The 121,896-nt window shown below is 49.7% G+C and overlaps 4 protein-coding genes across 11 annotated transcripts; all 4 read left to right on the top strand.

The window, feature by feature from the left end:
- Positions 1-319: 319 nt before the first annotated feature.
- Sez6 (seizure related 6 homolog) lies at positions 320-44,074 on the top strand. Of its 2 annotated transcripts, none has more exons than XM_060387223.1 (17): positions 320-598; positions 20,660-21,322; positions 21,781-21,914; positions 30,198-30,393; positions 35,820-36,005; positions 37,763-37,931; positions 38,029-38,195; positions 38,745-38,939; positions 39,172-39,310; positions 39,398-39,594; positions 40,115-40,309; positions 41,502-41,693; positions 41,771-41,968; positions 42,250-42,288; positions 42,536-42,653; positions 42,739-42,841; positions 43,009-44,074. In XM_060387223.1, the coding sequence occupies exons 1-17, from the start codon at positions 544-546 to the stop codon at positions 43,039-43,041; spliced, it is 2,979 nt and encodes a 992-aa protein (XP_060243206.1). In that variant the 5' UTR covers positions 320-543; the 3' UTR covers positions 43,042-44,074. The 2 variants fall into 2 exon arrangements, with proteins under 2 accessions (XP_060243206.1, XP_021486141.1); XM_021630466.2 differs by having other exon boundaries at positions 386-598; positions 43,025-44,074.
- A 3,579-nt stretch (positions 44,075-47,653) lies between these two features.
- Phf12 (PHD finger protein 12) lies at positions 47,654-91,022 on the top strand. 3 transcript variants are annotated; one of them, XM_021630479.2, is made up of 15 exons: positions 47,654-48,149; positions 48,789-48,970; positions 68,067-68,139; positions 70,863-71,256; positions 74,227-74,347; positions 76,865-76,997; positions 79,511-79,675; positions 83,087-83,245; positions 83,797-84,592; positions 85,730-85,855; positions 86,429-86,572; positions 87,824-87,922; positions 88,674-88,756; positions 89,309-89,447; positions 89,786-91,022. In XM_021630479.2, the coding sequence occupies exons 1-15, from the start codon at positions 48,084-48,086 to the stop codon at positions 90,118-90,120; spliced, it is 3,015 nt and encodes a 1,004-aa protein (XP_021486154.1). In that variant the 5' UTR covers positions 47,654-48,083; the 3' UTR covers positions 90,121-91,022. The 3 variants fall into 3 exon arrangements, with proteins under 3 accessions (XP_021486154.1, XP_021486147.1, XP_021486158.1); XM_021630483.2 differs by lacking the exon at positions 47,654-48,149 and adding an exon at positions 59,115-59,255 and having other exon boundaries at positions 48,214-48,970; XM_021630472.2 differs by lacking the exon at positions 47,654-48,149 and having other exon boundaries at positions 48,212-48,970.
- Positions 91,023-92,499: 1,477 nt separating this feature from the next.
- Dhrs13 (dehydrogenase/reductase 13) lies at positions 92,500-98,081 on the top strand. The gene is made up of 5 exons (XM_021630393.2): positions 92,500-92,699; positions 92,785-92,903; positions 94,198-94,321; positions 94,480-94,791; positions 97,089-98,081. Exons 1-5 carry the CDS (start codon positions 92,573-92,575, stop codon positions 97,541-97,543), a joined length of 1,137 nt encoding a protein of 378 aa, XP_021486068.2. The 5' UTR covers positions 92,500-92,572; the 3' UTR covers positions 97,544-98,081.
- A 62-nt stretch (positions 98,082-98,143) lies between these two features.
- Positions 98,144-118,818, top strand: Flot2 (flotillin 2). 5 transcript variants are annotated; one of them, XM_021630499.2, is made up of 12 exons: positions 98,309-98,326; positions 107,281-107,362; positions 111,586-111,663; positions 113,201-113,291; positions 114,204-114,327; positions 115,577-115,695; positions 115,816-115,929; positions 116,030-116,149; positions 116,229-116,443; positions 116,823-117,006; positions 117,292-117,441; positions 117,545-118,818. In XM_021630499.2, exons 3-12 carry the CDS (start codon positions 111,638-111,640, stop codon positions 117,581-117,583), a joined length of 1,182 nt encoding a protein of 393 aa, XP_021486174.1. In that variant the 5' UTR covers positions 98,309-98,326; positions 107,281-107,362; positions 111,586-111,637; the 3' UTR covers positions 117,584-118,818. The 5 variants fall into 5 exon arrangements, with proteins under 5 accessions (XP_021486166.1, XP_021486168.1, XP_021486174.1 ...); XM_021630491.2 differs by lacking the exon at positions 111,586-111,663 and having other exon boundaries at positions 98,144-98,326; XM_021630493.2 differs by lacking the exons at positions 111,586-111,663; positions 113,201-113,291 and adding an exon at positions 111,743-111,833 and having other exon boundaries at positions 98,144-98,326.
- The last annotated feature ends 3,078 nt before the right edge of the window (positions 118,819-121,896 follow it).

Below are 121,896 nucleotides of genomic sequence, written 5' to 3'. Positions count from 1 at the left end.
GGCTCACCAGCTGCCTCGCTGGTGTGCCTCTTCCCAGGTCGCCCTCGGAGCTCTCAGGTACCAGGATGGGGCGGAGAGAGGTGAGAAGAGGGGTTGTTCTCTCTAACGAAGAAGAATCCGATTAGAGCATCACACCTTTGTAGGCTGCTAACCCGGGAGAGGGTGACAAGCTTGGCTGGGTGTGGGCAGCTCCGGAGGGCGGGGGGTGGAGAGGTTGTGTGCCACGTTGGCAGGGCAGTCCTTTCTCCAGGGCTGGCGGTGGCTTTGAAAGCCTGTGCTCTTGCCTCTGGGTCCTCTGCGCCTTTGCTTGAGACTTTACGGTAAGCCGCTCCTCCCGCGCCCCCGCCCCCAGCCCCGCGCGGCGATCCCCGGCGCCGACGCCAGGCGCTGGCCGTGGTGCTGATTCTGTCAGGCGCTGGCGGCGGCGGCGGCGGCCCCGCGGCTCTCTCCGGGACCGGCTCTGCCCCCCCTGCGCCCACGTCTCTCCGAGTCCCCGGCCCCCCAGCCGCGGCCCCGATCCGGGGCGCGGCCGCCAGCGGCACCATGCGCCTAGCAGCCCTGCTGCTCCTGCCCTCGCTGCTGGCGCTCCCGGCTCACGGTAAGGGACCCGAGCGTCCGGCCACCGGACGGGGGCGGGCGCCCACCCCCAGGGGCGGGAGAGCGGGACCCTCCCGGCGCCTCGCTCTGCGCGTCCCGCCGTCTTCCCCGAGCACCGCGTCCCGCCGGCTGCGCTGTCCCCGGCGCCGACCCCGCCGGGCGGGGCGCGGGCTCCCCGGGCGGGAAGCGGCCGCGGCTCCCGCCGTCCGCGCCCGGCCGAGACCTCGCCTTTAATCATCTCCCCGGATCTAATGGGATTTCTCTGCTGCAATTCATCACGCCACCCCCTCCCCGCACACACGCGCTCGCCCGCGCGCTGCCTCGCTCCTCTCCGGGCGTCGAGGGGCGCCCGGGCGCCTCGCGGGGGGGCGGGGGGAGGGCGCGGGCGCAGAGTCCGGACAGTCCAACCCGCAGCTCGCCGCTTCGCCTTCCCCGCCGCTCTCCAAACTTCGCTCGACTTTGCCGCGTATTCTGGGGCCCCTCGCAACCTCACTGCAGACGAATCGGGTCGGGAGGTGGCGGGACCCTGGACCGGGACATCTCTCACCTCTCTCTGTCTTGTCAGAATCCGAACCTAGAGCACAATTCTTGGGGAGACATTCGGGGACCCCGGGAGCCCTCTGGGCTCGCCCTTCTCTGGGCTGCAGCAACTGAAGTCCTGGGACTGGCTGCCCTCCCCGGAATTCTTTTCTTGCACACACACACACACACACACACACACACACAGACACACACACACACACACACACGCACGCACACACACGCCCACACGCCCGGAGCGCTGCCTTCCTCCGGGTCTACCTTCCTGCCCGGTCCTATCGACCCCGGAGCTGCAGGCTGACTGGCGGAGCTCAGCTCTTGCCCCAGCTCCAGAACGCCAGGTCCCAACTTCATTGGTCTCGGTCAGGAAAAGCTTGGCCTTGGAGAAGGCGGCAGGGGGGTTTGGGGGAAAGATGAGTGGGGAAGCAGGAAGGACGCAAGCCCAACCTGAAGCAGGCGGTCTCGGAGTCTACAAACGCTCAGGTCGTTCTCTGACTTTTACTGGCCGCCTGGTGGGGTCCGCGAAATCGCACTTGGACTTGACACTCGAAGTCCCTCGCCATATGGTTATAGTTCCTAGCGTCTGCTGTGGACGAGGGAGGAAGGCGAGTTTGTAACCTTCGGGCTCCATCTTCCTAGGACTAGAGTTTGGAGGTCAGATCAGCCAGGCTAGGGCTGTCTGGGGCCGGGCTGGCACCAAGCAGCTGTTCTCCTGCCCAGATGGCAGGAGAGCACATCTTTGAACCTCTAGCTCTACCCACGAGTAGACCATGTCTTTGCCCAGCCCACCTGGCTGCCCACACTGGCTCCTCCTAAGGCTAGGAAAAACTTGGAATTGTATGTTCACCTTGCTGGAAGGAGGAAGGAATTTCACATGCCCCACTCCAGCGAAGGGAAGGGATGAGAGAAATCCATCTCCGGGGCCAGGAATCTAAAGACATCTCTCTGCATTTCAGGGCTTTGTATGGGGTCTGGCTACTGTTCTGGCTCCTTCCCTGGAGCAGAGTTTGTGTCTCTTCCCTGGTGATGGGAGTCCTTGTCTGAGGGTGTGATCTGGGCTCTGCAGGTCCCAGGATGTCTGCACTCAGGAGCCCTGAGTGTTGGGGTGACAATTCCTCAGTGCGGGTGTAGCCTCCGCCAGCCAGGGTGTAGTCTCCTGCATGTTGGAGAAAGACCACAGGTCTCCAGGAAGAAAGCTGCTATGGCTGCCAGTCCAGCCCAGGCTGGAGGTGTGGAGGCTCGTGCTGGGAGGAATTTACCCCCTCTGGCTAGAAATCTGTGTCCCCAGCCAGTGTCCCTCCGTGATTCATTAGATTCTCCGGTGCTGTGGGATTGTCTTTGTATGGGTGTTATAGGTAGAAGGAGAGCATTTGGAAGCAGGGGCAGGCCTGGCGTGTGGGAAAGCCTGGACCTAGAGCTGGGTGGTCAGGAGGCTCCTACCTCTTCACTGTAAACGGAAAGTTAGTCATTAGGGCTCTGAGGCCTCTCGTTTGGGAGGGAGCTCACCTGGCTATCTGGGGGTTCCTGGACTGTAGTAAGCAAGTGATTTGAGAAGTAAAGGCCTTTAGGCTGTATGTCTTTCAGCCAGAGGACTCACCCCTGCAGCCTGGCAGCCCAGGAGACCTCAGAGCTCTGCTCACAAAAGGGACTGGGATGCAGTCAGCCGCAGTCTAAACCTTCAACCTTCAGTAGTGGCCCTGAACCCCAAGGAGACAGATGGATGGTGCCCCGCCCCGTGGGCTCAATTCCCTCTTTCTTTTGCAGCCTCTTAGATGTAATTGGTTCCAGGTATGACAGGCATCACAGACTATGGGGCATTCTCCAACCCACGGGAAGTGCCAGGGAAGTCCTGCCACAGTGGGGGAGAAGACAGTCCGCGGGAGCTGTGCCTGCCTAGGCCTGCTGTGTCAGTTTAATGATTTTTAATGAGCAATTACCTTTAGTCATTCTCTTAATTTCTGAATATCAATAAAGTTAATTAAACTCTGCGTGTGCGAGTGTGGCCTGGGGAGATTGTGAAGGTAAAAGCAGCCAGGCCTGGGGTGGGATTAGGTCTCCAAGTTTAGAAGCTACCTTGGTAGTTATGTGACCTTGGACCCAGGGCTCCATCTCATTTCTCTAAGCTCTCTTGAGAGCGTGGTAAATAAAAAAAGGGGGAAGGCCAGAAACAGCAAGCCTCAGTTGCTTATTATGCCAGAAACTGGGGTGTAGTGGGGAGGAGGAGGACTTGGCTATCAGGATCCTCACTGCTGCAAGGGTTAACTGAGGGACTGACTTAACCTAAAATGCTAATCGGTGCTTGGAGGTGGAGCTCCGGTTGTGCTGGCCTCTGAGGGTGTGCCGCTGAGTCCAGGGGTGGAACCAGGAGCTTTCTCACTCCCGGCTCTGTAGCCTGGCTCTTCAGGATCAGGACTCTCGCTGGGGATAAGAGTCTGTGGAAGATAGCATGGATTCTGCTCAGAGCCCCAGAGGAGGACGTGGCAAGCGGGGAACCTCTGCTGGGTTTCTGAGGAGACCATCCAGAGCTGAAGAGAAGTCGGAGTTGGCTTTTTGCCCCTCACGGGCCTGAGTGAATCAAGCTTGGCAGGCCCTGGCGGCCATCCCAGTCTCCTCAGCAGGGTGGCTGCTTAAAATGCCTTGGGGGTGCAGTGGGGCACTAATGGGGAGCAAAAAGACAATGGGACTGGGCTTAATTAGAAACTGAGCTTCCGTGCCCCTCCATGGTGCCTGACAAAGGCGCCTGTCCGAAAGGCTACCTCCTCACCCTGTCTCTCACGCAGTCCCAGGCACTCCCGCTCCCTCCAGTCCTTCTCTCCACCTCTCCTAGACCCAGCCAAGCCCTTCTTCCAGATAGGTCTCAGCTCAGGGATCCTGTACCCACACACACATTGGGCAGAGCTCTCAGCGTTCATTATTCTACCCTCCAACCTCCATGGTCAGAAATGAGAACAATAGGTGTAACTTCAGTAAAGGAAGCTATCAGCCCAGATGGTGAAGAGCTCAGCCCACCATGTCTTTGGCTTCACTAGACCTCCACTCTCTGGAGGTCTTCGTTATAAGGGTGCGTGAAACTCACCACCGGCTGCCAAGCTTGGATTTTCACCTGTGAGAGGCTGAGCTCTATAAACAAGAGTCACCTAGAAGAGGAAAAGTTGCCAGCCCTAGTCCACAGCCGGGAGGTAGAAAGCAGGTGCTATGAAGTCTCCAAAGCCAGTTCCAACAGGGAGCAACATCATTCCGGAAAGATGACTAATCCAGGCAGGTCAAAGGAATCTCAGCATCAATTTTTCAGCTGATGTTCTCAATAGCTTTTGGGCTCTTGATGTTCCTTCCACCTGTTTTTGTTTGGTTGGTTTTTTTCCCTCCTCCTCAGCTCCCCCTGGTTATTCTACTTTAGGCTTCAAGTATGGCTTGACTGGCACTTGAGCAACTGGCAAGAGGCATCTGCTCTATGGCCTGTCTTCCAGCCTGGTCAGAGGACTCATGCACGCCCCGCTGTCTGTTTGGTCCCCCATCTGGTCCCCAGACTGTGGGATCAGGAGCTTTTTCCTGGTTGCTTGAAAACAACCCAGAAAAGAGGACAGTACGTCTGTCTTACTTACCCCCGTATCTTTGGCAACTCCAGAATGCCTATTTAGGAGAAACTGAGGGGTCAGCTGCCTGGTTAGAATGGAATGATGGGGCCCGGGCAGCTGGGACTGAATCTCAAAGCTGAGTTTGCGTAGCAAGCACACTATTTTTACATAGATTGTATGTTGAGATTTTTCCCCCTTTCCTAACAGTTGGCCAATTATTCTGCCTGTAAATTACAGCCTTTACTTAGGTTTTTTTTTTCCTTCTACAAATTAAGCTGTCATGCCATCAGCCTTAGGTGCTTTGGGGGTGGGGGGTGCTGGTGGCCATTCTTAATACGATAAAGCTTTTTCTCAGTCATCCCTTAGTGCCACCACAGCTTGTGTCCCCAGTGGCCCAGGGCCTAGCATGTGGCACACATTAAATGCATGTTAAGAAATTTGTAAGAATTGCACGGGTAGAAATCAGCACAGGAGAGCGCAGGGCCCAGCCTTCCAGATCCCCTCCTACAGCTCATGTCTGGCTGAGGCGGAAGCCTTATAGGAAATTAACGACTGAAGCTCTGGAGTGCGCTCATCCGTTCAAGCTTCAGAAACCATCATCACACAGTCTGGAGAGACCAATAGGGAGCTCTGAGATCAGATGTGCCCTTGAATGGGGCAGTGAATGCCTAAGAAGAATCTAGAGAGCAACGCAGGTCCACAAACCTTTCTTGCTCCTACAGAAAGCAAGTGTTGGGGTACAGCCATCCAACAATTCAGTGCATAATTCATTTGCTCATTGAACAAACATGGTTTGAAATGGGAGGGCAGGCCCAGAGAACACCCTTAGCCACAGAGGCCAAGGCTTCACTTACCAAGCGTTTTCTACTCCTTTTCTATTTAATGTTCACCTTAGGAGGATGCTACCCCCACTTTACAGAAGGGAAAACTGAGTTTGGAAAAGACCAAGTCGCTTACCCTGGGCTGTCTCTCTAGTGCCTGCCTATTTTGCAAAGTCTTGCATCAGCCAGCACTCTGTCTCCTTCAGCCTAGGAAGAGTGGTAATATAGGCAGATAGGAACCCAGAACACACTGCTCAAATAATATAAGCAGCAATAATAACAGCAAATGCTTATGAGGACCAAATATACGGCAAGTTCTCTAAGTGCTTTGTATACATTTCCCATTGCCCCTCATATCATTTCCATGAAATGGAAGCTATTACCTGCCTTTCATAGGCCAAATTCCAGCTCATATTATCTGACAGGCTCAAGACATAAACACTCTGTAACTTTCTTCTATCACATTTCTGGCCTTGGCAGTTGCTTGCCTGGTGATGTCTACTCTCAGTCTTTACTGTGGCAAGTTACAGACATTTTATCATACTCTATTCTTAACAGCAAAGGACTAAAACATCTCGGTCCAAAGATCAATGGTCTTTGGTGACTTCTGCCCTTTGGAGGCCTTGGTAAATGAGAGAACCGGTCCCACCTGTGTTGGCCTCTTGGATTATCTCACCCCCTCAGCCTCTATCAAGGCCCAGGCTCAAGATGGAAGGCCTAAGCTTCCTCCCAAGTACCTACCTGCTGTCCAGCCGCCAGCCCTTCGAAGAGAAGATCGATGCTGCAGCTGCAGGCAGAGTGTTGTTGGCCATTGATTGTTGAGATTTCTCGGAGGGCTTGGGAGCAAACAAACCTGCCACGTCTCCAACAACAATCCCCGGCTCTGGCTGCAGAGCCCGCAGCCTTGCTGGCAGGGTGTCTGGCAGGAAGAGAAGGGGTGAGGTGGGAGGTCCTGGCTGAGCCCAGCAAGAACAAGGGGCTCTGCCAGGAGATGAGCAGAGACTGAGTAAGCGTGGGAAGGAGGGGAGGAGATTTGGTGAGGATGCTAGCTAAAGCCTAGACCACATATGAACCTTAACTGGTCCTGCCTTTATAGAATGCCATTCTCTCCTGTCGGTTTCCGTTCTCCCGCCTCCCCCTTCCTGATCACCCAGCAAATCCTACCCGTCAAGAACTCAGCTGTTCACACACACTCAACCGTCCCACTATGCAGCACCTATCAAAAGCAAGACCATAACACAAGCCCTGAGTAAAGGAATTTAGTTTAGAGATAAGCTATGTCATTAATAAGATCAGCAGCCACGTGGTGGTGGCCCACGCCGTTAATCCCAGTACTCAGGCGGCAGAAGCAGGTGGATCTCTGTGAGTTCAAGGCCAGCTCGTTCTACAGAGTGAGTTCCAGGACAGCCTCGGCTACACAGAGAAACCCTGTCTTGAAAACCCAAAAGAAAGGGGCTGGAGAGATGGTTCAGAGATGGCTCAGAGGTTGCTTTTCCAAAGATCCTGAGTTCAATTTCCCCCGCAACCACATGGTGGCTCACAACCATCTAAATGAGATCTGGTGCCCTCTTCTGGTGCGCAGGTGTACATGCAGGCAGAACACTATATATAATAAATAAATAAAATCTTAAAAAATAATTAAAAAAGAAAATCGAAAATAATAATAATAATAATCCGCTCCTGATATCTCTCTATCTCTCCGGAGACTTCTGATTTTTTTCTTCTCCTCTGATAATAATTGAATGAACTAGGTATGACACATGCCACCTACAGGATCCAAATACCCTGGACTTCAGGACGTATGATTCCCGACCAGGAATTCTTCTGTACCTCAGTTTCTCACATGGAGCAGGAACTCACCATATTCTGTAAGAATATCTCAGAATGTCTCTGAGGTCCCTAGGCCAAACCATAATGGAAACGGCCCATCTCTGCTGGGTCTGGGTAAAAATCCCTATAACAGGCTTGTCACTAAAACAAATAACATAATCCAAATTGTGGGTAACCACCCCCAAAGTGCATCCCCAAGGGCTAAACCAGAATGGCCATCCCCTGGTTATAACCTCATTACGTCCCCTTCAACCCTTTTGTCCCCTCCCTAAAGGCTGTCCTCTTTACAATCAAGCCCCTCCCTCCCATCAGGCAGGAAGGACAGAATTTAGGGAAGCTCAGCAGAAAGCCCCCAAACCACTGAGCTGTTTTCCTCCTGCTCTCCCCATTCTCAGGCCAGATTCATCTACACTGCTCCCCCCTCAGCTTCTTCCTGCTCCTTCCTCCCTCCCAGCTCTGCAGCCGATCACCAGCTTCTTTGTCCCCCAAGCAGCCACCTGCTGAGTGTCTGGCCAGGGTCCCACAAGCCAGCAGGTGCCTAGGGAGTCCTTGGAGCCTGGAGAATCAGGCAGTGTGGGGAGCCACACTGCATATCAGGAAAAATTCCAACAGCAAAGAAGAAGCTAATCAGGGAGTCAGGACCTCCTCCCACCCCCAGTTTAAACCTTGTGCTGGCTCCGGGTGCCTAGGTGACCTTGGGTAAATCATGTCACCTCCCTGTGCCAGTGGGAATTCGTGGTTCCAGATTCTATCTCACCTCTTTTGTAGACGGCACAGGCACAGAATCACAGAACCAAAGGAAATCAGAGAGGGTAAGGGCTCAGAAGAAACTAGAAGCTCTATTTGAAGAGAGCTTCTCCAATAGCCAGGGAGATACAAGGCTCCAAGAGGGGGTCAGGCAGTCACTTGGAGGGCCTGGACCTGATGACCCAGGAATTTAGGCCAGGGCTGAGCTATTAGGTCAGAAGTGATCATCAGCTCAAGGTCTGCAAGATGAGAGTCAGTCTCAGAGAGACAGCCTGGGTTTGTGGACCTTTTAAGGGTCTTCACCTGGCACACTGCTCTGCCGACATTGTCGCAGACATTATTTATATTCAGACAGGAGACGTGCTGGTGATTTGAAACAGCTGGTCCAACAGCTGGCAGTCTCCCTCCTTTCAAGACACCCTACTTTGTGGCTGGCTAAAGAAACTGGAAGAGAGTCACATTTTGAGGATCAAAGTACCGACATCCAGGCAAAAGTGTGAAGGAGGTATCCAGAGGGGCACGCAGAAGGAGCTCCCTGGAACATTTATTCACCTAGATCTCTTTCTCCTTCCTCCTGCTCTGCCTGTCCTGTACCTGTCCTGTAGCAGAGCCCTATTCTACCCTACTTTTTCTGGTTCCTTATCTCCCGTCCCTCTGTGCCTACAGCCCAGGCTAAGAAAAAGCCCTGACTACTGGCTGCTTCCTAAATATAAGCCTTGCTGTGCCTGTAATCCCATGCTGACTCTGGCACTCCCTTGGCCTTCCCTGCTCTGGGCTTGAAGCAACAGACACTTGAAGAGATAGGGGCATCTTGAAGCGATAGAGGTGTCCATCCATCCAGCTCAACAGAGTATTTGGAGGTCAAAGCAAGGTTGGGATAGGAGGGATGGGGGATGGGGTTGTAACAACCCCAGTATGCAAAGCAACCTTAAGATTCTGGGGGAGAAACAGCCTAGACACGCAGGTAGCCCTGGCTGTGCATGCCTGCCTAGCTTGTCCACCTTTCCCTGTCTGTGCATTCTGGGGCAGTGGCCTATGGAATGAGTACATCACACCTCAGCTCTGGCCCCCTTCCCATCAGCCCACTCCACTCTCCTCCTCCCCGATCCTGGGCTCCACTGACCCCTCAAGGAAGCTCATAGATGCTGCTATTTTTAGAGACTCTTCACCTCTCCTTTCCCCAGCTGAAGATTTCTGTGGAAGTGGAGGAACAGGGTGAGCCTGGAGAACCTCACAGACTGGCATTTGCATAGACCCATGGGCTCAGAAGTTGAGGTCCCTTCCCTCAGTCCCACAAAAACACAGTGGCAAAAAAATAGCCTGGGCTAGTCCACAGGTGGCATGTGGCCACGAGTCAAGTAAAGTTCCCTCGCGGCTACCCCCCTTCTGCTCCCGCACCCCCTACCAAGTCCGCAAAGATAAAGCTTCACTCTCCAGTGACTTTTCCCGGGGTCATCTGGAAGTAAGGTGGAGCTGCTGGCAGCCCCCTCAGGAGCTGGGAAAGGTGGAGAGGGGTGCTGAAATGTTAAGAAGCAGATAGAGGGGAGGCATGCCCACTGAAGCTACCCATCTAGGGGCCTCTGATATCTTGCACTTCGTGGAGGGGTTTCAGGCCCAAGCTAAGGCTCACAGGCCACTATCAAATCATTATCTCCAAACCCAAAAGGAAGAAGCATTCACCCCCATCGCTATTTCCATTGGCCCTGGAAGCTAGTCTCAGCTGGGAGCACACAGAACAAAACGGTTTCAGGAGCTGAACCGATGAACCAGAAAAGGGAGGCAGCCCCAGCTCCCTCAGAGAGGCCTACTTCTGGGCACAGCCTGTCTTCGCTCTCAGAAGCCTTTTGTTTCTGTATCTATCCTTCCCTCTTGATCTCAGGGTCCTAGGCCCACCTCCCAGGTACAGCACCTCCCACAGGTCAGCTCTGAGGGGCTTCCGCACCTGTAGGATGGGAGTCACCACATAGTTTGAGTGAACAGTGAGTGACCCAGAGCCTGAGCACAGCAGATACCCAGAAACTGTAGGGTCCTCCAACCCCACCTGAGCCCTCCACATGTATGCACACATGTGCCCAAACATGCCACAGGTCCACACATATAATTCATGTGTGCCACTCACATGTATACATGCTTTGGCATTTGCATAGACCCATGCACGCATGTTCATAACAGGAGTACACACAAAACAAGCATATGCACATGTATAGCATACACTCTCACTGATGTGCACACATATCCTAACTCCTGATGCTCAGCTAATACTGACCAAGAGTTAGATACAAGGAGATGGGCTCCGGACCACTGTGCCTACCAGGAGGCTCTATCAACTCCTAGAGTTGGGCACCAACAACAGACAAGTTGTAACTGTCCCTTCCACCTAAAGACTTCTGAAGAAATCAGGAACCAAGTGCTGAGAAAAATCAGGCTGGCCCAGAGAAGGCAGGGCAAGCTCAAAGCCTCACAGCCCATCAGTGGTCAAGGTACAGCGACACTAGAGCCAGGGCTCCGACAAGGCCTTCACAGCTAAGAGCAGACACTGTCTTTCAACCAGAGAAGGGAGGTGTCTGAGCCCAACTCAGCATTTCGAACCAGGGAATCCTGGGGATCGTCCTCATCTGCAGTTTCTGAATCCCTGTTCGGCCAGATGCAGCAAAGGTGACTGGGTTAGGGGCGTGACTTCGGCCCTCATGCACAAAGTAAGTTCCTTCATTGGCGCCATGGACACTAGAGATCCTTCCCAGAGGTGGACAAATGTGGGGGGAATGGCCTCAGAGGAGTTGGCTATTGAACAATGGGATAGGAGCTAGGAAGGGCAGCAGCTCAGAGACCCTGCTCTAGGGCCTAGGAAGGTTGCTGCTCTCCAGCCCTGTCACCCTGTGACTCTGCTTTGCTGGCCTTGTGGCTGGAATGGACCATCCGTGGTTGGTGTCTGGAGTTGGGGAGGAGGCAGAACCTGGGGGAGGGGGGAAATGGCTGTTCCTTTCTTGATCAATCACTGTCCCCTAGCTTTACCTCTGGGCTGGCTGAGATGGTCCAGCCGCTGGTTCCAGGGAGAACACGGTTCCTGCCTCTGCAGACTTCCTGCCCCGGCTGACATTTCCAAGGTTTGCCACTCAGAGAAATACGGTCTTTGCTGCTGCCAATGGTTTGGTAATGACTGGGCCGGCTCTAGAGGAGGGAACACCCAGCTCAGAGCCATGCCCTTCTGCCCCTCTGCTCTATCTCTGCCTTGGGACCTGCAGACAGCTCCTTTGTCTCCTGCCTAACACCCCAGGCAGAAGGGGGTTGGGGTAGCAGGTAGATGGAGGGGGTGAAACCCCACCACGAGGCGAGGACACCCAGCCTCCATGTCTACCTAGACCCTGCTTTGTTTGCTGCAATTCAGTCAAGGTGAGAAACAGTAGATTAGACTGGTAAGGGCAAAGAAAGAGGCTCCTCCACTGCTTGCATTCTGCCCCAGGGGCAGGGACCAATTCAACAGCCCCTACTTCTCAGTGCAGTGCTCTAAGGCCTCAGCCCCAGGAAGCGCTAGTGAGCAGGCAGGGCTCTGGCCTCCAGGTCCCCCGGGCCCGGCAGGCAGACGGGAGGGGGGACACCAGGCCGCAGGGGAAGGTGTAGAACGCAGCAGGTGACGCTGTAGCACAGGCCTCATTAATCACCTCTCCAGCCCCCAGCTCTGCAGTGGCGAGACCATATTAGATTTTAAATTGGAAAGCACAGAACGTGGCAGTTAGCAGGGAGCTCCTTCCACCCTGGGCACCTGATCACAGCCTCACAGGAGGGAAGGGAGAGAAAAGGGCTGGCCTGACCACAGCCCAGAGCTGCCTCGTCCCCTCCCTCTCCCTATCTCATCGCCAGGATAGGTCAGGTTAGGGTTCCAGGAAGGGACAGTTAAAATAAGGGGCCACAGCAGCCTTTGTGGGAACAATATCCCCTTTTGCTGTGTCCTAGCATCTTTCTGAGCTTAAGGTTTTAGGGTGTGATATTCATAAGCAAGGACAAATGGTAATGACTAGTGGCCTGTGCATGTATTTAGACTTACACACACACACAGAGAGATGCACACACCACACACACACGTACACACAGACACACACACACAAGCACCCGTGCTACCAGATGAACACATGTCTATTCCTCATGCACATGTACTAGCAACAAAGCGACCACCAATGCAGGAGCAGCTGTGAGACAGGCAGATCCTTCCTGGCCATTTTACCCTCCTAAGAAGTAGGGTGGTCCATCCACATTGCCTCTCAGCCTCCAGTTCTTCATCCGGAAAACGTGAAATAAAGATTCCAAGCATGAAGAGCAGCCAGCAGTTCTGAAGGGAAGATGGCTCTGGTGGAGGTCTGTGACTCACATATATGCCTGGGCCCGCCTCGGTTGGATCACAGGAGGCCAAATGTCCCTGCCATAAAGTCAAAATCCCCTTAAATCCAGCCCTGAGAATTTCCCATCAAGCTGCCAGCAACCTGGGGCTGGAGAGATGGCTCAGCAGTCTCTGCCCTCACAGAGGGACCCACACGGCAGCTAACGATCGCCTATTATTCCAGTTCTAGGAGGATCTGGCACCCTCTTCTGGCCTCTGCGAGCCTCAAATTCAATGTGGTGTATATACGTACACGCAGACAAACATATACACCAAATAATAAATAAATAAATCTTTTAAAAAAATCTTTAAAACATCTCTATTATAGAAAAAAAAAATCAATCGCAAAAAGTACTGCTTGAGGGCTAGGCACCCTATGTCCAAACGGATAATCTTGGGGACTGTGCGTCCCTGGTTCTGTTCCATCAACTGTACAGTGGGGTGATTACATCCCTAACTGACAGAACCATGTGATGTTCAGCGAGCTAACTCTGGCAAAGTACTCAGCATGTCACTGGGCACGTGGCAAATGCTAGATAAACAGTAGTTTGTGATACTTCCAGACACTAAGCCCTTCATGGTTCACAGTGTTCTAGAAAGAATAGTCAGCACCCCTAAACCCTTCTCTGCTTTACTGACAGGATGTGGAGGTTTGGTTTGGCAAAGTGGTTTGGACATCAGCACCGGGCCTCACCTATTAAGGGGCAAGATCATGGTGAGGTTGGCCTGACTCCTGGTTTGTGCCACTACCTCTCCTCTCCCCCAACCCCATGTTGTCCCTTCGTCGGCAGTAAGACAACCTGAAGATATTGAAAGATGTCAGTAGCTGCTCCTGGTCACTTAGGAGGCACTGGGTGCTCCAACATCTGTGGGCAGAGTTACCTAGGGAGAGAGATGATGCTGTCTGTATCCATGCTAGAGTACATACTAATCATTTACTCAAGGCCCATCAAAAAGTATCCTGGGAGGTCAGAGGACAGCCAGGCAGAGATGGCCATCCAAAGAGGAGACAGGAATTGGACCTGGAAGGATGGGAAGAGACAGGATAGAGAAAGCACAGCAGGAGGATGGACCAACGGGAGCAAGTGGGGTATTAGAGAAGGTACCTGCTCTGATGTAAAAATCTCTTTTTCCGTGCCTACCTCAAAATACTACCCCTCCAGGACACCACCAAGCCTCCCCTGTCACGACAAGCTGCAGGATTCCCCACACAGATGCCCTACTATAACAGCACCCAGACTGCTGGGGAGATAGGAGGCTCAGTGAGAGCAGCCAACAGCGCTACCCTGCGGGTTCTAATCCCAGGTCTCTGTGTGATCATGAGTGGCTTACTTAACCCCTCTGGGCTCCCCGAGTGCCCATTTCTTGGGATAATGACACAAATGTCGCTGGACAGAGGAGGAGCAGACAGTATAGTCACAGTATAGGTAAGCGGCGAGGAAAGCAGTGAATGGCACCTGTTATCAGTCCCAGCTGTTGGCCCTAGACCACAACAGGAAGTGTGTATCTGGCTCTTGTAACCTTAGAAAAACCACATCCCAGCTAGGTGGTGGTGGCACACGCCTCTAATCCCAGCACTTGGAAGGCAGAGGCAGGCAGAGCTCTGTGAACTCAAGGCCAGCCTGGTTTACAAAATGAGTCCAGGATAGCCAGGGCTACACAGAGAAACCCTGTCTTGCAAAACTAAAATAAACAAGCAAATAAATAAACAGAAAACCCTATCCCGTCTCAGTTCCCGAATGTGTAGTATGGGGGTTTTATTGCCTTTCCTGCCAGCACACGCAGATACACAGCATTGAACCTATTCGGAGGCTGGGTACTGTGGGGGTGAGGGGTAAGGGGTAAGCGTGGAATCAGCTTTTAGAGCCAGACTTCAGGGCCCTGTGGGCCTGCCAACTTCTACCTGCTACCTGGTACAGAGGCAGAGCTGAGCCACCACTCTGTCAGGACTAGGGGTATCCATGCTCTCTGAAGCACAGGGCCCCTTCCCTCCCTCAGACTCTGGGATAATAGGGGTCTGCAGAGCCAGGCCCTCACTAATCCCTTATTAAAACTTGAAAGGGGCCAGGAAACCTCCAGAATAAACTCATTAATTTTTATGGGATAATAAATGGATCCCATTAAATTCTCATTCTTCCAATGCTGGGCCAGCTCAACCTTTAGAACTTAGAGCAGTGGACTCCCTGTCCACGGCATCCCCCAAGCTCTCCTGGACCCCATGTTGCCATACTCCCTCCTCCAAACTGAGAATTGGTTCTACCCTATGATGGGAGAATTCATTTGAACACATCCCAGAACCAGAGGGCCCCTCCCCATGTCTCTGAGACAGGAGTCGGGTTCAAGGCTGGGGCCTGCCCACACTTTGGCTTTGAAAAGACTAACAACCGCACCTTGTAGAAGATGGGGCTGGGGCTGGTAGGTGGAAGCCGTGTCTGTCAGGAGGGTCCTCTCAGAACTCAATGTCCTCCCTTCCGCGACAGGGAGACAGTTGGCGATAGTGAAGCACGGTTTTGGAATTAGAACCCAAGGCTTCTGGCTGTGCGGTTCAGAAAGCTCTCCAGACGCAGTATTGCTGAGGGGAAGTCCCGAGGCTGCGTTGTTGTCTGGGACAGCAAATCCTCCAGCAAGAGACACAGCAGGACGCTCCCAGCTACGCTGCTCACCAGCCTTGTGGGTCTAAGCCTAAGTTTACCTATCTGCAAGACAGAGACCGTTGAGACTTCGCTAGCAGGAGTTGAAAAGGGCTCCAGCCCCCAATCCTGAACCGGACCTGCCAGGTGTGGGACACACGGGCCTAAGGTGCACCCCACCCACTTTGGGCTCTACGGGGCGAAAACAGGGCGGGGAATTACCAGACTGGGGCCGAGAGGTGGGACTTCTATTCCTAGGAGGGGCGGGAGAGGGGGTCACGGGGGCCGGGAGGCGGAGCGGGAGAGAATCCACTGGGGAGGCATCCTGAATGGCTCATTAGTGCCGATGAAAGCCTTTTTTCATTTCGTCTAAATACTTTAAACAGGGCTCCCTCCGATGTCTATTTGCATAGCTTAAGAGCTAATACGGGGGGAGGGCCCATGCCGCAACGCCCAGGGCTGGGGGTTGCTGGGAAGCTCTGCGCTGGAGGGGACTGCAGCCGGAGGAGCGCGTTTCCCTGACCCCGACCCAGCCCCTTGGAGCTCCACAGGGAGCGGCGGGAATTCTTCCCTGTGGCCAGGCACCGATAGCTGGTGTGGATAATGGAGGCTTATCTGGTTGTATTCCCAGCTTTGTCCCCAGGGACGAGCAAGGCCTAGAGGTGACTGCCCTCTTTGTGAATGAGGCCGGACAATGCTTGTTTTGTGGCATGCCCCGCGGTCACACACATCGCCACCCAATAGGAACTGTTGTTCCCCGGAGAGAAGAGACCTCGCTTTTAGCTAAATCCTTCCTATCCTCCTGGGCTGCTTCGCGCTACATATACCTCTGCCAGGACATTGCTAGCTAGAGCATTCAGGGGAGACAAGCTTTTCCGTTTTCCTCTCTCTCCTCCTCCTTCTTTTGTTTTTCGAGACAGGGCTTCTGTCATGGAACTAGTTCTGTAGATCAGGCTGGCCCAAACTCACAGAAATCCTCCTGCCTCTGCCTCCCAGGTGCTGGGATTAAAGGTGTGTGGGATTAAAACATGCCCAAAGGCAGAGGTGACCTTAAAGCGGCTGAGCTGACGCCAAGCAAGGTCTTTGTGCCTGTACTCTAGTACTACAAGTAAGGTTGGGTTCTAGACTCAGATGTGCTTTGGGAATGGGGTGGGGCTCTTCTGGTTCCAACCAAGACACCTTCCCTAGGGCCGGGATGGATCCGTTCCTCTCTGCTCACTTGTGTTTCCTTCAAATGGCTAGAGTGTTCACTGGTGGGAGCCTCATTGCTCTCTGCTGCAGATCAGCATGGTCTGGGATGACTGGGCGCCATCCCTATTCTCTTTGTTTCCAAGCCTCACACAGCCATTTTGAAAGCTGTAAAGACCAGGACTATTCTCAGAGCTGACAAAATTCTGTATGAACTGAGTGGAACCAGCATCCACTGACCTTTTCTTGGCAGTTAAGGATCTAGGGAGCCTGGTGGGCGACGAGCAGAGTGTGCGTCATCTCTTCAGTGATGGGGTTAAATGAGTCAACATAACCCAGAGTGACCTAGAGAGTCGCCTGTCGGCTCTCAGGTCCAGCACTGGTTGAGTCTCTGCCTTGCCCAGCTGCAGGCTTTAACACACGAGGAAGATTCCTCTATCACCGCGTGGCCATTAAGTAGAGCACGCTTGCTGGGGATGTCTGTCGTCATTTGCCTGAAACCCTGGCACTTGGGTGGTAGAGGCAAGAGGATCCAGGCATGAGCTGAAGGCCACTCTTGACTGTAGCAAATACAAGTCCAGTCTGAGCTATATGAGACCCTGTCTTTAAAAAAAAATAAAAATAAAAAATAAAAGCAATGCAAAACAAAACTTTAGGCCATCTTGGAACATATAGCAAGATTTACTAATAACAATAGTAATGATAACAATACAAGGTCTTGAAGGAGACTGGCTAGGCAGTTTGGACCCTCAGCACCTCCTTCCGCTGGCCCCTGCATTCATTCTGCCCTAGAGTCAGCCCCTGAACGTTAAAGTCACCCTAAACTCTTCACCACAACCCTTGGGACCTCCGGGACCTGCTACAGACCCTGGGGCCTCCAGCCGTCGACTCGGGTGTCAGAGATACCTCCTGCAGACACGGCATATCTCCCGGAGATTATCTTACCCTCGCTGACAATGGGTGGCTCCCGCAGGGAACAAGTGGCAGCCCATTTGGGAATCAATTTGCTCGTTTGATATGCTATCTCGATCTCATTTAACCAAGTGCTAGGTCCCCCTAGATAACACAATCAGCTCAATCGACAGTGACGGGAGGTGCCCATTAGCTCCACTCCATTGCCCGGCACCCACCTGACTGCTGGCAGGAGAGCTGTGCCAGCTGTGGTCACTTCCTGAGGCAGAGGCTCTCTGTGTGCTTTCTCTCTCTTCCAAGGAAGAGTCCCTCCGGCACCCACCCCGAGAGCCACGGGGTACGCCTCTTCATAGGCGCCCTGGAAGACAGGGAGTTCCAGGGGCTGCCGCCTGTGTGTCGTCCTAAGAACGGTCACTACTTACCTGGCAAAGACAGAGCGACATCTGGGGCTGGGGTGGGAAATGGAAGTAGCCTTGTCCTGGCACAGGTACTACCACAACAGTCCCCTCCCCCACGTCACTGATTTAGATGAAAGACACCCGGCACTGTCGGACCATCTGCTCTGGGGGATATGAGTCTGGCCGGGTATCTAGTTTGGACACTGTGATATCAGCGCTTGGCACAAATGCCAGGGCACAGATGGGCTACTTTCCTGGGCATCTCAGGGTGTAGCAGTTGGCCCAGGTTTTTCAAGGCTTTGGATTGCCCAGGCCCTGTGACCCAGAAGAATGGAGAGCCCTCCAACCTAACCCTGCCTGTCCCACCCCAGTTTTCTCCCTCCTCCCATTTGTCTGACACATCCGAGCTGCAATGGTCTCCTGAACAGAATGTAGCCCATCTGCCACTTCTTCATGCCTGCCAATCCATGAGGTGGGCGTGAGCCTGTGGAATGAATGACAGCCCACCAGCAGACCTCCTCTGCCACCTCACCCTAGCTGTACTTCCTTTCCAGAGCCTTGAAGCAGCCATTTTGAGAGCTGTAGAGATTGGGCTGAATATCCCCTCAGCCCTCTCAGAGCTGACAAAATTTTGTAGGAGCTGAACGTGGAACCAGCCTCCACTGACCTTTTCTTGGCAGTTAAGGATCTAGGGAGCCTAGTGGACCACGAGCAGAGTGTGCGTCATCTCTTCAGTGATGTGGCCAAATGACTCAACATAATCAATAGCAGAGCAGTCTACACTGCTGACCAGAGATAGGAAATCAGTCTCATTTTTTTGTAGCCTGATTGGTTGGTAATAGCTGCCTAAGATAAATGCTGAGAGGGATTCTGAAGTCTCATGTGACTTTAGCAAGACATTACCAAAATTGATCAGGGACATATGCCACGAATGGATGGAGGGCTGGCACCCCACTCTATTTGTGTTTAAGACCCTGCCTAGCATCTTAAGAAAGATTCAAAACAAAACAAAACAAAAACTAGAGGGCGTGATAATGTGTGGGTGTATGCCTACTCTTCCAGCTCAGGAGGCAGGGGATTGTGAGACTCAGGCCAGTCTGGGGTCCATGGAGTGAGACTTTGTCTCAAGATAAAATAAAGGGGGGAATCAGTGAGACATGTCACATGAGAAAAAGGAAACAGCATTTTCACAACCAATAAAAAATATGACGCTTCACTGTACAGATAAGAAAACTAAGGTTTCGAGGATGTAGGCTTTTTGCCCAGAGCACACAGCCCCAGAGAAATGGAGTTAAAAGGATCTGAAGCCATATCTACTTCAGAACTTGAACCTCCCCACTCTACCAACATTACTGCTCTAGAAGGACTATAAAAATCAGGAAAGAGGAGGTCCTCCCCAATCAGTGGACTTGGAAAGGGACAGCAGGAAAGAGGAGGTCCTCCCCAATCAGTGGACTTGGAAAGGGACAGGGAAGAGATGAGGGAGGGAGGGGGGTTTGTGAGAGAATGAAGGGAGCAGGATACAGCTGGGATACAGAATTAATAAAATGTAACTAATAATAAAAAAATTAAATAAAATAATCAGGAAAGGCTTGACGACACACACCTTTAATCCCAGCCATCACTCTGGAGGCAGAGGCAGGCAGATCTTATTCTTGGAGTAAGAGGCTAGCCTGGTCTACATAGTGAGTTCCAGGACAGCAAGAGCTACATAGAGAAGTCCCAGTTTTTGTTGTTGTTATCATTTGTTTATTTTTTTAAGATTTATTTATTTATTACTTATACAACATCCTGTCTGCATGTGTGTCTGTGCACCAGATCTTACTATAGATGGTTATGAACCACCACGTGGTTGCTGGGAATTGAACTCGGGACCTTTGGATGAACAGCCAGTGTTCTTAAACTGTGAGCCATCTCTCCAGCCAAGAAACCCTGTTTTTTGTTTTGTTTTGTTTTTTGTTTGTTTGTTTGTTTTTGTTTTTTAAGAAACCCTGTTTTTAAAGAAAACATAATAATCAGAAAAAGGGAGGAGAGAAATCATTTTATGAGAAGCTAGAGAAGTGGGATTTCTTGGGGACCGAGCAAAGAAGCCAAGCATGAGAAAATCTAAGATAAAATTCCAAATATGTGATACGTTTCCTGAAGCTAATGACCACCAGTTTCTCTGGGAACAGGACGTGAATTTGAATGTCTGGTAATTTCAGCTAGAAAAGTCACTGTTGTGAGGATATCACTCTTGTTAAAATCCTTGTCTGCTCATTTATACAAGTCATGTGACTCTGAACAGGGCACGTCCTTCTTATTTTCTTTCTTTTCTCTTGAGCAAGCGTCTGCCATGTAGCCCTAGTTATCCTACTCATTATGTAGACCAGGCTTGCCCCAAACCCTTTGCCTCTTGTATCCTGGAACCAAACAGGGCACTGAACCTGCTTTTCTGTTGTTTGTTTTTGTTTTTCTTTAAAGACAGAATCCCATGTATCACTGGCCTCAAACTCGCTGTGCAGTTGAAGCTGACCTTGAATTTCTGATATTTCTGCTGGGGATGCAGGTGTGAGCCATCGTGCTTAGTTTATACAGTGCTGGGTTCAAACCTGGTACTTCATGCCTGTTAGGCAAGCATTCTACCAGCTGAGCTACAACCTCCGCCCTAGCACCAGCTTTTCATGACCCATCTCCTCATTAGTAAAATAAGGCCTTTGAGGTACATTAGGAATGGCAAAATGTGTTCGTCATGTCGTGGCTCCCTAGCATTCTGTGTTGAGGATTCTGAAGCTGGATCTGGAAACAGCAGGAAATAGTGCGATGATCGATTTGTAATGTCTGTCTTGGTTGCTGGGGGAGAAAGGATAGCTCACGTGCCTTCTTTGAAGTATGCGATATCACCTCGCTTCCAGCTCTAAAATTTTATAGCTCCATGATTCTCAACAATGAGCACACTCTCCAAGGCTCTCTGTCAAAAGCAAGATGGATCTCCTCCCGCCTGTGCTGGGTGGGATGTGGTTCACTGTGGCGTAGCAGGAGAACCTCTGATCATTCATTATTATTTCAGGACTCTCCTCGGAGACTCCGCTTGTGGGGGAAGGTCAAGCCATGGGCATCAGGGAGACGGATGGGGAGCTGACCGCAGCCCCTACCCCTGAGCAGCCAGACCGAGGCGTCCACTTCGTCACCACAGCCCCCACCCTCAAGCTCCTCAACCACCACCCACTTCTGGAGGAATTTCTTCAAGAGGGGCTAGAACGGAACGAGGAGGCACCAAGGCCGGCTCTGCCCTTCCAGGCGGACTCACCTACACCCTTCATGCCAAGCCCCCTTCCCCGCCTCACCAACCAGGACAGCCGCCCAGTCTTCACCAGTCCTACTCCAGCCGTGGCTGCGGCGCCCACGCAGCCCCACGCCAGGGAGAAACTTTGGAACCTAGAGTCAGAGACCCCCGAGCTTCACATCACATCTCCCCTACCTGCAGGACCTAGTATGGCCGTGCCCACCCTGTACCCAGAGGACAGACCCAGTACCACACCCCCCAGCCAGTCATGTACTCCAACCCAGGAGGGCCCTGGAGACATGGGCAGACCTTGGGTTCCAGAGGTCATGTCTAAGAGCACTGGGCTTGGTATCGAGGGGACCATCACCACCTCCACAGCTTCAGGGGATGACGAAGAGACCACCACCACCATCATTACCACCACCATCACCACAGTCCAGCCCCCAGGTCAGCTACCTGCTGGCCGGCAGGGATGAAAGCGAGGGTGGAGGGCTCACCACGATCCCTACATGCCTCTGTTCCTGCCCCACCCTTTGCACTGGAACCAGATTACCCCCAAGTTCAAGTTCTGATTCTTCCAACTGTAACAGCCCGTGGGGTTGTATTCAGCCTCTCCGAGCCTCGGCTGTTAAGTGGTCAGTAGAAACCTTACCGTGGGGCTGGAGAGACAGCTTAGCGTTAAGAACATTGGCTGCTCTTGCAGAGAACCTGGGTTCCTAGCACCCACATGGCCACTAACAACCATCTGGAAATCTAGTTCCAGGGGATCTAATGCCCTTTTCTGGCCTCCCTGGATGCCAGGCATGCATGTGGTACACACACACACACACACACACACACACACACACAGCTGACTCTACCCCACCAGAGCTGGTCCTAGCCGCGTGTCTCCTCCTGCCTCCCAGGCCCCTGTAGCTGGAATTTCTCAGGCCCAGAGGGCTCTCTGGATTCCCCCACGGCCCCCAGCTTCCCCTCTGATGTTGGCCTGGAGTGTCTCTACTACATCTCTGTCTACCCTGGATATGGAGTAGAGATCAAGGTGAGTGGTCTTGATCCAGTGAGAGCAAAACCGCCCTTTCCCAGAAAGGGGCCTACAGTGGGGGGAGGTAGACAGGCTTAGGAGCAGCTTCTGGGTGTGTGGGTGGGCGGGTGGGGGTTTGCCTAGGGCTTGGGCGATGGTTGGATTCTGTCTTGTGCATCACCAGCAATGGCTGGGAGGGCTCCAGGGAAGAGCTAGTGTGCTCAGCCTCTTGGTCAGAGCTCGATGAATGGCTTAGGAGAGCCTGCAGAGGGGTTCAGCCCTGCCCCGGGTGGGGGTGCAGACAACGCCGGGCCGCCTGTGGAGAAGCTGCAGCACCTCATTCGCGGGCGCCTGTTCTCTTCATTCCTTCCGCCAACGCGTCCTCTCCTGTAGCAAGCGCTGGGTCCCGGGATGCAGAGGGGTGGAAGGCTGGCATGGCCACACCATGCTCAGATCTGTCCCTAATCTCATGGGCAGCTCATCCTTCCCTCCAGATTCAGAAGCTGCTCGAAACACCCCAGACCTGAGCCTGAACGTCCTCACTGATGTTCTATGGGTTTTCAGCCTCCACAAATCCAGATCTTTCCTTCTGTCGTCCCAAACCTGCTTGTCATCCCATTCTATCAGGTCAGAAACCTGGAATAGGGCCACGATGGCACCATGAAGATCAGGTCCCCTGAGCAACATGGGGTACTCCGGTCCTTTTCTCTTAATCCAGCCAGCTCACCCTCAAACTCTGTCAACCACAACTGCCCCCTAAGCTCTCATACTCCCTGCTTCTTTTCCTCCATCCCCCCCAAACACTGTGTGGCCCACCGCTCATCCCTCCTGGGGACTTAATGGCCACTGCACACGCTCCCTGTCTTCCTCCCCTACCAACACAGCAGTCGCTCTTCTCAGGTGAGAATGTAGCGCTTCTGTCTCCCACCCTGCCCCAGGGCATCCTGGGCCCGCCTCTGCTACTTCTTGCCTCTTGGCCAGCTTGCTCTTTGTTCTGAACAGCTTGCAACTGACTGAATGGACCACGGCTTCTTTCTCCCACAAGCCCCGGTTGCACATGCCAGTCCCTCCGCCGGGGTAAACCTGGGACCCTGCGCTGACGCCCTTTTCTCTTGTCTTCAGAGGCGTCTCACCTTGTCCTCAGAGTGTCGGACCATCATCACCCACCACCTTAGCCCTCGCCGTTCTCCTTCCTAGATAGACTGTACCATGCTAGAGGGCCTTTATAGCACAGGGACCAACCTGGGCATGGACGAAAAACCACGGACATTTGACCTGCATCTTAAAGATTGTTGCAAGCGAAAACAAAGCGCTTCACCTATCTAAGGGAAGCAGGCAGGGAACCAGGAAGCCCCAGGGGGGGGGCGGGGAGTGGGGGAGATCAGAAGTCCGGAAAGCGTTACCATGCTCCCTGATCACCCACTCCGGGCCTGCTTCCCGCCTGTCCTAGCTCATCCAGGCCCTGGATCCGGGCAGGCGGCCAGCTGCAGGTGTCTCCAGGCAGCACCTCCAGCTCAGCCCCTCTGGGGCAGTCAGGTTCAGGACTCCCAGTCAGGGAAGCAGGACCTCCCCTACCCAGATTGGCTCCCCCCCCCTTTTTTTTCTACAACTGTTTATTCCTGTTCTACCAAGCTCTGGGCCCCTCATGCCAGGCTGACTGAAAGGGCAATTAGGAACAGCCACCCCCCTCTCAAGCCATTAGCACTCAGCACCGCTTAATTAAGGTAATTAATGTAAAATCATCACCAAATGAGAGGTGGCACCGGCTGTGGCTCACAGGGTGGAAGGTGCCAGCTGCAGGTGTGAGGAAGGAGACGGGAGGGGGCAAATGCCAGGCTAGATACCCCACTGCAAACCTGGACTGGCTTTACCTGACCCTCAACTCTGCCACCCCAACTGAAATCTTAGGCCAGGCTGGGTCCAGCCCTGGTCCTGCATTCCCCCCCGCCCCCCCAAACCTGGAGCGTGCGAGATAATGTGACAAGATGTACTGATGGCTCTGCCTTCCCCTACTCCGGCCCTATCCAAGTCCAAGCCCCACCCCGGGTGGCCACCCCTCAGGCAGCCCTGGTTCTGGCACCGCCACACTTTTTCATCAGAATGCAAACGCGGTTACCAGGCAACCTTGAGACGAAAGCCACAGCCCTGGAGTGCCATCAGGAAACGTGGCATGCAGTGGCCCACCCTCCACCTCTTCCTCAGAGATGTCCTTGAGGACTCTGTGGTCTGAGACAGCATCTGAGGTTGGGGGCGGGGAGGGGACACAGAGTGGCCGCAGCCAGCCCTCCACCTACTCTAGGGAAAGCAAAAGCTGGAACAGCAGGATATAAGGTCGGGGCTATTTCCAGCTGCCTCCCAGAGACCCAGTCCTCCTGGACACACCACACAGGCCACTTGGGACCTGTAGAATTACTGATACTATAGACCAATGTACCCACTACATAGCTGGGCAAACTGAGGCCTAGGAGGAAAAAAAAAAAGGGATTTGCCCAAAATCATTCAGTTAATCGTTAACTGATGGGGTTTGATTAACAGGTTTGTTTTGAAAACAGAATTTGAGCACCAGGTACCAGACTCTGGGCTAAGCACTGAGGATGCAGACGCCCCTGTTCAAGGAGGGTGGAAATGATAAGCAGCAGCCATTGGATGCTCAGTGCAGGCGGGATTGGGCCGAAGGGCTGTGGAATTCCGGGCTCTAGGTGCCCCCCCCCAACCTGGAAGGGCTTTAGAGGTGAACACGCCCATAGTGAAGCCTGTAGGATGACAGGCCAGCCTGCGCTGGAAGGAGCAGTTGTGACAGGCTTGTCCCCTGGAGGCACCAGGGATGTTTCGAGAAGGCAGTGTTTTTGCGTAGGAGAGAGAGATAAGGGTCAGGAATGAGACTCAACTGTGGGTAACCCCAGCGTGAACCTCTAGTTTGCAAGGATCATCAGGGTGTGTAGGAGTTGGAACTGGGCAAGGGAGATTCGGAGGAGCCAGGGAAAGGATTGTACTAAGCATCCACAAATCACACACGTGAGTACACACACACACACACACACACACACACACACACACGAGAGCAAGTCAGCCAGATTCCAGGCTGAGACAGCCCCTTAATCCACCCCTGACTCTGGCCTGCCTTTTGTTCTTTTGTTTGAGGTGCAGCCTGGGAATACCAGAATCTCTGAAAGCCTCCTTCTCTCAGTTTGGGCCATCTCAGGCCTCTGTAATCTGTCCATGGTGGCTCCTTTCTCCACGATGCTGTAGCTCTCCATGCCCTCTGAGGGTCTGAGCCAGGAGGAGGCCAGGTCAGGTCCTTCACGGTTCAAGAGTCTGTCTGGTTTGCTTCAGCTGAGCATTGGACCCTGGGCTAAGCTCTTTCCTGAAAGATCCAGAGAAATTCCCCAGGACAGAGGACATGAGCCCTGCTACCCACATGGTCCTCTGCCCTCCCTGGGTAGCCAGTCTCTCATGAGGACTCCAGGCCATTCTGGGCCTGATGCCTGCCTCTCACTACATTTGGCATTCTAAAAGCCTTCTTGCTGCCAGCCTCTATCTTGGCTTGGCTGCTCTCTGTACCATCTGGAGCCTGGGCACAGCTGCCCACCGCTCCTGCCCTCATGCCCAGGTGGCCCCCATTGGCACGCAGCCTTCTCAGGCCAGCTGTTAGTTTGATGGGCAGAACAACCTACCCTACTGGGCCAGGTCAGGACCAGTCCTGAGAGCATCAGTAATGTGTGATGGGTTGGGGTGGCTGTTCTGGGCAGTTTCTGGTTTCCTGTCTCTGGGAGGGCCCAGCTGAAGGCAGTGAGAGCAGCAGGAAGGCATGGCTCCACGGTTTTAGGTCCTTCATCCCATCCCTAAAGCAGCCCATTCCCTCCAACACACACACACACACACACACACACACACACACACACACACACACGGTGTTACAGACAAGTTGCAGATCCTCAGGGACTGGAGTTCTGCCTTCTGCAGCCAGCTCTTAGAGACCGGGTAGGCCCCTGACCTTCTCTGGGCCTCAGTTTCTTCCTCCATTAAGATTAAACTACATCAGTCCCCACACCCAGTCCCTCTGAGTCAGAACTCTTTCCTCAGGCCTTTGCCTTGCTTCCTGGTAGCTATAAGCAGGGGCTTCTGCTTAGATGTGGGAGCGGCCAACATCTGGGGAGGGGTGACACACAGGCTCACGCACTGTCCACTGCCATGCAGGTTGTACTCCTGTAAATGAAGGTTAAGAAAAAAAAAATGGTAGCACCCTCGCACTTGAGGGTGACACCATTGGGAATGTGTGTGTGCCTGTCAGATGCCTCAGACTACGTGTGACCTTGCAGCTGGCAGAGGGCAATCAGAGTCCTCCTACCTTCCATTCAGAAAGGACCAACCCCCGCTCAGACTGGCCATGTTTTCCACTTGAACATCCCTCCTGGTCTTCCAGAGGCAGGGCACTGCTGGACAGCCCAGGGTCCTATGGGAATTGTCCTCCGAGCTCACTCTGCATCTCTCTCCCGCTGCCTGGCTCCCAGGGCCCCTCCTGTCACTGGATGGGGTGTGGGAAGACAGCCCTCATGAGCAGAGCTGACATTTCAATCTGCCTCCCCGACTCTTCAGATGCCTGCAAATTACATCAAGACTTCATCTCCCCCCTTGTCCGACACCCAGCCCTGTCTGGCCCCTGTCAGCCTGGCCCTCCAACAAGTGACAAATTACATTGCAGCTTCCACAGCAGGCCGGCAAGTGGGTCCTCTCTACCCAGAGGTTCACCACAGCACAGCCATCCCTGGGCTGCTTGGGGAGCCATATACTAGCTCTCAACCCCAGGCTGAGCTGGGAGCCAGACCCCATTTCTGGGCCCAAAGAGGGGGTGCAGGAGATCTCAGCTCTCAATTTCCCAAGCTTTACAGATTGCCAAGAAAAAGGATGGCTCATGGGGACTCAAATCCTAACATCTTGAAAAGGCCAGGGCAGGCCAAGCCAAAAATCCACCTCCCCCCCGCTAAACCTGGGGCCCTGGAGCCTGGGAATAAAGATGTCTAGAAGTCTATTTCTGCAGGTGACATCCCCAGGAGACTGGGAGGGTAAGGAAGCTGCCTTGTACCTCCAGCAACGCAAGACTTTGCTTTTAATAGCTGTGTGCCCTTTTCAGAGTTCTTTAGCCTCTCTGGGCCTCTTTCTATTTGAGAGGACTTTGCCACCTTGACACATTGCAGATGCTCCATGAATGGCCACTGTGGACGCATCTGCTGCGCCCACACTCTGATCCCAGCAGAACAAGATTCGGTGCAGGAAGTTAGACATCAAGTGGGAGACACTAATCCATGAGAAACTAGGAAGAAAACGCTTCCTTGGTTTCCACACCTCCTCTTCCTCCTACACCCAACTCCCCGCTTTTCCAGGCACGCTGAGACCCACCTGCGCCATGCTGCTCTGGGGGCTGCCGAGCCCTCCCCTCTCCCCTTGACGATTCCTGCTGCCGGCATCCAGGGCCACTTAAGGCAGAATCGTATGCCGCCTGGCATCTCTCGATAATTACAGATTCCACGTGTGTGAGGCTTGTTTTCCCAACTCTAGCATCACACAATCTCCAAGTTTGAAGGGACCTCATCCAGCCTCCGCCTGCTAGGGATTCCCTGAGGGATGTCCCCAACAGATGGTCAGGCAGCCGCCACCCAAATGTGCCTGGGCGGGGAGCTCTCGGCACGGAGGAGGTGCTTTTGCCCCTAGCATCCTGCCTTGAGCCTTCTCTTTAACACCCCCAGAGCCACCTGATACTTCCTCCCTGGCAGGGATGGGTGCCTCTCCTGCCAGCTACACCCCCACCATGTCCCCAGACATACCTATCCACCCTTATTCAGAGGAGTGCCTCTGAGCCTGGTAGCTCTTGTCTCCTTGGACCTGACTGGGCTCAGCATGTCATGTTTGTCAGCTCGCAGGCACACACCTGTGAGGAACAGGCCTCTGGGGGCCCACATACCTTCATCCCGCCCCCCTGTGCTAAGACTAGCCTATGAAGAGGCTATCCTGACCCTGAGTACGGTTCAAGGCTTCAAGTACAGAGATGAGGAGAAGGTGGTCTGATGGAGAAGAGGGATTGGTGATTTGGTGTGTGAAGCAACGGAAGGCCTGACTCTCCAGACAGGACAGGGGGGAAGGTAGTTCCTGTGCTAACATCCAGACCGCAGGAACCAGGGGAGCTTTTGTGAATACACAACAGAGAACCGAGGCTGGGAAGGCCACTGGAGCTGATTGAGTGGGGAGTTTTAACCTTGTCCTCTGAGCAACATGAAGCCACCAATGAGGTCTGCACAGGAGGGAAAAGAGGCCTGACCTGGGGCAGGATGAGTGGAGGGTAGGAAGGGTAGGAGGGTGGGATATGCTCAGAGGACACTCTCAGAAACACTGGGCACAAAGAGGAGAAGCCAGCTGAGATGCTTGGAGGATAAGATCGGGAGGTCTGGTGACTCACTGGGCACCACTTAACCAGTGCAGGCGCTTAACTCTTCAAGGCCCAGTCTCAGAGCAACGGTGACAGCCCTTAGTGCTCAGAGATCAATCCATGGAGATTGCTTAAGTATCTTGTTAAAGTGCAGAATACGAGTTCGTGGATAGGAGGTGGGCCACCCCCTTTCTTTTCTTCTCTCTTTTTCTGTGTGTGTGGTGCATGTACACACTTGGGGGTGTGTGTTAAACTTACTACGTAACCAAGGTTACATAGCAACTTCGGAATCACCTGTACCCGCTTTCCATGAGCTGGATTTCAGGCACAGACCACTACATACAGTTTTTGTAGCAGTCAGAATTAATTGAACCCAGAGCAGCTTGTGTGCTAAGCAAGTGCCCTAGCAGCTGAGCTGCATTCCCAGCCAGGTTCTCCTTTCCTTAGAAGCTCCCACGTGATTCAGCCGGTGGAGGGGCCACATTTTCAGTAGCAAAGCTCTGCCAGGCATGGTGGCACACACTTGTAATTCCGGTACTCAGGAGGCTGAAGAAGGAGAGTCACAGGTCTGAGACTAGCCTGGGCCACATAATGAGACTCTATTAAAATAAAATATAATCATAATAATAAAAGCTGGGGGTGGTGGCACACGCCTTTAATCCTAGCACTTGGGAGGCTGAGGCAGGTGGATCTCTGTTAGTTCGAGGATAGCCTGGTCTACAATGGGAGATCTAGGACAGCAAGAGCTACATGGAGAAACCTTGTCTCAAAAAAAAAAAAAAAAAAAAAAAGAAAATAACAATGAAAGTAAAATTAAGCCCAAATAGTCTCTATTTCTAGACTCTCAACCCAGTGCTCTGTCTACCAACCCAGAACATCCTTTCCCTCTGGTTGGAATCTTGAATCTTGCTGCCTGATCCTTGAATGGAAGGATGCTCAGGGATCAAGGGGCTAAGGAACAGGATGGGAGCAAAGGGGCTTCTGGCAACCAAAAGAAGTGATTAGAGCAGGCATCATGACATGAGAGGCTACACTGAGACATGCTGGCTACACCGAGGAGCCAGCAGGGACCATGTGTGGCAGAACCCGTAGAACTAGCCAGCCAGAGAATGTCTGGTATGGTAGCACAGGCTACAGACTCAATGGAGAAATTACTGAGTGATTTAAACAAGAAGTCCCTGTGATGAGGAGCAGGGACTGAGGGTATTGATGGCTTCAGTTCAGAAAATATTGATGTGAAGGGAGGAGTGGGTTAAGCCCTCTAGGCAGGGAGGCTGTGCAGGAGGCTGCTTCAGTTGATCTAGGTAAGCAATAATAGCCAGAGAAGTGGCAGTAGGGACAAAACCTACTGAACAGATCTGCAGCCCGTCCAGCCGACTAAATGACCAACAGGATGCAGAGCATGAGGGAAGAGGGGCAAGGCATGGGTGCCCAGGTAGCCAATGAGATTATTGTCAGCAGCTTGGAGATCTGCTGGCTGGGGGAAGAGCAGCTCACCACAAGGCATGCTGGGAGTGAGGAGTATGTGCAGCAGCATAGAACAGGAATGTCCAGGAGGATGTAGGCACAAGGGTCTGATAATTAGGGCCGCACACACCTGGCCAGACCATCGAATACCATCAAATCTACACATGAGAAAATGGAGCCCAGAGAAGGAAACAATAGAAAGGAGGCAGGTAGATCTGCTCGTCTGTGTGAACTTGGGAACCATGCTTACTAACGCTGACCTTCAGGTCCCATCACACATTCTGAGGAGGCAGACGGGCCCTCCCTGTGTGAAGTGCCAAGCATGGGGCCTCAGGGCCCCAGTGTCACTGGAAGCAGGGTTTAGTACAAGAAGTCCTTGTAACACTGCTCTGTTCTCTCCCACCCACCTGCAGGTGGAGAACATCAGCCTTCATGAGGGGGAGAGCATAACCGTGGAGGGCCTGGGGGGTCCTGACCCACTGCCCCTGGCCAACCAGTCTTTCCTGCTGAGGGGCCAAGTCATCCGCAGCCCCACCCACCAAGCAGCCCTGAGGTTCCAAAGCCTTCCGCTACCCAGTGGGCCTGGCACTTTCCATTTCCACTACCAAGGTAAGGCCTGAGCAACTGAAGGAGCCAGCCATGACTGGCTGCTCTCCTGGGTGGCTTTGGTGCTACTCCAGCTGGGTCAGGGATTTGCTGAAGGGACTTGACAGTGACCATCTGGAGGTCTTTCGCTAACCAGACTGGTTTTCCTCATCCACTTGGGACCCAGCCTATGCCCCACATGGCCACTCAGAATGCCCCAGGAAAGGCGTGGGGCATGATGAAATGGACCACACTCTGAGCTGCTGACTTTGAGCTGGTTGTTTGGCTTCTCTGATTTTTTTTTCTTTTTTTTTTTTTTTAAGCACACTAGTTGTTATTTTCAATTTTTAAAATTGTATGCATTTAATGCACTTATTTCTTCGTTTTGTGTGAGGGCAGCTTGTAGGAATCTGTGCTCTCCTTCTGCCATGTGGGTCCCAGGGGATGAACTCAGGTCATCAGGCTTGAGAGCCGGTGTCCTTATACCTAGGCATCTCTCTGGCCTTTATTTTTAATTTTAATGAATAAGATGATTTCGTGTCACACAGAGAATCAAGACTAATCTGTGTGAATCGCTGAGTAGTTACACCAGATGTGGTGGCACACTCCGTTAGTCCCAGCACTGGAAAGGCTGAAAGAGGCAGATCTCCATGTGTTTGAGGCCAGCCTAGTCTACACACTGGATCCCAGGCCAGCCAGGTCTATGCAATGAGACTCTGTCTCAAAAATAAACCACCAAAAAAGCAATTAAAAGTATTTGATTGCAAATTAGCCTATGGACAAAATCAAGTCTCCACCCTCACCATACTTCCTATGAAGATTTATTTATCTATTTATGTTCTTTTGAGACAGGGTTTTTCTGTGTAGCCCTGGCTGTCCTGGACTCGTTTTGTAGACCAGGCTGGCCTCGAACTCCTGTCTCTGCCTCCCAAGTGCTGGGATCACAGGTGTGCGGCACTGCACCCGGCTTCATTTTGAAAACATTTAAAACTACAGAAAAGTTAAAAAAAAAAAAAAAAAAGACAAAATGTCTGCATGCCACAATTCAGAATTAGCCAGCATCTTCACATATTATTTGCAGTCTTTAGCACATATCTCAAAGGCACACCCTACACACACACACACACACACACACACACACACACACACACACAGACTAGTAATGCTCAGAGGACAACTGGGCAGGAGTCGTTTTTTCCTTTTACCATGTAGGTTCAGGGGTTATGCTTGGCAGTTGACACCTTTCCCCAACAAGCCCTCTCACCGACCATTGTCTTGTACTGTGGCTCAGGCTGACCTCAAACTCACTATAACGCTCCTGCCTCAGCCTGAGCTAAGGAGTCCAGGCCTGGGCTGCCAAGCCAGCGGAAAGGAATGTTTACTGAAGGGCTGGAGCTGCTTTCCCACTGCTGTCTACACATTCTTTTTCCTTCTCCGCTCTTCAGAGACCATCACTCTCTGACCCTCGCTTCCCTGCTGTAAAATAAGGCTGAACCATCTATACCACAAAGTTACGGTTTGAATTAAACAAAAAGTGATTAGCACGCCCTCCATTCAGGAAACTAATGTTGTATGTTTTGCAGGGTGAGGGAGGAAGGCAAAGCTGCCATCTCCCCGGCAGCGTTCCTTCTTGCCCATCCCCTTCCTGGGCTGGGAGTCACCTCCATCCTTTGCACAGGTTTACTTTAATTCAAGACCTGGAAACACTAATAGGGAAATAATTGGCAGGAACAATCAAGGCATTGTCTTGCAGCGGCACAGACCACTTTGGCAGCTCTGTAGGGGGGGAAGAGCTGACGGTGGGCAAGGGCTCTGGAGCTAGGAATGTTCCGACCCTGTCTACTCACCTTGTCAAGGCTTTGCCACCCAGACTGGGGGAGCAGCCTGGTATATGACAGCAGGAACCCTAGTGGTAGGCAGAGGCTGTTCAGGCCCTCAGCAGAGGCAGGTCCCCACCCGGGGCAGGGATGACCATCTGGGCGGCCCCCTCCAGCCTCCCTAATGGCTCATCAATCCCCCTCAGCAGCAGGCATAATTTCATGCCACAGTAACCTTTTCTCTTGCAGCAAATTCCTTTGCACAAAACTCCAGTTCCCTCTTTGTGCTGCCAGACAAAAGTGGCAGAATGCAATGGGGCCAGAGGCCTAGCAAGGGGGAGCAGATCCCTAAGAGAGACTAGGAGAGCTGGCCCGCTCTGCCTCTTTGTCCCAGAAGCCCTCCCTCCTCTGCCCAGTTTTTGTCAATGATCAGCTCTTTCCTTAATGAGTGTAATTCCCCTAATTATAGACTGTAATTAGCCCTGATCCCAGAGATGGGAACAGGAGGAGCGTGTGCTCACAGGCACTTCTCGTGGGTTGGAGAGACAGGGTGCCAGGACAGTGAGTAAGGGCCTGGGAACCATGTCTCCGTGCAGGCCATGTCCAAGCTGATGAAGGAGGTCACGATTATCAGCTTCCACACATCCTTGTGGCTGAATAGATTCCTCTGGCCCAGGCCCAGTCTGGGTGGGAAGGCAGCCTGTCTGATAGGCTCCTCCTCTCTCCGTCCTAGCATTCCTGGCACTGGACTTGGCTCCAGCAACAGCCTCCAGCAAGAAAATAACTCAACAGATTGTGGTGGTGCAGACTCCCTGGGAACGGTTGGTTGTCATGGCAATAGGAGGAAGCTCATCTTGGGAAGTGGCACTTACCCATGATGGAGTCTGGGGGCGCCTCTCAATGCCACCAGCCTCCTGCTTTCACATCATCCCAGCCCACTCCCTTCCCAGGTTGTGCTGGGACTGACAGAGAAGATGACAGTGCAGGTGCTGAGTCCGACGCCTGGCCTATGGCTCCCAGGGTGACAGCTCCTCACCCATCTATGGGGTCTAGTCCTCCCTAGCCTAGCCCAGGGGGAGTGAGTGGCACGCTGAACAACCTCCAAGGCCAGCCTTGTCTGTTACCCTCAGGTCTCTCTGACTCCTCAGGCCAGGGTTCCACATTAACTGGGGCCAGGTAGGAGGCTGAGGGCATGGAGAGCCAGGAACGCAAATCCCTACCCTACCAAACACTTGCAGTATGATGAAGATTCGTGGGCTCTCTGAACCTCACTCAGTCTCTCCCGACCTCAGCTTTCCTTATCATTAAATGGGCTAATGGCCCCCACCCTACCCTCCCTCTTCCAAGCATATTGTAGGTGCTGAGTGAGAAGGCTGTGAAGGGCGTGAAGGCACGTCAGGAGCTGGAAAGCACAGCGAATGTAGGATGATAGTCCTCACGACTGCAAATGTTAACAGCTGGCTCGGGGTGGGGTTGGGGGCTAGGTGTGTGCTTTGTGTGAGGCCCTACCTCTCACCCCCAGCACTGAGTGAAATACTCTAACTCACCGGTTAGACAAAGAAACCGAGGAAAAGGTAGCCTACCCAAGGCGGCCCAGCAGGCACCAGGGTCTGCTCTCCAACCCAAGGGATCTACCCCAGAACCCATCTCCTAAGCGTTGCCCTCTATCACCTGCCAGTCACAACTAGCCTCTTCTTGGTCATACCCTCAAGGCTCTCTTCTTGTTTTCACATAGTAACTAGCAAAAAGACAGGTGTGAAAAGCCTCCCAGCTGAGTCACAGTCGACCTCAAGCTTTGGGAACTCATTTGTTCAAAGGCAGTCCCTTTTTCTATTCACATAAAGGCAGGCAGAGACATAGCCACACCTTCTCTTCACTTTTCTCCTTGTCTGCTCCAGGCATTCTACCTACCTCTTAGACACGAGCCAGACTCCCCTTTTATAAGCTTTTTCTGGGACTTGGCCTAAGGGTTGGGTTTACCGGGCAATTTTATGGGATTTGCTGCCACAATGTGGTCATAAACGGTATGACAGCTGCAGAAGCTACCGGGATTCCCAGAGCTGCTAATCCCACTCTCAGCTTCCAAGAAACTGAGTGTGGCTTTCTCACACCCATCCCAGTGTCTTTAAAAGTCCTTTGCTGGCCTACTGACCATGTCTCTTAGTGCTATTAGAAGCTACACTAATAAAGCCTCACCAACATGACTGCCTAAACATGAATTGAACAAGGACAACAATAGATAAGCCAAAGCAGACAAGACAAAGACCACCTCGACCCTACACAAAGAACTACAGGCAATGAAGGAATTCTGAGAGCAGGGAGAAATAGTCTTCCCTAGGGAAGAACACAGCAATTGGGTCTCCAAGACCAAATGGTCAGCCCTGAAAACATACCTACACGTAACATTATACAGACTGAGGAGGTCATATTTAATAATACATATGTAGGAGCTAGAGAGATGGCTTTGTGGTTAAGAGCACTGGCTGCTCTTCCAGAGGTCCTGAGTTCAATTCCCAGCAACCATATGGTAGCTCACAACCGTCTGATTGCCCTTTTCTGTCATGCAGGCATACATGCAAATAGAGCACTCATAAGCATAAATAAGTAAACCTTAGAATATATTGTAAGTAAAGCTTAAAATAATAATAAGCCTTTAGAAAGAATATATGTATATACTTATACACATATGCATGTAACAACAATTAGTAAAACAGAGGTCATGAATTTGAAAGCGAATAATAAGGAGGGACTGGATGGAGAAAAGAGAAATGAGAAGTGACGTCATTACATTATAATTTCAAAAATAGAAGAAGATTTTCAAAAACAAACAAAGAGGCCTTTAGTGCTGCCATTGAGCTTTGTGAAACTTCTCTGGGAATACCAAGGAGACCCTTACTGTCTGACTTCAGTCTCTCCTGAAATTCTTGTTTGCTTCCCACAGGAAAAATAATGGCTACAAGTCATCTATAATATTTCTCTTTTAGCACTGAGGCTCTAACATAGGGGAATACTCTACCACTGAGCTATATACACCAAGACTTCTAGAAGATTTGTTATCAGCTGCTGTCAACTTCCGTATGGTTTCATTTCATTGTTTGGTTGATTTTGAGACATGGCCTAACAACATAGCCTAGGCTGACCTTGAACTCAAGACTCTGGCTTCAGTGCCCCAGAGGCCACATGTGTGCCGTCACACCTAGCAAGCATTTCCAAGCTCACTTAAGAAGCAAGGAAACAGCCAATGCTTGGAAGACAGAGGCAGGTGAATCTCTGGTTTTGAGTAGCCTAGTCTGCAGAGCCAGTTCCAGAGCAGCCAGGGCTGTACAAAGTTGGGGGTGGGGGGAAGAAGAGGAAGAGGAGGAGAAAGAGAAGGAGAAGGAAGAAGAGGAGGAGGTAAAGAAACACAGAGAGAAAGCTTAAGTAGGCTGCCCAGTGTGTCACTGGACTTGGATCAGAACCTGTCTCCAAGCTCCCAGTTCTCTGCTGTTCTGCTAACCAACGCCCCCTGCCCTCTACAAGGAAGCAAAGGGAGGCTTTTGGGAAACTTCCAATGCTTCCTCTGAGCCCAAAGACACCTGGAGCAGGCTGGGAAGGCCCTCCCCTTCCTCACTGTCACCCATTCTCTCTCCATAGCCTATCTCCTGAGCTGCCACTTTCCCCGACGTCCAGCTTATGGTGATGTGACTGTCACCAGCCTCCACCCAGGAGGCAGCGCCCACTTCCACTGTGCCACCGGCTATCAGCTGAAGGGTGCCAGGTTCCTCACCTGTCTCAATGCCACCCAGCCCTTCTGGGACTCCCAAGAGCCTGTCTGCATTGGTGAGTGGGTCCCTACAGAGGAGGCTTGTTGCCAAACAGAGGAACAAAGTGGGGGTTATCTCTGATCTCTGTTGCTGTCTGGGACTTTCAGTTATTTTCTATAAGGAAGCTAAAAGATGGTCATGCATTTCAGTGGTATTGAGGCAACCTACATTTCTTACTGTGGAACTGCGGGGCTCTGTGGGAAGAACCCCTGTTTGACTCAGGCATCTCCTCAGCCCCCTAACCTTCTATGAATTCTGTGATTGAATGGCCCAGAAGCCCCCACTGCTGGGCCCAGACAAGCAGCTCAGCCTTTCTTGAAGAAAAAAAAAAAGGCAGTTCCAGGCCAGAGGGGTCAGTGTTGAACATTCCTTAGCAGCCAGTCAAGGAATGACAGTATAGTGATGTCTGGAGAGCTACTGCAGAAGGTATCTTATGCCACCTGGCATGAATCAGCCCTGACTGGTCCTGCCTCCTCTCCACATCCATGCTTTCATTTTGCTCATCCAACATCGAAAACCAACTCTAGGCCTTCCCTGAAAGACATGGTCTCTGTCCCAACGGGGTCCCAGCTAAGGGACGGACCCAAACAGATGGCTGAACTGTTTTATGTTCTAGGCTTCAAATCCAAGGCCTGTTATCATGCGAGGCAAGCCAGAAAATTAGTTTTACGAGAGTAGCAGGCCATGGCGACATGCTCGTCATCTCAGCAGTGTAGGTGCTAAGCAAGAGGACTGACTGCAAGTTCCGAGCTAGGCTGGGCTACACGGGGAGACACGAAAGGCCAGGTGTGGTGGCACATCTTTTAACTCCAGCACGCAGGAGACAGAAGCAGGTGGGTCTTTGGGTTCAAGGTCATCCTGGTCTACATAGCAAGGTCCATTGAGACCCTGTCTTCAGAGAGAAGAAAGAAAGAAAAAGAGACAGGAAGGAAGGAAGGAAAGGAAGGAAGGAAGGAAGGAAGGAAGGAAGGAAGGAAGGAAGAAAGAAAGAAAGAAAGAAGGGAGGAAGGAAGGAAAGAACCTAGGTACAGTGGTGCACACCTGTAATCCCAGCACTCAGAGAGGCAGATCTCTGTGAGTTTGATGCCAGCCCAATCTACAAAGTGAGTCCAGGACAGCCAAGGCTACACAGAGAAATCCTGTCTTGAAAAACCAACACCAAAAAATAAAAAAATTAATAGATAAATAAATAAATAAATAAATAAATAGAAAGAAAAAAGAAAGAGGAAGTATATAAGAGATGGCGGTAGGAGGATCAGGAGTTCAGGCCAGCTTGGAGTCCCTGAGGTAAAAATAAAATAAAATAAAGAAAATGAAAAGGAGGGAAGGAGAGAAGAAGAACACAAGGAAAGAAGGAGAGGAGGATGGACAGAGTGGCCTAAAAGTATCAGCTATATCCAAGAAAGATAGAGTCTAACATAAGAGCTTTAACATTAGAGAGGGAGGGAGCCTGGGGAATCAGAGCCGGTCAGTAGAGGGAAGAAAGGCTTGCGTGCAGCCGTGAAGCCAGGCAGTAGCTCTGCTCACAGTCAAGAAAGCTACAGGTAAGGGCTCAGATGCGGATGGTCGAGTGGGCGAGATTCTGAAGTTTGGGCTGCTTGGGGCTGCGGCGTCAGGACTGCAAGGCTGGTTTTCAGAGCTACCACGGCAAAAATGGTGTCCAGACAAAGTCCCTATTGCCCATGCAGAGGGTACAAGGCTGGGATGGGGAAGAGGTTCGGGAGGCTGCTTCGAACAAGTGTAGAGACCAAGCCGGTCCATCGCCACCCACAGCGGCTTGTGGCGGAGTGATTCGAAACGCCACCACCGGCCGCATCGTCTCTCCTGGCTTCCCGGGCAACTACAGCAATAACCTCACCTGCCACTGGCTGCTGGAGGCGCCAGAGGGCCAGCGGCTGCACCTGCACTTTGAAAAGGTCTCCCTGGCAGAAGATGACGACAGGTGAGAGGCCGAACTGCCTGAAGGGGAGTGCCCGACCTGGCGATACCCTGTTGGGGGAGGGGGCGCCAGCCGCATAGCTGCCACTCTTCCGGCGCAGGCTCATCATCCGCAATGGGAACAATGTGGAGGCCCCACCGGTGTACGACTCCTATGAGGTGGAATACCTGCCCATTGAGGGCCTGCTCAGCTCCGACAGACACTTCTTTGTGGAGTTCACCACAGACAGCAGCGGGGCAGCTGCAGGCATGGCCCTCCGCTATGAGGGTGAGCCTGCTGGAGCCTAACCAGGCCGCTAGGCTCTTTCTCCCGTACCCTTAATGTCTCCGACTGCATTCCCTCACTCTTTCCAAGTTTGGCACCCGCTCCCTGCCCCTTCTCTCCAGTTCAAGATCCCCATCCCATCTTTCCAGAAGCCCTTTGCCTGGACCACAGGTTTCTGGCCCAAGAGAGTGAATTCTTCGGGTTTTTGTTTTGTTTTTTTTTTTTAAAAGCAAAACAGGCTTCAACATTTGGGGGGGGGGGGGAACCGATGCAAGAGACACACTAGACCTACACGTACAGCCGTGTGCTCATTAACTCATCAAACAATTGTTTCGAGCCTTTTGTATGCTAAGCACTAAACTAGCCAATGGTTAAGAATACAATGGTTATTTAAGATGGCTTCCTGACCACAATAGGGTTGGATGCCCTGTTCCCCTGCCTCCTGTTCCAAGCCCAGGATATGCATTTGCCCTGAGGAGAGAAGTGGGAGAACGCCTGACCTCTGGCCTTTCCCAGTGGAGGCTGAGCTGGGTTGGGCCCTGTGGTTCACAGCCTTCCAGCAAGGGCACTGCTATGAGCCCTTTGTCAAATATGGCAACTTCAGCAGCAGCGCACCCTCGTACCCTGTGGGTACCACCGTGGAGTTCAGCTGTGACCCTGGCTACACCCTGGAGCAGGGCTCCATCATCATCGAGTGTGTGGACCTCCACGACCCCCAGTGGAATGAGACAGAGCCAGCCTGCCGAGGTCAGCGGGCACCAGTGGGTGGGCCTGCCAGGGCGGCAAGCCGGGTGGGTGCTCAGGAGCCAGCCACAGGGCCAGGGGCCAGACAGAGGCCCTGTTAGGTGTGATTGGAATTTCCCCTAGAGGGCGGATCTGGGGTCCACTCGCAGTGGGTGGGGCATTCCTTCGGGCAGGTGGCAGCCCCAGGACACCACAGTGGAGAGAATGCGCCTTCCCGGGCTCCCCTTCCTTGCAGCCGTGTGCAGCGGGGAGATCACAGATTCTGCAGGCGTGGTGCTCTCCCCAAACTGGCCAGAGCCTTATGGCCGAGGGCAGGACTGCATCTGGGGTGTACACGTGGAGGACGACAAGCGCATCATGCTGGACGTCCGAGTGTGAGTGCCTCGGGTCAGGCGAGCCTGCTCCCGCCCATCCTGGGCGTCTCCCCCAGCCCGTCCTGCCCTGATCATCCTCCTCTACAGGCTGCGGATAGGCTCTGGGGACGTACTGACCATCTACGATGGGGATGACCTGACAGCCCGAGTCCTGGGCCAGTACTCAGGGCCCCGTGGCCACTTCAAGCTCTTTACCTCCATGGCTGATGTCACCATCCAGTTCCAGTCAGACCCTGGGGCCTCCGTGCTGGGCTACCAGCAGGGATTTGTCATCCACTTCTTTGGTGAGTTTGTCCCTGCCTGGCAAGTCAAAGGGTGCAGGCCAACAAGGAGCCAGGATGCCCTTTCAAACAAGGGAAACCTGGGAAGGCCCCAAGTATCACCAGGAGCCTTTTGTTAGAGGAAGAGAGATCTGGGAGGCAGCAGGAAGAGCTTCCTTACAAAAACAGGCAGCTACAGAAAAGTGTTGGTGCCTTCCTTCCTGACAGCCTTGAGCAAAGGGAAGCGATGCTCTCCCTCACCCTGCTTTTGCCCCTCTCTTGGGCCTGAGGGACTGAACAAGAGCTTCTGAGAGCAGAGCCAACACCAACATGACAATCCTGGAACCTTGGAGACCCAGTGATGTCAGGGGACAAGCGGGGGGGGGGGGAAGGGGGTGCTTGAGAAGAGAGGATGAATCACTGAGCCGGTTCTGTCTAGTCTAGTCCCAGGAGAAGCTGCAAGAACCGAAGGAACCTCAGGGTTGGCACGAGCACGGTGACTCTGGTGCTGGCTGAGGGCTGCATTGCCTGCTTGTGTCCCCAGAGGTGCCTCGCAATGACACATGTCCGGAGCTGCCGGAGATCCCCAACGGCTGGAAGAACCCATCACAGCCTGAGCTGGTGCATGGCACGGTGGTCACCTACCAGTGCTACCCCGGTTACCAGGTGGTAGGATCCAGTATTCTCATGTGCCAGTGGGACCTAAGCTGGAGTGAGGACCTGCCTTCCTGCCAGAGGGGTGAGTGTGCCTGTCCCCATGGGCCCTCTCCCAGCCTGCCTCCTAGGTTCTGACAGTAAGTCTAGCACTGGTCCTGTTTCTGCTAGCATCCTGTTCTTCTTTTTTTTATTTTATTTTATTTATTTTATTTTTTTGCATCCTGTTCTTCTAACGTGTCCCTCCATTTCCTTGTCTGTGAAATGGGATGATCCATTGTCATAGGACTTCCAGGTAAGTATTACAAGCATCTCCTGGCTGACTGATGACCAGGCAGTGCTTGCTGACGCTACTGCGTGGGAAGGAATCAATGGCTTTGTTGACCTTAATGAATGGGGAAAAGATACATCAGCAAAATGGTAGCACCGTCAGGCATGGTGTGTCACAGGCCTGTGATCTCAGCATTCAGGAAGCTGAGGCAGGAGGATCAGGAGTTTGAAGGCTGCCTGAGGTACAGTGTGAGACATTCATCTCCAAAAAGGGGGGTGGGGTGGAGATGGCTGGTGGCTGAGGTCTAACTGTTCTTGCCGAAGACCTAGTTTTGGTTCCCAGCCCCCACATAAGGCAGCTCACAGCTTCCTGTAGCCAATTCCAGGAGACTCAACATCGTCTTCTAAACTTAGTGAGCATCTAAATGCATGCGGTACACATAAACTACACACACACACACACACACACACACACACACACACACACAATGAAGATCCAAAAAGGCTGGGGATGTAGCTCAGTGCTAGAGTACCACCTGGCATTCATGACATCCTGGGTTCCAGTACTGAAAAAAAAGAAAGAGAGAGAGAGAAAGAGAGGAAGAGAGAGAAAGAAAGAGAGAAAGAAAGAAGAAAGATGTGGACATTTACAGTGCGAGTAGAGCCATATAGTCTGGTATCAGCTGGCCTGTAACACTTGAAGAAAAACGGGGTTACCACCCGCCCCTCTCCTCTTCCCCTTTCTTGCTCTCACTCTCTGATAGTGTTTCTAGCCCAGACTGGCCTCAGGCTCCATGAAGCTGAGGATTCCCTTGAATTTCTGACCCTCCTGCCTCCACTTTTTCAGTACTGGGATTGCATCACCTTCTGGAGTGCTGGGGTTACAGGCAGGCACACCAGGCAGGGTTTGTGTGGGACTTTCATGCATGCTGCGAAAGCACTCTTACTGAGCTCTATCACCAGACCCTGAGCCTCCCCTGCTTCCTTCCTTCCCTCTCCATCCGTAGTGACATCCTGCCACGACCCAGGGGACGTGGAGCACAGCCGACGCCTCATCTCCAGCCCCAAGTTTCCTGTGGGGTCAACCGTGCAGTATATCTGTGACCAGGGTTTTGTGCTGACGGGTAGCACCATCCTCACCTGCCATGATCGCCAGGCCGGCAGCCCCAAGTGGAGTGACAGGGCCCCCAAATGTCTCTGTAAGTTTAGAGGCGGTAGAAGGGGTGCCTCTCCTAGAAGGATCTGACGTCATCACCTGACTCTGCCTGCCTTGCAGTGGAACAGTTCAAGCCATGTCATGGCCTCAGCGCCCCTGAGAACGGTGCCCGCAGCCCTGAGAAGCGGCTCTACCCGGCAGGGGCCACCATCCACTTCTCCTGTGCTCCTGGTTATGTGCTGAAAGGCCAGGCCAGCATCAAATGCGTGCCTGGACACCCCTCGCATTGGAGTGACCCCCCACCCATCTGTAGGTCTGGTGAGTGCTACCGCTCCCTTAAGTGCCACCCCACCCCCCGCCTCGGACCATAGAACTCCTTTAGCAAAGCAATTCCATGTTGAGAATCAGAAGCACTTGCCCATGCCCCTTTCTGTTCCCCAGTCTCTTCTAGTCTCTGACCTAACATCACCAAGACAATGCAGGAGTGGGCTCTCCCTGGTCAAATCCTCCCCATGACCAGCCTGCTTCTGTGCTCCTTGCATTGATGGCTTGGTCCATCAGGCTCACCCACTGCCCTTGGCCTTCCCCTCTTGTTCCAGCCTCTCTGGATGGGTTCTACAACGGCCGTAGCCTGGATGGTGAGTCTCCATGCTTGAGGGCCAGAAGTGTGGTCCCTCTGTACCTGGTTCTTGCAGCTTCCAGGCCATGGGTTCCCACAAATCAAAGGCAGAGAAAGAGCAATTTGGGCCTATCAGTGCATAAAGCCTCTTCCCCACCCTAGCCAGCTAATGGGAGCTGGTCTTTGAATGCTCTTGAGAAGGGAGGGGACATAAACTCCCAGAGCCGGGGACATCAGCTCTAATCCCACCTACCCTTTGCTTTCAGTTGCCAAGGCACCTGCCACCTCCAGTGCCCTGGACGCTGCCCACATGGCAGCTGCCATCTTCCTACCATTGGTGGCCATGGTGCTGCTGGTGGGAGGTGTATTCCTCTACTTCTCCAGGTGAGCCTGACTTTCGTTCCAGCTCTGCATGCCCAGCTCACCCCTGCCCTGCCCTCCTGACTCCCAGGCTCCTCTGTCCTCCCAGGCTCCAGGGGAAGAGTCCCCTGCAACTTCCCCGGACTCATCCTCGCCCCTATAACCGCATCACGGTAGAGTCAGCATTTGACAATCCAACTTATGAGACTGGAGTAAGTATCCATGTTGGCCAAGATATCTCTTCACGACGCATCCTTTGATCCCTTGGGTGGGTATGCCTGAGGGTCCTGCCAAGATCTCCTACTTTGGGAAGGTCCTGTGTCTCGGGAAGGTCGATTCTGGCCCCACACATCTTGTGCAAGTTTCCAACTCTCCGCAGTCTCTTTCCTTTGCAGGAGACGAGAGAATATGAAGTTTCCATCTAGGTGGGAGCGGCCTGGGGACATACAGGCAGACCTACGTCACAGGCCAGTGGCAGGGCTCCCCGCTCTCTGCTCTCCCCTCACCTCCTGTACAGACCACCTGGGAAGACACTACTGGCTCCTCGAGAAGTCGTGCCCTTCCTTGCCTGCAATGCCCACAGTGACCTGTTTTCTTGGCACCACTGCCCACTTAGGGTCCTTCTTTGGGTTCAAGTCAGGAGGGACCTGACTTGGCTAGAACATAGCTGGAGCACATTACCATTAGCCAACATCCTCCTGCTTCTCTGCCCTGGACCTACAGTCTGGAAGCTGCGGGCAGAGCAGGGGCACATACTATCCAGCCCTGGTATGTGGAAACTCCAGAAGAGCTGACTTGACAGCAGTGGAAATGAGACCAGGGTACCCTCACAGGGCCAACACCAGTGGCCAAAATTCTTCTCAACAGTGACCTCTTGGTAGTCCCGGCATGCCAACACCAGCCCCTCAGGGAGGTTTCTAGTCCCTTTCTAAAGGCTCAGAATTGGACAGTCAGGCCTTCTGCCCTGTCCCGGGGAAGTGATGACTTTAAGGAATCCTAAAAGGTTCAGGGACTCTATCCCAAGCTCAGGCTGGCTTCACTGGATGCACGTGCTCCACACCACAGCAAGACACCCTACTGCTCCCGGCATCCCTCTGCCCCGGGGGTGGGGTGGGGGGATGACCTTGATGTTTATCTGGCTGTTACAAATGTCCCCTTCCCTATCAGTCCCTCTTCTAAGCCTCTTCCCATGCTTCCCCCTCCTGCCGCTGCATTATGGCATGCTGGGAAAGAGAGCAGGTACATTCTGGAGAGGAGCAGATGTCCAAGGACCCAGGAATGTGGCACAGAACAGAAGTCAGAAACCCCCAGGAGGAAGCTTAGTCTGGACTGAAGGCTGCTTTGTACATATTGATGTATCATATGGGGTCTGGGCTCCAGCCAGAAAACAATCTTTTATTTCTGTTGTTTCCTTATTAAAATGGTGTTTTTGGAAAAAAAATCCAGCAATGTGAATGGTGCTTTCTTGGAGGGAAGAGAGGTGGTAGGGGAATGCAATGTGGACCATCGCATGTGAAACCCACTGCATGCACTGATCAATCATCCCCAGATTTTATGAGAAAAAGAAAACATTGTATGTAGTTAAACAGGTAACGCTGCCCCAAAGACGTCAGTGTCACGCATGGCAGCTGGTTACTGCCGCGGGGATGGGAGCTCCGTGACTCAGTGCTCATTAGCCCCAGTGCTTAGCATAGATTGGCCCAGTCCCAAACCGCTTTTAATACCACTGGACTGCTGTTAGCGCCCAGTCTGAGGCATCGTGCCTTCCGCTTTTTCTATCAAGTGAAGTCTGGGAGATTAGAATTAGAGCCATAGACTAATGAACCATACATGAACCCTTGTACGTAAGGCCTAGCTCATCTTGGCCTCAAAAAAAACATCCAGATTGGAAGGGGTGGGGGATGGGGCTACAGCTGGGATACAAAGGGAATAAACTGTAATTAATAAAGTTAAATAAAAAAATTTTTTAGAAAATCATCCAGATTGTGAGCAGGAGGGACAGGGCAGCTCAGAGGCTCCTGAGACCGGCAGGAGCCCCACCTATGGACTCTTTAAATTGGCTGCTGTAAACATACATACAAGTAACATTATACAAACTGAGCAGGTTGTACTTATGTATTTAGAAATGTGCATATGCGTCATATAGTCACGTATGTATGTGACAATCTTAAAAGATGTCATGAATTTGAAAAAGAGCAAGAAGGAGAATAAGGGGGGAGTTGGAGGGAGAAAAAGAAAGGGAGAAAAGGGAATGGAGAAATAATGTAATTATAATTTAAAAAAATGGAAGAAGCTGGGTAGTGGTGGCACATGCCTTTAATCCCAGCACGCGGGAGCCAGAGGTAGACAGGACAGCCAGGGCTACTCAGGGAAACCCTATCTCAAAAAAGCCAAAAAAATAAAAATAAAAGAAATATTTTTTAAAAAAGTGGTAACCAGGATACAGTTAAAATTTCCCCTTCCGTATGGCCACTAAAGCCTTCTGAGATGAAAATATCTTCCCAGGAGGCAGGCAATAAAAAGTTATAGGCACTCGGAAGCTATAAGCCAAACAATACAACCTTCACCGGGAAGATGTGGACGGAAATTCCTCCCAGCCTCTATACAAGTCCGGGGTTTCAGTTCATGGTGCAGTGCCCAGCTTGACCACAAGAGGCCGCTTCCGGAGGCATCTGCATCCCACCTGCTCTTTTCTGAAGTCCCCTTAACACCCTGAGCTGGAGCTCTCCAAGGTGGCACCGAGTCCTATCCCCATTGGGCTGACCTCCTCCTCAGGCTCTGAAAGAAAGGTGTGTTGAGTAATTTGTTCCTCGGGCACCTGTCAACAGAACCAACTTGCTCTTCCTCACCAGTCCACTGCCCGCTCCTGTTCTCAGCTGCAACAGATGTGTGGAACAAAGCAAAGCCTTGCTCACTGGGTGCTTGCCAGAGGTTTACTTCTCTGGCCAGTAACACCTCCAAGCTGACACAGCAGCACAGCTGTGCTCTGGGGAGTAGGAAGGAAGCCAATGAGAGAGGGCATATGCCAATGAGGGCATAACTTCCAACTTCTTAAGTTATGTAGCAGAAGGAGGCATAAAGCCTGGTCTCTAACTCAGCCCTCTCCTCTGAGGGTCACACCTCAGTCCTATAGATACTGTTGTTGGCTGTGGTAACAGAAGAGCAGCCAATTCGCACTCTCCACTTCCCCATGACATTATTCATTCCAGGCACCAACATGGGACCACCAGAGAACTCTCTCTCACACACACAGACTTCATACAGTTACTCATATCCTTTTTGATCTATAGTCCTGACGGTCCTAAAAGGAGGAGCAACCGTTCCTCAGACAGTAGTGGACAAAGTTTGACCTACAAATCAAGATATATTTCCTCATTAGGTTTGTTATAAACTCAATATGCAACCTAAGCAAATCACTGCTCCATTCTGTGTTTCTGGAAATGAAGAGTTTAAATCAAATGCTCTCTAAATCCTTCCCAGTTTCACGATTCTGAGAATGTTGTGTTTAGTAACCTAAAAATGACTTTAGAAGCTGCCAATCATAGAAGCATATGTTAATCCCAGAAATGGGGCCGGAGGCAGAGGCAGTCGGATTTCTTTGAGTTCGTGGTCTACATAGCAAGTTCTAGGCCAGCTAGGGCCGCGGAGTAGGTAAGACTGTCTTTAGAAAGAAAGAGAGGGGGCCAAGACACAGCTGCATGTCACCAATAATAATTAATGCCTAGTGGGGTCCATCCATCCAGTTCCCTTCCGAATTGCTTCATCCTCAGTTTGGCAGACGTATCTGTCCATATTGGAAAACGATAACAAGAAGGTAACAGCGCATACCCAAAGAGAGCATGTCTCTGCTCAGAATGCGAGGTGAAGGGTTCAAACTACAAATCCCAGTACGCAACACGGTAGCTCTCAAAAATACCCTTCCCGGCAGGCTTTTCCCTCAATACACCTTACGGTACAATGCAGCGCCCGCGCGTAGAACTACAACTCCCACAACCCATCGCGATTCTCACTCCCAGCGCGCAATGCGTTCCCGTTCACTCTTTGAACAGTGCGCGTTGCAAATTGGGGATTGAAGTCAGCTGTAGGCAGGTAGCTGGGCGTTGTCAGGATTACGGATCGTTTGGGCTTTTGACTTCCTCTATCACAGTAGTTCTCCGGGACAGTGGTCTGGAGAGGGTAGTAACAGACAGTTTGATCTATCCTTGGTTCCATCGCGACGTAAGGCGGCGATGCTCGTGCTAAAATTAAGTGTCCATAATGGAAGTTAAGTGGAAACAGCAGCCATCCAACCCGCCACCAAAAGCGTCGCGGTTTTTGTTTTTTTTTTGTCGCAATGGCTTTTTTTTCCTCTTTACCAATATGGCGGCTTAGTCCAGCCACAACTGACGCTAAGCCAAAACAGTCCCCTGCAGCATCCTCATGAGTGCTGCTGCAGCCGAAAGCCTACCAGCCTCACACAACACCACAGGCTCCTCCTTGGTCGTGACTGAGAACTCCAAAGGCATGGTAGCCCAGACCCCACTACCAAAATGGCGAAAGGAGCAGCTTTCTTGTGCAGGCCGCCAGGTGACAATGCGCCTGCGCATGAGGCGGGTGCGTAGAGGGACGGGACGGTGGCAACCCAACACGCCTGCGCGGGAGCGGAGACCACGGTCTGCGCACAAACACCAATGGGCGAAGCGTCCCCGGGTGCCTGCGGCTGCGCCATGACCCCTACGCTCTTTCCCAGGCGCCCGAGCGAGGCGGCAGGTCCCGCCCTTGAGGCTCAGTACGCGGGCGCACGGCAGAAAGGCGGTGCTTCTGGGCTCCAGACGAATGCCAGCGCGGCTGCGCGCTGGGGGGTACCCCACCACCGCGGCTGCGCGGGAGCCAGGCCGCCGGCTGTCACTGCGGTTGCGCGCGGCGAGCGGCGATCCCGGGGCGCCTGCGCGGGTGGCTTTGCGGGCGCTCGCGGTAAGTTTGCGCCGAGTGCGCGGCAGCCGGGACGCAGACGGCAGCGGCGGCGAGAGGCGGAGCCCGGGGACCACCCCTCACCATCCTCCCCCGAGTCACCTCACGTACCACAACCTCACCTAACCTCTCACCCCCTCTCCGGTCCCCCAACCCCGGGATGGCAGCGCCCGCCCGCCTTCCCGGCCGGACCAGCGGTCGCCAGCGCCAGCTTTAGCCTGTGGGCCTAGGCCCCGCCGAGGCCTGACCCCCGGAGCCGGGACCCACTGTGCAGCCAGCCGCCGGGCCGGGGCTGAGGGGTTGCTCCCCTCTCACGGCCCGTGGGGAGGACGCTGCCGTCCCAGGGACTGGGGGCCGGGGGGTGGGGGGGTGCCAGGGCGAGGAAGTCGGAACCTGTGTTGGGAAGAGAGAAAGGGGCCGGGGGTCAGGAGTGCCCCCTCTTCCCCCCTCCCCCCGGGGCTGGGGGGCCCGGAGCAGAGAGCGCCCAGCCTGGGAGGTGGATGAATGTGGGAGAAAATGGAGACCAAGACGATCGTGTACGACTTGGACACGTCGGGGGGGCTGATGGAGGTAAGAGTGGCCCTCATCCCCTTCCCCCAGCGCCGGGAGGAAACCTCCGCCCCACAAAGCCGGCCCTAAGCTCGAAGCGCCAGAGGGCCGGGAAGAGGGGGGGTTCTTCCTCACCCAGTCTCTCCCTCCCATCTTTGCAATTTGGGGGACTGAGCTCAGCTTCCGAGGACGTTTGCAGTAGTTTCACCTACCCGCCGCCCTCGATTTGCTCTCCTGAGGCTTCAGCCCACTCCATTTCAATGCACCGGCAGGCCTCCCCACCCCCCTTCTTTTCGGTCCCTTTGTGCTTTCCGCTGCACGTCCGGGTACCAAGCTTCGGGCCTCTCCCGAGCCGGGCTTTGGAGTCCCCCACTGTCCATACAAGGAAGTGGCGAGAAGGGAACCGCGCACCCTCTCCCCATCCCCCTACCCTGATCCTCCCCGTTTGGAAGGAGCTTTTCTCGTTGTTGTGCTGCAGGAGCGCAGTTAGGGTGGGCTCCCCCTGGTTCTGGGGACCGAGAGGTTCTGGAAGCAGCCTGGATGGGAGGAAGAAGGACAAAAGGGGGAAGAGGGGTGGGTGTCGGAGAAGCCTTGAAGGTGGGACTACGGGTCGCCCAGGAGCTCCGAATGTGCACACACACCGTCTGTATGTGTGTGCAGCAAATCCAGGCTCTGCTGGCTCCCCCCAAGACGGACGAGGCGGAAAAGCGGAGTCGGAAGCCAGAGAAGGAATCCCGGAGAAGCGGCAGGGCCACCAACCACGACAGCTGCGATAGCTGCAAGGAAGGCGGGGATCTCCTGTGCTGCGACCACTGCCCTGCCGCCTTCCACCTCCAGTGCTGGTAAGGGCCGGGGACCCCTCGGGAGCCCCTTGGCAGACCCTACTCGGCACATTCCTTCACCGGGCCTGTAGGAATAACGGGAGCTTGCAAGCCGCTAGCTGACTGTGCAGCCGCTGGGGCGAGCGCCTCTACGCCCCCGGTGTTTGCCGGGATCCGGCCGATTCGCAGGAAGGAGCAGCGGCGTGTCTTGACCGCAGGATGGGGGTTGGGAGGAGTGAGGTGAAGCCCATCTGAGATTGGAAGTAGATGGGGAGCCGGGACTGAGCGGGCCGAGTGCGGCCGGCGGCGGCGGCGGCGGAGGAAGGGGAGGAGCTCCAGGTCCAGTGCCGCTTGGCGGCCGCGCGCGCCCGCCGCCCTCGGGGCTCCTGCCTGGCCGGGCTCTCCTTGGGGTGGGTGCGCCGAGCCCTCGGCCGCCCTGTCTGCCCTGGTCCCGGCTCAGGCCAGCGGAAGCTTGCGCCGGTGCTGAAAATCATGGAGGGCGCCTCTCGAGTCCACTTCTCTGCCTCTGTGTTTACAATATGGCGACCTGCCTTTAAATTATATTTTTATTCTCAGCGCCATTTTGACTGCATATATGATTTGCAAACGTCTCCGGGAGGACGGTGGGGGTAGCCCTCGAGCCCTTTCTTCAGAAGCTCCTTGAGGGCCAGGGCTAGGATCTCGCCTCTCGCCCGGCTTGATCCCTTTCTCTGCAGCTTGCCCCCTGTTGCCGCTCCGTAGCTGCTTCCCTCCTCCCTCTTCCCTCCTCCCTCCCTGCTCTGCTGCCTCTTAGGAAATCGGGCCTGGTTAGACAATTAAAATTGCCCTTGGGCGCCGATTTCTCTGCTCTGCTCTGGATCAGCGAGCCCTTCGCCTCAAAATTCTTTGCTGCTGGGGCTGGATTGTGTTTGGTGGCTCCGGAAAGGTGGTTTTAAGGAGATGAGAGCTGGAAAGCTGTGTGCTCTCCCACCCCAACTGAATGGGGCGGGGGAGGGGTGATGGGTTGATTGCCCGCTGTGCTGCTTGATCCTTCTCAGCCCCTCAGCGTAAAACACTCCAGCAAAAAAGAAGAAAAAAAATAAAGAGTTTAAATTATTTTTCTGCCAGGAAACCACTTTTTCATCCTGCACAGAAATCTCACATCTCCACTTCGAACCCAGGTAGCCTCATGTTCAGCAACAGTTGACTGAGGCTAGTGCCTGGGAGAAGAGGGCTCCTAGGGTGGGGTTAGGGGGGCTGTTCTGTTTGTTCCCACTTAGATTGGGAGGGAAGGGGTCCTGTTTCTTTGTTTTTGTTTATTTCGTGCCGCCCTTTGTAGCCTTTGTTGCCTATTTTAAAGTCCCTTGTTTAAAAAGAAAAATGCTTAAAGTCTTTCCACAGTTCCCACGTTCCGTCTCTCCACCTCTGTTTGTGGGATAGTGTGTGCTGTATTTGTACTAATTGCAGGTTTTATTAGACAGATGACTGATACTGGGCAAATTCAGACTGTGGTCAGAAGTTATGTGGGACATTCCCGCTACTAACTCCAAGACACCTTTGCCTAGAAGGGCACCATCTTGGCTTGTAATGTTCCAGGGGCAAAAATTATTATCCTGGAGAAGGTGTTGCTGCTGGCCTTTAAATTTTTGTTATGAGTGAGTAATCCCATCCGTGAGGGTCTATGGGTTTTGTTTTTAGCCTTTACTTCCTCTAAAGTGCAGTCCACCTGGAGAAAATCCCTCTGGTCCAGAGTTTCTTTTGCTACTCTTTTTTTATTTGGAGTGTGGGAGGGTTAAGAGGGCCTCACTCTAGCCCAGCTTGGACTTGAGCTCACAGTCATCCTCCTGTAAAATGTGCATCATCATGCCTGGCTCTCCCTTGCTGTTCTTGAGCACAGGACAGATTTGTATCTGAGTTCATGTTGCTTACTTTTTTGTTATATTACTTTTTTGATATATTACTAGGACTGTTTTAAATTTCTTCTTTCTCTTTTTTCTATAATTTTTGAGACAGTCTTGCTGTGTAGCCCTGTTTGGCTTGGCTTCGTACTTGTTATATAGCCCAGGATGACTTCAGAGCCATTGCCAATCATTCTGTCTGGGTCTCCTGAACACTGAATTACAGATGTGCACTGCCATGTCTAGCTGTATTTTTTAATTCAAAGTGTGGGCTAATATTACCTCTAAGGTGAAGTGATTGTTAAGTGAACACTTGATAAACTATATTATCTTTAAAATCTCATTTACTTAATAATGTTGAGATTGTTTATTAACATCTGGAACCTCTTAAGAGCATTTGCAGCACAATCATGAGGAGCAGGGTTCAGATTCCAGCACCCACACAGCAACCTCAGCGGCCTACTTATGCCGTTAAGTCCAAGTTTGGGGGAAGGGAGGCAGGGATGCCATTAACTCCAGCTTGGGGGAAGGGAGGTGGGGACAGAGGATTACTGCCGCTTAACTGGCTTCGAGCCTTGTTGCGATCAGGTTGGTCCAGGTCATAGCTTGGCTGAGAAAATACCCAGGTGTTTAGGGAGAAACCCCACCTCGACTCAAAGGAACAGGTAGAGAGAGTAATAAAGAAGGACGCCAGTGCCTTCTTGCCTTCCCAAATAAAAAAAGAGTAGCAAAAGAACACACGTGAACCTTCATGCACACACATACAGACACTTTATTTTTAGTTTTTTGTTTTTTTGTTTTTTTTTTTTTAATTACATTTATTTGTGGGGTGCCATGGAGCACAGGTGGAAGTGAGAACAAGTCCATTTTCCTAGCGATTGGACTCAGGATATGGTACCTCCTGAGCCATCTTACTGGCTCCTAAAATAAATAAAAGACATGTGGCATGGAGAAAGTATGCTATCTTTGCTCCTTAAAAGCTGAACTCTGACTCTTTCAATACATGAGTGTAAATCCTGTCAAGTTTAACTACAGTTTTTGCTTTAGCTGGAAGGAGAAACAGGGAGGGGCTTTAGTTGTTGCTGAGACTCAGGCCTGCTCATACATTCCATTGAGCAGTTTTCCCCCTCCTCTCCCTTTCTTTTTCTGAGACCACGAGTGGTTAATGAGAGATTTGACAATGGTAGTAAACGAGGTTTCACATCTTCAGTTTTCCCTTTGAAGGTGTCAGCACTCAATGATTGACTTAATCTCAGTTATTCTCCAAGTCACAAAACATGCTAAGAATTAGTGAAAGGGCAGGGAGCCATCTTTTCAATAAGAATTCCTTGTGCCTCTGTGGGTACCAGGCATACAAGTGGTGTGTGGGGGCAAAACACCGTACACATAATTCATATTTATTTATGTATGGATTTATTTTCGAGGCAGGGTCTCTCTGTGTAGCCATGGCTGTCTTGGAACTCACTCTGTAGACCAGGCTGTCCTCAAACTCGGAGATCATCCTATCTCTGCCTCCCAGGTGCTGGGATTAGAGGTGTCCACTGCCAACACCTGTCTTAATTTTTTAACCTTAAAAAATAAAAAATGGAGGCGAACTGGTAGAGCTCTAGTTGTTGGTGATCCATCTTTTTGTTTGAATTGGGAAGTATTATTGTCAGTGATGATGAATGACCACCACAGAGCAACGGGAATGAGGTGACTGGAAAGTGGTTGCTTTCCTTTCAAAACTTTTAATGGGATTTCGCTCCAAACAGACAGGGACCAAAATGGTCTGATCAAGAAGTGCATCCACCTCGCAGATCTCAGTGTGGTCCCTTCCCGTCAGACAGATTTCTGTAGCATTTGCCTCCATGTGTTATATTTGGAATTGTTGGCCGGCTTTCCTCTCTCTGGTGTTGGCAGCAAGATCCAAAATGAGGTTTTCGAAGAATCAGAGTGAAAAGGTCTCTGTGCGCCTGCAAAACTGAACTCAGCCTGGAGTTTTGCATGTTTAGTTTCCAGTGAGTCATAACAAAGGTTTCACACATACAGTGGCATCAAGAAGTTTTCTATCTTGAAAAAAAATCTTTCCCTCTGAACGTTTAAGAATTTTCTACTTTTGTTGTATTTGGCTCATTGTACTAATAGCCAACCAGTGATTTAAAATAAGTGGGTTTGTTTTCCTTTTTATCTCATGAATTTGTTTTTAACATTGTAAGTACTTGGGAACCTGGTGCTGAGGTACTGCAGGTGACAGTGTTGGATTCCTTTCTCCCAAGGTATCATCCCACAATAAACCTAAATTTTTATGTTATTATTTATTTATCTATTTACTCTGATGAATTGGGATTTAGTCCACTTAAAAATGGAGATCCAATTTTAGCTCAGGTTCATAATGTATGCTTTCTGACTTAATGTGGGGCTTGGCTGTTAAGTCTTAGGAGCTAGCTCAGCAGTTAAAACACTTGCCGTGTCTGCAGAGGACTAAAGTTCTGACCCCAGACCCGCACAGATAGGGTAGGTATGGTGGGCCACCTGTAACACCAGTTTAGGAAGGCCACACAGCAGGATCCATGAAGCAAGCCGGCTTGCAAGGCTAGGCATTGGTGAGCTCTCTATTCGATGGAAGACTTGCCTCAGAGAGTCAGGTGAATCAAGGAAGAGTCCCAGCGTTAGTCTCCGGTTTCCACATGCTCACTCCTCTGAATACACTCAAAGTTAGAATAAGGCAGAGGCAAGAGGCTCGTCACAAGTTTAAGATAAGCCTAGTCTTCCGTGGTGAGTTCTAGGCCAACTAGCGATACATCGTGAGACCCTGTCCTAAAAGGGGGTTGGGGGCTAAAGGTTAAGAACACTAGCAGTTCTTCCAGAGGCCCTGTGTTTGATTTCGGCACCCACATAGCAGTTCACAACAGAATGTAACTCTAGTCCCAGGGCTTACAATACCCTTCTCTGACCTTTGGCAGCAAGCATCTACATGGCACTGAAGCACATGCTGACTAACCTAAACACATTAATTTTAAAAATAATAATTTTGGTATATTTGTGGCCCAATTGTTTTGAGTTCAAAAAGAAATAGCAGATATATTAATAGGAAAGGCAGGCTGCAGTGGCGCATGCCTGTGGTCCCGGCAGAGGCAGGCCTGGTCTACAAAGTGAGTCCAGGACAGCCAAGGCTACACAGAGAAACCCTGTCTTGAAGAGAAAAAAAGAAAGGTAGGAAAGGAGGTAAATTTTCTTTGACAGGTGTTGTGTTTTGTTATTTTCTGGTACTGGGATCCATCCTAGCATGCTAGTCAAGCACTTCATCACCTAACTATGCCCCAGCCCAGGTGCTTGGTTTTGTTATGTTTTTGAGACCAGGCTACACTATATAGCTGATGCTGTTCAAGAATTCAAGATTGTCCTGCCCTGAGATTACTTTAGGTTATGGACACCTGAAACTGTTCCTGGCAGTTTTTGTGCAATTGAAGGTGACTATTTGGTGGTGCCGTTGTCGGTGTTTTGTTTTGTTTTTGATGGGGGGCTTTTGAAATTGCCAGACTTAATGAAAGGTAGACTGCAGTTAGGGCCTCATCGGTTCCCTGCTGTCCCCAACGGGCCCCAAGGAGTATTCCAGGCCTTCACTACTTACACGCAGGGCAGCCTCTGCCTCTGTAAGGGACTTGTGGACTTTTAGACATGAGCGTGCAGAAGATGCGTGTGCATCTATCTTAATTTAAACCTGGGGGTAAGATTCATATCTTGGTGTAAATTCAAGCGTGCCTCCGGGAATGTTGGTTTTTCTGTTTAGAACTTTTTGAGGAGCAGGGTGGTGGTGGCACACACCTTTAGTCCCAGCCCTTGGGAGGCAGAGGCAGGGGATCTCGGAGTTCCAGGTCAACCCATTATATAGAGTGAGTTTCAGGACAGCCAGGGTTACATGGAGAAACCCTGTTTCAAAAAAAGACTTTTCGAGGGAGTGCCTGATGAATTGTCTACCGAGAACCAAAAGGAGGCTAAGATAGTTGTTTCTGGTCTTGGATCCTAGAGTTCCAACGCTAGTGGTGGGATAACCAGGTTAAAGCCAGCCTGGGCTACAAAGCCATGGCAAGGGGTAGGTGAGAGAGGTAGGTACACCACTGCTGTTGTTGAGATGAGCCTCACTTCTGAGTCAAGAACGGAAAGTTACGCTAAGGAACTCGTGAACATTTTCTTTGTTTCTTTCTTTTGGTTTTTTGAGACAGGGTTTCTCTGTGTAGCCTTGGCTGTCCTGGACGTGCTTTGTAGGCCAGCCTGGCTTTGAACTCACAGAGATCCGCCTGCATCTGCCTCCCCAAGTGCTAGGATTACAAGCATGCACCACCTTGCCCGGCTATAATTTATTTATTTTTATTTTATGTTCATTAGTGTCTTTGGCGCTACAGATAGTTGTGAGCTGCCATGTGGATGCTGGGATTTGAACCCTGGGTCCTTCGGAAGAGCAGACAGTGCTCTTAACCACTGAGCCATCTCTCCAGCCCCCTCGGTGAACATTTTTCAAGTTCATCCCTGTAGCATTTATCAGCACTTACTCTATTTTATCATTGAACAGTATTCCATTCTGTGGATGTACCAAAATATCCGTTGTTGGATATTTTGCTATTTTAACAAATGAGGCTGGAAGTATTCAGGAACAGGGTTTTTTGTTTGGGTTGTTTGGGTTATTGTTGTTGTTTTGTTTGGTTTATGGTTTTGTTTATTTGGTTTTTCAAGACAAGATTTCTGTATGCTGCCCTTTTTGTCCTCTAACTCCATCTATAGACCAGGCTGGCCTTGAACTCAGAGATCCTCCTGCCTCTTCATTCCTAGTGCTGGAATTAAAGCACTACCAGTTAGGTGCAAAGTTTTTATGTGTGTATGTTTTAATTTCTCTTGGATGTGTACCTAGAAGTGGAATTGTTGGATCATGTGCTAAGGAAACGGAGGAAACGCTGGACAGTTTTCCCAGGAGGCTACACAATTTTTCACGTCTTTCATGCTATTTGTTATCTGTCTTCACTAAAGCTGTCCTAGGAGGGGTTGTGAAGTGTTAATCAAGTTTTGATGCATGTTTTCTTAGTGGCTAATGACGCCAATCATCTTATGTCCTTGCAGAAGTGTCTGTATCAAGCGATTGTCCCTGTTTGTTATTGGACTTTTTTGAGACAGGTAACTAGAGTTACAGTTATGAGCTGCCTTGTGCATGCTGGAAATAGAACCTGGGTCCTCTGGAAGTAGTTAGCAGCCAATGCTCCTAACTACTGAGCTGTCTACACACACACACACACACACACATACACACACACCCTGATTTTGCTTTGTCTATTTTTAATTGAAAATTTTTCCCTCCAAAAACTTTTTGGCATTGCTGTGGATGGAGTGCAGATGTTCCCTCATTCTGTTGGGTACCTTTTCACTCCCCTTACCTCTCTTCTTTTGTGGATCATGCATGTGTGCATGTATGCCTCTGTGTGTGTGTGTGTGTTTCTGTGTGTCCAGGTGCCCAAGGAGGTCAGAAGAGGGTGTTGGGTCCTCTGGAGCTGGAGGCAGCATGTTTATGTGTGTGTGGGGGGGTGTTTGAATTTGAACGAGGAGGCAGAGTCATTGCACTCAGTCACATAAGGAGCTGGGTTATTACACATGGATGTAAAGGAGGCGGGGTTGTTACATAGAGCTGAACAGTGGGGCAGGTTCAGCTAATCTCAGGAGGAAGTCTTCAGCTCTTCCATCTTGGGTGGGGGCAGAAAGCTACAGTGGACTTTTTAAATTGGAAGAGAGGAAAGTTTTGCTGTCCCTCTGAGCTCTGCCCTAGGAAGACTTGTCACTAATGGCTGAGACCTTGTGGTCCTTGGCATGGCTGTGCTTATGTCAGTAAGCACAGAACTTGACTTGCTCCCTGCAACCCACTTGTGAGGGGAGAGAACCAATTCTTTTTAATTTTTTTTCTTTCTCTTTCCTCCCCAGACAATGTTTCTCCATGTAGCTCTAGCTATCCTGGAACTTACTTTGTAGACCAGGCTATCCTAGAAGTCACAGAGATCCACCTGCTTCTGCCTCCCAAGTGCTGGGATTAAAGGCGTGCACCACCACCATCTGGCTCAGAGAACAATTCTTCTGGTTGTCTTCTGACCCCATGCACACACACCTGTACATATGCACACAGTAAATAAATGTGTACAAGTGTTTGGTTTCTTTTCCTTTTTTTTTTTTTTTTTTTAATAATATACCTCAATGAAGAGGACCTCACTGTGTGTTTTGATTTAATGCTGTTTTCAACATTTCTGGGTGACCCTGCTAGCAAAAAAATCTAAGGCTAGGAGTTACACTATAGGAAATACTGGGTAGACTGGTTGCTTGGCTGGCATCCATGAAGCCTTGGGTTCAGTTCCCAGCACTACATTAAAATGGGCCTGGTGTACACACTTGTCACCCCTGTGCTCAGGCAGGTGTGTATGGAGGCCAAAAGAGCTTCAAATCTGCAGCTGGCTCTGTAGGTGGATCTGAGCCACCTGATGGGATGCTGGGAAGCAAACTGTAACCTTTTAGAAGAGCAGTAGACACCCTTAACCAGAGTCATCTCCCAGATCCCAAAAGATGAAGGTGTGTGTGTGTGTGTGTGTGTGTGTGTGTGTGTGTGTTTAAAAGATTATTTATTTCACCGTATGTATGCATAGATGTTTTGCCTACATATGTATCTGTGTAACATACAGAGGTCAGAAGAGGGCAACAACTGTTTCAGTCCTGGAGTTGAGAGAGTGGTAAGCTCCTGTGTGGGTGATGGGAGCCACTCCGGTCTTTGGGAAGAACCGGCAGCATTCTTAGCACTGAGCCATGTCTACCCCCAAGAAGGAAGGTTTTAATTGCTTTAGTTTGAATGGTAACAGCTTGGGGTGGAAATAGCTCCGGGTCGATTAATGCTCTGTGCTTTGAAGTAGTTAACAAATGCAAGTCATTTGTACACTGTAGCATACTCACTTATTTTTATCTATCTTAATGAAACCGTAGGTAGTAATAAATAAGGCCGGGTGTGGTGCTGGTCCTGTAATCTCAATACTTGGGAGGCAGAGGCAGGAGGAACAGGAGGTCAGGTCAACCTGGCTTACGTGAGACCTTGTCCTAAAAAATGAAAAAAGGCAAACAAAAGGACAATAAATAAGCAATCAGAATGCAGAGAATATTTGCCTCAGGGTTTTATGTAGCTCATAGAATCAAATTTTTGCTACCTTGACATGCAGGTTTCCTTTTTTAAAAAAAAAAAATGAGTTAAATCTTTTTTCTCTTCTAAGTGAGAAAATAATAGAAAATCGATGGCACTAAATTTGTGCTTTTGATTATAGGTGAGAGTGTTAAGATCCGTCTCTGAACTTGGCCTCATCTCCAGCACATGCATTCCTCCTTGGGTGTGCCGTTAAGTGGGCTGCCCGGGAGGAGCTTCTCTGGCTTCCATGGCTCTTACAGTAATTAGTACTAGCTTCTTAAAACTAGTGTTGGGTTTTTGTTTTGTTTTGCTTAATTAAGAGCGGGGACTTTCGCCACCTTGCATGGAAGTCAGGATACAACTTGCAGGAGGCAATTTTCTTTGTCCACCATACAGGTCCTAGGGATCAAACCCCGCTCTTCAGGCTTGATGGCCAGAGCCTCTTGCCTACTGAGCCACCTCTCCAGCCCCAATATTCTTGTTTTAAGGTGCCAGAATTCCAGATCAGCAGAGTGGAAAACAAAGTCTTCACCCGTACACACATGGCACTGGCTCCTCTTGACTTAAAGGCCAAGGGCACTCACACAAGTGACACTTAAAGAGCACATAAATTAATGCATTTATAAGAGCACATAATGGTAGCCTCCCAAGAGACCACAGTACAGTTGTCCTCACCAGTTTCCGGAAAGAGGAGGACGCTGTATTTAGTATAAGTCCAAGACCAAATTTCAGAAAGGCACTTTGGTTTTGCTGATTGTCACCATGCACAGGTCACTTGTTGACTACTTCCCCATGACTAGCAAGCAGTGAAGAATGAGATGTTGTCTGTGTTTCCTGCCTGCTGTTTCCGGCTATCGAAGTCCTTTAAAGCCTAAGGTTATTTCTAAATCTAGGTCTCAGCAAATGAGAACAAAGATGAGGTTTTAGCATATCTCTATGGCAGGAAAATTTTAGGATGAGATAGGAGAAATTATTGATTTTAATCTGTGTGGAAGAAACTGAATTCACTGGTATGAAAGCAGTTGTTACATTCACAGTAAGCAGATTCTGAGTACATCTTGCAGACTCATGCAGTTTCCCAGGTAATGAAAACTTATATCCACTTCTTCAGAGTTCTCCTTCATTTGCTGTCGCACTGAGTGAGCCTTCACTAACGTACTTAAAGCTGCTGGCCCTTCCTCCTGCTCCTCATGCTTGATTACAAGTTCGAGGCGTGCAGAAACACTGACTGACTGAGGAATAAAGATGCTATGTGAGTTATTCTGTGGGGACAGTACCTTAATTGTTGTAAATGTGGTGGTTCCTTTCCTCCAAAAACACTTGCTTTCCTAAATGTTAGTCACTATGATGGTTATTTCTCCCCCCCCTTATTTATTTATTTTTCCCCTTGAAAAAAACTATATGGGCTATCTCCCAGAAATGTTTCCTAGTTTTCACAGGACGAAATACTTGTGGAATTGGATAGTGCCAGAGCCCAGCGCTGGTCTTCCCTGATCTGCTTTGTGTGAGGTTCCTTCTAAAACCATTGTGAGGGAGTGAGACAAGACTCTCCACGGGTTTGAATTAACCACAGCCCAGGTGGAATCCAGCTTGTAGCAACACCTGTACTCCTGATTTACAGGTTCTTATTCAGTTCTGACCCATACAAAGGTGTTGAATATAAATTTTTTTTTTTACACCTTCTTTGTGAAAAGCAAAGAAGCTAATAAAATACAGAAAACTTTGGGTGTTTTGGGTTGAGGCCCTGTATTATTGCCTGCCTGCTCTTGCTTTTCTCTGCATCGCCCATGAGCTTCTATGATCAGCCAGGAGCTTTTAAATTCCTACTTCTGAACCTTCAGCCAGAGTTCTACTGGTTTCTTTTGGAAACTTTATGGAAGAAAACTTTATGGTAAACATTTTCAGTTACTGGTTCATGAAAAATTTTCTCCATTAACTGTGTGTAGACTAAATGTATGTGGACCAGGTTGTTTGCATATGCTTTTCTTTGATTTTGCTTGCCATCTTTTTTGAAAGAGTATCCTCTTAAGTGATTTTAGGGAGAATTATGTTACTGGTTTAAGCCTTTTGATGGTCTCTTCGCTCTGTCTTTCGTGATTACTTGATCCTTCCTCTGTAGTCCTCCTGGTTTCACCTAGCCTTGCCATCCTTTACCTCCTGATCAAAGGAACTGGCTAATTCTGTTATATCAGACATCTTTGCCATCTGTGGTTTGTTGGTACTGAAATAAAATGTATGTTAGGGAAGTGTATGCTTATTGTATTACATAAACTTGTAAATGTACAGATAGCCTAAAAGTGGGCCAAAGGGAAGAACCATGGCTCTCTGTCTCTGAGAAGTGTGTTCAACTTCTAAATAGGTCACTGGAGGTATAACTGGAATGGTTTTGAGGCCCAAGTCAGCGCTTAGTTGTGGCGTCAGACCAAGACAGCACGGCCTGACAGCATGCCCAGAGATTACTTCAGTCCTGAAGGATGGGGAGCTTTGAGGTTTAGGAATAGAATGGGGGGGGTGAGCTGTTAAGGGCCAGATAATAGTCTTTTCTCCTCTGCCAGAAGATGGTAAATGAAGCAGAAGTCTCTTTAATATTAAGTAGAAACTTGTTGCTTAAATTAAGTTCTTTTTAATATTATTATTACAATGTCTAAATGTGCACACACTGAGTCAGGGTTGCCATAAGTTTGGGACCAGTCTGGGTTATATGTATAGTGAGACATTGTAGCAAAAAAGGAAGGAAGGAAGGAAAGGAAAAGGACATTATTATTTTTAGCATTTCCTAGGCCTTTATATAGAATTTTACATCTAGTATTAGTACCTGGCCCAGATTCCTGAGTTGTTTCTGTAGTAAGAGTATTGTCCAGCTATTGCCTTTAGTTTGGTAGTGCTCTAAAATTTGGTGACAGAAGCTAAGTGTGGTGGCTCACACAGCTGCAATCCAGTATCTGGGAAGCTGAGGTGAGCAGATCATCACAAGTTCAAGGCTGGCCTGGGCTACAGTGAGACTCCATTTCAAACAAAACAAGGCACAAATTTTGACCTTAGAACAGTACTTGGTTTTAGTTTCCGTACCTCTGAAACTCTTGTTGTTCTTCCTGACAAAATATTCTCCGGGAGTATAAGAAAAATTGCTGTTGAGACCAGAATGTTGACCCTTCTCCAAAGTTAGGTGGGTGGTGGTATCTGCCAGGAGGTGAAGGACTAAAGCCCTTTTGCTAGTGCTGCTGCCAGCCCGTCTATCTAACAACAGCCAGTCTGGTAATAAATCGGGCCTTTGACACTGGACCGATCTTGTCACAGATGGCAGAGGCAGATGCTGGCAGAACTCTAGAACTCCCCTGCCTCCTCTCCCCTGAACTAACTTGTGGTAGTGTGTCTCTCCAGGTGCCCTCTGCTAGGAAGATGCCATGAGGCAGCTCTACATAGAAGACAATAAAACTTGAAGATACAGTCAGCTAGTTGAAAGGGTTGTGTGCTGGAGAGTGACGCAACTAGCTGAGTTTCTCAATGGGGCATTTGTAGTTGCCTGGCACTTCATTGTGTTTCCTTGTTAACACTATTGCTGAGGCTCTGAATGGAAAACGCACAGTCCTTATACACCCTATGTACTTTGGCATTAGCTGTATTTGAGTGAGTGGTTAAAGGAAAGAATCATTATTCAGATACCCCCATGACACTTTTCTCTTCCATGTAGCCATTTTCTTTGCCTTTGAGAGGTAGGCCATGTTTGAAGATAAATGTCATTGCCCACACAGGTGTCCAGAAGAAGCTTACTGATTTGCTGGCATTAAATTTTCTTGCCTTAAAATATACAATGTTATATTTGGATGTCGATGTAAATTTTATGTTTAGTATTTTTTAAAATATCTGGGCAGTGGTTTCTCCTGCCTTTAATCTCAGCAATTTAAGAGGCAGAGATGGGTGGATATCTTGAGTTTGAAGCTGGCCTAATCTACACAGTGAGTTCCAGGAGAAACCCTGTGTCGAAAAACGTACGTGCACATATATATATATATATATGTTTGTTTTTACATTATATAAATATATTCTTATATAATATGTGTTATATGTTTATTTTCTTTAATTGGTACACACCTGAAGAAGAAGCAGCCTCGAGGCTGAACACATAGCTCGGTGGTAGAGCGCATGTGCAGCGTTCCCGAGGCACACTGGTTTTAGTCCCCACTGCCACTCAGAGAGCTGTGGGGTGTGGAATGAGAATGAACAGCCATGGACTACATTAATGAGACCATTTCTTCAAATAATTTTCTTTTTTTCTCTTACGCAAGACAGGGTCTCATGTATGCCAGCAGGGCCTAGAACTCATTGCTTATCAAGATGAATCCTCATCTTCCTGCCTCTGCCTCCCAGAGTTCTGGGATAACATGCATGCATCACCATGTCTGGTTTATGCAGTGATGGTAGTTGAACTCACAGCCTTGTGCTATATCCCTAACCTGAAGACCTTTTTTAATGATTTATTTTTATTGTGTGCATTGGTGTTTTGCCTGCAGATATGTCTATATGAGTTTGGCAGATCCCCTGGAACAGTAGTTACAGACAGTTGTGATCTGCCATGTGGTTGCTGAGAATTGAATCCTGGTCCTCTGGAAGAGCAGCCAGTGCTCTTAACCACTGAGCCATCTCACCATCCCCTTAAGAATATTTAATATATTTTTTTTTAATTATTAAAAAAATTTAGCTGACTGAGAAGACAAAGGTATGAGGATCTCTTGAGTTCAAAGCCAGTCTGGGCTACACAGAGAAACCCTGTTTCAGAAGACAAAACAAAAAATTTAGCTGGGCACAGTGCATACACCTTTAATCCCAGCACTCAGGATACAGAGGCAGGTAGATCTCTGAATTGGAGGCTACCCAGGGCTACATAGTGAAACCCTATCTCAAAAAAAAAAAAAAAAGCATTAATATTCTTTGTGGTATTTATAAGCACATGCCCTGTTGCACACATGGAAAATACAGGACAGCTTTGAAGAGCTGCTCTCTGTCCTTCCATCATGAGTTCCGAGAACAGAACTCGGATTCTCTGTATGTTCTGCTTCAGGTGCTTTTACTCCTGGAGCCATCTCACAGGCCCAGATATTTTGTGGGTGTTGGGGTATTAATTAAACTTTACCTACTGCCTCATAGCTCTGCCAGGACATACCTGGTTTCAGTTTAGATAAAGGTATTTTTTCTTTTCCTTCTTTTTTTTAAAGATTAAAAAAAGAATGTACATTTGTTTTTATTTGATGTGTGTAAGTATTTTGCCTATGTGTATGTATGTGTACCACTTCTGTGCTTGGTCCCTGTGGAGACCAGAAGGTGTCAGTCAGATCCCCTGGAATGGGAGTTAAAGTTATAAGCCACCATGTAGATGTTGGGAACCAAACCTAGGTCCTCTGCAGAGCCAGTAAGTACTCTTAACCTGAGCCATCTGTCCAGGTTGAAAAGACTTACTTTTGGAAGAGCTCAGAGATCCTGTAGATCAAGATGGCTGCTGTGAGGTTGAAATACGATCGTGGTCTTGTCAGCAATCACCTTACCCCTTTTTTGGCCAGTCCCAATTTTTGAGCTAGCCTGGGCAGCAGTGTCAGTGTGACAGAGTAAAAACCTATTGTAAGCATGCATTGTGTTTTCTGTTGGTCTTCACGATGCTGCTAAGTATAATTAGGGGATTTTAATCTAGTAGTAGATATCAGATGGGTAGATGAGATTTATGAACTATGAAATTAAAAATCAAAACTGCTTAGTGCTATTATTTGCTTGGTGAACACCATGTTTCACACCAAAACAAGGCAGGGTCTGTATATACATTGGGGAAGCCATCAAATCTTTCTGGATCTGCAACTTTATTTCAACTGAAACTGCTATAAATGGCTGAGAGGACTTAATCTTGGAGATTGATAGTTTCTAACCGAAGGTAGTTTTCTACCAGCTTATCTGACTGGCCTGTTAGAAACTCAGGCAGAGCTTCTTGGTCTGTTGTGTACTGATAGTGTTTGTTAGTGTCTGTTACATAATAAATTGAATATTTTATCCACGGAGAAGATGGGGTGAGTTTTTTTTCTTGAAATTTTTCTCCTTTTGTTCTACGATATATACCAACACCTTTGGTTAAGTGAGGTTTTTCATTGTTTTTCCAGGCAGGAAAAAAGGTTTATGTCACAGTTACTTAGATGGACAGTTGCAAGCCACACATCAGTGGTCTCACGTTTGTTTCCTTCCTTCCTTCCTTCCTTCCTTCCTTCCCTCCCTCCTTCCCTCCCTCCCTTCGTCTCTTCTTTCCTCCCTTTCTCCCTCCCTCCCTCTCTCTAGAGTTCAACACCAGTTTGTTTTTTAATCTGCCTGGAAAGGATCTCTGAAGTAGAAGGCAGTCAGTCTTTCTGCTTCACTGTCTCCCTCTGTCCTGCCTTTGTTCCTATGTTTCCTTCCCCCTCTCCCTTCCAGTTCCATATTGAAAAACTGCTTGTGCTGGATGGATAATTAGCACAGTGCTATGGAGCAACAAGTCCCACTGGTGGTGACTAGTCTGAAGTAAATGTTAATGTTGTGCAGGTTCACATGTGTTAATAGGCCAGGGAAATGCATGCAGTTAGACTCAGATCAATGGTACTGGCATAGGACTGAAATAGATGCTCTTAATTAGAGCCAGGAACCACGACAGCTACTAACATCTTTCATTTGTGGTGGTGAGCTGCAGCCTCATTAGAGAAGAAAAGGTATTCTAGATTAAAACTGGACTACAGTTTTTGGCTGTAAGTTTAATCATCTGGCAATGGACTTTGAATCATAGGCAGAGGAGTCTACCAGTGTAGGCATCACAGTGACCCAGTGAGGGATGTCTGTAGTTTTCTATGATGGACTCTAGACATTGACCAATCTAGACATTCTTATCAGTATAGAGATGGGCCATTTGAATTTGTTCATGGGAGTTCAGCTGTGTTGGAGTCACACAGCAGAAGTTGGCTTAAGAAATAATGGTTTTGGCCATGTGTTATGGCACACGTCTTTAATCATAACATCGGGTAGGCAGAGGCAGGTAGATCTGTAAGTTCAAGGCCAGCCTGATCTATATAGTGAGTTCCAGGAAAGCCAGGGCTGAATAGTGAGACCCTGTCTCCAAAAAAAGGTTTTGTTTTGAAAAATTAAGATCCATAACTAACTTTCAGATTGATTGGTGTGTAAATAATAAATGTATAGGGCTTATCTGGCCTAACAGAAAGCTGTACCAAAATCAAAAGGCCTATGTTTTAGTTGCATATGCAAACTATGAATACTCAGACCTTTAACATATGCACACGTGTGAAGGTTAAAGGTTAGCCTCTGGTGGTTCCTCAGGAGCCATCCATCTTGGTGTTTAAAACAGGCCTGCTCATTGGCCTAAGGGTTATCTGTTATGCTAAGCAGGCTGACTGTTAAGTCCCTGCTTTCCCAGCACTGAGAGAGATGACATGTGTGCACATCACACCAGGCTGGCTTTTATATGGGCTTTATGTGCATGGAACTCAGGTCCTCGTGCTTGTGGAGGAAGGACTTTACCAGCTGATCCAGAAAATGAAATAGACACTTAGAACGTAACCTTCCTAGGACATGGATAGTTCCCAGAAGGAATCCTAAAGTTGATGCTACAGTATTCTTATGAATCTAAACACCCATTCAGGAAATTTGTCTCTACGATCATTGTTACCAAATGCATAAATAAGTACTTCTTAAATTTTGGCTTCCTCTAGAGTCCATGTGTTCCCTGACTTGAGCATCTTTAAAGGGTCACTGGCTGAATTACCATTGACTGAATAGCTATGACTGATAAAGAGTACCATCCACTGACATAGCAAATGCTTGATGAGAGTCTGTCTGGAAGAACTAATTTGTAATTGGGCAAATGTGCTATTGATACTGGGTACCTTTCTTCGTGTGTGTGTGTGTGTGTGTGTGTGTGTGTGTGTGTGTGTGTGTGTGTGTGATTTTTGAATACAGGCCCTGTCTGAAATCCCAACACTTAGCACATTGCCTGGCCTAAGTGTCCAGTAAATGTTTGAGTGAACAAGTCTGATATTCTCCCTGGATCTGTTTTTGATGGGGTGCATGATGAGTTGTGTGGTGCCCATTTTGCTGATTGACTGACAGAGAGGGAAACATTCAGCTTGGAGGTTAGGGTACTCCACTAGGCATTCCACTGTGTCCCCAACAGCTGGAGTACTAAAGGTCCTTTATAAACAACTTGATCCTTCTGTTCCCAGGAGCTTCTTTTGGGAGCTCGGGTTACTGTGAAGACTTGGCCAAGTTCAAGAATCATACCACACAAAACCAGGCCCAAAACAGGCACAGATATGGAATTATGAAACTCCAATCACAATGATATGAATCTCTAATCAGCCCCAAGTTCCTGAGGAACATCTTGCCAGGCGGCACACGGAGGGTCTGAAGAAAGCTGTACCAAAGCAGTCAGACAATGCAAAGGCAGTGAATGCACATGCTGAGATCAACAAGACCCTTTGTGAGCCTGAGGAGGTTAAGCCCAGGATACCAAAGGACCCCAACCACAAATTCTGTTGACTTCTGTGATCACTCACCCCAAGCTTGGAAAGAGGATGTGTGGCTACTTAGCCAAGGGCTACAGGCTCTGCCAACCAAAGGCTAAAACCTAAACCAAAGCCAAAACTGTAGCTAGCTCCAGTTCAGGCTCCTATGAACACCCTGTAGAAAGGGTCTCCCTACCAGGGTGAAGACAAATGGATGGGTGTGACCCTCCATGATCTCTAGATGGCTGGTGTCTTTTATAGATAAACTTGAGGTAGCTCTGTTTAGTTTTGGTCTTAAGTCAGATGTAGGGTCCAGCCGTACGCAGCTTGAGTTTTGTTTGTTTGTCTGGTCTGGGATTTTCTTTGTTTGAAGCAGAGTTTCCTGCAGCCCAAGCTAGCCTGTAACTTACTGTGTAGCCCAAGCTGGCACCAAAATCTTCTTGCCTTAGCCTTTCAAATTCAGTCTTTTAAAAATGCAAAGACATGGGCCACAAAGATGGCTTCAAGATTAAGAGTGCATGCTGTTCTTTCAAGGACCTGAGTTTGGAAAGAGCCGATGGAGAAACCATATTTGGTAATCTGTTAATATATACCAAAACTCAGTGGCTCAAACAGAAACTAGTTACCTTAAAATTCTGAGGCTTGAATTGGGCTCAGTTGGGTGGTTTTCTGTAGTTGGCCAGGATCAGTTATTTGACGTCTCATCTGATCTGGTATGTCCAAGATGACTCAAAGCAGTAGTTGGTGTGACTTGTTGGAACTCAGCGGAGGCCATTGGTTGATTGGAACACCTCAGACCTCTTCTATGTGGCTTTCTTGGCATGACAGCAGAGCCCTGAGACTGAACATTCCAAACATATATAAGATTAGAGTCCACAGATTGCTTAAGATTCAGGCTTGGAAGTTGCAGCATGTCACATCTGTTGTATTCTGTTTGTCAAAGCAAGTCACAAGGCAAACCTTAATTTAAGAAGAGGGCAAAGGACTACTTGTGGGTGGAAGAGAAAACAAAGCCATGGAGCCTACCACAGGCTAACTAGAGCAAGCTTTAAGAACAGATAGTTTGTGGGAGAGGGTGCAGCTTTCCAACCAGAAGTATATTGCAAAAAAAAGAAAAACAGCAAAGTTTAATTTAACTAGGGGGCCTGGTTCCCTGAGGAGGCCTGCCAGGTTGGAATGGACTCTGTGACAAGGTTTTGAACCACAGAGAGAAAAGGTTGGGTTTAGACTAAGACTTTTCAAACAGTGTGGGAGATCTTGGTGAGGCATAGTACAGAACTTGGGAATGACACTTCTGGCCCTCAACTAGTACTTTATGCCTTTTCCTGTAAGCCCAGGGTTAATAGCTGTGCATTTGGCTTCTCTTCCTAAGATGAGGTGATTATAAAGGTTGTTGAATAGGCATTTTGAAGGACATGAGAACTCTAGCAGTACTCCAGAGCCGGCCACAGTGGTAGTGTAGGGATATGCAGCGTGTGCCAGATCTATTTTCAGCTGCATGCAAGGGTTAGTTACTTAGTCTTGCCCTTGTCTTTTCCCCACAGTAACCCTCCACTGAGTGAAGAGATGTTGCCTCCTGGGGAGTGGATGTGTCACCGGTGCACTGTTCGCCGAAAGGTAATACTGCTGCTTTCTGAAGGCTTCCCGCAGAGTGCCAGCGCTAGAGCTCTGACGCTTCAGAGTTAAGGTGGTCCTAAGGGGTTTCCATCCATTCTTGTCTCTTCTGACACTGGAATCACCATACTCCACGCTGACTGTAAGGCCTAAAACTGAAGACGTGGGATGTGAAAGAGGGCAGAAGGGGTGTGTTAATTCCCCAAGCCGTGTCTAGTCGCTAGTGACAGAGGCAGTTTGATCTTACTGGCCTCTTAGGAAATGGCGTGAGTGTGGTGTCGTTATCTGTGGCTCCAAAAGAGAAGGCTGCTTCTCTGTTCCATGATGCATCTAGAGGCTTGGTTGGTTGTTTTGGAGGAGTGGATTTTGAACCCCTCTGCCCTGAATGTCTGATTTCTCTTTGTTCCCCTTCCCTCTGCTCTGTTAGTTCAGAACTAACTAAATTATGAACTATGAGCATGACTTTTTATTTTCTGCTTTGAAGTTTAGCAAGAGCTAAACTTTCCTTTATCAAAAAAGGAAGTAGGAGCCGGGTGTGGTGGCATGGCCTTTAGTGCCAGCACTCAGGAGGCCAGAACAGCCAAGGTTATGCAGAGAAACCCTGTCTTGAGGTGGGGAGAGTCGAGGAGGAAGTAGGTGTGTTTCCAACAGATTATATTTGATTCTGCCTTCACATTAAAGGCTGTAGGTTAGAACATGTCTGTGGGCTACCCTGTTTTCTTCCCACACTACTTGTATAACCAGAAATTTTCTTTGCTTGTGACATCACTGCTGTTTTCTTAGTCTCAAAATGATGTCATAGTCAGTGATGACTTCCTCAGTTGCATAAGCAGAATGAGCTGATTCAGAGATTATGGTTTATATATATAACTGTTTTCAAGCTTTAAAAGGGTGAACAAGTGGGCATTAGTTTTTTCATTGTATGTACAATGGTTCCCATAGAAAACAAGCCAGGTGGCAAACACCTGTAATCCCAGAACTCAGGAAGGCAGAGGCATGTATATTGCTGTAAGTTCAAGGCCAGCCTGGTGTACAAAGCAAGTCCAGGACAGCCAAGGCTATACAGAGAAACTTTGTCTCCCTTCCCTCCCCCCCCCAAAAAAAAAAAAAGAGAGAAAGAGAAAGAAAGCCAGAGCCAAGTCAGCCACTAACTAGAGCTGAATGTAGTTTGGTTTCACCTGGGGTCCAAAGACCAGGCTATCCGTCAGGCTACCTGGCCTCTAAAACCTTTCCCAACAGAGTATAGCCTGTCAGTTCTGAAACTTAGCATGCAAAGAAGCTAGGCTTCAAACAGGTTGGGATCGGCCGGTGAAAACTTGTTGGTGCCCATTGTACGCTGGGTGTTTGCTGTTATTCCACTTAATTCATGCAGCCATCAGGGTACTGGTAGTAGGTCTTAATTGTGAAAAGGAAAAAAACAGGCAATGAAATACAGACTATTTTCCCAAGGACTCAAATGGACAGAGCAGAGATTGGAACCATATTTTGTCTCATTCTGAGGCTCTGTTAGGTCTTGAATTCTCTGGAAACAGCAGCTTTTGCTAGGAAGAGTATGGCATAGTGTGTGTCTCCTGAGATGCTGCTGTCACTTGCTTCCACACAGACCTGTCAACCTACTGTTCCAAATCTGCCTTTTCCACCTTCAGCACCATCACCACCATTCCCCTTTGGCCTCAAGTATTTACAGTGAATGAATTGAAGTACATAGCCTCTTGGCCTCAGGAACTCCTTATAGTTAGTCCTGCTATTCCTAGTGGAAGCTAGGTCTTTTCCCAGCTCAGAGCCATCCATGTCTCTTATATATGCAGTCCTCTTTATCACCACCATATCCCTAATAGAAGAAAGATTTTAGTTTTCACGGATGGAGAAGTTCCTGAATTGCCTAGGGCCCAACTCACTGGAGATTTGTGTGACAACACTTCTTTGTCATAGTTTCTAGTTCTACTAAATTCACTGTAGTCTTTTCCATGCGGTGCCTTCTAAGAAGTGTCACTTTTAGAGTTTCAAGTTAAGATTGAATGCCACCTTTCTTGGGTACCACGCTAGCTGCGTTGCTTCTCTCCACACAGTACCCCTCTGAGAATTGAGCTCTCCAGCCTGTTTAACTTTTGCAGACTTGGTCTATTTTGAGCCATTTTCAAAACTTTTCAGTATCATGATGCTTCCAGCAAGTGACAGAGACCTTAGTTTGCATTATGGTATTCTGACCTTAATTGTACTAAATTTGTTCTTATGTTTTTTTAGCTGCTTGCCGTGTATATAATATGTATATAAATGTTAAGTATAATATTGCAATTCTTTTTTTAACTTTTCACATTGTTTTCATTTCATTGTTGTTGTGTTTTCTCGCTTTTGGTTAGTTCAGTTATACCTGGAGAGATGGCTCAGCAGTTCAGAGCACTGGCTATTTTTTCCAGAGGACCTGGGTTCAATTCTCAGCACCTATGTGGCGGCTCTCAACTGCCTACAACCCTAGTTTTGGGGGATCTGAGGCTGTCTTCTGGCATTTGTGGTCATCAGGCACACATATGGTGCAAGGGAAAACTCCAATACATACAAAATAAAATTTCAACTTGAACAGGCTGCTGTCCCAGAGCTCCTAGGTGAATGATTATGTGATTTATAAGGGATTTTGTAATTTTCTCAAGTGGTCTAGCAAGACGTTGCATGCCCACTTCTATCTATTTTGTTCTTTTCATGATGAGCCCACCTATTCATTTGCACAGAAACGAGAGCAGAAAAAGGAGCTGGGCCACGTCAATGGACTGGTAGACAAATCTAGCAAACGGACTACATCCCCCAGCAGTGACACTGACTTGTTGGACAGATCAGCCAGCAAAACTGAACTCAAGGCCATTGCCCATGCCCGGATCCTGGAGAGGAGAGCCAGCCGGCCTGGCACCCCCACATCCAACGCCAGCACGGAGACCCCCACCTCTGAGCATAATGACGTCGATGAGGACATCATTGACGTGGACGAGGAGCCAGTAGCAACAGAACCGGACTTTGTGCAGCCCCAGCTGCGGCGGCCTTTTGAGCTTCTGATTGCTGCCGCCATGGAGCGGAACCCTACCCAATTTCAGTTGCCCAATGAACTGACTTGTACCACCGCACTACCAGGTTAGCGACATCACCATCGTCATCGTCATCGTTCTCCTTTCTTACCCTGGCCTCCCAAGGGATTATTGTCTAGCCCAGAGAGAGTGCTGCCTGCAGGGTTGCTTTGTTCCTATCCCGATTCTGCCTGGAGAGAGGGTTTAGTTGTTATAATACCTTTTCGGGTTTTCCTTTTCTGAGTCTTCTGTCTCCTGTCTATTACTCCCCTGCACCTTTTTTTTTTTTTTTTAATAAGATATAAGTCAAGTATTTTGGCGCACACCAGTAATTTCAGCCCTTGGGATTGTAAGGCAAGAGACCAGCCTGAGCTGCATGTTGAGATTCTGTCTCAAAAACATAGAAAGGGTTTAGAAGATGGCTCTGTCATTAAGAGTACTGGCTGCTGCAGAGGACTGAGGTTTGGTTTCCAGCCTTTACATACTGACTCACAACCACCAGTAACTCCAGTTTCAAAGAATCTGATACTTTCTTCTGACCTTTACAGGCACCAGGCATGCACATGGCGCACATATATACATGCTGGCAACATTCCTACTCACAAAAGAATAAATAAATTAATTAAAACTTATTTAAAAGAATTGGCTAGAGAGATGGCTCAGCAGTTAAGAGCACTTGCTTCTCTTCCAGAGGACCTAAGTTCCATTCCCAGCACCCATATCAGGCAGCTCACAGTTGTCTCCAACTCCAGCCTCTGGGATCTGTGCCCTGGCCTCTGCTGCAGGCTCCTGCACTTACACGCACAAACCCACAGCCCACATGCAGATACAGAAATGCACATAATTACATTTTTTTAATTCTTAAGTAAATAAATGAAAAGAAACAAAGCTTAGGGAATGTAGTTGGGTGATGGAGCATCTCCTTAGTATGCACAAAGTCCTGGATTTGATTCTCAGCACCTCCTGTCCTTTGCAGATACCTACTCCTGGTGTGGAGAGAGAGGAGAGGAAAAAAAGTGTTTATAAGCGAGGACCTGTATGCATGTATTCGCTTAAATAACATAGTATACAAACTGTTCTAAAGTTTGTTTGTTTTGTTGTTGTTTAACCTTACAGTGCAGTTCAGTGATTTTAACATTAATACAGCATTTCATTAGATTTTTTTGTTATGGCTCAATAATAGTCCATTGTATAAATGTACTATAATTGATTTAAATAGTTTTTTATTCATTGCAATTTAAATTGTTCCTAATATATTTTCTAATTTATTTATTTTTATGTGTATGGGTATTTTGCCTGCAAGTATGTCTTATGCACCATGTGTGTGCCTGGTGCCCACAGAAGCCAGAAGAGGGCATCAGATCCCCCGGGACTGGAATTGCAGATGGTTGTGAACCACCCTGTTGGTGCTGGGAATTGAACTTGGGTCCTCGGAAAGAGCAGCCAGTCCTTTAAACCATTGAGCTATCTCTCTAGCCCCTCCTAATATTTTATTACAAAGGTAGTGTTTCAGCAAATAACTTTGTAAATACACCCTTGTGCACATTTCAGATGGGAATATGCCTGTAGGGTAAATTCTTAGAGTTGCTAGGTCACAGCTTGCAGTGGACAGTCTGATAGCTATTATCAAATTGTCCCTTGCACAAAGAAAGTCATGATGGCTTCTATTTGATACTATGATGCTTCTAGATCTTAATTTTTTTTCCTAGGGGAAATGAGATTGGCTAGGCATGGTGTCTTAAGTGCCTGTATTCCCACGCTTAAGGGGCAGAAGCTGAACTGTCAAGAATTCAAAGCCAGCCTGAGCTACATAATGAGTTCTTGGTCAGCCTGGGCTACTGAGTGAGACTCTGTTTAAAAAAAAAAAAAAAAAGAGCGGCTAGGGAGATGGCTCAGAGACTAAGCATTTGCCATGCAAATGTGAGGACTGGGGTTCATATCTTCGGAACCCATGTCATCAGCCAGGTGGGCGTGACAGCCTGCCTATAATCCCAGATTGTGGAGGCAGAGATGGAGTAAACTTGCTATCCAGACAAACTAAAATGGTAAGCTCTATAGGAAGAGGCTGCCTCAATATATAAAGTAGAGAAAGAACAAAGAAAGCATCTGACATCAACCTCCTGCCTACACACACGCATGGACGTGCAAAAACAAGAAAACTGGCAAGCTTAAAAGGCAAAAGTAAGTCAGATGTGGTACGTGCCTTTAATCCCAGCATGGGGAAGTCAGGAAAATACCTCTCTGTGAGACTGAGGTCAGTTAGGGCCCAATCATGAGAGAGGAGGGAGAATATGAATGAATATGCCTCTCGGGCTACTAGCAACATAGCTCTTACAGTAAAGGCACTTGCCATACACTCGTGTGTGGTATATATACACTCCACATACTTGTTTAAAAAAGATACATATAGCTTTGCTTGTTGTCACACATTTTTAACCCCGGCACTTGTAGATCTCTGATAGGCCAGCTTGGTCCATAAGTCCCAGGCCAGCCAAGATGATAAAGACCTTACCTTATGTGAACACAGGAGTAAGGGTTGCTTTTCTGTTTTCTATAGAAATATGATTAAATTGCAGTCTTTTGCTCAGTTTTCTTTACAGACTAGTTTTTGTTGACCATGTGTCTTGGACGTGTGTGTGTGTGTGTGTGTGTGTGTGTGTGTGTGTGTGTGTGTGTATATGTATGTGTGTTGCTGCTGTCACAGGTCTCTGATTTTCTTATATTAAAAACTAATGTGTTTCTGCCACAGAGCAGCCGGCATCTTCTGGTTGCCTGCGTCTGTCTCCTTCCTTCCTTCCTTCCTTCCTTCCTTCCTTCCTTCCTTTTCTTCCTTTCTTTCTTCCTTCCTTTCTTCCTTCCTTCCTTCCTTTCTCTTTTTTCTTTCTTTCGTTGTCACTTGAAACTTCAGAGGGTCCTCAGGAAAAAATCTGTCCAAACCATGCTTTTGCTTAGATCTATTCTTTTACTTAATGTTTTCATATTCCAACAAGGAATTCTGAAGCCACGGACAGCTGAGCACCACCAGCTTCTTTTCTAGGTTCTAGCAAACGGAGAAGAAAGGAGGAAACCACAGGGAAGAACGTGAAACGGACACAGCACGAGTTAGATCATAATGGTCTTGTGCCCTTGCCAGTCAAGGTCTGCTTCGCGTGTAACAGGTATTTTTTTTTTCCTATGCTCATATTCAGCAAATGAAGTTGGTTTTTGTTTTGTTTTTTTGCTTTCTGTCACCCCCTTGTAAATCTTGTGTGTTAATTAAATGTGAACAGCCTATTTTCTGATGATATATGCATATAAGGCTAATTGACTTGCCACTAACTTGATTATGTCCATAACAAATTACCTGTAGAGTGTGTGCCTGTAATCTCAGCACTTAGGAGATTGATGAAGTTTGGGGGGTCAAGGCTCGCCTAAGCTCACAAGGCCCCACCCTTCCTTTAGGGGCTATTGGTTGATGGGGAAGGAGTGTCATTTTATTTACTGGCATTGCCACTGAAGTCCATATTTGGTAATTAATCTACCGGGATCACGGGTTAACAGGGTCAGGCTGATGAGGCAGCTCACTAGGTAACACTCATATCATCGCAACCTGAGCAGGACAAAGCCAACTTCTTATAACTTCACACTCACGAGTGCATGCACACACACATATACACACTAAATAAATTAAGTTGAAACTCTGGGTCACACTCATAAAAGATAGAAACTAAGAGGGACTTGTTGGGAGGAAGGAAGAGGTAAGAGGTAATGGGAGATGAACATGACTAAAATTTATTACGAAACTCTCAAAGACTAAACAGTAAGAAGCTAGGTGTGGTAGCACACACCAGTAATCCCAAAGGTCTATGAGTTCAAGGCCAGCCTGGTACTTAGTTCCAGACTAGTCAGAACTACATAATTGAGACTCTTTCTAAAAAAAAAAAAAAAAAAATCAGAGATCACAGTACAGAAGTGTTTTACTTTGTTGATAGTGATTACAGTAGTTAGAGTTAAATTGGACTGTGAGGGTCCAACAAGATGGCTTAGTGGGTTAAAGTGCTTGCTGCCAAGCCTTGCACTTGAGTTTAATCCTAAGGGCCCATGTGGGGGAAGGAGATTTAGTCCCTAAAAGAACACCATTGTGTGTGTTGTTCTTCTTCCCAGTATACACACACTCTCACAAGATTTTTATTGCTTTTTTTTTTTTTTTAACTAAACAAGGTATTTAGTTAGATTAGTTAACAACAAATTGTTAAAAATAAACTTTAGGTTGTTATGGGTAGTTTGGGTGCTTCAGCCTGGACACTTTCCAAAAGCCTCTTGGCTACCAAAATTACACAGCTGCTGTAGGACACTGGTTTCCTTCAGATAGGCTCTCCTCAGTTGCAGGAACCAGATGTTTCAGTGACTGAAGCTGGACTTGTTGGCTTGTGTTATGGTTGGAGCAGGATAGCAGGAGAAAATGGCTATCAAAAAGAAAGATTGGTGACCCCTCCCCCCAGCCTGATGCACTGCCAGAAAAATAAAAAGACTGCTTAGGGGCTGAAGGTGCAGTACATCAGTCCAGTGCTTATCTAGCATAGTAGGATGCCCTAACCCAGGATGGTGTCATGGTCTGTTCCCCAGCACTCTGGAGGCGGATGGAGGAGGAATAGGAATTCAAAGTTATTCTAGGTACACAGTAACTTCTAGCTACATGAGACTGTTTCATAATCATCCCTTCAACCAAAAAAAGTATTTACAGCAAAAACTATGGAAAACTAGATGGTGCTCTATTAGAACTACAGAATTGTGCTAGGAAAAGCTATGGCTCTAGAGCATCTTTGGGACCATTAGTGTTTGTGTGTAACCTTTCCTTGACACATGCTTACATGAATACATACAAAATCATTTTCTTGCCTCCATCTCCATTTATCAGTCTTTTTGTATAGAAGAAAAAATTTGTGTAGCTACAACTCAAGAAAGACTGCTGAAACATTATTTTTATTACATTTCTTTGTATGGGGGATGATACACACGTGCCACAATATGTGTGCAGATCAGAGGACAACTTGAAAGAGTTAGCTCTCCCCTTCTAAGAATGGGTCTCAGGAGTTGAGCTCAGGTAGTCAGGCTTGGTGGCAAGTACCGTTAACACTGGGCCAGTTTGCCAGCCTTTTTATTTGTTTGTTTACGTGAGAATTCCTTACAGAATAAGAAGATTAGAGAGCAGAGTTAGGTACTAGGCACTGGTGTTTTGTTTTGTTTTTGTTTTTAAGATTTATTTATTATTTATTTTACATATATGAGTGCCCTATCTGCATGTGCACCTGCACACCAGAAGGGGGCACCAGATCCCATTATAGATGGTTGTGAGTCACCATGTAGTTGCTGGGAATTCAACTCAGGACCTCTGGAAAAGCAGGCAGTGCTCTTAACCTCTGAGCCATCTCTCCAGCACACACTGGTCATTCTTGCTCTGACAGTCAGTTTAGCAATACTCCAAATAAACATTTACGTTCACAAGATGCAGTCTTCCTAGAAAATAAAATAATGAAGAGCCTGGTTTCCTCTTCCTTACTGACAGAACCATGCATGGAGGGAAGTGTGGAGAGAGCTGTGCAGACTGGGAGGAAAGGTTCTTCTGCAGAGTAGAGTTAGTCCCGAATTTTCCCATCTTGCCCAGGAATCACCTATCACATCTTGTTCCTTTGCAGGAGTTGCCGAGTGGCCCCCCTCATCCAGTGTGACTATTGCCCACTTCTGTTTCACATGGACTGCCTCGAGCCCCCACTCACTGCCATGCCCCTGGGCAGGTGGATGTGTCCGAATCACATCGAGCATGTGGTGGTAAGCACAGTGGTGGCTGGTCGGCTCAGTACGGCCCATGAGGGCAGGGACTAGTCCCCCAGAAGCAGGGGTGTGAGCTTTGTGCTCAACTCTAGCAGGCACTGGTTCCAACAGACCATCCTCTCTTCTGTTTAGATGTATCTCACTTGTGCCTCTTGCCTTTCCCATGGACCTTGTTCAACTGTACAGGCAGGCTTAACTTGCTTATTTGTTTATAATTTTTACCCCACAATGAATTAAATGGTTGCCATTAGCCATAAAGAGTGCTGTTAGAGCCAACCTTAAGAAAATAAATGAAAGCAGGGCATGGTGGCACAACTCTGTAATCCCAGCACTTGAGAGGCAGAGGCAGGCAGTTCGAGGCCAACCTGGTCTACAGAATGAGTTCCAGGACAGCCAAGGACTACACAGAGAAACCCTGTCTTGAAAAACCCAAAAAGAAAGGAAGGAGAGAGAGAAGGAAGAAAGGAAGGGTTGGCTGTCAGGAATACATGTGGCATCAAATGAGTTTGCTCTCCTTCCCTTGCATTAGTTTTTTTGTATGTTGGCACATTCTAGGTTTTCAGTGAGCTGTTGAATGAATGAAAGTGAAGTCTGTAAAAGGAAATCTTGTCTTATCTCCCAGTGATCATGATAATTTCTCTCTTTTCTTTCTTTTTTTAATTAATTATTTAATTTTAATTTTGCAGAGATTGAACCCCAGGCTGGGCAAGTGCTCTACCAGTGAGCTACAACCCCAACATGTTTTCGTTTTGGGAGTGGTTTTGTTTTGTTTTTATGTTCTATTTGGCCTTGCATTTCTGTAAGTGCGCCGTGTGCATGTCTGGCGTCTGTGGCAACCAGAGAGTGGCAGTGAACTCCTAGAGCTGGACTAGAAGTGACTGTAGTTGTCGGTGCTGGGAGCAGAACCTGCTCCTCCGCAAGGCCGTAGCACTGAGCCTTCCCTACCCCCTTGTCATTTATTTATTTGTTTGTTTGTTTGTTTGTTTTTTTATGTATCTGTTTGTTTGTTTGTTTATGGTGGTCCTCAAACTGTGTAGCCAAGAATGACCTTGTACTACCCCTGAGCTGTCTGTTTTCACCTCCCAAGTGCTAGAATTTCAAGTGTGAATCACCACATCCAGCTTTATTAGTACTGTATTTTTATTGTTATTGCTGCTGCTTATCTGTGAACACATATGTATTCAGCAGAGCATACACGTGGAGGTCAGAGGATAATGTGTGTAAGTTAGTTCTCTCCTTTCTCCTTGTGGGGACTAGGGATTACACGTAAGTCAGGCTTGGTGATAAGTATTCTTATCCACTTAGCCATCTTACTAGGCCCCTCTTTCAACTTGGGTTCTGGGAATCAGACTCAAATCACCAGGCTTGCTTGGCACGACCTTCATGCACTAAGCCATCTCGCGGGCTGTCTTCAGACATTTTCCACATGCTCCTTCACTAGAGCAAGACTGTTGTCTACCGTCTGCAGGAGAGGTGGCCCTGCGCAGTCACTCAAAAGATTCGTGAAAAAGCACTCCCTCACAAACAGCCTTTCCACATTAAGCCATTGCTGCCTAAGACATACCATTAGGGAACAGAGGTGTAGCTCAGTGGTAGAACACTTTGAGGGTCTGGGCTTTATCCCCAAGACAAGGAGTAGAGAGAAGAAAGAAACAGAGGAGAAAGAATGAGAATCATGTACCCAGTGATAATCATGCAGCCTTCATTATACCATGTGCTAAACACTGAGGGGAACCCTGTTAAAGAACTCATACAGGACTGGAGAGCAATGGCTGTTCTTCCCAAGGCCCTGTGAGTTCAATTCTCAGCTACCACATGGTGGCTCACAACCATCTATAATGATATCTGGTGCCCCCTTCTGGCTTGCATGCATATATGCAGGCAGAACACTGCATAAATAATAAATAAATAAATCTTTTATTTAAAAGAAAAAAGGGCTGGAGAGATGGCTCAGAGGTTAGGAGCACTGGCTGGCTGTTCTTCCTGAGTTCAATTCCCAGCAACCGCATGGTAGCTCAAAACCATCTATAATGAGATCTGATGCCCTTTTCTGGGGTGCAGGCTTTGTATACATAAATAAATCTTTATAAATGAATGCATGAAAGAAAAAAGAATCCACACAGAGCTGAAGAGTAGAGGGGCAGAGTGTTTGCCCAGTATATACACACACTTTACACATACAGAAGAATCAGTTTCTGTCTTAGATCCATGCCATTCAGAGACCTAGGAAGAAGCTTCTGTGGGGCCATGTGTCCTATCTGGTTGGTTTGTTGGTTGGTTGTGGAGACATGATTTCTCTGTGTAGCCCTGACTGTCCTGGAACTCAGTCTGTAGACCAGGTTGACCTCACTCAAAGAGATCTGCCTGCTTCCTCCTCCCGAGCACTGGGATTAGAGGCATGTGCCGCCACCACCTGGCCAGCTTCTGTTTTTAAGCCCAGAAAAGGGGGCTGGCTGGAGGGACAGCACCCTTAGAAGTTCACCAAAGTAGTGTTTCTGCTCTGTCCTTAGCTGAACCAGAAGAATCTGACACTGAGCAATCGGTGCCAGGTGTTTGATCGCTTCCAGGACACAATTTCACAGCATGTGGTCAAAGTGGACTTCCTGAACCGAATCCATAAAAAACACCCTCCTAACCGCCGTGTGCTCCAGTCTGTCAAAAGAAGAAGCTTGAAGGTAAGTCCCAGTCCAGTCAGTATAGGCCGGATGGTGCTCTCTGGTTTAGTTCATGGCACAGAGGATCACAGGTATGACACTGAAACCCCAGAAATAGGTCTTTGGTGCCTCAGCAAGTAATAAATATGACCTTGTATAGTAATACCTGAGGATGGATGGCAGTCAGGATTGCAAGGGCAAAGTTGCAGGTGTGCTTTTGGGATTTGTCAATGATTCTCCAGAGCAGAAGCACCCTTCAAACCATCACAAGCCCAGTTATGCTCCATTGTCACTACAACATTTGTCTTAGGGTTTTTTGTTTTGTTTTTAATGTACATTGGTGTTATGCTTGCGTGTGTCTGTGTGAGGATGTCAGATCCCCTGGAACAGGAGTTACAGACAGTTGTAAGCTGCCATGTGGGAGCTGGAAATTAAACCAGATCCTCTGGAAGAGCAGCCATGTCTTAGGGTTTCTATTGCTGTGATAAAGCATCATGACTGCAAACAGCTTTTTTTTGGGGGGGGGGGCATTTATCGTATTTATTTCAGTTTACAAGGCAGGAACTTAGGGAGGACAGGAACCAGAAGATAAGAGCTGATGCACGCGCCATAGAGGAGTGCTGGTTACTAGTTTGGATCTCATGGTGGTTCTACCTATTTTCTTACAGCCAGCTCTGAGGTCCACCAGCCCAGGGGCAGAACTGCCCAGAGGCCAAACTAGAAAGGGTGTCTTCCCAACTGAAGTTCTCTTTTCCCAGATGATTCTGCTTTATGCCAAGTTAAAACTCGCCAGCATAATGCTTGACTGTCCCCTTAACATTGTTTGTCCCTGTTAAGTGGTCCCCTTTCTGAGAACTCTGATGAGGTGACAATTTGACTAATCAAGCAGATAGCCAAGTGAGAGATGAGTAGTGATACCCAGCTGAAAACTTTTTATTTTTCTTGTTTGTTTGAGACAGGTTTTCTCTGTATAGCTTTGGCTGTCATAGACTTGCTTTATAGACCAGACTGGCCTTGAGCTCAGTGAAATCCACCTGCCTCTACTTCCCTAGTGCTGGGATTATAGGCATGCATCACCACGCCCAGCCCAGCTGAAAATTTAAGAACAAATGTATTATCCGAAGGAAAGTTCTGTAGGCTAATATATCACTAACGCAACCATAGTCTTCCTGTGATACTTACTATTTCTATGTACTTGACACTTGCTAAACTATATTCAAAGAGACTGAGAGAATTTCCTTCATTGAAAAACATTTGCAGCCGAGTGGTGGTGGAGCACACCTGTAATTCTAGCACTTGGGGAGCAGAGGCAGGTGGATCACTGTACGAGGCCAGCCCAGTCTATAGAGAATTGACCTAAATGTTTGACTTTAGAGCATGGAGTCAGTATTTGATTTGTTTTTCTTTAATTACTGCTATTTGTGGGTACCTTCTTTGGATTTTTAATGTTTTTGTTTTCTTGAGTTTCTGGAGATTGGATTGAACCTAGGACTTGTTTCTGTTGCATGTGAATCAGCATTTTAAAAATTATTTCAGTCACGCTTAGTTTGCCACCAGAACAAAGATTGTTCTTGAGTAACATCTGTAATACTGATTCTTAATAACTCATAATTTCTGTTTTGGGGGGAAAATGTCTTTTAAAAATCAGACATTTCCAAAGACATTCATGGTGGCACACATTTTCAATCCCAGCACTTGGGAGGCAGAAGCTGTTAGATTTCTAAATTATAGGCCAGCCTGGTCTACGGAGTGAGTTCCAATACGGATGGCCAAGGCTACACAGAGAAATCCTGTTTCAAAAAAAAAAAAAAACAAAAACCAGGAGGCTGGAGAGGTGGCCCCAAAGTTAAAAGTACTGGCTGTTCTTCCAGAGGACCCAGGTTCAATTCCTAGCACCCATATGGCAGCTCATAACTTGTCTATAACTCCAAGATCTAAACTACCAATGCACATAAAATAAATGAGAATAAATTATTAAACAAAAAGAAAATAAACACTTTTGCTATTTCTCAAAATAATCAGTTCCCTTATTCAGTTGATCTAGAAGGCTTAACACACTATGTGGCCATATATAAACTTGGTCTTTCTCTTTGGAAATAAACCAATGCATGTATTGTCCCATGTGCTGATGGAAACTAGCAATTCCCAAAATGGCCACTTGGTGGCACCCATATTTTAAGTTCAATCATACTGCTTCCATCCCCTTTCAGAGGTGTCATTCCAGAACTAGCAAAGATGCTGACTGTTGGAAAGTATATAGTAAACTCTTAACTGGGTAACTACTTACCCATTAGTAGAACAGTTTTCTCAAAATAAAGTCTTTCCTGCTGCAGAAATATGATATAAGGCAGTTGCCTTATACCTCTTGTTAAATAGATCTAAATGTAATCCAGACTAACTCATTTCACCATGTATATTCAGAACCTCACCTGGATGCTGAATGAACAAGCTAGGAGGCCTTGATTAGATTCATTGGCTTTCCCCTATATATTTTTCTTATCGTTAAGGAGAATAGTTTGTTCTTAGACGGTGCTTGATGATAGGAGTGCAGTGGAACCTGCTGAGACCCTTACACCTGTCAGAGCTTCCTGCCTCCCTGCCTTTGCACTCTCCCTGGGTCAGTGTCGACTAGCCCACTACTCCACCCCCTGTTGCTTCAGAAAGCCCACAGCGCTAGGTGGTGATTCTTAACTCCACGTTCCTTGCCTCTGTGCGTGTGTGCCCACCATTCTCCCGAGGGCTGGGATTAAAGGCGTGTGCCACCGACACCTGGCTCATCTCTGGACCTCTAGGATTTGGAATGGTGCCAGACTTCCGAGGCAGTCAATAAATGTTTGTTGAAAGTATGAATGACTCTTTATGTGGCTCTTTCATTCTTACATAATATAAATCAAAATGTCTTTTTTTTTTCTTGTTTCAACAAAGAAGTCTTCAGTTGTCTCATGAGTCATGAACAAATGGTTGATGAAAACTAACATTGATTAAGTGCACATATTAGGCATCGTGCTCATTCTTTCTGCCATGAGTATAGCTTCATTTCACTTTATTTCTCAGTTACTATTCACCCTTGCGCATCAGCACTAAGAAATACAAACCTACAGCCGGAAGCTCAGTCCGGTGTCAGGCTTGCATGTGTTCAATACAGAATGGTAGACAACAAGCTGTAGATTAGAGTTCCACAAGGCCTGAGATCTTAATGAAGAACAGTGAAGGCCCCACCTGTGGTTTCTATTTCTGTACCTTTTCAGGACAGATGTCTGTGCTGGAATCAAAGGCAACCCAAAACAGTTACAGCACACTGAGCCCTTTTGTGGATCACAGAATAGGTGGTTCCTTGGGTATCAACACTACAGATAAAACGGTATCTCGTTAAGGCAGATTCAACTGGCCATATTGGCACTATCACCCTTTCTTTCCTCCTATCTTAAACAGGTTCCTGATGCTATAAAATCTCAGTACCAGTTTCCACCCCCTCTCATTGCACCTGCGGCCATTCGGGATGGGGAGCTGATCTGCAATGGGGTCCCTGAGGAATCACAGTCGCACCTTTTGAACTCTGAGCACTTAGCCACTCAGGCAGAGCAACAAGAGGTGAGTAAAAGCTGAATTGGGTTCACAAATCCAGTCTCTCTTCCGTGTCACCAGAGCCTCAGTATCTGTCATTCCTACCTCTCCCCTAACTCCACCCAGGCCCCCTAACAGTTGGGTGACCCGTGGAGAATCCCAAGCTCAAATGATAAAGGCAAGTAAGAGCAGTCAAGCCAGCAGGCTATTCTCCTCATCGGTCCCCCATTGCTGCGAGCTAGGCAGTTCTGTACTGTAGGAAGAGATGTGCAGACACAGAGAGCTTAGGTAATGGTGTCAGACACAGCAGACACTGGGCGATTTGATGGATGTTGATCCCTGAAGGTGAGCCTTCAGGGCAAAGCCAAAACGGAAATCTCAAGTTCCACTGACTACATAGTACTGCCAAGTACTGCACCAGTAAGTCTTGCTTGGGAATGAAAGTGGGCTACCTTTCTGGTCATTCCTGTTGGAGCCTTGGAAACAGTGCTTGTCAGCTCTGCTGTGGCCCTGGCCACGGCGGCAGGATGAACCAGCACTCCCAGGCTCTCACCTTCTCTCCTCTCCTTCCATTGCAGTGGCTCTGTAGTGTTGTTGCCCTCCAGTGCAGCATATTGAAACATTTATCTGCTAAGCAGATGCCTTCGCATTGGGACTCTGAACAGACAGAGAAGGCTGATATTAAGCCTGTTATTGTGACTGACAGCTCAATCACCACCTCCCTGCAAACCGCTGACAAGGCACCTCTACCTTCCCACTACCCTTTATCCTGCCCCTCAGCAATTAGCACCCAGAATTCTCTGGGCTGCTCTCCACCCCACCAACCCCCAGCCCTAGAGGACATCAGCTGCAGTTCTTGTGTGGAAAAGTCCAAGAAAGCCCCTTGTGGGACTGCCAATGGGCCAGTGAACACAGAGGTAAAAGCCAATGGCCCACACCTCTACAGCAGCCCCACTGATTCCACGGATCCCCGGCGACTTCCTGGCGCCAACACCCCTTTACCAGGCCTCACACACCGGCAAGGCTGGCCCCGGCCCCTCACACCACCATCGGCTGGGGGGCTTCAGAACCACACCGTCGGCATCATTTTGAAGACAGAAAATGCCACTGGCCCCAGCTCTTGTCCCCAGAGGAGTTTGGTACCCGTCCCAAGCCTGCCCCCTTCCATTCCCAGCTCTTGTGCCAGCATCGAGAACACCAGCACTTTGCATAGAAAGACTGTCCAATCACAGATAGGACCTTCGTTGACAGATTCGAGGCCTCTGGGCTCACCCCCAAATGCCACCCGGGTGCTCACTCCCCCCCAAGCTGCAGGAGACAGTATCTTGGCCACAGGCGCCAACCAACGATTCTGCTCACCAGCGCCATCATCAGGTAAGTATCCCTTCTGTATTCTTACTAGCACAGACCCAAGAGTCCAGAAAATTATATTCCTAATGAATACTGGAAGCCTTTAATCTCTGTGTCAGAGGTCCATCTCCCCTGTATTTCTATGGCAGGAGAAAGGCTGTGTTAGCTTGTCCCAGCTATAAGATGAGGCTGTTCTCACTAATTTAAGTCACTTCCGTAGGGTGGCCTGCCAGGTCAGTGGCATACTGGAACTGCAGCTTGGGTCACCGGCCCCTCCTCTCACCTTCTGGACATAGTCTTCTGCCTGTCTGTCCCATCACCTCAGAAGGCACATGCTTTCTGGAACCACTTGGGTCAGCCTGAGGTTCAGTGTATGCAATTCACATACGAGACTAAATCTACACCTGAATGCAGATTCTCAGAGCCAGCTCATTTGAGGAACGTTCATGTTCACGAAGCAGGGACAGAAAGCAGCGTTGCCTTTCAGATAGTTCCTGCAGAGGTTGGTCTGGTCCAGAAGCTTGCCCTCAGCCGTATCCCTAAGGAAATCCTGTAGGTCTGTGCTTGGCCCAGTGCAGTCTAGACCTGTTCCCTCAGCTGTGCGGCAGCATTTGCACCTTGAGGTTGCTGGTCGCAGCGTCTGGACCAGGTGTTAGAAGCTGCTGTTACCGGTGGTCTCCCACATGAAGTCATCTTCCTAGTCAGCGGGGGGCCTCGGTAACCAGGTGCCTGTGGTTTCTTTGCATGGGAGCCCCCGCTCTTTTCTCCAACCATGTAATTCCAGTGTGAATAAGTTTTGCAAACTGTCAGTTGTGCTTCAGCAGATAGGAGTTAGATGATGCTTCTGTAAGGGTAGAGGTAGCTGGGGGGTAGGTGATCGTGAACCAAAAACAAAGCCATCCCACCACTTGCCCCAGAGTAGTAAACTGCAACAGTTCTCAGTACTCTGGAAAACTCGTGCGTTCCCGGGTGTGTTGCTGTTCCATCTACCCTTCCTCACCACACGTTTTTAGCTCTAGGAGTTCCAGAACCTATGGGTTGAGAATCAAGAAGGGAACATCACCTTGGGTCCGAAATCCAGAACTGTCTCAGCAATGGGGGATTGAACCGGTGGGTTTCCCTCAGGCGACGTAAGTAACAGTCTTCCTGCTCCGTCCCCAGATGGCAAGGTCAGCCCCGGCACGTTATCCATAGGAAGCGCTTTAACCGTACCCTCTTTCCCAGCCAACTCTACTGCCATGGTGGACCTCACCAACTCACTTCGAGCATTTATGGATGTCAACGGAGGTGAGTGATGTCCCAGTAGCATTCAGCTCCTTTTGAAGAGGGATAAGAGGTGGGGATAAACAGTATCCATTTGGATAGAAGAGTGTCAGAGAAGGCTTCATCTCCTGTCTCTGCCTTCTGGGTTCACACAAAATACAATCAGAGATGAAGAAGAGGAGAGTAGAGCTAAGCTGAACCAGTAGGAAAGAACAGAATCACATCAGGCAGAACAGAACCAGGAGACTTGCTTCCATCTGTGGCAAACCCCGAGGCCAAAGAGAATAGAGGTGGATTTCTCTGCAGAGTGGGTAGAAAAGGCCAGTCTGTATTAGGCTTCCGCGCCTTCTTCACAAGCAGCTGGGGGTTGTTGGCTCTGCCTTTCTGTGCTGGAAATTAGCCTGCCTTGCTGCAGGAAGCACCGTACTGGGGCCCCTCTCACTGCAAACAGCACGTGAGATGCCCGCTTTGGGAGCTTTGTTCCACTTCGCACTTTATATTGTTTAAACAAATCACTTGGTAGCTTTGCCCTGTAGCCCTTACCTACTTCCACATTCCATTTCTCTCAGCTTTTTGATGTCTCTCTTTGGTTGGTAGAAATCGAGATCAATATGTTGGATGAGAAGCTGATCAAGTTTCTGGCCTTGCAGAGAATACATCAGCTTTTCCCTTCCCGGGTCCAAGCCTCACCGGGCAGTGTTGGGACACATCCGCTCGCTTCTGGAGGGCACCACACAGAAGGTGCGCGTGCACATACCTGCCAGCACACCATCAGGTCTCCTGTCTGATGTGTGTGAATGACCACCTTGCTCCATGGAGAATCTCCGCTTTCAGTAGCTCAAACTCTTTGTACCTTTGATGGGTTTAATAAAGCACCGTGGTTTTTTTCTCAGCATGGACAAGATGAAGAGCTTTTTAATCAGAGTTGGGGAGTTTGGTATAACTTGCTTCCGCACAAGTCCACTTTGATTCACAGCAAAGGAGCTACTGGTACTTTTGGTTATATGTTGTATGCTTTCTATTCAGCTACTTTGTAATATTTGAAGTAAAAGGGCTTCCCAAGGTTTAAGGTGAGAAGTAGAAAAACAATAGGTAAGCTTCCTGTAAATTCTTCTCAAATGCTAATTCTGCTTGGTTATCTCTGAGCCCTTAGCCCTTAAGAGTTTTGATGCTTCAGGAGTTTACAGTACCATGCCAGCACTATCAGGATGCCAAGAGTTTACTAGAAATACAAATTCTGGTGAATAGCTCATTTGCCAAAGAGATCTGAGTTCACTCCCTAGAACTCACATTAAAAAAGCTAGGTATGGTGATGCTGAGCTGAGCAAGTAGAGAAGGACAGATCCCTGGAACTCACTAGCTGTTCAGCCTCGTCTACTTGAATTCTAGGGCAGTGGGGAGCCTTGTTTAAAATATATATATATATGAGGAACAACACCAAAGGTTGTTTATATATACGTGATCACAAGTGTGTGTGCGCCCACACACAGGAATGCAAATTTGTAAATTCTATATCCGTTCATTCTAGCTAAATCCAGAGTTAGTTTTTGTTGTATGTGTGGTGGTGGTTCTAGTAATCAAATCCATTGACTTACTGTACAACTAAAATTAATTAACAAAATCCATAGGCAGTTGATGTGCTCATTAAAGCTTGAGAAACACTGGCCTATGCCTTATGTTTTTCCATGTTCTCTTTTTAATTATTAGTTGGAATATCCCTGTTAAGATAACCAGGAGCTTGGGAACTTAAAGTACTAATATCCTCAAATTCTGTAACCATCTTCAGTGAAGATTCTTCCTAACCTGTGTTAGAAATGCTATGTGGGGTGAAGCCTCCCCCTGAAGCAGCTGAGTCAGGTCTGAGTTTGAGTGTGAGTCACCCCGTGGGATTTTTTCCCAGGCCACCAGCCAAAGATCCAGGTTTTGTTGGTTTATGTTTGGGTCACAGGTTCTGAGTTTCTGAATGATCCTATCCCTATGTTTGTCTTGTAGTGCAAAGAAAGGAGGTACAGGCCCGAGCTGTGTTCTACCCCCTCTTAGGGTTGGGAGGAGCTGTGAACATGTGCTATCGAACCCTCTACATCGGGACAGGTGAGCCAGCCAGGAATCTGGGAGGGGCACTGATCTTCAGCCTAAAGATGGACACTTACAGGGGCCCTTTCAGAGCTTGATGGATCTAACCATTGGTTGTCCAGACAAGAGAGACTAAGAACCTAGACAATCCAGTGGGGTCCTTCCTTGGCTCAGGCCTTTTGTTTTAACTGCTTCTCAGTAGGGTCTGAAACACTGTAGGCAAAGGCTTGAAAAGAGGACACTTCTTACACCTAGGTTTAATAGGCTCACACACAACCCTCCTTCATTTGTTTGTTTGTTTTATTTCTGGTCATTCAGATGATTTCAGAGCATCTGTCGTTCAGGCTGGTTGAGTGAGGAGGTGTAGCCCGCCACCCCTCAGACCACCCCTTACCCTAGAAATTGCCCTTTAAAGTCTTAAAGGCCCTGCCCTGTTGTGTTCACGTGATGAATCGTCCTTTTCAGTAACTCACTGTGCTGTCTGGGTAAGCAGCCATATATTCTAAAGCAGATTAGCTTTAGAACAACAAGGGGTAAGGCTGGGCTTGGGGACACATCTGTAATCTCAGTACTTACGAAATGGAGGCAAGGAGGTCAGGAGTTCAAGCTACCCCAATACCAGAAAAGGAAAAGAAAGAAAAGAGGCTCTAAGCTCCCTTGAGATTCTGCTAGCAGCCACCCAGAAGCTAACAACCCTCTCTTCCACTTCCCCACACATACACCTTACAGTTTGTTCTCTGCCTTTTCCTTGACTCCTGCCACCTTGCAGGAGCTGACATGGATGTGTGCCTTACAAACTATGGTCACTGTAACTACGTGTCCGGGAAACATGCCTGCATATTCTACGATGAGGTGAGGGGTGGAGCTGGATGGGAGGGAGCTTTTCCAGTCCAAGGTCTTTCACCAGAACTGGGTTCTGGGCTTAGGCAGGAGCAAGGGTGAAAGGCCTGTCCTCTTTCCTCCTGCCCAACTTGAAAGGGAAGACTCAGTATGAAAGGCCTGGCATGCTTCTACCGTGTCGTCTGCTTACAGAAGCAGCTATCACTGCAACGGATGCTGCTCACAGAAGCAGCTGAGGGGCCCACCTCAAAGTAGGGGAAGGGACCAAAATAGAAGGAAACCAAGCTCTATGGATGTGACCCTGAGTTTCATAATAGTGTGCCATAATTATGTGGCTATCAGATGAGCCGGAGCCAGTGCTGAGGAGGGAGAGGGAAAATGGAGTCACTAGGGCAGACTTTGACGAAGTGTAGAGTCTTGGTGGATTCCGAAAGAGCCAGGCTGTAACTGAGGAAAAGTGTGAGAGCTTGCTAGGTAGCGCAGCAAGCCCTATATCCTCTCCCCTTTTCCCAAGGCTTCACACAGCAACCACATCGTATCTCCCCTCCTCCTCCTCCTCCTCAGAATACCAAACATTATGAGCTGTTAAACTACAGTGAGCACGGGACAACGGTGGACAATGTGCTGTACTCATGTGACTTCTCTGAGAAGACCCCGCCAACCCCCCCAAGCAGTATTGTTGCCAAAGTGCAGAGTGTCATCAGTAAGTTGGAGCAGAGGCCTGTGGCCACAGCTAAGGCCCCCAGCACCTTGGTTCTGCCATGCTGTCAGTGACCTACAGTTCTTTGCCTTCCCAGTCCCATTGGCCAAGCTCATTGTTGGTGGGCCTGGGAAAGGCCACCAAGAATCAAGTGCTGAACACCCACATATGTATCAGACCTTTCTGGGGACTTGAGACTCCACCAGCCCCATCTGAGCATCCCTCAGCCCTGGTCATATAGTGTATAGAATGGGGAGATGCAGGGACCCAGTCCTGCCAATCATCCCAGACAGGTCAGCTCTTCACTGTTCCCCTCCTATGATCATCCCCCTTTTTCCCAGGGCGCCGCCGACACCAGAAACAGGATGAAGAGCCAAGTGAGGAGGCAGCCATGATGAGTTCCCAGGCCCAGGGGCCACAGCGGAGACCCTGCAATTGCAAAGCCAGCAGCTCAAGCTTGATCGGGGGCAGTGGGGCCGGCTGGGAAGGCACAGCCTTACTACACCATGGCAGCTACATCAAGCTGGGCTGCCTACAGTTTGTCTTCAGCATCACTGAGTTTGCGACCAAACAGCCCAAAGGTGATGCCAGCCTGCTGCAGGATGGGGTCTTGGCCGAGAAGCTATCTCTCAAGCCCCATCAGGGCCCTGTGCTGCGCTCCAACTCCGTTCCCTAGGCCATTGGCCTGGACACTCACCCAAGACTCCTGCAATGCAAAAATGTACACGAACCAAGCCCGGGTGTTTTCTATACCAGAAACCCTTCAACTACAATCTTTGCATGAAATGAAGAAAAACTTTTGACTTTTTTAAGACTTTTTTTTTTTTCTTTTCTCAAGTTCTAGGGGGCATTTGCACATATATTTGTACTCAACATTTCATGGGAAAGCGGCAGACCCGAGCTGAGGAACAGCATGGGCAGGGAGGGGAAGACCCTGGTCTGGACACTTCTTCCAGCACAACCCCTTCTCCCCGCCTCCTGATCCTTCTTCCTCGACCACCTGCCCGCTGTTGTAAAATAATCAGAAACTTGTTCTATTTTGTGGCAGTGACAATAGTTTTATATTAAAAGAAAAAATACAGTTTTCATACAGCAAAATCTATACAATATCATTGTTTTATTTAATATAAAGATCGCTACCCACTTCTTCCCAGGTTCCCGCCCGGCGAGTTGCTTTCCCCTCTGCAGCGGTTGCACTACAGGTAGCTACTGTGTATATGGACAAACGAGAAATGCATTCTCTTTTCTGGCTGTCCATCTATTTTATTTCAAATAAGGAAAAGTGTATTTGGATTTTGTGTAAATACATCTAGTGATGACATTTTTTTCAATGTTTTTAAAAACTGTGTACAGTACATGTGGTAGAGTGTTTTTCTCAAATTGTCTATTGTAGCAAAGGCGTTTTTGTCGTAAACCTGTTCTGTGTCCTTTTTTTGTTCTCTTGCCACTTCTCTTCCTCCTTACCCCAGCTACTTCCTCTTCCCCACACTAGTACCAATGTACATAGTAATTGTAATGTTTTAGACTTTACAGAAACTTTCCTGTATTCTGTATATAAAAAACCAAAAATACTTCAAATTATGTTTTCTGCCTGTCTGTCCTACCTGTCATCACCCTTAGACGGAGGGCCTGTCCTGGGATCTCACTTTTTGCACCCTTTGAAAAATTATTAATCTCAAGTCCTCTCCAACGGAAACTTAATAGAGAGGGAAGACGTTAGAGACTTGAGCCTATGCTGGGTGAGGGAAATAGAAAGGTAAGTACTTGCCTTTTGGGGAATGCTGTTTCTCTGGAGAGCCCTAAAATGGTAAAATCCATTCTCTAGACAAGTGGTTCTCAACTTTCCTAGTCATGGCCCTTTACCACAGTTCATGTCCTGGTGACCCCCACCATAAAATTATTTTCGTTGCTACTTAACTAATTTTGCTACTGTTACTTAAATACCTGATGTTCAGGATGCCTGACGCGGCGGCTTCTGTGAAAGGGTCATTCGACCACCACCCCTGAGGGGTGCGGGCACCCAAAGGTTGAGAGCGGCTGCTCTTGGCGGAGCTTGAATAACGTCATTGCTGTCCTCATCAGGAAACACTGCTGTGTTGCCCTAATTCTAATTCCCTGGGCAACCGCACCAATCCAGACTCCCTGCTTTCATCCCGGAGATGGTAGAGAGAAGATTCTTCTGTTGTGGCACTGTTGTGGGTGGTACCTGTATTAGCGTCAGTTGATGGATGGGGCTAGAGGAGTTGTACACCCACGGCATCTGTAAAGGCTCCAGCGACACAGTGCAGATGAATAAGGAGTTTACCCTGGCTCCCGAACACAGGCGTAGCCATGTCCCTGCTACTCTGCTTGGTGTTAATAGGAAGATGTGGGTCAGAGATGGAGATGCATTCCCTGTAATGCCCACTTTTTTGGAGGTTAAGGCCAGCCTAGGCTACCTAGGGAAACTACCTCAAAAACCAAGAGAGAAAGGTCATCGGGTCAAAAAATCACAGGGTTGAATCAGGACAACCCTGTCGGTGTCATCGTGAGAAGCCTGTACCAGGAAGAGTCCTAGAAGTGGAGAGCTGGATAATGAAAGGATGAAAAATTAAAGAGCCGCTTCATTGAGGGAAAGGCATCCGCGACCCGACTGCCAACACACGGACCCATTCATGTACACAGGACTCCAGACTGAGACTGCTACATATTCACACCTAGCGTAAACAGAGATGTTCATTCAATCACACGCGTTGGTGGAAACCACAGATGCATGCACAGTCTGGAGGGACTCCCGCCGTGAGCACAGACACCTACGCAGCGCTCTCACCCCGGCGCCAGCCCGGAATCCAGAAGCACGCCCAAATCCTGAGCTGTGCTCTTAGGGCCCTGGGCATGCACACACCCACCAGCCCCTCCTGCGGATGTTTCCTGTACATGCCTGGCGCACGCTCCCGGGCGTTCGCGAGCCTAGGGGGCGCTCCCGGGGCCTCCAAGGTGTTCCACTGGGCACGTCGCCAGGGTACGCAGACGCGCGCCTAGGGGGCGCTCGCAGAGCCCACGCGTGCGCGCACGCCCCTGCCCAGCCTGCCGCCGCCCTCGAGAGGCCGAGGCGGGAGCGGCGGGGCCCGGGCGGGAGCACGGCCGGCATGGAGACGCTGCTGCTGGGCGCCGGGCTGCTGCTGGGCGCCTACGTGCTTATCTACTACAACCTGGTGAAGGCCCCGCGGTGCGGCGGCATCGGCAGCATGCGGGGCCGCACGGCCGTGGTCACGGGTGAGTGCGCGCGGGCGGGCGGCGGGGAGGCCGGGTGGTAGCCGCGGCCCGACCGGCTCAGCTGGCTCCCGCCCGCCGCCCGCAGGCGCCAACAGCGGCATCGGGAAGATGACAGCGCTGGAGCTGGCGCGCCGGGGGGCGCGCGTGGTGCTGGCCTGCCGCAGCCGGGAGCGCGGGGAGGCGGCCGCCTTCGACCTCCGCCAGGTGAGGCCCGAGGGGGACGCGGGGCGGGGGTGAGCCCAGGACACAGAGGGCGGAGCAGAGCGACGCGAAGAGTCAGTCGAGATCTGAGAGGAGAGAGCACCACTGTCCCTTAAACACTGAGGAGGATGCAGGGACTACTGTGGACACACAGGGGAGGAACCTCAGAACCCAATTCCGGATGAGGCTTTCTGAAGAAAGGAGTCGCTAATATCGAGACGTGTAAGAATCCGAAAAGACCTCAGGGCCATCCTGGGCAAAGGAAAGACAAGGAAGGAAGGGTTAGGCTAAATGAAGAGATGCAAAAAGAACAGCAGGTGCAAAGAGAAAAGAGAATCTAATTCGAGAGACAGGGGGCGGGGGATGAAGCAGGGAATGGAAAGAGGAATGTCCTGAAGGGGCGCTGAGCCACAGCCAGCTTCTGCAGGCCTTACAGATCCCGTTGAGGTGTTTGAGACAGCTCTCAGAGAAAGCGTCAGCAGGCTCTGAACCGTCCCGGTGGCTTTTTCGAATGAATTACTTAGAGCTGCGTGGCGCCTCGACTGCAGAAGACAAGAGTAAGAGGGTCAGTCTCACTAGCACACCTTTAATCCTAGCACTTGAGTGGCAGACACGTGGATTTCTGTGAGTTCAAGACCAGCTTGGGCTACCTCGGAACTTCAGGCCAGCCAGGGCTACATCGGAAGACCCCGTCTCAAAGAAAAAAAAAAAAAAACAAACAAAGTACTTAAGACCAAAGTCTCTTAAGAAAAGTTTGTTACAGCTGGTCATGGTGGCGCACACCTGTAGTTCCGACCCTGAAGAGGCTGAGGAAGGGAGATTGTGAGTTCCAGGGTAGTCTGGGCTACAGAACAAGACGCTGTCTACAACAGGTGAAAGGCTGTAATAGAGCTGCAGGTAAATGATAATGGCGAGAAGGGACAATGACATGTGTAGTAACTGTAGCTCAGGCAGGCCTTGAACTCATGACCCTTTGCCTCAGACTCCTGAGAAGCTAGGGTAGCCGGTGTGTGCCAGTACACCAGACATGCATATATTTTATCTGATTTCATCCTCACAACTCCTTTTCTTTTCAGCAGAAAGTACTAATGTTGTTGTCTCATCTTACAGTAAGAAAACAGGCCCAAGGAGATTAAGTATCATGTCTGAAGACACTGTAGTTAGAGGCAAAGTCAAGATTTGAATCCGCATACCCATTACGCTCCGGTGCATAGAGGCAGTGGGTAGGCGCTCAGATGCCTGGGAAGAGGGAGGAGGGAACTTCCCGGTAACAATCCTAGCCCTTGCTGCTCCACAGGCGAGTGGAAACAATGAGGTCATCTTCATGGCCTTGGATTTGGCCAGCCTGGCCTCTGTGCAGGCCTTTGCCACGGCCTTCCTGAGCTCTGAGCCAAGGCTGGACATCCTCATTCACAACGCAGGTGAGAAGCAGCAGGCCCTGCAGGAGGGTGGCTGGTCACCTGGAGAGGGAGTCCCTCCAGCTGGGCCCTTCCGGGGCCAGCAGACACATCACACACATGAGGATTCTGAGACCTGAGGGGCACCTGAAACAGCAACTCATGCCTGGCCTCTGCCCTAGGGATCAGTTCCTGTGGCCGGACTCGGGAGGCCTTTAACCTGCTGCTGCGGGTCAACCATGTTGGCCCTTTTCTGCTCACACACTTGCTGCTACCCCGCCTGAGGTCGTGTGCCCCCAGCCGTGTGGTAGTTGTGTCCTCAGCTGCCCACCGGCGTGGTCGTCTTGACTTCACACGTCTGGACTGCCCAGTGGTGGGCTGGCGCCAGGAGCTTCGGGCATACGCTGACAGCAAACTAGCCAATGTGCTGTTTGCCCGGGAGCTCGCCACCCAGCTTGAGGGCACTGGTGTGACCTGCTATGCAGCCCATCCAGGTGAGGCCTGACTCTTGACTGGTCTGGATTGCCTCTCTAGCATCTTTGCGCCTTACTGATGAGACACGGGATGGAAACATGGTCAAGGAGAAACCTGTTTCTTGCTGATCCTGGGGCCAAATGCTCTCTCCTCATCTGTTTTCTTTCTTTCTCACCTGCAAGCCTGCATGCTGACCCCTGAGTGGAGGATAAAACAAGACACTGATGATAAATACTGAAGGTTGGGGCTGTAGTTCATTGGCAGAACAAATGCCTTTGTATAGGCAAGACCCCGAGTTTGTGCTGTTTCCTTCCTTACTTGGGTTTGGGATGTTTGTTTGGTTAGTTTTGAGGCAGCATTTTACTATGTAGACTAGGCTTGCTATATAGACCAGGTTGGCCTCAAACACCCAGAGACCCGTCTGCTTCTGCCTTCAAAGTGCTAGGATCAAAGATGTGGGACCACTCCTGACTTTGTTTTTTTCCAGGTTTTTTTTTTTTTTAAATGTGTGTGTATTAGTGTTTTGCCTACATGTGTGTCTGGTGCCCACAGAGGCCAGATCCCCTAGAACTGAGGTTAGATGGCTGTGAGTTTCCATGTGGGTGCTAAAAACCAACCAGGGTCCTCTACAAGAGCAGCAAGTGCTCTTAACCACTGAGCCATCTCTCTAGCCCCTGGTGTGTTGGGGTTCATTTTGTTTTTTGAAACACAGTTTTCCTCTGGAGCACTGGTTGTCGTGGAATTCTGTGTAGCTCAGTCAAGCCTCAAATTTGCCCCAATCTTCTTGCCTCATGCTTCCATTTCCGGCGTAAGTCACCATGTTAAGCTGAGACTGGGTTTGATCACCATAAAAAAAAAAAAAGTTATGATGATGATAATGGTAAATAATAGCATCCGGTCACAGAGCTCTTCCTCTGTGAGTACCTACTACACCATAGGCGTGACTGACGGTGCTGGGCCAAAAGCAACGAGTCAACCTTGCTCTGGAGTTCTTGGGCTCAGTCTCCAGGACCTAAAAATTATGCAAAGGAAAGCAAAGGCCTGTCAGTCAGGTGTGGCTGCACATGTTTAATCCCAGCAGCCAGGGCTACCTAGTCAGACCCTGTCTGTCTGAAAAAGAAAAAAAGACAAAACAAAAGCCAAAGACCTTACCCTCATATCCAATGACAAGTGGTGAGGAGGATCCAGAGCTCTCAAGCGTGATATTTTGTCTAGTCAGGGAAGACATTTGAAAAGGGAAGAATCGAACACAGACCTGGAGGCTCAGGAAGTGAGTAGCAGGTACGTTCCTGGTGTGCTATAGGATGGCTGGCGTGACTAGAAAAGAGGGAGGAAGATGATGGCCAAAGATGCGGCTGTAGGGATGGGCCAAGCTGGAGTTTGAGGTTTCGGTTAAGCTTTTACTCTGAGTAAAATAACTGGTTAAAGCCAGGTGGTGGTGGCCCAGGCCTTTAATCCCAGCACTCGGGAGGCAGAAGCAGGCGGATCTCTATGAGTTGGAGGCCAGCCTGGTCTACATAGTGAGTTCCAAGATAGCCAGAGCTACACAGAAAAACCTTGTTTCAAGATATAATAATAATGATGATGATGATGATTTTTAAGAAGAGAGTAAATCATCCTGTCTTTAAACAATAGGTTACAATAGGCAAGCAGCATCTACCCTGCCTCGGTCATCATGCTGCACTTTAGAAAACCATTGCCTGGGGCTTCTTCTTAGTTACAGCAACAATAATTCTACTAACCTTTATTATGCTTTTGTTACAATTAGAGATCCCTAGTATTGAAACACTGTGGCTGATATACCTTCCATACTTAAAAAAAAAAAAAAAAATCATGACTGAACAAAGGCATGGGGCTGAAAAGATGGTATGAATTGGGCACTGTGGCTTACACTGATAATCCCAGTAGGAAACTGAGGAGTATTGCTGTGAGTTCAAGGCCAGGCTGGACTGTAGAGCAGTGAGATTCTTTCTCAAAAGGAAAGGAGAGGACAGTGGCGTAGCTCAGTTGGTAGAGTGCCTGCCAGCATGTACACAGCCCTGGGTGCAAATTCCCAGCACCAAAAAAAAAAAAAAAAAAAAGATAAAGGAATGATAGAGATTGGACAGCAGCGAACACAGCATAACTACAACCTGGGGGATGGGAACATACAGGCCATTGGGCTGGTGGCTTCCTAATGGGGTAAGCCACCTTGTGGGCCCCCTGAACACCTGGTAGATACTTACTTGCTTCCCCTGGAACCAGATTCTGCGGTCCACTCCTAGTTTCTGGGTCCCGACTGCCTTCCTCCACAACTCTTCTTCCTTCCTGCCCACAGGACCGGTGAACTCGGAGCTCTTCCTGCGTCACCTCCCTGGATGGCTGTGTCCTATTTTGCGCCCACTGGCTTGGCTGGTTCTCCGGTCACCTCAAGGGGGAGCCCAGACACCCCTGTACTGCGCTCTGCAGGAGGGCATTGAGCCCCTCAGTGGAAGATATTTTTCCAACTGCCATGTGGAGGAGGTCTCCGCAGCTGCCAGAGATGACCAGGCTGCCCACAGGCTGTGGAAAGCTACCAAGAAGCTGGCAGGGCTTGGGCCTGGAGAGGACGATGACCCTGATGAAAAGCCCCAACCTCAGGATCCAGGGACCCCATCTGCTATGAGGCCCCCAGGCCCTGAGAAAACCAGAGTTTTTGGACATTCTCGTAGCTATCCGGGCTCACCAGACTTATCCAAATTGACACAGCGAAGAATTCAGGTGAAGGCTGAACCTACACCCTCATTTTCATAACCCCTAGGCTAGAATGCTTTTGTAGCACTGTGGGGCCCCCCAAAACCTCAGTTGTGTGTCTGGGCACTGAGGGGTTGCCACTTTTACTTCAGTTGTTACTTTTGGGAACCTCTTGTTGTATCCTAAGCCCTTTTCCTAGTGAAAGGAAATGAATACTACTTCCTAAGACCGACAGTAACCCCAGATCCAGGGATGATATGTCAGACACTGTGTTGCTCTGGAATTTGATTTTCAGATTTCTGGGCCCTCCCCTCAATAGTGATCCGCTCCCCCGAGATGGGCAGGGGACTTGGCGGTTGATGCAGCTGCCTAGGTTGAACATAACTGAACCCAGCCCTTTGCAACTTTCTAGCTAGGTAGTTAATTTACCCCCATTTTTAGAGGCGTAATTAGGAAAGGTCTCAGTAAGGACAAGTACTGAGCTCTTTGAACCCCGGGGTCCCCCGTTGGGCGGGTGCCTGGGGTGACTCAGCGTCAGGTGTTAGTACTGAGGTGCTCCGGGGCTGAGCCCCCCGGAATAAAGCGCGCTGACTGAGGACGCACTGGCTCCCGCCTCTCTCTACCAGGCGGCCCCGCCCTCCACCGCACACTTCCGGCGGGGCCGCGGCCGCGGAGGGGCGCAGGCGGGCGGGGCTAGGGGAGGCGGGATCGGCTGGGCGCGGCCGGTGCTGCGGACCCGCCACAGCCCTCCAGGTCGCTGCGGACCCAAGGCCTGCTAGCCTGCCCGCGGCGCCATGGGCAATTGCCATACGGTGGGGCCCAACGAGGCACTGGTAGTCTCAGGTGAGGGGTGGCGAGGGCAGCGGCGGGGCGGGAAGCCCGGCCGGGGTGCGGGTCCCCGGCCGCACCTGAGCCTGTGCCGGGAAGCGGGCAGTCCTCCCGTAGCACGGCCTCGGGCGGGCTTAGGGGCCTCTAACGTGCGAGGGTTCCAGCGAGGGTTCTCAGCTCTGGAAGGCAGGTGCCTGCCGGGGAGGGCCCCCGAAGCACGGATCCCGCTTTTCCGGACGAGGCCGACCCGTTAATTCCGAGCAGGCTGGGGCTTGCCAGGACTTACTGGCATCACCCGCCCTGGAAACGCGGGTGCGGCCTCTACAGTTGGGTAATCTTGCTCTGGCCTATACTGCTTTAGATTACAAAATGCCGCAAACTCTAGATTTGGCTGGGCGGGGCTAGGGGGTTGTAGCATTTGTAGCCTTAAAGCTGATATTTATTTACGTGATGTATTTGGGGTGTTTTAGGAGGTAACTCAATCCACCAGGGGCCCTGTTGCATGCAAACTTGCAACTGTAACCCCTTCCCTAGCATCAGCACTGATTTTCAGCTTGTATGCAGAATTCATAAGGCTGGCTGCCAAACAGAGAGCCAGGGCTTATAGCTGCCATTCTTGGGGAGGTGTAATGAATCCACTGTGCCCCAAACAGGGCTTTAGGTCTTGTTTGGATCTCAAAATGGATCTCTTTACTGAGACATCCTCACAGTCCCCGACCAGGACCGCACTAACGTGGGAGAAATAAGATACCCATCTCATTGGAGACCAGAAGTCTAGGGTCAGAGAGGAAAGCACGGAGGCCAACTTTGGCGTCCTAAAGCCCAGGCTTGTCTCCCTCTTCGACGAAAACTAAAGATGGTTTTTAGAGCCATACAATGGTTTGGGTTTCCGTTTGTTGTTGTTTGATTGGGTGTGTTGTTGTGTTGTTGTTGTTGTTGTTTTTTTGGCAGGGGGAGGTGTTTGATTTTGGTTGTTTGGGGTTTTAAGTGTGTGTGAGTGCATGTCTGTCTGTCTGTCCGGGAATATGTGTAGGTGAGTACAAGTGTACACAGAGGCCCCAGGTGTTGAATCCCCCTGGAGCTAGAGTTACTGATGGTTGTGAGCCACCTGACATGGATACTAGGAATTGAACTTGGGTCCTCTGGAAGAGCAGTGTGTGCTCTTAACCATTGAGCCATCTCTTCAGCCCCTGTGTTTGAGAAAGAGACTTGCTTGGTACCCCTGGCCGGAACTATGTAAACAAGGAGCCTGTAGAGATCTTCCTGGCTTGCCTCCCCACTGATGGGATCACAGTCGTGCACCACCACACCCAGCTTGATTTTGTGTGAGTGCTTATGGTGCTGGTTATGGTGCTTATGGTTCCAAACCCTAAGAACTCAACGCATGCCAGTCACTGTGCCACAGTCCTCAGGCGTAGAAGGATTTCAGACATCGGAATCTGGGGCTAAGCAGGTGGTTCAGCAGGTAAAGGAGATTACCTCCAAGCCTGATGGTCTCAGTACAATCCCCAGGGTTCATGTGTTGTAGGGAAGGAACCAAGTGATGCAAGAAGTACATGTACACACACACACACACAAAATAAATGTTGAAAAAGTTGTTTCAAGCCAGGCGTGTTGGCTCATGCCTGTAATCCCAGCACTTAGGAGGCAGACTCAGGTGGATCTCTGTGAGTTGGAGGACAGCCAGGGCTATATGTAAAGACCCTGTCCAAAAAAAAATGTTTTCAATTAATAAATTAGACCAAAATCTGGGGCTGGGGAAATGGCACAATTAAGAGTACTTGGGTTCAAGTTCCATCACCCACAAGGCAGCTAACTTCAATCCTAGAGCAAATGCCCTCATCTGCCCTCTTTGGGCACTGAACATGTGTAATGCACAGACATACATGCAGGCAAAAACCCCCACACAAAAGTAAAATCTCAAAAACAAATCACAAAGAAACAGAACCACAGTCTGCACTGCCCTTTTCCCTGTGGCGTTTCAGGAAACCCAGACTCTAGGCTGAGGAGGAGACCAAAGCTTGAGTTCTGCCCTGTGGAGAGTTAGGGCTCCTGAAATGGGCTGCTCTTTGTCCATCTTCTACCTGCTTGGTAGCCTGCTTCTCAGGCCAGAGCCAATGAAGTGCTGGTTTGGAAGCTGTTCTGGGCGTGGGGAGAGGAAGTCATGCTGAGAATTAGGGAGCAGCCTAGGAGGTGAGGACTAGGAAGGCGTGACGCCTAATGTAATCGTTCCTTGGGACTTGAGATAATGTGAGATACAGTTCCCTCTTCCGACCAGATCCCCAGGAGAACGGAGCAGAACAGAACAACTGCCCACACTAGTCTGTGTGTGTCCCTTGGCTCTGCATCTAAGACCAGAGGCACTCAGCCCTGTTTCAGGAGGGGGCTCTTAACTCCAGGCTGTTAATTTCATTTCTCATTGTTGTCCAGCTTCTTCTTTCTATAACACAAAACTATTTTCTCTTTCTGTTTTCAGAAATTGTATTTCTTTTTTTCAGGATTTTTTAAAATTTACTTTTAAATTTATTACAATTTATTAATTTTGTATCCAGCTGTAGTCCCATCCCTAAATTGTATCTCTTTTAGCTGGGGATGTAGAGTAATTGGTAGAATATTGGTGTGCGCAGAAGCAAAGCATGTCTCTTATCCTGGCACTTGACAGTGTGTGTGTGGGGAGGAGCAGGGGATCAGAAGTTCAATGTCATTCCCATCTACTTATAGAGATGGAGCTACATGAGACCTTGTCTCAAAAAAAAAAAAAAAAAATTTCCCACCTTAAAAAACATTTTCAGTACCAGGCGGTGGTTCCAAATGCCTTTAATTCCAGCACTTGGTAGGCAGAGAAAGACGGATCGCTGTGAATTGAAGGCCAGCCTGGTCTAAGAGCAAGCTCCAGGGCAGCCAGGACTACACAAGGAAACCCTGCCTCATAAAAGAAACAGAAAGAAAGAATGAAACATTTTAAGAACACGGCATGGTCTTCCACAGGACCGAAGTCCAGTTCCCAGCATCTGTGGCAGATCAGTTCATACGTATTTGTAACTCCAAGTCCAGGAGATCTGGCACCCTTACACAGACGTCCAGGCAGACAAAACAGCAGTGTGCATAAAATGTAAATAAGTAAATCAAAGTATCTTTTAAAAAAAATTTTTTTTTTCAGGAGAGGCTGGGCTGTGCCTCTTGCCTAGCACCTGTAAGAGTTAAATCTTAGCACTAACAGTACTGACCACCTGACTGTAATTTCAGCATGCAGTAGGTGGAAGCAAGAGGAGCAGAAAGAAAAAAGGAAACTTTTCAGATTCGTTTGTTTGTGACAGGATCTCACTATGCAGACCAGGCTGCCGCCAACCCGGAGATCCACCCGCCCCTAAGGTGCTAGGGTTACAGGTATATGCTACCAGCTTAGGGGAAAAAAAAAAATTAAAGAAAAACTATTTTCATTTGGAAAGGGGCATACATTTTCTTTTATTTTCACTAACCATAACTGAAAGTTAATTTTCCCTATGACTGTATCAGCCACATGCCAAAATACTACAGATATTTACCTAGCACCCTGCAGTTGCAGACCCCATAAAAGGATACTTATACTTACTTTTGCTTTGAAATTAAGCCAGTGATTATATCTACCACTAAATCTTTTTGTTGTTTTGTTTTTTGAGACAGGGTTTCTCTGTATGGCCCTGGCCGTCCTTATATTTTTGGTTGTGAGCCTAGCCTTTAACGGGTGAGCCATCTCTCCAGCCCCTTGGCTGTCCTTACTAGAACTCAGAGATACATCTGCCTTTGCCTTCCAGGTGCTGGGAATAAAGGCATGCGTGTGTGTGTGTGTGTGTGTGTGTGTGTGTGTGTGTGTGTGTTTTGAGAGAGGGGTTCTCACTTTGTAAGCCAAGCTGGCCTAAACATAGAAAGATCTCCCTGCCCCTGCCTCCCTGAGTGCTGGGATTCCAGGCATTCACAACCTCGCCTAGCCGAAAATCTTTTTTAATGTGAATGTGTGTTTTACCTACATGTATGCCTATGTACCACATGAGTGCAGCGTCCAGGGGGGGGCAGAAGAGGGTGTGTGATTCTCTGGAACTGGAGATGCTGCTGCTGGTAGTTGTTAACCGCCATACCGGTGCTGGGAACTGAACCAAGGTCCTCTGCAGGACCTTGAGCACTTGTTGGTGCTCTTGGCCATTGCACCATCTCTCCAGCCCCCATCATTTAGTATATTAGTAAAGAAGTACAGAGCCAGAGACATAGCAGTGTGTAGACTGCTGGCCCAGCATGCAAAGCCCTGGGTTTGATTCCCAATACCTGTAAGGTGGAGGTAGGAGAATTAGAAGTTCACAGTCATCCTCAGTTACATAGCCAGAGACATAGCAGTGTGTAGACTGCTGGCCCAGCATGCAAAGCCCTGGGTTTGATTCCCAATACCTGTAAGGTGGAGGTAGGAGAATTAGAAGTTCACAGTCATCCTCAATTACATAGCAAGTCCAACCCAAGGCTGGAGAGATGGCTCAGCACTTCAGATGGGGTTCCAGTGCCCTCCTCCAGCCTCTGTGGGCACTGCCCACATGTGGTGCACAGACATGCATGCAAGCAAAACACCCACACATGAAAAGGCCAAAGCCAAACGAGGCATCATTACATTCTGCCTTTAAAAGAACTGTTTTCAGCCATGCGGGGCGTGCGGTGGTGCACACCTATAATTCCAGCACTCTAGGAGGGAGAGGCAGGCAGATCTCCATGAGTTCAAGGCCAGCCTGGTCTACAAAGCCTGTCCAGGACATCAAGGCTACAGAGAGAAACCCTGCCTCAAAAAACAAAAACAAAAAAAAGCTGTTTTCCTATATCACCTATTTGGTTCTAGCATTTTGTTGCCCTTTATGATTTTTTTCTCAGGTATCTGATTTGAGACGTTCGTAGACATTTTTATAATGAATCCGCAGATACAGCTATAATATGAAAATCATTTGTTAAATGGGCATGGTGTTTCACACCTGTAATCTCAACACTGAGGAGACTCACCACAAGTTCCAGACCAGTTGGAACTACATTGGAAGACCCTGTTACAATGACAAAACAACGGGCCGCAGAGGTGGCCCGATGGGTAATTTCTTGACCCCCTCCCCAGAACTCATATAAAGAGTGGGTACCACAGCGTATAACTGTAACTCTAGTGCTGACAGGAGGGTGTGGAGCTGGATGACCAGCCAGTCCAACTAACATTGTGAGCTTCAGGATGAGGTGGAGGAGGAAGGACGTTGCAGTGTCAACCTCTGGCCTCCACGGACAAGTGTCCACACACAAACAGCGGTGCCCAGGCTACTAATAATCAGAAAGCTGGGAGATACCTTTCAGGGGAAGAGGCTGCCGGGAGTAGGGGCAGCCTGCCAGGCCCTGGCTTCCTGTTACTGCCTCTGGGAACCTGGCGTGTTACCCTTGGCTATAGCCAAGCATGAATGTGACAGACTGTGCCCAAGGTCAAAGACTGAGTGAAAGGTAAAGGGTTTGACACCACCCTGTCCCATTTCGTCCCCCATAGCCATTTCCACAGTGTGTTGTGAAGTCTCCTAAAGCTGGTCGGAGGCAGCCATGCTCCAGCCCTGAACCAAGCCAGAACATGTAGGAGTCGTGATTTTTTTTTTTTTTTTTTTTTTTTTTTGGCCCTCTTTCAATTTAATTTGATCCCAAAATGGTTTGGGTTTCAGAGTAACTGCCAGTCCTCAGAGGCCTCTCTGACAACACCTCCCAGGGCAGAGACACTCATGAGTGCTTACCTTGAAAAGCAACCCTGTGGATAGGTATTTCCACCCCAGAAAAAGAGACTTAGTTCTGGCCATGAGTTCAAGGCCAGACTAAGCTGAAGAGTGAAATTCTGTCTCAAAACAGGGCAATGGGTTGGGAGTGTTGGGGAGGTGGTTCAGTGGTTAAGAGCAATTGTTGCTCAGGGCATAATGGCACACGCCTGTGATCTCGTCACTCAGAGAGGCAGAGGCAGGCAGATCTTTGTGAGATCCAGGATAGCCTGTTCTACAAAGCAAGTCCAGGACAGCCTGGGCTGCACAAGAGAAACTGTCTTGAAAAAACAAAAAAACAAAAAAAAGAGCACTTGCTGCTCCAGAGGGAACCAGGGTTTGGTCCCCAGCGCCCATGTCAGGCAGCTCACAACTGCCTGTCACTCCAGTCTACAGGATAATGACACCCTCCTCTTAGCCCTGTGGATGCCTGCCCTCACATGCGCAGTACACAATAAAAATAAATCTTGGCGGGAGAAAGTTGGGTGGATGCACACCTTTAAACTCACTCAGCGCTCAGAAGGCAGAAGCAGACAGACCTCTTAAGTTGAGGCCAGCCAGCCTGGTCTATACCGTGAGGCCCCGCCTAAAACCAAACCAAAGCCTGGTGCTGTCGCTCGGAGAGCTTGCCTAGCATGCACAAGCCCGAGGTTTGAACCCCAGCACTGCCGACACTAGTTGTGGTGTACACACAGACACGCACACCCGCATGCGCACACAAAAATGTACAAGGGTATTGGAGCTCATGTGCAAGGCCCTGTTTTTTTCAGGCACTGAAAAGAAGAAAATAAGAGTCACGTTTACAGTGCTCAGCAACCACCTGTGGCTCATGGTTACCGTTTTGTGGGATGTGTCCCCACCCGTGCAGGAAGCTTTCTTGAGTAAGAATGCTCCAGGAGCTGGGCTGTAGTGGAGCGCTTGACTGAAATGCAGAACTCCGGGTTGAATCCTATAGCTAAAAGGAAACAAAAAAACAAAACAAAAAAAAAAAAAACAGCCAGCTTTTAAAATCCAGAACTTGTTAGGCAGAGGCAGTCGGTCTCTGTGAGTTCCAGACCAGCCAGGGCTACATAATGGGAATCCGTCCTTTTTTTTTTTTTTTAAGATTTATTTATTTATTTATTTATTTATTAGGTATGCAGTGTCCCAAATGCACTTACACCTGCACTATCTCATTATACATGGTTGTGAGCCACCACGTGGTTGCTGGGAACTGAACTCAGGACCTCTGGAAGAGCAGCCAGTGCTCTTAACCTCCCAACTCTCCAGCCCGGGACTCTGTCTTTAAAAACAAAAAATCCGGCACCAGAAGTTACACCCCTGAATCAGCACGTGCCTTGCCCGGATTACTGTAAGGGTTATCCACCCTGTTTTCGTGACCTCAGTGTCCCCCTCCTTGAGAAAAATGATCTTTGTTTCTGTTTTGTTTTGTAGTTGCTGGTGATGGTGGTAGTGTTGGCTAGACAGACACTCAGAGACAAAAAACTACAGTTACAAAAAAACTACCTAGACCTTCTACCTAGACCTTGCCCTTGGCAGGCAAACATCCTGAAGCTGTCATTAAAACCCCCATTTTTTTTTTCCTTTGATTCATGGTTTCCTGTGGGTTTCTTCTCATGGTAAGTTAGCTCCCTTTACAGCCTTTGCTAACACTGCCTGAACCTGATGTGTAATGGAAGTTCACTGTGAGAATTTCAGCAATTGATTTTTTTATTCATTTCTAAACAAAACATGCTGAACGTGGCCACAGCCCATTTTCAAGAACCACTTCCTTCTGAAGCCTTTCCCCTTTCTCCAGCACAGGCTGGCCTTGGTTGGGAGGCCTCATTTCCCTGCCTTTTCCCACAAGGGGACGGGTGCTTCTGAATGCTCTGGGCTTTGGGAGCAGAGCACCCACCCCACTGAGACGCACCTGTCAAGCACAGCGACGCTGCTGCCTGGACCCCTGACACCTCCTCACCTCCACGCTCACCCCAGAGCCCACCTGACTCAAAATGGTGAGTGAGCCTTGTGGTAGGATTCTCCCAGGATACACTTCTTCCATGGCTCACCACCTGTACATGTATGCACCCTGTGTGTGCCTGGTGCCAGAAGAGAGCATTGATCTCCTGGGACTGGAGTTACTGGTGGTTGCGAGCCAACATGTGGATCCCAGGAATCAAACCTGGGCTCATTTCCTTTATTTATTTGTTTATGTATTATTTTTTGTTTTTGAGACAGAGTTTCTTGGTATAACCACCCTGGCTGTCCTAGAATTCAATTTATAGACCAGGCTGGCCGGAAACTCACAGAGATCTGCCTGCCTGCCTCTGCTTCCCAGTGGCATCACCATGCCTGGCTGCAAATTGCCTATCTTAAAAACTAGGTTGTAAGTCCCTGAGGACAGGGACAACTTGTCTCGCACGTAGGTGTGATCTTAGCCCCTGGCGACCAGCAGTAGCTGTTGTCAAATCTCAGTGCAAGCAGAGGCCTGAATTAAACTGGTGCGGTGATAACACCCACAGATAAGCTCCTACCGGGAAGGTGAACCAGGAAGGTTCAGGACAGCTTGGGCTACACGGCAAGCCCCAATTTAAAAAACAAAACAAAACAAAACAGAGCAGCCAGGCATGGTGGTTGTATCTGTAACCCATCCTTCAGGAGGCTAGGGCAAGAGGATCACTGAACATTCAGGCCAGCCTGAACTTTGCAAGTTCATAGTTCCAAGGCAGTCCAACTACAGTGTGAGAGTTCAGTAGGCAAAGGTGCTTGCCACCAAGGCTGATGACCTGAGTTCATTCCCCAGAACCCACATGGCGGCAGAAAAGAACCAACCCTACATGCTGCCCTCTGACCACTACATGCGGGCTGTGGCACACATTCATTCATGCGTGCACGCACACACACACACACACACACAAATGTAATGTAAACATTTATGTTTTACATAAAAACAAACTTTTATTTGTTTGTTTTTGGAGACAGGGTTTCTCTGTGTAGCCTTGGCTGCCCTGGACTCACCAGGCTGGCCTCGAACTCACAGAGATTTGCTTGCTTCTGCCTCCTAAGTGCTGGGGTTACAGGGGCCACTGCACTAGGCTTAAACACAAGTTTTAATATGTAAAATGGGCCAAAGTTGTTATTTGGGGTTGAGGACAGGTAGCCCCAAAAACTGACTGACCGACAGTGCTTTGCTTTGCTCCCCAGGGGGCTGCTGTGGTTCCGACTATAAACAGTATGTGTTTGGCGGCTGGGCCTGGGCCTGGTGGTGTATCTCAGACACTCAGAGGTAAGAGTCTAGGGGCTCTGGAGTCTGTCATCCTGGTGGGCCAGAAAGAGGGGTTTCCAATGTGCCCACTCCCTTCCCTACATAGCCAGGCTGAGTATCTCCCATCATTCCTTCCCTCTATAAGAGGAGGCCCCCATCGGGACGAACAGAAACAGGCTGCTCGGGGACACAGGAGGCGCACATCAGGAAGGTCTGTCTTGTGAGTCTGTCTGAGTTGGGTTTGCGTTGCTGTAATAAAATGCCATGACCAAAAGCAGCTTAGAGAGGAAGGGAATTATTTCGGCTTACAACTCTCAGGTCACACTCCGTCACTGAAGAGGTCAGGGCAGGAACTCAAGGCAAGAACCTGGAGGCAGAACTGATGCAGAGGTCACAGGGAACGGTGCTTACTGGCTTGTCTCCCGTGGCTTTCTTAACCTGTTTTCTTATCCCATCCAAGGCCACCTGCCCAGGCAACACCCGTAATGAGCTGTCCCCTCCCGCATCAATCATTAATCAAGAAAATACCTCACAGACTTTGCAGACCAGTCTATGGAGGCGTTTTCTCAGTTAAAAGCCCCTCTTTGCAGCTATGTTCAGGCTGTGTCAAGCTGACAAAGCCAACCAGCGTAACTCTCCTGCTGTCCACCCTTCACTGAGTGTGCTTTCCAATTGAAAGTGGTCCTGCCTCTGTCCCAAAGACTGCAGAGTCATACCGAGACAGAGCCTTAGTTCCTGTGTTCTAGCTCAGTCACTCAGGAAGTCTTGCCAGGCTTATGTCTGCAGTCCCAGCATTCAGGAAGACTGATGCAGAGGATTGGCTGTAAGCACAATGCCAGCCTAAGCTACATAGTTCCAGTCCAGGTTGGCAAATGCAGAAAGAACCTGTCTCAAAAAGGTCTTAATCATACCAGACATGCTGGCATATTCTTGTGATCCTAAAGGTAGGAGAATCAGGGGTTCAAGGCAAGCCTCAGCTACGAAATGAGTTTGAAACCCCATCTCAAACACACACACACAGAGTCTTAATTATACACTGTTTGAAAGGGGTGTTGAAAGGAAGGAAAGCTTTAAGGGAGGTTGTATGTAGGCAGAACCTACAAACAACCTGTACTGTACAGGCCTTGAGACGGTTCCAGCAAGGCGAGAGTCAGAACAGATGTCCAGTCAGAAGTGACCTGTAACAGTTAAAGCAAGCTCGAGGGGGATAAGAAATTCCTCCTGGGTCCTGCCAAGACAGTCGGGAATCCTGAGTCTGTGTGGGAAGTTTCAGCTCCCAGAGTGCCACCGTCCAGCTCTTCCTGCTGCTGCCTCCACAGCTCAGCGCAGCGCCAAGTGCAGCCTCCCTGTTACCCCAATGCCCACAACCCAGGAGCAGTCTAGCCACCTTCTGTCAGTACCCCCCTTCCTCATGGTCGACTATGGGGCTGATAGCCCAAGGGGGAAGCAATAGAAATTCCACCAGAAATCCCCTCCACCCAGCTCCCACCAGTCAGCAAAGAGAGTACCATGTGTGCATGAAGTTGCTGGCACTTGAGGCTTTTGAATGTACTGAGGGATGTGTGACATACTGAGGGAAGCATGACAACTTCTGAACATCACTGATTGCCAGTAACCCCCTCCGCTCTCCTGTCTTCTCCCTTCACTTTACCTTTCCTGCCTAAGGGATCCTGAAGAACTCTTCTCTCCCAAGACCAGCAATGTCATAATCAGTCACGATTTTCACTTCAGAGAGTTCTAGGCACACCAGGCTGGATCAGCTGGCCTTCCAGAAGGCATGAGAACACCTTCCAAAGACACCCCCACACCAGGCCCAGACAGCTGGGTGTGGACAGAAACCCGTCCTATATGGGTAGCTGTTGCTAAGGCGATGGCCCTGCATCCTTTCTCTGCATCTCGGCTCTCCCACTCCTAGTTCTTGTCCCACAGGGCAGGGCTCCAAGACAGGAAAGCTAAGCCTACCTGACAGCAGGTAGGAAGTGAGATCTAAGGGGTTTACACCTCATCCAGGGACCAAGGCTGACCTCAAGTTCAACATGCTTCCTCTGGTAAATAGTCTTCACCTGCAGCTTTCTCCCCTTTTCTGGGGTTAGCCCTCTCTCCAGCCTCCAGGCTACTCATAGGACATCTCTGTAGCCTTTGTTTCTCTAGCCTGGCAGGAGCCTTGTGGATCAGAGCAGAGGCTTCTAGCCTAGTGTAGCAACATACTCAAGAGGCTAGATCTAGAGCTGGACAGATGGCTCAGAGGTTAAGAGCACTATTTGCTCTTCTGGAGGTCATGAGTTCAACTCCCAGCAACCACTTGGTGGCTCACATCCATCTATAGTGAGATCTGTTGCCCTCTTCTGGTGTGCAGGTGTGTATACATAATAAATTAAAAAAAAAAGAAAAAAAAAAGCTAGGTCTAAGGTTCAGCATAGAACCAGGGTACAAAGAGTTCTTGACTAGGCTATAGACTGTCTCAAAAAGAAGGGGAGGGGCCCCGAGGGTTGGCTCAGTGGAGCACCTGTTGCTCTTGCAGAGAACCAAGGTTCAGTTCCAGCAGCCCCAGAGCAGCAGCCCCAGGGGTTCTGATGCCCTCTTCTGACCTCCTCAGGAACCAGGTGCGCACATGATGCACAGCCATACATGCAGGCAGACACTTCTACACATAAAAATCTCTAAAAAGAAAGAAGAAAAGAATGGGGCCGCTGCCTCAACCTCCCTGGGAAGGGCTTTCACAGCCATGATGTGTGCCACCCAGCTGTGGTGCCAGCATTCGTCCTCAAGGTTCAGTGAGCCCTGCTTCTCTTGGCTGCAGCACCCTCGGAATTGCTGAGGCCCTTATGTGAGCAGCTCCTTGTGCCCTACCTGAGCCATTCTTCCACTTCTGGCATCTGAGCTGCAGCCTCCCTCCTTCCCTCCCCCCCTCCTTTCCTCACTTCCTTCCCTCCTCCTCCTTCCCTCTCTCCTTCCCCTGAAGAAAGCCCTAGTGGGTTCCCGTCTGAGCCAGGTCAGGTTGTGGTGAAATGGTTTAGTATTTGTTCAGCATGTGCAAGGCCCTGGGTTCCATCAGCAGCACTGAAAATAAAAATGTAAATAATGGTCTTAAGCCTAGGGGTGCCAGTGTTAAGGGATCAGGTGAAGGGAACCTTTGCACGCATGCATGGCTGGAGCCCCAGGCTACAGCTGTGAGACCAGCCCCCCAGGGATGATGGGCAAGTTCTGAGTCGCCTATCTGTCCCGCCCCAGCCTTCCCACCCCATCCACTTGCTTCTGCCCTTTACCCTCAGCCTCTGCTTTCCCTTCCTAGGGTTTAAGGAAGCCATTCACACTGTCTACAGCCTGAGCCACTGCCCTGCACATGTGCACACAGCTGGGGTGACTCATGAAGCCCACAGGCACCGTTGTCTTTCCTCTTCCTTTTCTTTTTCTCTTTCTTTCTTCCTGCCTTCCTTCCTTCCCTCCTTCCTTCCTTCTTTCTTTTTTTATATTTGTTTGTTTGTTTGTTTGTTTATTTGTTTGTTTGTTTGTTTTTGGCCTGTCCTGGACTCACTTTGTAGACCAGGGGGGCCTCAAGCTCACAGAGATCCACCTGCCTCTGCCTCCCAAGTACTGGGATAAAAAGGCGTGCTCCATCACCAAAGCTTGTTTTCTTATTAGTACTCTTTTCTTTGCCCATGACCAGCTTTGGAATTACAAGTTCAATCATTCCATCATCATCCATCCCTGTGAATATTCTGGCATAAGTATTTCTTTCTCAGCCTCCTTCGATCACCCTCCCCAGTCAGACATCCCAAACTCTCTTTGAGCTTTCCTTGATCTAAATTGTCTTTTTAGTGACATTGACCCTAACCTTGAGGGTCCATAACCCATTAGGGTTAAGTATTTGCTATGGCTTATTAATTCCCAGAGGGCTACCTCATCCTAATTTCTGGGAACAGGTTTTCCTGTGTTAGGAGGGTGGAGATAAGGCTAAATTCTCCAGATTATGCAGGGATAACTTGGAAAAGTGACATTGTTGCAACCTGGGTGCCCTGTACACAGGCCTCTGACCTCTGGCCCTAGGCTCTGGACACTAGCAGACCTCTCCCCCAGCCCAGCAGCTCCTTCTTGGAAAATGATGGGGACAGGGTAAGAGGCTAGAAAGCCTCAGGCCAGCCAAGGGGGTGCCTGTGTTCTCCTGCAGCCTTGCCTGAGCTGGCCTGGGGCGGGGGGTGGGGTTACTGAGAGCAGCGCACCGTGCCCCATGTGTTCTCCTGCAGCCTTGCCTGAGCTGGCCTGGGGGGACCGAGAGCAGCGCACGCACCGTGCCCCATGTGTCAGGCGTCAGTGCATATCTGGTAACCACTCTGTGTGTTTACTGTGTCCCTTCCTACCCCTCCTGTCCCTGCCTTTCCCTGTCCCCTGGCTGCTCCTCAGACTGTCTCTGGAGGTTATGACCATCCTGTGTCGCTGTGAGAATATTGAGACGTCGGAGGGGGTCCCGCTATTCGTAACAGGGGTTGCACAGGTAATAACTCACCTGCTTCCTCCTCTGTGTCTAACTTTCTCTTCCTGCGCTGCGGGGCCTGGCAGGCAGAAGCTGGACGGACCCTCCTGAGAGTGTGCCTCCCTCCCCACTCTTCTCTCTGCTGCTCTGGGCGCCAGGGTAGATTCCTGTAGATCCTCAGGTCCCTTGCCTTCCCCTAAGACTGCGGGTAGAGAACACAGGAGATTCTGGAAGTTCTGCCAGCTCACCCACTGGGTATCAGGCAGCCACAGCGGCCGGATGGGTTCTTAGCTAGAGTGCTGAGCGCCCTGAGAGCTCTCTCTGTCAGGTGCAGCTTCCCATCTCCCTCCCTTCACGTGCTGGCTCTCGGGTATCAGAGACCACTACCAGCTGTTACTAGTAGCTCCCGGGATGGAGAGGGTGAAACAGTACCCTGCCCTTCTTTTTCCTCAACACCGCATTGCTGGGCAGCCTTCTCAGGCCAAAATCTAGCATTCCCGCTCCCTTCTTTACGCATCCCACCAGCTCTCGTAAGGAATGACAACCTCATCCATTAGCCTTTGCACAGATAGAAAGGCAGGCTTCGGTACAGAGGCCCAAGAAGCCCAGAATACCTTGAGTGGTACAAGTATGTCCAGGCTTCCATCAGCAGCCACAGCTCCTCCTCCATACCTGAGTCCTCTGGCAACGTGCAGGAACCTGTTAAGCGTAGATAAATGAAGACATGGGGAGTCAGACTGTCAGGCACAACAGCAGTTTCTGGAAGTAATACTCTAGTGCATTTCCCATGTGACATGCCTAGGCCCAACACCAATAGGGCATCCATCAGGTCATAGCCCTTGGTAAGGGAGAGGGATCAAGACAGCTTCCCTGGCAAGGGGCAAAGGTAGAGTCAGTGTGCCAGCGCAATCAAAAGAGCTTTGTAGATAGCCTTCTCAGGCATACTGGGGTCCTGAGTAGACCCAGGGAGTAAGTAGGGACCCGGGGCAACATTAGGGAACACCCATGCACAGCCTTTTTGACAGTCTGGAGTCCCAATACCTGCTTTCTGTCCTGGAACACACATATTGCTATAGCGTAGGCTTGCCTTGTCCCCGTCAACCCCAGGGCACCACAGCCACTTTTGTTTCTAAAAGTTCCAGCCAGGATGACGAACAGAAAAACATATGTACACACGTCACCCACTCACCTTCTTCCCCTGGAGCCAGATGCTCCCGCCCTGCCCTCCTTCCCACGATCTTTGCACACACAGCCAGCTACATACCTCTGAAGCCTCCTCTTTACCGGGACCCTTGGTCCGTCCCAGCTGGAGCAGTGAGGGACTAGACTCTTTCACACCCAAGCCCTGGGCCCCCAGACCCATGCCCATGTTTTGCATTTCTTGGCAGGATTTCCCTAGAGATTATGACGTTGCAGCCCCGCTGTGAGGACGTAGAGACGGCCGAGGGGGTAGCTTTAACTGTGACGGGTGTCGCCCAGGTATAGTAACTCAGCAGCCCCACGCATGTCCATTGAGGTGCCTCGTCCCCGTGCTGGGGTTTGGGGGGAGGAGAGGACACCAGCCAGGGGTTGTCTCTCTCCAGAACTCCCGTCACCTCGTCACCTCTACAACAGGCTCATCATCATTGGAACATGCCCCCTTGGCCACCCAGCAGAACTAACAGACACTTTCTCTCCTCAGTGGCCCTCTCAAGACAAAACCAGTGTTGAGGGCTCCTGTCTCACTAACCCACCCTCCTTTTTTACAGGCATTGGACACAACAGACCCCAGGGTTCAGGCCTCCTTTGTTCCCTGGGTGGCCTAGAGGAAGAGATTCTGTGAGGCAGAGCTGATCTGGCCTCCTCTTAGGCATTCTAGGAGTCAGAGACGGAAGCTTCCCCACCTCAGCTGGGGTCTGGGAGGGGGGTCCCACCCAAAGCCACTCAACTTGACAGGACAGTGAGGTTCTCTGCTTGTTATTGTGTCTGGCAAGGGAGTTGCCAGACACCTGGGAGGCAAAGACCCTGTCAGCTACAGCCTAAGGACCTGTCTCCTGCCCTGTCTAGGCTCTTTCCAACTCCATTTACCTGTCTATTCCTGTTGCTGGTTCTCCTGTTACTCACTGCCCCTTAGCCCGAGGGTCTCCGGCCGACAGGAAGCTGCAGATAGAGAGCTGGCCAGTGTGGGAACAGAGGGCTGGAGGGGTGGGAAGATGAGCCCCGAGTGTGTGGGAGAGAGGCCAGATCAAGACCCAGGACCACCAGGAAAGACAGAATTCTTGGTGTACGAGTCCTTGTGCAGTCCCAGGGCCAACAAGCGTGACAAGGGGTGGAACAGTGCCGGTCTCGGCCTCTCAGGGTCGGGCCTCCACCTGCCTCCAGCCGGCTCAGCTGTCTCTGCGTGCTCGGCAGGTGAAGATCATGACGGAGAAGGAGCTCCTGGCCGTGGCCTGTGAACAGTTCCTAGGCAAGCACGTGCAGGACATTAAGAACGTCGTCCTCCAGACCCTGGAGGGCCATCTCCGCTCCATCCTCGGTGAGGCCCTTGCCCAGCCTCTGAGCCAGGGCCGGGAACGTGTGCATGGCTGGCCCGGGACCTGGCCCGCTGAGGTTTGAGCTAAAACATTTTCTGAGTTTTTCATTTCAAAGCTCAAGGTGGACTGAAACCGCAGTTCAGTGGTGAAGCTTAGCATGTGAAAGGCCCTGGGTTTGATCCCCAGGCCTGGGGGTGGGGAGGGAGATAGGCTTGGGGAAATAGTTTCATTGGTAAAATGCTACGAGAACCTGAGAACCCAGAACTCAAGTTTTTTAAAAAAGCCACCACATGCTGGGGTGCTGGAGCTCACCTTCAACCCCAGCACTTGGGCTTGAAGGCACTGGGGAGGCGGAGGCAGGCAAATCTCTGAGTCTGAGGCCAGCCTGGGCTACAGAGGGAGTTCCAGGGCAGCCTGGTCCACAGAGGGAGTTCCAGGACAGCCAGGGCTGCACAGAGAAACCATGTCTTGGGGGTGGGGGGAGAAAAAGCCACAATAAGATAACCTGTCTCAGAAACAAGTTGCACTGTACTTGAGGAATGATACTTAAGGCTGACCTCTTGCCTTTCAGGCTCCTGTACACGGCCCATGCACCTACACATGCAAACACACACAAAATAATACTAATAAACATTTAGAAGCTGGAGAGATGGCTCCAGAGGACCCGGGTTCAATTCCCAGCATCCCATGGCAGCTCACAACTGTCTGTAACTCCAGTTCCCGGGGATCTGACACCCTTACACAGACATAAATGCAGGTAATACATCAATGAACCTAAAATTTAAATTAAATGCAATATATATATATATATATATATATTTAATTTTTTTGGTTTTTCAAGACCTGGTTTCTCTGTGTAGCTTTGCCTGTCCTGGACTTGCTTTGTAGACCAGGCTGGCCTCAGACTCACAAAGATCCACCTGCCTCTGCCTCCCCAGTGCTGGGAATTCAGGTGTGCACCACCGCCTACACCCAGCTCAAATAAATACATTTTTTAAAGAATTTTCTTTAATGGGGATGTTTAAAGGAAGAGGAGGGATGTTTAAAGGGAGTGGCAGATGGCAGACTGCTCAGATACCGGTACTGCTAGGGACATGCTTGTCCACTCAGCACAGGAAGCTCATTCTAAACACGGGAGAAGGAAGCCCAGGCAGCTGCAGCTCTGAGCACTTGGCCCCTGCACGCAGCCAGGCCTGGCCTCACGCTCCCTCCCTTTCTCAGCTGGCCTCTTCATGACCCTCTGCCCCCCAGGGACGCTCACTGTGGAGCAGATTTATCAGGACCGAGACCAGTTTGCCAAGCTGGTGCGGGAAGTGGCAGCCCCTGACGTTGGCCGGATGGGCATCGAAATCCTCAGCTTCACCATCAAGGTAAGGTGTAGCAGGAAGGCTGGACCCCTGTGTCCATCCGGGCGATGGGGCCCAGCAGGAAGGACATCCTCTGTACTTAGGGGCTTCTCCGTGGGACAGCCGTGCCCCTTCCTTCCCTAGGACGTTTATGACAAAGTAGACTATCTCAGCTCCCTGGGCAAGACGCAGACTGCCGTGGTGCAGAGAGATGCAGACATTGGAGTGGCAGAGGCCGAACGGGACGCCGGCATCCGGGTACGCAGGAGTTCTTTTTCAGGCCTCAGGACGGAGGGTTCAGGGTTGATGGGCCTGTGGGCCCTCAGGTAATCCTCAACACTACCCTTGCTGCTCCCAGGAAGCCGAGTGCAAGAAAGAGATGCTAGATGTGAAGTTCATGGCAGACACCAAGATCGCTGACTCCAAGAGAGCCTTTGAGCTGCAGAAGTCGGCCTTCAGTGAGGAGGTCAACATCAAGGTGAGAGGACTCGCCAGAGGTCCCCGGAGAGGACTCGGGTATGCCGCCACCCTCTCACGCGCTAATCCTTCTGCTGCAGACAGCTGAGGCCCAGCTGGCCTATGAGCTGCAAGGGGCCCGAGAGCAGCAGAAGATCCGGCAGGAAGAGGTCGAGATTGAGGTGGTGCAGCGCAAGAAGCAGATCGCCGTGGAGGCACAGGAGATCCTCCGCACGGACAAGGAGCTCATCGCCACCGTGCGCCGCCCGGCAGAGGCAGAGGCCCACCGCATCCAGCAGATTGCTGAGGGCGAGAAGTGAGAGCTTGGGCCCGGCAGGCTGGTCAGGCTGGTCAGGCCGCCCTGCCGTCAGCGCTTTCCACTCTCCTGCCCCCTTGTCCAAGTCTGTTCCTTTCTGTGAAGCAGATAAGCTCCCAGGCCTGGTGTCTGGGAGACTCAGTAAGAGCAGTGCCTGGGATAGTGCTTAGCTTAGAGGGCCTCCTAGTTGGACGCCTCCCGCTTGCAGTTAGGAGCTAGTGGCTTGTGTTCCACAAGAGCTCACGGGACAGGGCAGCACCTTCAAATGTCTCCCATCCTTAACAGCCAAGAACAGAGAGTTGGAGGGTGTGCTGGGCCCCAGGTAAGGGTCGACGCCCCAGTGTCCCTTAGCTGATCTGCACGGCCTTGCTTCCCTCAGGGTGAAGCAGGTACTCTTGGCACAAGCAGAAGCTGAGAAGATTCGCAAAATTGGCGAGGCAGAGGCAGCAGTAATCGAGGCCATGGGCAAGGCAGAGGCCGAGCGGATGAAGCTGAAGGCTGAGGCCTACCAGAAGTATGGTGATGCAGCCAAGATGGCCTTGGTGCTGGAGGCCCTGCCCCAGGTGAGCATCCCTCTCACCCAAGCTTCACTCAGAGTTCCTTGACCAATAGGCAAGTGCCAGGGTTTCTCTGGCCCCAGTCGCTAACCTCCACACTCAGCTGGAGGATGTGATGAAAACACTCAGCAGGCCGGAACGCTCCAGCGGGCCCAGGCTGTCCTCGACCTCTGCAGCTGTTCCTTGCTGCGTAGGTTGCTTTGGTTGTGGGAGACCTGGAGAGGAGAAGTGTGGATGGACGGGTGTGCGGGGTCAGCACTCTCACTAAACCCCAAACACCCCACCTCCTAGATTGCTGCCAAAATCTCCGCCCCCCTGACCAAAGTCGATGAGATTGTGGTTCTCAGCGGGGACAACAGCAAGGTGACATCAGAAGTGAACCGGCTGCTAGCAGAGCTGCCTGCCTCTGTGCACGCCCTCACTGGTGTGGACCTTTCAAAGGTGTGTGCCTTCCCAGCTGTGGTGGGAATCCCAGGCAGCCCGCTGGCCTGACAGGCAGGTGGTCCCAGGGCAGCAGCCCTCACACTGTCTTTCATCCTTGCAGATACCCCTGATCAAGAATGCCACCGGTGCGCAAGTCTGAGGCTCCGTCTACTCATGCCCCTCAGCAGCTGCCTGCCCTTCCAGCACCTGTTTTAACATCACAGGGACAATGAGAACGTCACCGACTCTGGTGCCTTATTTTGTAGGGACCAGAAGCGCTGCGTGCGTGCTGAGGCCATCTCTGGCTGTCTCCCCTTCCCACCTGTCTGCCTTTTCTTCCTTTCTCTTCCACACCCTCACATTAACTGCCACATTCATCTAGTCTGTCTCTGTGTCTGCCGTATGTGCCTCTTCCTCCATCTGGTTCTCTCCCCCTTTCTTCCCACCTCCACACACACCATATAGTTTAACTGAAGTTAAAGTTGTGATAATCACTGTCTGTCTGTGAGGAGTGGCCCTGCTGCTCCTCAGAATCCTGGTGCCTTTAAATTCTACATGGATCTATCGCTCTTCCTTAGCCCTGGCAGAGCCCAGCACGGGGACAAGGGTTCTGGGTAGGACACCCACTTTCCTCCTTCCTGGTCTGAACTTCCTAGCCCTGTTCCAGGAAGCCCATAACCCACACACTCTTGTCCTTTGAGGTCTGAGTGGCCACGGTCTATTGGCCCTAGAGTAATGCCCTTCACACACGCACACGCGTGCGCACACACACACAGGAGTCCCAGGCCTGCTGTTATACCTGCCCCTCTCTCCTGCACCCCAGAGGCACAGAGGCAAGGCCTCTTGTCTATAGCAGCTTCCTTGGTTTACCACTGCCTCAGGAGGCCCTGCTCATCATGCTCAAGGACATTGTCCTTGATTGGTTGGGTGGGTTGTAGTTTGATTTTACTAAATCTTTCTGGGGTCAGGTCAATGTCTAGCTCTGTTGGGGACAGGAAAGTTTGTAGACTGTCTTCCTGCTAGTGCTGTGCTTTCCTGGGCATGGGGCTCTCCCAGGGGGCAAGGCTGTGCCAACCCTAAGAGAATCAAGTGCTGTAGACTGGCCAAACCTCACTTCCTCTGTGCCATTTTCCTGGCCAGCATGATGGGGGTCTAGCCATGGGAAGCAGCTAAATCTTCTGTACCTTTGCACCACTGGTGCCAGAAGAACCCAACACCCAAGAACCCTCGTATGGGTGCAATGGTGTCCCATGGTCCCAGCCCCTAGCCCTGGCCCTGCCCCAGCCTGTGTAGTTGTTCTGCATGTGAATGCTGCATGTCTGGTCTGGGGTTTGGATGTTGCACTGCCCCACTGCCTGTCCCCCTCTGTAAAAATAAAGATCTATTGTGCCCACACCTTTCATTATATATTCTCTGAGGAGAGAAAGTCAGAATCAAGAAAGAACTGGGGCCCCTACATAAAGGCTTGAGCATCAGGGCTGCTCTTTCCCACCCTAGCCACTGGGAGGCATCAGCACACTGGTCTTGGCACTGAGGAGGCCTGGGAGAAGACGAGCCAGTGACAGGTCCTGTGCCAGCCCTGCTGAGCAGTGGGGCCCAGTCCTCAGGCTTAAGTGCGTGCGCTCTGACAGGACTGCTTGAATTCTAACTAAATTTTAGTTCTGTTGTTGGTAAATAACTGAATCTTCCAGGGTTTCATGTAGCCCAGGCTGGTCTCAAATTTGCTATGTAGTCTAGTCTAGGCTTGAGCTCCATGTCCTCCTGCCTTCACCTTCCTAGCGCGGGATTATAGGCATATGCCATCACGTCTAGCAAAATTGCTTACCATAGAAACAAGCGATTGGGGCTGGGGAGAGGGTTCAGGGCTATGAGCACCTGCTGTGCAATCATGGGACCCGAGTGAATCCCCAGCACCCACAGATAGCCGCGCACCACTGTAGCCAGTGTAGAGTGGGGCACAGATAGGATGCTGCCAGCCAGCCCAGCCAAGAAAAGGTAAGTTCCAGCTTCAGGGAGGGAAGTTCCCTCACCGTGACAAGGCGGAGCAGTAAAGGGTACGCGCACCTCCACCCCTGCCACACGTGCACGCGTACTTGAGCAGCGCACGCGGGGCTGGTGAGGTGGTTCAAACCTGAGGTTTGGTTTGCTTTGGTTTTTTTCAAGACAAGGTTTCTCTGTAGCCTTGGCTGACCTGGACTCACTTTGTACACCACTCTGGCCTCAAACTCACAAAGATCTGCCTGCCTCAGCCTCCCAGAGTGCTGGGATTACTGGGGGGCACCACTGCGCCCAGCTGGACTGCCAGAGTTTTAATCCCAGGGACCTCCATCAAGGTGAAGGGAGAACGCCTTTAATCCCGGCCCTCAGGAGGCAGGGGCAGGTGGGTCTCTGTGAGTTCAAGGCCAGCCTGGTCTACAAGGTAAGTTCCAGGACAGCCAGGGCCACACAGAGAAACCCTGTCTCAAAAAACCAAAATAAACTCCTAAATGTGAAAGTAGAGCGTTGACTCCACAAAGTTGTTCTCTGTCTCTCACAGACACTACTGCGTGTGTGTACCTCCCTCTACACATCATATACACAAATCTAATGAATAATTTCTTTTTTTACAAAATCGAAGCCATGCCAGGTATGCTGGCACAGACTTCAACCCCAGCAGTCTGGAAGCCAGCACGTGGTTCTCTGAATTCAAAGTTAGCCTGGTCTACATAGCAAGTTCAGGTCAGCCAGAGCTACATAATGAGATCCTGCCCCCAAACAAACAAACACAAACTCGGGCTTAAGTAAAGGTGGGAAGATTAAGAGTTCAAGGTCATAACCAGCTACATAGCCAGCCAGAGCTACTAGAAATCCAGTCTAGAAAGAAGAAAAGTTGAGCCTGTAATCTCAGTAGTCATGAGGGAGAGCACCGAACTTCTTCACAAGTTCAAAACCAGACTCAACTACAGAGTTAGACCCTGCCTTAAAAAATAATAATAAACCAAAAATTGAATTAGACCACCAAAGTAACTGCAGTCATCAAGAGAAACTTAGGAGCCCACTGGTGGTGGTGCATGCCTTTAATCCCAGCACCTGGGAGGCAGAGGCAGGAAAATTTCTGAGTTTAACGACAACCTGGTCCGCAAGAGTTGTTACACCAAGAAACTATTTTTAAAAAAAGAGAGAGAGAGAGAATCAGATGTCTCCTGACCTCCATGAGCGCCAGTCATGCATGTAGTACACAGACATACATGCAAGCAAAACACTCATACATCCAAAAATATATCTATAAATACAAGGCATATATACTCCAGGATTACCACACCTATACCCAACAACGTGAAGCCCATCTACACCAGAGCATTGGAACATACCTGACATCACAGGTCTGAGGAGACACAAGAGGGCCAATGTAAGTCCAGGGTCAGCCTGGGCTATAAGGTGCCTTGCATGCACAGTGCCCTGGGCATTCATAAACCTCACGTGAGCAATGGTGCAGGCACAGCTTAACAATCCCAGCACTTGGGAGGTAAAGTTCTGATCACTACTTCCGGGTCATTATCAGCTACATGTTAAGTTGAGGCTAGTCCTGGGAAAAATGAGACCCTGTCTCAAAATGAAAGAAGGAGATGGAGGAAGGATAAACTTTAGTGACAGTGATTGCCTAGTATGTCAAGGCACTTGATTAAATTCCCAACCATTCCAGCCCAGAAGAGAAAAGTGAACGCTTAAATCAATAATAAGCTAATACAATAATTTTTGGTCTTAAAAAAAAAAAAAAAGGTCTCATGTAATTCCTAAGACAATAATCCTCCTTGGCATCCAGAAAATTTACTTTTTTTTTTAATAATAAAGGAGGTAAAATATAACTCAGTGTACAAATCCACACAACTGATAGATGTGTTTTGGGTAAATGTTTTTCCACTATTAATAAAAATGTATCCTACATACAAAATATAAAAAGCAAGTGACAGGCACGGCCGCACCCAGAGTGGCCAATAGATAAATGAAAATGTACGTGGCAGATTGGATTTTCCAAAGATAGTGGCAATAATATCCTCTTCCGCACATGTTCTTTTCAGTGCGGCTTTGACCTCCTTCCAACTAGAGATAGCACCCAGGCCTCCTTCCTTTCCAAGCGGTTGCTCACTATTTAGGTCACTGGAGTGTGGCAGAAGAGATACTCTTAAGACATGTCATACAAGATGACATAACTTGCTTTATTTCCTATATTCTCTTGTGTTTGTTTTTATTTTGTTGAGACAAGGTCTCAAAGTAGTCCAGGATGACCTTGAACTCATGTTGCCAAGGCCTTGAACTACTGATCTTGCCTCTCCCTCCACAGTTTTGGGATTTACAATGGTGTGCCAAGAAGATCAACCCGAACTACCCTGACTTTAAGGCGTGTTTGAGAGCAGCACTGAGTTAAGGTCCTTGTTCCATGACAAGGTCTAAACAGAGAGATCAAGAGATGTGCCCGGAGCCAGGTTCCAGCTG

This window comes from Meriones unguiculatus, chromosome 7 (genome assembly GCF_030254825.1).
Source record: "Meriones unguiculatus strain TT.TT164.6M chromosome 7, Bangor_MerUng_6.1, whole genome shotgun sequence".
In the NCBI taxonomy this organism is placed as follows: domain Eukaryota; kingdom Metazoa; phylum Chordata; class Mammalia; order Rodentia; family Muridae; genus Meriones; species Meriones unguiculatus.
This window is presented reverse-complemented; position numbering and strand designations above follow the sequence as displayed.

Coding starts and splice junctions, on each gene's coding strand:
- Sez6 (XM_060387223.1), top strand. CDS start 544: ATGCGCCTAGCAGCCCTGCTGCTCCTGCCCTCGCTGCTGGCGCTCCCG. Junction 21,915..30,197: donor GATATGGAGTAGAGATCAAG/GTGAGTGGTCTT, acceptor ACCCACCTGCAG/GTGGAGAACATCAGCCTTCA. Junction 41,694..41,770: donor CAGGGCCCCCAAATGTCTCT/GTAAGTTTAGAG, acceptor CCTGCCTTGCAG/TGGAACAGTTCAAGCCATGT.
- Dhrs13 (XM_021630393.2), top strand. CDS start 92,573: ATGGAGACGCTGCTGCTGGGCGCCGGGCTGCTGCTGGGCGCCTACGTG. Junction 94,322..94,479: donor CATCCTCATTCACAACGCAG/GTGAGAAGCAGC, acceptor CCTCTGCCCTAG/GGATCAGTTCCTGTGGCCGG. Junction 94,792..97,088: donor CTGCTATGCAGCCCATCCAG/GTGAGGCCTGAC, acceptor TCCTGCCCACAG/GACCGGTGAACTCGGAGCTC.
- Flot2 (XM_021630491.2), top strand. CDS start 98,278: ATGGGCAATTGCCATACGGTGGGGCCCAACGAGGCACTGGTAGTCTCA. Junction 113,292..114,203: donor CTGTGACGGGTGTCGCCCAG/GTATAGTAACTC, acceptor CGTGCTCGGCAG/GTGAAGATCATGACGGAGAA. Junction 115,696..115,815: donor TCCTCAGCTTCACCATCAAG/GTAAGGTGTAGC, acceptor TTCCTTCCCTAG/GACGTTTATGACAAAGTAGA.
- Phf12 (XM_021630472.2), top strand. CDS start 48,669: ATGGGAGGAAGAAGGACAAAAGGGGGAAGAGGGGTGGGTGTCGGAGAA. Junction 85,856..86,428: donor ATTTATGGATGTCAACGGAG/GTGAGTGATGTC, acceptor TTTGGTTGGTAG/AAATCGAGATCAATATGTTG. Junction 89,448..89,785: donor CAAAGTGCAGAGTGTCATCA/GTAAGTTGGAGC, acceptor CCTTTTTCCCAG/GGCGCCGCCGACACCAGAAA.